The sequence below is a fragment of the Girardinichthys multiradiatus genome, chromosome 11, assembly GCF_021462225.1.
Source record: "Girardinichthys multiradiatus isolate DD_20200921_A chromosome 11, DD_fGirMul_XY1, whole genome shotgun sequence".
In the NCBI taxonomy this organism is placed as follows: domain Eukaryota; kingdom Metazoa; phylum Chordata; class Actinopteri; order Cyprinodontiformes; family Goodeidae; genus Girardinichthys; species Girardinichthys multiradiatus.
The window spans coordinates 41061900-41192486 of record NC_061804.1 but is presented as its reverse complement, the minus strand read 5'-3'; the positions used below and the strand labels follow the sequence as shown (position 1 = coordinate 41192486).

The 130587-nt window shown below is 40.1% G+C and overlaps 5 protein-coding genes across 11 annotated transcripts; 1 reads left to right on the top strand and 4 right to left on the bottom strand.

The window, feature by feature from the left end:
• The first annotated feature begins 6835 nt into the window (after positions 1–6835).
• On the top strand, positions 6836–12859 carry LOC124876240 (interferon regulatory factor 2-binding protein 1-like). Its single transcript, XM_047378856.1, has 2 exons — positions 6836–8907; positions 12046–12859. The coding sequence occupies exon 1, from the start codon at positions 7106–7108 to the stop codon at positions 8873–8875; it is 1770 nt and encodes a 589-aa protein (XP_047234812.1). The 5' UTR covers positions 6836–7105; the 3' UTR covers positions 8876–8907; positions 12046–12859.
• Positions 12860–12909: 50 nt separating this feature from the next.
• micu2 (mitochondrial calcium uptake 2) lies at positions 12910–26075 on the bottom strand. The gene is made up of 12 exons (XM_047378857.1): positions 25819–26075; positions 25251–25380; positions 23865–23896; positions 23701–23776; positions 23496–23543; positions 21410–21492; positions 19722–19775; positions 19539–19636; positions 18186–18357; positions 18004–18112; positions 17757–17914; positions 12910–13609 (listed from the first exon to the last, which is right to left on the bottom strand). Exons 1-12 carry the CDS (start codon positions 26017–26019, stop codon positions 13508–13510), a joined length of 1263 nt encoding a protein of 420 aa, XP_047234813.1. The 5' UTR covers positions 26020–26075; the 3' UTR covers positions 12910–13507.
• Positions 26076–29577: 3502 nt separating this feature from the next.
• On the bottom strand, positions 29578–45229 carry LOC124876969. 7 transcript variants are annotated; one of them, XM_047380043.1, is made up of 8 exons: positions 45178–45229; positions 40603–40713; positions 40354–40473; positions 34494–34529; positions 32904–32954; positions 31077–31157; positions 30647–30745; positions 29578–30020 (listed from the first exon to the last, which is right to left on the bottom strand). In XM_047380043.1, exons 4-8 carry the CDS (start codon positions 34516–34518, stop codon positions 29803–29805), a joined length of 474 nt encoding a protein of 157 aa, XP_047235999.1. In that variant the 5' UTR covers positions 34519–34529; positions 40354–40473; positions 40603–40713; positions 45178–45229; the 3' UTR covers positions 29578–29802. The 7 variants fall into 7 exon arrangements, 6 of the variants coding, with proteins under 6 accessions (XP_047235999.1, XP_047236001.1, XP_047236002.1 ...); XM_047380045.1 differs by lacking the exon at positions 45178–45229 and adding an exon at positions 43030–43084; XM_047380046.1 differs by lacking the exon at positions 45178–45229 and adding an exon at positions 42314–42366.
• Positions 45230–67471: 22242 nt separating this feature from the next.
• LOC124876801 lies at positions 67472–76712 on the bottom strand. The gene is made up of 6 exons (XM_047379812.1): positions 75265–76712; positions 75083–75143; positions 74717–74985; positions 72593–72763; positions 72316–72358; positions 67472–70344 (listed from the first exon to the last, which is right to left on the bottom strand). Exons 1-6 carry the CDS (start codon positions 76662–76664, stop codon positions 70060–70062), a joined length of 2229 nt encoding a protein of 742 aa, XP_047235768.1. The 5' UTR covers positions 76665–76712; the 3' UTR covers positions 67472–70059.
• Positions 76713–77667: 955 nt separating this feature from the next.
• Positions 77668–109007, bottom strand: LOC124876800 (spectrin beta chain, non-erythrocytic 4-like). The gene is made up of 14 exons (XM_047379811.1): positions 108316–109007; positions 107957–108111; positions 96110–96373; positions 92605–92838; positions 89884–89973; positions 89519–89797; positions 89300–89430; positions 88235–88439; positions 85244–85489; positions 84976–85110; positions 84447–84688; positions 78461–78599; positions 78267–78351; positions 77668–78039 (listed from the first exon to the last, which is right to left on the bottom strand). The coding sequence occupies exons 2-14, from the start codon at positions 108077–108079 to the stop codon at positions 77774–77776; spliced, it is 2439 nt and encodes an 812-aa protein (XP_047235767.1). The 5' UTR covers positions 108080–108111; positions 108316–109007; the 3' UTR covers positions 77668–77773.
• Positions 109008–130587: the final 21580 nt, after the last annotated feature.

The window sequence follows — 130587 nt, the reverse complement described above, 5'->3', positions numbered from 1 at the left end:
TTTACATTTCAGAAAACAATTTAACAAGATGCGAAACAAATTTACATTTCAGAAAACAAATTTACATTTCGGAAAACAAATTTACATTTTAGAAAACAAATTTACATTTCGGAAAACAAATTTACATTTCGGAAAACAAATTTACATTTCAGAAAACAAATTTACATTTCAGAAAACAAATTTACATTTTAGAAAACAAATTTACATTTCGGAAAACAAATTTACATTTCAGAAAACACTTTTACATTTCAGAAAACAAATTTACATTTCAGAAAACAAATTTACATTTCAAAAAACAATTTAACAAGATGCGAAACAAATTTACATTCCAGAAAACAAATTTACATTTCGGAAAACAAATTTACATTTCAGAAAACACTTTTACATGTCAGAAAACAAATTTACATTTCAGAAAACACTTTTACATTTCAGAAAACAAATTTACATTTCGGAAAATAATTTAAATTTCAGAAAACACTTTTACATTTCAGAAAACAAATTTAAATTTCAGAAAACACTTTTACATTTCAGAAAACACTTTTACATTTTAGAAAACAAATTTACATTTCAGAAAACACTTTTACATTTCAGAAAACAAATTTACATTTCAGAAAACACTTTTACATTTCAGAAAACAAATTTACATTTCAGAAAACACTTTTACATTTCAGAAAACAAATTTACATTTCAGAAAACACTTTTACATTTCAGAAAACAAATTAACATTTCAGAAAACAATTTAACAAGATGCGAAACAAATTTACATTTCAGAAAACAAATTTACATTTCAGAAAACAAATTTACATTTCGGAAAACAAATTTACATTTCAGAAAACACTTTTACATTTCAGAAAACAAATTTACATTTCAGAAAACACTTTCACATTTCAGAAAACACTTTTACATTTCAGAAAACAAATTTACATTTCAGAAAACACTTTTACATTTCAGAAAACAAATTAACATTTCAGAAAACAATTTAACAAGATGCGAAACAAATTTACATTTTAAAAACAAATTTACATTTCGGAAAACAAATTTACATTTCAGAAAACAAATTTACATTTCAGAAAACAAATTTACATTTCGGAAAACAAATTTACATTTCGGAAAACAAATTTACATTTCAGAAAACACTTTTACATTTCAGAAAACAAATTTACATTTCAGAAAACACTTTTACATTTCAGAAAACACTTTTACATTTCAGAAAACAAATTTACATTTCAGAAAACACTTTTACATTTCAGAAAACAAATTTACATTTCAGAAAACAATTTAACAAGATGCGAAACAAATTTATATTTCAGAAAACAAATTTACATTTCGGAAAACAAATTTACATTTTAGAAAACAAATTTACATTTCGGAAAACAAATTTACATTTCGGAAAACTAATTTACATTTTAGAAAACAAATTTACATTTCGGAAAACAAATTTACATTTCAGAAACCAAATTTACATTTCAGAAAACAAATTTACATTTCAAAAAACAATTTAACAAGATGCGAAACAAATTTACATTCCAGAAAACAAATTTACATTTCGGAAAACAAATTTACATTTCAGAAAACACTTTTACATTTCAGAAAACAAATTTACATTTCAGAAAACAAATTTACATTCCGGAAAACAAATTTACATTTCGGAAAACAAATTTACATTTCGGAAAACAAATTTACATTTCAGAAAACACTTTTACATTTCAGAAAACAAATTTACATTTCAGAAAACACTTTTACATTTCAGAAAACACTTTTACATTTCAGAAAACAAATTTACATTTCAGAAAACCCTTTTACATTTCAGAACACAAATTTACATTTCCTGAAAACAATTTAACAAGATGCGAAACAAATTTATATTTCAGAAAACAAATTTACATTTCGGAAAACAAATTTACATTTTAGAAAACAAATTTACATTTCGGAAAACAAATTTACATTTCGGAAAACAAATTTACATTTTGGAAAACAAATTTACATTTCGGAAAACAAATTTACATTTTAGAAAACAAATTTACATTTCGGAAAACAAATTTACATTTCAGAAAACAAATTTACATTTCAGAAGACAAATTTACATTTCAAAAAACAATTTAACAAGATGCGAAACAAATTTACATTCCAGAAAACAAATTTACATTTCGGAAAACAAATTTACATTTCAGAAAACACTTTTACATTTCAGAAAACAAATTTACATTTCAGAAAACACTTTTACATTTCAGAAAACAAATGTACATTTCGGAAAATAATTTAAATTTCAGAAAACACTTTTACATTTCAGAAAACAAATTTACATTTCAGAAAACACTTTTACATTTCAGAAAACACTTTTACATTTTAGAAAACAAATTTACATTTCAGAAAACACTTTTACATTTCAGAAAACACTTTTACATTTCAGAAAACACTTTTACATTTCAGAAAACAAATTTACATTTCAGAAAACACTTTTACATTTCAGAAAATCAACCGGAAATGGAATGTACCAACTTCCGGGTCAGCCTCAGCGGCTGCATCCTTCGAGGGTCGTATTTGTAGGCCGATTACGTTACAGCGCGGCGACGAAGGCTGTCCTGTCACAATTCCCGCGTAGTAACCGGCTCGCCTCGCCGGACCTACCGGCGGTGAGGTGAGCTAGCCCGGTAGAGATCTGACCGGACTATCGGCACTAAGCTCCCGCTGGCAGTCATCTCAGTGAACGTTTAACACAAGTGATTTCTAACAGTTTATGTTATTATTTTAATTGTTACTGAAAATCGATTTAACATTTCAGGTGATATTAAGGTTAACCAAAATAAATGGACAGTTTTATGTAATCCAACTGTATCGCTGGAGAGAGTGATTGAGAATAAATAAGCTTTTCAATATGAATTTTTAATGAAGAAATGTGCTATATGTTTTAAAAGTTTATTTATAATTCAGTTAGCATTATAATTTCTGATTCCAGGTACAATCCAGAGACAATCACGTTCAGGTAAAAAAGATGTTTGATTTAACTAGCCAATAAACAAAGAGATAGCAACTTTATGGCTAATGTATGTCGACATATTTTATATATATATATATATATATATAAACAACAACTTTCAATTTTAAGATAGATGGGAATTATAAAGTATTTGATCCCCTCTGGCTGGTCTTAGATAATTATATAATAATGCAGTGTTTTTGGTGTATTAGTATCTTCTTGCTTTGATCTCTTAAAATATCCAGAAGCATGCCTTAAAAATAATGTGTTTTTCCATCTCCATTCTTCCCTTTTCTAGACCAGACCCTTTACTGCAGGATCAACCTGAGTGTCCCAGTCCTGAAACGTTTCTTCAACCAGGAGGACACCAGGCCTGATTTTTGGCTGAGCAGGAAGTCTCTGGCAGTGCTACTTAATCTTTTGCACCAGGATAGGCAACATGTTTGGGTGCTACTATTGAGACCTTGGTTTTTCTTTTCTTGGTGGCAAGTGGCACATCCTACAGAGTGGTCTGCAGGGTGTTTGGGATGCCTCGCTCTACTGTCCATCGCATCGTCCAGAGTTACAGATTCCGATTACATCTTAGTGATGTGGCAGCCGTCAATTCAGCCAGCCCTACTTGATGGACGATGACGTGGACAGCGGAAAGAGGCATCACAAACATCTGCAGACCACCTGTGTGATGCTTCGCTCAGCATCCAGAAAGACTAACCACAGGTCTCAGTTGCAGCATCCATCCATGTCTCTGACCTTGCGAGAGATTTAGCCACACCGCCAGAGACTTTCTGTTCAGAAAGACATCTGCCTTTTTGTTCTGTTGAAGAGGTTTTTCCAGGAACTGGTCACTCAGGTTGATCCTGCTGTCATCATTGTAAATACTTGTACATAGTTTTATTTTATGCCTTTTGTCTTGTAATCTTGATCTGTTTGAATGTTCTTTTTTTCCACATTCTGTTTAAAATGCTATTTGTAATTTTCAAAATAAACTTTGTGTTTAGAAATTAAATGAAGTTGATGTATTGTTGGGTCAAATAGAAATAAAATACAATGGTGACAAAAACAATTTTGAAATTTATTAGAACAGCTTAAAACTTTAAGAAACTATCTGAACAAAACATATTTATTTATTTCTTATATAGCACCTTATTTCAGTACCATTCTTTCTAAGATAGAAAACAATCTGTCCATTCTCTGTGTCCTCATGTCCTCCCTGATCAACTCCATCATCTCTGTCCCTCTTTCTTTTCTGACCCCTTCCTGCTGGCTCACTGTCTTCCTTCTCCATCTGGTTGCCCACCGCTCTGCTTGGCCCTGGAGGCCCTAGGACAGGAGGTGTTGTGGAAGACCTCTGTCCCAACACCTCATCCATAAGGACAAACCAGGGCCAAGTACCAGCAGTGGGCTTTTCACTGACTCCCTCTCCTGACCCTGGATACTTACAATCCTAAAGTTAGAAGGAAGAAAATAAGAGTTGACAAAACAGAGAAACCAACAAGACTTTTAGAAATATTTTTTTTTATTTGTGTGTGACATGAGAACTTCTGAACATAATCGAAATTCTTTTTTTTTTTCAAATTGTCCCACATTGTTTTGGGCCTGCAAGGGGGTGACCTTCCCCTGTTGGTCCATCTTCTCCAGAATTGTCCTAAACAAGCAAAAGGAAAGAGGGAAAACCAAAAGAAGTATGTTAATCACTGGATGGATATTTATGAAAGTTAGAAAGATAGGAGTTATTGAAACTGGACAGAAACTGACAGCAAAGAATGTTGTTATTGTACCTCCAAGCCACGGTGGCTGAGTTTTTAGCTCCAGTAAAAAGGTAGTGCCGATAGTCCGGTCAGATCTCTACCGGGCTAGCTCACCTCACCGCCGGTAGGTCTGGCGAGGCGAGCCGGTTATTACGCCGGGAACGGAAAACTCCGAACACGTCGGAGCACGTTTGAAATTAAGCGATGTCTTGATAAATCAAGCAGATATTTCACGTCTACATAGTTATATTCCCGCACTAAAAATATCGTAGAAGTTCATTTGTGTCACAGAAAGTGTAATTTTCCACAATTTACTCACAGCTTTTGTTGCTATGGTCCGCCATGGCTGCCCCTGCTTGACCAATCTGCTTCGACCCGCAATGAATGATGGGAAATGATGGGCTGCGAAGGATACTCACAATGCATCCTTCAAATCGGGCAAAATAAGGACACATTTGTCGGCAGCATTTGCTCGGAATGATTCATGAATTGGGACAGCCTTCGTTGCCGTGCTGTAACGTAATCGGCCTACAAATACGGCCTTCGAAGGATGCAGCCCTGAGGCTGACTTCCGGGTCAGCCTCGGCGTTGGTACATTCCCTTTCCGGTTGATTTTCTGAAATGTAAAAGTGTTTTCTGAAATGTAAATTTGTTTTCTGAAATGTAAAAGTGTTTTCTGAAATGTAAATTTGTTTTCTGAAATGTAAAAGTGTTTTCTGAAATGTAAAAGTGTTTTCTGAAATGTAAAAGTGTTTTCTGAAATGTAAAAGTGTTTTCTGAAATGTAAAAGTGTTTTCTGAAATGTAAAAGTGTTTTCTGAAATGTAAAAGTGTTTTCTGAAATGTAAAAGTGTTTTGTGAAATGTAAAAGTGTTTTGCACCCCCCGGCCACCGTAGTAAGCCCCTACAGTTCACATTGTTTTTAAATTATTATTTTTTTATGGGTTAATTACTCAGAATCTTTAATGGGTTACTAAAAACACATATGTACAACACGCATATATACATACATAAGTGCTATTATTTACACAAGAGGTGCATCACATTCACGGGGCTTCATTTGGTGCAACAATCACTACTGCCAGTAGATGTCACCCAAGGGAATTGAATGAAGCTTCGGGTAGTGAACCACTTTATGACACAATGGTTCAAAATGATTCTATGCTTCAAAAAGCCTCATTTTGACATCACTAATTTGGGTCTACAATATACTGATACACATCGTGCTGCTCATTTCCGGTGTGCTTCTAGGTTTTTATTATTTTTGTTGTTTTTAATTTTCAACAGGCCACAGGGGGATTGTTATGGATGTATGATTCTGTGGCCTTTTCTAATCATCTCTTTGCTGCCCTAATTAAATATATCTGCCCTTGTTGCTTATCAGCAGCACCTCTCCCTGCTACAGCTTACACAACATAACTGCTGATATCACATAAGACGCAACACATAGTGAAAGATGAACTGATACAAGAGGATGACAACCTTTAGGAGGGTTAAGAACAGGCATAGATAATAGCAGGACTCACGCTCCATTCTTTGCTCCTCTCGGTTCATCCTAAAATGGGCTGAGGTGGGCCCGGTACCGAAGGTGAATGTCTCTCTGTATCTTTTCAATTACTCTGTTCACTGATCATTTTGGCATTAAGTCTTGATTTTATATTTAACCATTTCTCATTATTTCACAAGGTAAATATTTTGCTGGTTTTACTGGTTGGGTCTCGGAACTGGAGAGAAACGGACCCGGTGGTGCACAGAGAGGAAATAGTAAAAACTCTCATTTTACAACAGAATAAAAAAAAAATGTTGACAATGACCTCCAGCGTCTCGCAGGCTATTTAAATACCCTGTTGGTAAATAATAATTTCTATTTCTATTATTATTGTTATTATTACTATTAATTAACTCCAAGTCTAAATGAACCGAAAAAAAAGCCTATGGAAGTTAAACAGGTAAAATATTTAGTGTATGTTCTTTGTTATATTTTTATCCTTTATTTGATCTAGTCAAACGCCACCAAATGAAAGCGATAAACTGAGATATTCTCCATTTTCTTAGCGAGTTCAGTGCAGCAATGGCCTCGCTCAAAAACAACACTTCCCACAAGGCTTTGAGCTCAAGCCGCGTAGGTGTTTCCGGTGTCTAGTAACATTTTACTTCCTTCCACACAGGCCGACACGAACAAACCGAAAAAGAAGACGTCGCTAACAGTTAACCATTGTCGCCAGAAATTGACTTCCGAGCTTAGTTTGTCTTGTATTTCTGTCGGGTAAAGCGTGGCATGTGGCGCTCGGTGTCCGAGGACTGAGACTTAGCAGAGAACCGCTGATTGTAACGTGTCGGTCTCCGAAGGAAGAAAGTTTAGTGTCGGGCCTGTAAACAACATGTCCTCCGCCTCGCAGCCTTCCTCCAGACGGCAGTGGTGCTACCTCTGCGATCTGCCGAAGATGCCGTGGGCCATGCTGTGGGAGTTCAGCGAAGCGGTGTGCCGGGGATGTGTCAACTATGACGGCGCGGACCGGATCGAGCTGCTGATTGAAACGGCGCGGCAGCTCAAGAGCACGCACGGGGTGTTAGACGGCAGGTCTCCCGGACCCCAGCAGAGCAAACCCGGCTCGGTGGGGACCGTTGAAGCGGGGCGGCAGCATGGTGAGCGCGTAGACAGGGGGAGGGTGGAATATGGGGTGTCTTCTCGGCTCCCTAACGGCCTGCACCGGGCTGAGGACGTGGCTATGTCAGAGGGAAGCCGTCAGAGCCCGAACACCCGCCGTGCTGTAGCCGGTGCTGTTCCCGGGCTCCATAGCACCATATCTCACGCCTTGATTGCTCAGGGGTTGGTGGCAGGTCCTCATGGGCTTTTAGCCCCGTTATCAGGCTCCCGAATAGCCAGCACCCCAATCGCAGTCTCAGCTGGGCCCATCATGGGTGAAAGCGGCAGAAGGCAGGCGGTGTCTCTGGGTGTGGGTGCCAGCACCTCTGCCCTTGTGGATATAGTTCCAGCAGTGTGGAGGAACAATGAGGTGATGGTTGAACTGAACGAGGTGGCCAGAAACAGAATGGAGGGCTGGCCAAACCGACCCAAAGCAGTCCGAGATGTGCTTGTGGCTCTGAGCAACTCTATCCCCTTTAATGTCCGCTTCAGGAAAGATCATAACATCCAGGGTCGAGTCCTGGCTTTTGATGCTGGCACAACTCCAGAATTTGAGCTGAAGGTTTTTGTCGAGTATCCTGTGGGCTCCGGGATAATCTTCTCAGGCATCCCAGACCTGGTCAGACAGATGTTCAGGGATTCAGCTAAAGATGCAGGTAAAGCTGTGAACTCTGGGTTGCGATATGTGGAATATGAGAAGCGGCAGGGCACTGGAGACTGGCGAGGACTGTCTGAGCTCCTGAATGACAGTGTGCGGATGTTTAAAGAACCTCCAATCCCAGAGGTCCTGCCACAGCCAGATCCAGTACTGTCGCTGGCAGCAGCGGGTCGCCCAGGTCCAACAAAGAGCACGACCAGACGCCGCAAAGCTTCTCCTGGCTCTGAAAATGGGGAGAGTGATGGGAGACCCGATCACCCAGCAAGGGAAACTTGGCCCCGAGGTGCCTACACAGATCCTATTCCTGGCATGGCTGCTCCCCAGGAAGGTCCACCACGTCTCCACAGCCAGCCGTCACCCATCTCAGCTCTTATGGGAGTCACAGATAGCGTGAGCTCCAGTCAGATGCCCAGAGACAGCCCAGGCATGTCTGCAACTCACTCCTCCGCAGCTGGCCGCTCCACCAGCAGCAGCCCCTCCACCGCCTCCACCTCAGCCTCCCAGGCAGCCATGGGGCAGGGAATGAGTGCAGTTGGGCCGAGCAGCAATGCCAGCACTGGGGAAAGCACGAGCAGCACGCAGGGTACCCTGCTCTGCTGCACCCTCTGTAGGGAGCGCCTGGAGGACACACACTTTGTCCAGTGTCCCTCTGTCCCTCACCACAAGTTCTGTTTTCCCTGCACGCGGGCATTCATCCGCAGCCAGGGTCAAGGAGGGGAGGTGTACTGCCCGAGCGGGGAGCGCTGTCCCCTGGCTGGATCCACCGTGCCTTGGGCCTTCATGCAGGGGGAGATCTCGACCATCCTGGCTGGAGATGGAGATGTGACAGTAAAGAAGGAAGAGTGACCCCTGATGTCTTCGACCTGTTATGGTGAATGGTAAGGGTGAAGAGGCTAAACTGTGTCCCATCAAACACATTTTAAAACCACTTCCAGTTATGGGGTTGTGTGTGTGTGTATAAAGCCAGTTAGGAATAAAGCTCATTGTTTTACAACCTTAAATAGAAGTTTTAAGATATTTAGACCAATTAAAATGAAAATGCACAACATGACCTAAATGGGTTTCTTTAAAAGAGAAATGCAAGAATTATTTTTACTGCTGCTAAAATAACACATGATTATCACAGGTATAAAATTATCATTAAAATGTAATTGTTTTTGTTTTTTTTAGAAAGTGTAAAGCAAAAATATGTGCGCTCAAAATGTAGTAGCTTATGGTTGTTGATTTTGCAAAATATACCGATTTTGCTCTTACATATAATAACACAGGTATAACAATCTGAGATCAGCTGGTTACATATTCCGGCTATCTGCTCAAGTAGCCAGCCTGCAGTCAGCTGCTTTACAGACACACCACTCTCTTAGCTTCCTTTAACAAAGTGTTAGTCAATAACAGTAGTGGTGGAGCACCTGACAGTCCATGGTTTTCAAGACTGGAAATATTTCCAAACAGGTGAATTGGTCTTCCTTGTGATTGTTGAAAAAGGATGGGAGCCTTCTTTCAGCCAGCAGGCCAGCAGTGCACAGCATCATTTGAGAGAGGAGCAGGGCTTTGTTGTGCTGTGATCCATGCAGGTGGAGAAAACTCAGATTATTTAGTCACTTTCCCTGGGATGTCATTGAAAGAACAGGGAAAATGTAGCAGGGTCAGACCTTACTCCAGGTCTTTGTCATGTATGTTTTCCTTGGAACCTCTATTGCTATCATTTTTCATCCCAGGTTAACCTGAAGATGGCTTTGTACTTCCCAGCACAATGTCATAGTAATAAAGATAAAAACTAGTTTTATTTTAATGCTTTTTTTCACTGTCCTATTTTTTTAAACCATACATTAAAACAAGGGTAAAATAGGAGAAAATAATAAATGAAAGCGATGCCTACATGACACGCTTTATTGAAGATCTGTAACGGGACCTTTATTAGAACCTTTAAAAAATTACCACGGTAAACATTTTATCCCACAAAAAGAGACTTTCCAATTGCTTTTTCCGTTTTCCTCAGTTTTACCCGATTCCAAATTCTCTCAGAACTGTAACTGAAAGGTTGCAGTTCTGGTTGAGATCATTTGCCAGGTACAAGCCCACCTTCCCTGTAGTTAATCTTTCTTAAGCCTTTTTGTCCTTTCGTTAACTTTAGTGGACCGTAAAATGAAGTTTGCAAATTACTAAAGCCCTAAATAATAAAAACGCACTGCTGCATTCAGCAGGACGTCAGGGTTAAGGTGGTAATATTCACATAGTTAAATATATGCAGAGACCTGAGGACTGACTAATGGTGCAGGGTGTTGTAGTATATTCCATATTGTTAAATTAACGTTTAGTTGACATTTTTCTTTTCGAGGCAGGTTGTAAGAGAACTTTGAGATGTTCTGTTAGCACCATCTTTCCTTAATGTTTCTGAGCACCTTCCAGATATCAGGAATACCGTTGTCTTTTTCTGACTTTGTAAAAGCTTCCACACTGAGAACATCATGTGGAGCTTTGCTGTGGTGCTTTCGGTGGCCAGGTAAAAAAAAAAAAAATAGAGATCTGAGCACCTCCTATTAAAAAGAAATAAAACAAGGAAAAAAAAGAGAGCCTGAAATAATGTTTGGGTTTTCCAGGCTTTTTTCCTTGTTTTATTATCTAAAAAATAAAGCAATAGTCTTGGACTTTTTGTATATTTCAGCAGCTTCTTTAGTTTTGGTTTTTAGCGTAACAACTTGACATTTGATCAAACTCATTGATCTGTTTGATGCTCCAGAAATATGTGTGCATTCAAATATAACCATGGACCATTTACAGTTCTTGGCCTGTAGACCTTCTTGGATCAGGTTCAGAAGTCAAACGCAGCCAGGATGTAACTTTTATTACAAACAGAATAAAGACATGGAAGAACCCAAAATGAATTTAGTCCAGTCCACTCCACAAGTCTCCCACCATGTCCAGTCAGACAAACCTCAGCGTCGTGTTGCTTCATTTGTGGACAACATAGACACTAAAACCTAAATGAACCAGGTGCTTAAATATCCCAAGTGTTTTTAAAAGTGATGTGGAAGTTGATTGGAATTTTTGAAAAGAAAATGTGAGAACCTCTCGAAAACAGGTAGGAAATCCAGTTGATAATAAACTGGAGGCTGATCCATGTTCTAGGTCCTCACGCTGGACCTAGAACATGGATCAGCCAATAACGTCTTAGCTGGATTATTCATAATCAGATGGCTTTTAGTAACACAAAATTCATCTTCCAAATATGATTTTAGTCTTTCCAGAATAAAGCCTTCAGTAGCCTTTCAGAGAGCAACATGAAGGTCTGAGCAGAACCTCTGCTGTTATCCAGACATGCATTGAGGTTTAACTGTAGGGTCAGGCCATCCTAAGCAGGGCTCCTTGTACACTGATCTTTGCTATTAGCCACATTGTTCTGCAGCAGAATGAAGTTAGGATCAGTCTCTGCTGATGGACAGATCTGAACAGAGCACTGTTCCTCAGGCTTATCCACATGCAGCTACTGTTCTGAGATCAGGGTTCTGACTCAGATTCAAGAATCTGTTTGAATTAAAGTCAAAATATTCAGATTTTTATATTCTAGATTTTAAATTGCCTTTTTTGTCCTCTTTAATTAGGTAATTTATTCAGGGTTCTAAAGCAGTCTGGAATTTAAGTATTTTCCTTGTCTGGATAAGCATGGAAAAATATGTATATTTCCAGACTTTATTTCTATCCCATCATTTAAATGTCCTATCATCCATCCATCTCTGTCCAGCTGTCCTTTGCATTTCTTCATCTTTCCATCCATCCGTTCTTCCATTTGTGTTTATACGTCCATCCTTGTCTCTGCATATCTATTCTTCTTCCATTCTGTCCATTTGTCTCCATCTATGCAGTCTGTATTTTTTTAGCCTGACCACTGTAGGAAGTCCGCCATGAATTCATAGTGAAGTTTGCTGTACTGGTCTTACATACTGGTTTTTCTCCTGTGTGAAACAAAACCGACACTTTTTGTTGTTCCACATTAATACGTTTTCCTTTCTCTCCAGGGGATCAAACACTTTGAAAGCACTTCCCTTTTATCTCGAGCAGAGGTCCACTTCGGCTGCATTTCATCATGTGTGCCTCCATAAGCAGAGTAAGTCAGAAGCCCCAGGAGGATAAACTACGCCAGGATCAGTTAGTAAAGACAGGAAAACTCACCGGTGAGGTGGAGGAAGCTGAGCTTGTGTGTCGAGGCTCGGATCAGCCGCTCTTCCTCGCGCCATGCGGCTGAGGCCTCGTTTCAAACAGCCCAGGACAGAAAGCACATGTTTGTCTGACAATCTGATTTGTGTTTTTGTTTTTGGTTTGTTATAAATGTTGCATTATGTATTAAACGGATGCAGGGCAGCGATATTGATTGACCGCTTGGCAAAAGTAATGCAATTCTTTGAAAAAAATGAATGTTGAACACAAAAACCCATTTGGTCCTTAAAGCCAAGGAACGCAAAAATGTAACCCCACATTATGTCTCGTAGATATTCCTCTGTTATATGTTTCAAATGTGAACTTCCTTTCAATATGGCTATGTAATTTCTATTTTTGATACAATACAAATTTCTATGTATTTGTTTATAGTGATAAGAAGACCAAAGATGGCTTCATGCTCAGTGTAATTTTACTGTAGCCGTGTATGCTGTATCCACTGATAACCTTGGCATCAGTCACTAATTAGTCCAACTATCACAGATGTATGCTTGTTTTGTCTATTTACGTTTTGAATTCTATGTATAGTAAAATAATTAGCATCACATCGAATGGTTAACCAACACACTTATGTGATCTGAACAGGTCAATTCTACAATAAACGACTAAATAGTCTCAGCTGCCTTATTCCTCTGCTGCTGATTTTAATGGATTAAGACTCCAGGTAGGTTTTTGGGAAACTTTATTAAATATTGACAAGAACATGAACAACCCACCACCAAACATTAAAAAGCTCAGAGTGTCACTGTAAACATGGCCTCAGGCCAAATACAGGGACATACCTGTTTCTAGGTACATGCTGTACATCCAGCTGTGTTTAACACATGCAGGTTTGGACCCTGCTGTAAAACAAAAGAGTCACTCTGATCTCTTTGGAATAAATCCTGACGATATGCTGCATCTCACCATGCTCAGAACCTGCCCTGACAATCAGTTAACTGGTCTGAAAATATTCATATCCATGTGAGAAATCTGGCCTCTTGTTCCATGTCTACATTAGTAAGAGTCAGGTTTCTCACCTGTGGAAACTGGAACCGATTTGTTTTAAGTGCAAAAACAAAAAAAGCCAAATGTGACTGATCAGCTATTCCCGATATAAAATGTAAACACCACGACCCCAAGCTCCGGCTGAAGTGTGAATGTGTTGTGAGATAAGGCAGTGGTATAACCCTATATTTGTATGTGCTTAGTTGTATAATCTCATTCACATCATTTGTTTAATCATATAAAACAAATATATGCAGTGGTGAGCATGCAAGCAGGTCAGATGGGGCAGCTGGTGTGTTCCAGGGCTTCCTGAGCACCTTTCAGTGTCTCCCTCTTCACACACTTCCAGTAGCCAGAGATGCCACTCTGCTGCTCCACCTGCAACCAGGAGAGCGAGTTCATTATGAACCAGAGGAAGAACGTGAAGCTGAATGTGAAGCCCTATGTTTAGTTTTTTGTTTCATTGCCTGGAGGAAAGTATCACCTTTAACTGGGATTATGGCACATTTTCACATTGGGATCATTTCAGTGATTTCATGCAAAGGCAAACATTTATTTCCATCCAAAGGTTTTTAATTGAAATCGCCGGAGAGATTGATTGCTTTGAAGAACCCAAAATCTGTGAAAATGTCCCAGAATCCTTGAGTCAGTTTTTTCCAGTTTGACCAGCTGACACTAGTGTTGTCGTTACTTGTAAAATGGTGGGTTGAGGATTATCTAACATTAGATCATCAGATTTATTAACAGATCAGTCTTTGAAGCATGCACTGTGGCAGACTAACACAAAGTAGTTCACGGATGTGAGGAAGGGAAGAAAACCTGAAACGTGTGGCAGCATTTGGATTCAACTGTTTCCCAAATAAAACTCAGTTTAACCAACTGCATCAGTAGGAAACATAGCATGCCTCCCATATTCAGTTAGCCAAAAGTCATGTAGCGGACCCTGCAAGCATGTAGAGGAAGGTGATCCGATCGGACCAAAACTGAACTTTTTGCGCTACATACAAAATGCTTTGTACAGCAGAATACTAAAACTGCACATCATCCTGAACACACCATCCCCACAGGGAAACATGGAAGCATGCTATGGGAATGCTATTCTTCAGTACGGAGAGAAAAGCTGGTCAGAGCGGATGTGAAGACGAATGGAGCTACAGGTAGCGTGGAATAGAGGCGATCAGCTTGTGGTTCTGCTGAGGTGGAATGGAAGCCCAAAGAAAATGAAATCAGCATCTCCATAAAGCTTGTCAGCAGAAGGAAACATAAAGTTCTCTAAAATTTCCTGCTTGATCGCTGTGTTGACTGAGGACTTCATAAAACCAAGCAGACCAGAACCAGCAGATGACCTGGCACACCAAATCATCAGACTGTGGAAACTTTACACTGGATTCTGTGCCTCTTCACACACAGTTTCCTTCCACTCAACTTTCTATTAATATTCTAGGATACAGCACTCTATGAACAACCAGCTTCTTAAGCAATGATCTTTTGTGGCTTACCTTCCTGGAGGGTGTCTGTCTTCCCCATGATTATGTAGCTACTGACCCAGACTGAGAGACCATTTAGAGGCTCAGGAAACCTTTGCAGGTGATTTGAGTTCATTAGCTGATTAGGGTGTGACCCCATGAGTTTCCTATATTGAAAATATTCGAATTTTCTGAGACACTGGATTGTGGCTTTTCATTATCTGTAAGCAATGATCATCAAAATCACAAGAAATAAAGGCTTGAAATATTTCACTCTATGTGTAACATTTCTATAAATTAGAGTTTTACTTTTTGGAATTACTGACAAAACATATTGAACTCTTTTCATGATATTCAAATATTTTGAGATGTACCTGTAAATACTGAAAGAAACCGTTAAAGAGTTTGCAGCAGACTTGAAACTGGGACAAAGGTTCAGCTTCCAACAGGACAACAACCCTAGAGATGCAGCTAGAGCTACAATGGAATGGTTTAGATCAAAGCCTATTTATGTGTTAGAATGACCCAGTCAAAGTCCATACCTATAGCTAATGGAGAACCTGTCTGAGCTTGAGCTATTTCGTAAAGAAGAATAGGCAAATATTTTAGTCTTCAGTCTGTGCCAAGCAGCTAAGGACATATTCCAAAACACTTCAGTTGTAACTACAGTGAAAGGTGGTTCTATAAAGTATTTATTAACCATTCAATCACGTGCTACCTTCGCTTAAATTCTATAAAATCTTAATAAAATATAATAACAGCTAGGGAGATAGCCTCCATGAAACAATGAGATACACTCTGGTCTGACAAGGCCCGACTCCTGGCAGAGTTTGCAAAGAACACAAACAGCTGATTAGCGTACACTCTGTAGACACACAGTGCGCCCACAGGACACAGGGTATTCAACCATCTCAGAGCACTTAACCCCAATTCGCCTACCGATTGGTGTATTGGTGTACAAATGTGTCAGTGAGTACAACTGGGTGAATGAGGCTTTAGTGTAAAGTGCTTTGAGTGGTCGGTATGACTAGAAACGGGTTATATAAATTCAGTCCATTTACCATTCAGTTCCTCAGAAACAAAGAGGAGAGGACAGACTAAAAAGCTTGATCATCATGTAGATGTAGTCTGATAAAAATAACATTGGGAGGATATGATGCATTTGGATGCAGAACAACCTTTGACACATCTGCCATGAACTGGGTGGGTGCACAGAGAAGGCATAAAGGTTTACTCTTTTACTCTGATCCCTGGCTGAGCAACTATCGCTCCCGTTCTTTGGTTCCATCTATGGTTTTTATTTATCTCATTTAAAGTCATAGCTATGAACTTTTAAAAAATAAGATACCAATACAGGTCCTTCTCAAAATATTAGCATATTGTGATAAAGTTCATTATTTTCCATAATGTCATGATGAAAATTTAACATTCATATATTTTAGATTCATTGCAGACTAACTGAAATATTTCAGGTCTTTTATTGTCTTAATACGGATGATTTTGGCATACAGTTCATGAAAACCCCAAATTCCTATCTCACAAAATTAGCATATCATTAAAAGGGTCTCTAAACGAGCTATGAACCTAATCATCTGAATCAACGAGTTAACTCTAAACACCTGCAAAAGATTCCTGAGGCCTTTAAAACTCCCAGCCTGGTTCATCACTCAAAACCCCAATCATGGGTAAGACTGCCGACCTGACTGCTGTCCAGAAGGCCACTATTGACACCCTCAAGCAAGAGGGTAAGACACAGAAAGACATTTCTGAACGAATAGGCTGTTCCCAGAGTGCTGTATCAAGGCTACCTCAGTGGAAAGTCTGTGGGAAGGAAAAAGTGTGGCAGAAAACGCTGCACAACGAGAAGAGGTGACCGGACCCTGAGGAAGATTGTGGAGAAGGGCCGATTCCAGACCTTGGGGGACCTGCGGAAGCAGTGGACTGAGTCTGGAGTAGAAACATCCAGAGCCACCGTGCACAGGCGTGTGCAGGAAATGGGCTACAGGTGCCAGCATTCCCCAGGTCAAGCCACCTTTGAACCAGAAACAGCGGCAGAAGCACCTGACCTGGGCTACAGAGAAGCAGCACTCGGACTGTTGCTCAGTGGTCCAAAGTACTTTTTTTCGGATGAAAGCAAATTCTGCATGTCATTCGGAAATCAAGGTGTCAGAGTCTGGAGGAAGTACTGGGGAGAAGGAAATGCCAAAATGCCAGAAGGTCCAGTGTCAAGTACCCACAGTCAGTGATGGTCTGGGGTGCCGTGTCAGCTGCTGGTGTTGGTCCACTGTGTTTTATCAAGGGCAGGGTCAATACAGCTAGCTATCAGGAGATTTTGGAGCACTTCATGCTTCCATCTGCTGAAAAGCTTATGGAGATGAAGATTTCATTTTTCAGCACGACCTGGCACCTGCTCACAGTGCCAAAACCACTGGTAAATGGTTTACTGACCATGGTATCACTGTGCTCAATAGGCCTGCCAACTCTCCTGACCTGAACCCCATAGAGAATCTGTGGGATATTGTGAAGAGAACGTTGAGAGACTCAAGACCCAAACACTCTGGATGAGCTAAAGGCCGCTATCGAAGCATCCTGGGCCTCCATAAGACCTCAGCAGTGCCACAGGCTGATTGCCTCCATGCCACGCCGCATTGAAGCAGTCATTTCTGCCAAAGGATTCCCGACAAGTATTGAGTGCATAACTGTACATAATTATTTGAAGGTTGACGTTTTTTGTATTAAAAACACTTTTCTTTTATTGGTCGGATGAAATATGCTAATTTTGTGAGATAGGAATTTTGGGTATTTATTTTGGGTAAATAAATGTTTTTTGCTGCACTAGTGGCCTGTTTTCTCATTTTTGTCCACAGTAAGTTGACAGGAAAGGGGTGGGAAGACATGCAGTAAAAGTGGCTTGGACCAGGAGTCGAACCCGTAACAGGCAGCGTCTAGGACTGGAGTCTCTAAATATGGGTAGCACGTTTTTCCCCTGTGCTACTGCCATGCTCGTGTAAATAAAAAGCTCATTAGTATGAAAACAAAAAATGAAACTGGACGCTCACCTTCAGACCTCGCAGTACTCTATCCGTCATTACTCCCATAAATTCCTTCTGACTCAGGCAGTTGTCTCCATCCATGTCAAAGAGTTTGAACACCGTGTCCAGAACATTCTCTGAGAGCTCATGGCCAGTGGCAATCTTCACAGCCCGCTTAAACTGGGCTGGATTCAAAACAAAGAAAGGACGCACTCATCTGCTGTACAGACCATTAAGATACATCTTCTCATTTCAAACCAGCAGTAAGGCTTACCCATTCCCACAGGACGATTGGCCTCAGTGATCATCTTCATCGAAAAGGCGAAATCCTCCAGGTTGTTGGTGAACAGGCAGAAGGCTTCAAATTCCTCAAATGTGATGCTCTAGAAGGGAAATATGCCTGTTGACTATGAGGCCAAAATAAGTCTCATCCTGACAGAAGAAGAGTTTTAGTACCTGACCAGCTGGGATCTTCTTCCTCATGTTTTCCCAGTAGACTTCGTTATATTCTTCATTGGTGTAGTGCAGTAGCCACTCTGCAAAGTCTTCCCTTCTCATGGTGTCCATGCCTTTAGAGAACTGCAGGAACTCCATCTCCTGAACCTCAGCTTGCAGGTCCTCCATGAATCTGAACAACAGAGACTGTTTACAGGAACTGGGACTGTCTGACATCCCACGGTCCTATTGGAAGAAACCCTACATTACCTCTAAATGTTGTGTGTAACAGATTATGTTATTCAATGACCCCCATACACTGAACTGAAGCAACAATACACTGACAAGACAGTGAAGCACGGCGGTTCAAGCATCATGATATGGGGATGATATGATATAGGGATGTTTCTCTTAATATGGTGCCGGCCCTTTTATCACACACAAGGAATCGTGGATCAGTTTGCATATATCAGAACACTTGAAGTGGTCACGTTGCCGTACGCGGAAGAGGAGATGCCTTTGAAATGAGTGCTTCAACAAGACAACGATCCCCATACACACCAGCAAGCAAGCAGCATCTTCTGGAGCAGCCAGCCCGATCCTTGGACCTTAATCTGATTGAAAACTTGTGGGGTGACATCAAAAATGCTGTTTCTGAGGCAAAAACCAAGAAATGCAGAGGAATTGTGGAATGTTGTCCAATCATCCTGGGCTCCAATACCTGTTCACAGGTGCCAGAACCGGGTCGGCTCCATGCAACACAGATATGAAGCAGTTCTTAGAAACAGTGGTTATACAACTAAATATTAGTGATCCACAGAAATGATAAATCCTAAAGCTTTGTCAGTTTATAAATTAAATATTTATGGTTTGTAAAGAAAAATGCAGACACCGCTATTGTGTTGAACAGCCAAAAGCTCTTCATTTTCTATAAAATGATCAAAAGATTAATCATTTTTTCTTAATGGTTTGATTTAGAATATAATGTGCAGTAAGGTTGGCTAATTGGACGAATTTATTGATCTTCGATAGGCTGAGCGTTTCAGCATATTTTGGGGTTTTTTGCCGGGTTTAGGGCAAAACAGTCGGGCGCGTAGGCCGCGTGGACTCGAAGCAGACGTCCGCCGAACTTTTACGACCGCGTGCCACACAATAAACTGCTCGGCGAATTGTTTTATATGTGACACACTGCTCCGAGCAGTGACCTACAAATATGTTTTTACAGAAACAGGTAACCTTCTCTACAACACATCAATCTACAGAGCTGACCAAAGTTGGATCAGAAGTAGACTATTAGTTTTTATTCATTGTTATCGCTATCCAAAATGTAAACCGACTTCATGTGATCCTGAGCACCATTACAGCTTTCACTACCTGCGAAACTTCTGATACTGCAGCTTGTCGTCCCCTTTCTTTCCAAAGAAGTGCGCCTGTAGTGTTGTGTTTACAGCCTCCCCTTCCTCTGCTGCTTTCTGTAATCATCCATGAATTGTCCGTTACAATAAAAACTAAAAATACATGAGAAAAACTGTGGATTAATGACATGTGCATACCCACCTCTGCAACATCCTTGGGAGGTTTCAGTTTCGTTTTGCCGATTATGTTCTTGAGCTTTGGCAGTAAATAAAAACATTTTTTTTTTTTAACAATTTTATCAAATTTTTTTAGATCATGCAATAAAATTATAGAAACATCTGATTAGTGAATTCTCTCTCACTCTCTCAAACACACACACACACACACACACACATTTAATCCAGCTTATAATGAACATTCACTGAACAGAGGATTTTAAGTTTTGATGAATCTTGCTAACAAGACTTTATCTTGCAAAAGTATTCATACCCTTTGGACTTTTAACCTTTTTGTCACATAACACCCCCAAACTTCAATGCATTTTAGAGGTATTTTGTGCATGAGACCAACATGAAATATCACATAACTCTAAATTACGAACAAAGGTGTGCCATGCCTTTGTATTTAGTCTGCCTGAGTCAAAACTATGTAGTCACCTTTTGCTGCACAAGCAGTTGCAAGTGTCTTTGAATTTGTCTCTACCAGCCTGCACATGTACAGACTGACATTTGTGCTCATTTATCTTTGCATAACAAGTCATGCTCACTCAGATTTCAATTTTCAGTTTCGCTACAGATCAGATTCTCAATTACATTTAGGTCTAAACTTTGACTGGGCCATTCTAACATGAATATTTTGTTGATCTGAACGGTTCCATTGTAGCTCTGGTCATATGCTTATGGCGCTGTTTGAACACTGTTCCGTGAGATGATTCAAGCTGGAGATGTTTTACATTCATTTGTTTTAATTCATATTTTTCAAATTTGAATTTTCTCCTGCTACTCTTCTATAAAGGCCAGATCTGTAGAATTCATGATTAACAGTTGTGCTGTGAAAGATTATTTTCACCTGAGCTATGGATCTCTGCAGCTCCTCCAGAGTTCCCAAGCTCTTAGGTTGACAATCAAAATGTTGAAAACCATGTATTCTTTTCCTATAATTCAGACTTATATGCTACTTTGTGTTGGTCTATTTTACAAAATCCCATTAAAATACATTAAAGTGTTTAGTTGTAATAAGACAAATTGTGAATATGATTGTAAGGCACATAATGTCCCCCTCTCCTCCTGTCTTTGGGGAGGGAATATGAGGTTTACTTCCTTCTTTTCACTTTTAGAATCAACAAAACAGAGATTGCTTTTGGTTGCATTTTAACCAAAAAGTCAAAGCAAAAGCAGAAGTACTGTTTAAAGCAGACCAACATCAAAATCCATGCACTGCTACCTCTCAATGGATGTTTGTTTTCAGCTTGTAACATGAAACAAGGTGCAGCACAGGCCAACATGCCTTCTACTGGGACAAAAAGTAGCTGCTGCCTAAGCTAAGAGTCAGGAGCCTTCTCCTGCCCTCAGATAGGAGAAGTCTGCTTGGAACGGGAACAAAAAGGCAGGTGCATTCATTCAAACAAACTGACAAAACTGAAAGGCTATCTAAGACAAACACAGGATAGACAAAGAACAATTCCACGACTGCAGCTCTCCCTCACCTTCGCATGGAGTCTGGGTTCATACTTACAGCTGCAGCAACATCAGTAGAGCTCTTGGCAGCATTAAAGTGGCAATATTTTCACATTTAAGAGCAAACAAACATTTGAAATATTGAAACACGGATAAGGCTGCCTACAGTGATTTTATCTTACATGTAATCATTTCCATCAAGCACAGTCTTACCTTAAGAAATTCCTTTTTGTCCACATGCTCATTGCCGTCCACATCCAGCATTTTGAAAGCTATATGAAACCCTGTCAACGGCTCTGCAACAGAAACAATGTAATTTAGGAAATTTTACCTGACTCTGATAACAAAACTGTAACGCAACGAGATTTAGAGAAAAGTTGGCCGGTGACTGGAATTAGCTCATTTTTACCTTGATTGGACGTAAACAGTGCCCAGCAAGTTGGAGACAAAAAAATGGGATCTTTTCCAATCAGTGAACACACCATACATATGTGCTACCAGGTGACATAAAAACAACCCTCCTCTGTGTGGACAGGGTTACAGAGGGAAGGAAGACTCAATGTTAGCTAATTTCAGTGAGAGAGACTGGGACTAGGAGAGAATAGGAAGACTGAACGTATTACAGCAAAGTTCTTCTATTTGATCGTTTTGAGTTTTCAACCTGTCTGTCATCCAACATTTGCACTGGATTTGAAAAACATTTCAGCAGGATTTGGGAATACACATTCTCTAGTGAATATACAAAGATATCACTGTTTTAGTTATGCCAGCTGTGTTAACTGTGCTAATCACTAATATTAGCAAAACCTGGGGTGTGCACCGTTCGATTGGACCAGTGACAACATGTTCAGCCACATGCTGCATTCAGCTACCGGTTTTGCTGGGTGATGTCCACAAAACAGGGTGAGCTATATTGATAATTGGTGAACACACTGGGGAAACCTGATCTGAGCCGGAGAAGCTCTTTATTCCAGGAGTTATAGTTTAACACACCTCTCTGCAACATCTGTACTGTTACCCACCCACTACCCTATTAGGACAGCCTATGACCCATTTTAAATAAATTAAAACCAACTTAAAAGGAGTAGACCATGAAAGTCTGCTAACTGCTAGTCGATCCCAATAATCTCTTAGAAAGGCTGAAAGATGCTGCAGGGACCAAGGGAACAGCACTAGGCTGGTCTAACTCTTATTTGTTCGACATATTTCAGTTCGTTCATGTTAATGATAAATCTTCTAACAGGTAAAATTATCAGGCAGCATGGGAAAATTTCCAGGGTTATGCTGATGATACTTAGCTTTATCCATAAATCCTGATGAAACCAGTCAGTTAGTTAGAGACCACAGGCATGTCTTGAAGACATATAGACATGGATTAGTAGATTTTCTGCTTTTAAATTCCTACAAGAAGTTGTTGTCTTTGAACCACAGCCTCTGAAAAACAAGTGTTTTGTCAATCACTTACTCAGGATGACATTAAATTGGGGTCCGGTAATACTGTAAAGAACCTTGGGGTTATCTTTGACCAAGACGTGTCATCTAAATCCCATATTAAACAGGTTTCGAGGATTTCCTTGTGACTCTGGAATGTTGCAAAAATTAGAAATATCCTGTCCAGAAGTGACGAAAAAAACTAGTCCATGCATTTGTTACTTCAAGGCTGGTTAATTGTTATTTACTAATGGCTTGATTCAAACTACTGTCCGTTGTCACTACAAGCTTGTTGTAGAGGAGGAATTGCTGCACAGTCAGTAACTTGATGGAATCAGCTGGATCTTTTTAGAACCTGACTGCACTGACTGACTGTCTATGGTTGGATTGAATTAACTATATATTTCTGTAAATAAACCGGGTCTGCTTGTTTTGTAAAGTGCCTTGAGATAACCTTTGTGGTGAATTGATGCCATTTAAATAAACTAAACTGTCTGTTCCAAATCATGGCTTTATGTTTTAAATTAGTAAAGTTATTTTATATAGCAACTGTTTTCACACACACAGTGTGACATCACCCCTTCTCTTAATATAAATAATCCTGCTCACAGCTAGAAGGCTATGTAAAACATTCTGAATACTGTCCTCATTATAGATCTTAAAGTTAATCAGTATCAACCAAACTGTTATTAGCAGGTCAAAGTTTTACATAACAACGGAGACTGGAGAAATAGCACTAAATTGTTAAAATAAAATCTAAAACAAGATTATGAACACAACAAACTCAGCTCGACATCTCATGGGTCCCCTAAAAGAAATCACAAGAAAAGCAGCTCATGTAAGCACTGGTCCAAAACAGTTAACTTACTGGTCAGAATGGTCAGCAGGAAGAGGTACTCGGTGTAGGATATTAGACCTGCAAGGCACAAACAAATACACTTAACCTTTAGAAACCTTTTAAACAGAAACTGGTGGCTGGTAAAAAGTGAACATCACCATAGAAACCTGGATTGCCACTGCTCAGCCACACAGCAGAAACATTCAAATGTGAGGTTAAGGAGCAGATAGCTTACCGTTGTCCCCTAAATTTCTGAACAGATCACTGCCGGGACGAGCATTAGAAGCAGCCCTCAACATTTTGTCCACATCCTGCCAAGACCGCACAGATGCCATCACTACATACCCCTTGACCCCGCTCTTCATGTTCAGTTTTTATACAGTGAGGCTGTAAACCTACCTGTGGTGTTAAGATTCTCTTCTGGAGCTTTCCTAAAGAAGACCAAACAGATGATCTGTCAGTAACTACAGAAAGTTGGAACTGCAACCAATAGAAGAACTACTAGACAAACTAGGGACAAAGCTTTTTTATTTGTCCTTGTTTTTCTTTTTTTATATCTGAATATCTGCAGACAAAACGTGTGTGTAACACAACATAAATCATGTCAGGGAGTGTGGGAACCAGACTGCTAGCATGCAGGATGCTTTCCCTTGATTAAAATGTGTGGCGTCTGCAAGGGCAGCAAAATAAGAGCCTTTTCTGATGAGAAGAAAAGCTGGGATAAATCTGGACCAACAGAGGTGAGGATTATACAGACAGAGTCAAAGAAAAGATTTCTGACAGCAGGAGTACCCAGCATCCACTAACACATTTACTGTGTCCTCCATCTTTAGATATGGTTTCAATACTTTAAAAGAGATATTTCCAGAGGTTTGAAAGTGTTTTGTGTAATACTGGCACATTAATGGCTTTATTCGCCCTATCTTTCTTAAACATTAAGACATTTTGATAAATGTTTGTATGACTCACTCATTATTGTCTTCCTATGTGTGTACTTTTTAAGTGTTTATTTAAGGTTCATTTGAATAGTATTTGGTATTGAAATGCACAATCTACTGTTTAGTACTATTTATCAGACTTTCAACATGAATTTCTGTCATTTTCAATCTTTTTTTTTTTTCACATCCTTTTTGTGATTTGCATAGTTAAACTCAGTCTTTGGGCCTGAGTGTGTCGAGCTGTGTGTACACGATCAGGCCAATGTAAAGGTTTAGCATTGTTCTGCAAGTTTGCTTGTGCTTTAAAGAGTAAAGATTTGGGTTTATGAGTCCGTGTCTGAACAAATTAAAGGTTTTCGCAGAAAAACGCATGAAAATACTCTAGGTTAGGTAAACTAATGAACACAAAAAAGTGTTGATTAGAATGATATTTTTCTGACTCCATGTTGGACAACTGTAACTGATAATATTTATGATTGTGTAAATACTGATTGTAAAGCTAATTGAATTGGTTTGTGTATAATATGGCAGCTTGGAAATCCCATCTGCTCATCAATAAAAACTTTGTTTTTCAAATGCTAAAAGCAAATTGCGTTTAGAAATATTTATTACCCTGAAAGGTCTCTGGATAGATTTAATCTTTGTAAAGAGTTTTTGAATCTTGAGAAAACTAAAAGTAATTATTATGTTATTTGCTGGAGCAAAACTTTAAACAGAACAAAAATGTAAATAGGGTAGGATTGCTTTTATTAACGTTAAGCGTTTTAAAGTGCTGTTTGGGAGCACTTAAATTGTATGGATATTACAAGGTGTGTGTGGGTGTGTGTAGTAAACTTGTACTGCTTACGATCCACTTGTTCCAGCATAACAGAGAACAGGAAGTCCCTCGGAGTCATGTAGGGCTCTAGTTCATACACTACTGAGGCAAACTGGGTGAAACGGATCTTTCTGGCAGACAACTGAGGAGCTGCAGGTTCCTGCAACAGCACACAGTATAGCAATGTTCTGAAAGTTCCTGTCTGAGCTTTCTGTCAGACTGATCTAAACACTAAATATTTCCTCTTTGCGCCAAGCACCCAGCAGCTTTTACCTAACCAATGAAGGAACACTTGACTATGCACAGATTTAAGATAAACATAAATCAAAGTATGTTCCAATTTAAACACAGAATGATACTTTACCAATAAATGCTACAAATGAAGACAACGTCAGTTTTTTTTAAACATTGTTTATATACAGTATCCTCTGGACGCCGCTAGAGTGCGCTGGTTCATATAACTTAGTGTTTACGCCTTTAAAAGCAATGCCTATCTCTTTAATTCAGTTTGTCGTCATCTTTCAGACAAGTTGAGGAAAACGTGGAAAAATACTAAAGTATTTTCTATAAAATAAATCTCAGCGGGATGTGTACTTACCTTTTCTTCCTCTGCAAGAACAGCGAAGGGTAGAATCCTGCTGTTAGCATGCTGATAGTAGTAATAACAGAGTCCTCCGGTTCCAATGACAGAGCCCAAAATACCGGAACCGATAACTCTGCATTTTGTGAAACTTTTTAGAACCCGAGAGCTCCTTACCACATTTCTAAAGACGGCGGCGAACTTTCCCCAGCTGGCCATTTTCAGGAAGCTCACTAGCTGCCCTGTTGCGCAAACGCGACGGCTTCCGTAGCTGCTGTGTCGTTAGCGAACCAAGCCACATCGGAACGCCCACTTTGGCGTCACCAGAGTAAACAACATGAATTGTAAACCGCTTATTAATAGTCCTTTGTTTTTTAGAGATGGTTTTAGAACTTGTGGCTCAGGAAATATAATCAATATGTGTTTATTTGAAACATATAAGGCAACAATACTCTATTTCCTCCTGAAGGAAACTTCTTTATGATAATTAGATAATGTTCAAATGTAGTTCCATGTTGTCGATTTAGGAGGACAAAAGGTGTTTATTACTGCCTTGAATACACATACATGGCCTACAATGACTGTTTAGGCAGCCTTAAATGTATTTTTTTGTTGCAATGGTATAATCTCTCATTGGAATTTTTGAGTTGTGTTAGGATTTGACATTAAGAAAATGTTACTGCATCAGTTAGGAATAAATAACTTCTACAAGCAATGTATGTTTATATTGAAAAGACAATTTTGATCACACAATTTAACAGAATTTTCAGGTAAAATGGGCCAGTTGTTCAGTTAAAATATGCTGTTGTAAAATATAATTATAACTGAAATCTGCCTCAAACCCACCATCTTTCTTAGTTTGCCAATGTGCCTATCATGAACAATGAAATAAAACAGTTTTATTCTAAATACTACATAAAAAAACAGTATATCCTATATGGTACATGTCCCTGAAAATTGTGTGTTCATGTAAATGTGGATGCTTAGGTTTGTTTATAAAATAACAGCAACACCATTGTTCAGTGGCCTTTGAGTCATTCAATATACATATTGTTAGCAATGGATGACATTAAGCAGATGTAACATTTCTAACCTTATCCTGGTGCTTCTTCTTTGTATAACATTTAACAAATATTACTGCTGTATGAGAAATGTTAACCCCTTGAGGATAAAAAAAAGTCTAGTAACAAAAATGGCTTATAAGAGCTTCTGTTTGGGATGCTAACATATTTACATTTTTTTTATAGTCAAACACTGTTTTTAAAAAAACATTTACTCTGGGCTCTGAGGTAAATTTGCTGTACTGTATGTAAGTAACTTGTGACAATAATAAAGACTATTGATCTAATATTTTGTAATCACTTTTGTCATTTAAAGTTAATTCAAATTATGCACATTTACAGTTTGGAGAATCTAATGCAGTCTCAAAGGGGGCCAGTGTTCTGTGTCCTATATGTCTCGGTCCTAAGCCTCGATAAATGCAGAGGGTTGCATTTTCGCAGGAAATGCAAATGTTTCTAGTTTATTTTTTATTATTTAATATTATTGTGACAAAATACTTAAGCAGCAATCTGTTTGTTTTTTTGTATGCTTGTTTGCTCTGTCAGTCCAAATATTCTATTTTGAAGGGTGAAGGGTAACAATTGAAAACATTTTTTTTTTGTCTGATTCATCGATTAATTAAAAGAATAATCGACCGATTAATTGATTATTAAAATAGTCATTAGCTGCAGCACGTACTCAGTAAACTCTATCAAATGAGTTTCACTTTCTAAAAAGAATGGCAAAAAATATATAACTTTTTCATGATATTCAAATTATTTTATACTGGTACTACATGAAGCTCATTTATCACCAAGTTTGTAACTCAGAGAGCACACAGTGGTGACAAAATATGAGGCATATCAGTAAATGACTGTTAAACGGGACGGGGTTCGTAGCACCTTGCCCATCCCCTTCTCCCTAACACAGGCAACTGATCTTGGTGCACAAAATCTTGAGGGCATGGGATGAAGGACCCAAACCATCTGGGGTTCTCTCACCTGCCTGGGTGTGTGGGAGCTTGGGGCATTTCACAAAGTGGTGAGCTTCTTCCTCTTGGCTGATCTCAACCAGCCTTGGTCTTGAGTTCTGGCCACTGCAGTGGGCTAATGCCTGCCCAGTGGGTTGGGTGCTCTGGAGAGGTAGCCTCCTCCTCAGTGCTTGGCGGTCTTGCTGCCAGGGACATATGCAGGCCCCTGGCCGCCGCGACCATCGCATTGGGCTTAACCTGCACTTGGGGATGTAGCAGTAGTGCTGCTTTGCTGAGCATTGCAAAGTTTCAATTCATTCAATTCAGTTTAATAAAAAAATACTTTATTCATCCCAAAGGGAAATTAAATGTTGTTGTAGCTCATATTATCTAGGTTTCTTCGAAGAGTCGTTGTAGATGCGGATGACTGTGGGCAGGAAGGATCTCCTGTAGGTCTGTCTCACAGCAGATCTGAAGAAGGCTCTGACTGAAGATACTCAGATGCTTAGGGTTCTCCATAATGTTCTTCATTTTATGAAGAATCCTTCTTTGTACAATTATCTCAAGAGGTTCCAGATGAGTCCCCAGAACCGAGCCAGCCTTCTTTATTAGATTGTTGAGCTTTTGTAAGTCTCTGGCTCTGATGCTGCTACCCTAGGAGTCCCTAACCCTAACCCACAACAGACTTCTTACCGTTCTAACAAGTTAGCATTTCCATGGGAGAAATCTGCGCACACACGTATACAAGTTGTTGTCTTCCTTTTCCTTACAGGGACTTTGCATAGACTTCCATTCATTGCCCAACCCTGACTCTAACCCTTACCTGTATACACTACACCTAACCCTAAACTCAATTCATACCTTAGTCGTAAACCCAATCATTAACCCAAGTAACCCATTTTCCCTTGTGTGGACACAAAATGTCCACACAATATCGGTGCTCCGTCAGGATTTTATCCACACAAGGTTAGACAGACATGTGCGCGTGCGCACACACACACACACACACACACACACACACATACATCCTTGTTAAACTCCCACAGCAGGACCGCAAGTAGTTGACTGGGTTGTGGGGTCCACCCATTCTAGTGGTCCTAGAACTATGAAAAAAATCAGGCAGATCCCAAAAAAAATCTACATATTAAAAGTCACGTTCAATATGCAAAATTTCAAACTTTATTTTACATGTCTGTTTTTCAATCACATGTGGGGCCAGTTTCTAACATTCATACTTTGCAGGACCCACCTTCACACACGTTTGATTTTTAGTCAGTTATGGGGCTTGCTTTTAATGTTCGAACGTTAAGAGGTCCATCTTTACACACATAATTTTTTTAGCCAGTTATGGGGCTTGCTTTTAACATTTAACTCTTGTTAGGCCTTCATAAAGATTTGCTTTATCTTTAAATTAGGATCTATCAAATTCAATCCCAACCCTAATCTAACCCAAACATGCATTTGTCAAGACTTGATTGTTTAATGGGAAAAAAACCTTAAAATTTTGTTAGTGTTATTAATCCTTTCATCTGGCTTAATAGACTAGATATATATTGAAATGTGCATTCTTAAGTACATCTGTCATTATTCGATTGTGGTGCATTTTTCCTAGTCACAGCCTTAATATTCTTCCATTTGTTTAGGCATACAGGTCAATTTTTTATATATTTACAATCTTCATTTTAGCCAACTATAAAATACACATGATTTACTATTAATCATGAACTGCTTGAGTCAAAATTTAAAATGGACACATTACAAATGTAGCCACTGAATAAAGGAACTTTATTTTGAGCTGCACATGTTTTATTTCAACATTTTAGCACTGAATGTGCCATTTAAACATTTCCCATATTTCTTCCTCAGAACATGTATCAATAAACTGAAATATACTTTGTTTGAACTTTGTCCATAAAAATTACAAACAAATAGTAAAGAACTGGTGAAACAGGACCAGCCATGTGTTTCTACCTCTGTTCAGGGAAGCTCTGTCACTCATATTTTCTCCTCATGGTGGTTATTCTGTTTTTGACAAAGTACTTAACTGCTCTCCAGTCTCTTTTACTCAGTGCTTGTGGTTCTGCAGCAATGCATCTCTCACAGTCAAGCTTACCAGGAACCTGATTTGTCAATATGTACTTCCTTAAATGTTTATTTACAGCAGCACATTCCTCTGGGGTCCAGCTTCTTTTCACAACTTTTTCTTTACCTAAGGGCATAAAAAGAGCACAATTTAGTTTACAACTTCATTAGAACAAAACTGCACAGAGGATACATTCACTTTATGTACAATAATCCCACAATATCATTTAAATGAGATATTTTAATAATTCAACTATCTTTGTCAATAGTAATGAGCCTACAGTAAAAAAACAAGTAAATCAGTTTATTTCTGGGATATTAATCAGTCAGTGTCACTGCTGGTACAGGCAGTCAAACTCCACCAGGAGAGCACATCATCGATATGCAAATTTGCCAACAGGTAAATTTGATGCAAAGATTTTTTTCTGTCTTGAGGTAGATGTGTCATGTACATTACCCCTATTTAATAATAGATGGAAACGAACATCTCACAAATAATCCAATTTAACAATGACGTGAAACCCACCTGAGAAGGGGCGCATTAATTTGCATTTTACGACAAAATTCAAAAGTTTAGACCTGACATGTCTAAGTAAAAAAGTCAAGTGGTTAATACATTTTGCTTCGGTCATTTAAATCTTAGTAAGCAGTAAATGTGAGGATAATTAGAATATTGATACTGTAGTAATAATTGGACCATTTAAAAGCAATCATGATGAAGTTATGTATTGAAGAGGATTACTCCAAACTCACCACTCTTTTTGGCAGACCTTTCGTTACTTTGGCTGCTAGAGGTGGGGGTACAAGAGGTCACTTCGTTGACTTCTGGCATCAGCCCATCTGAATTTGTGACTTTGAAGTACAGAAAAGAACAGGTTAAACTCATCTTATTAGAACAGCAAACACGCTGATCAAGGGCATAGATATCAACAGCGAACTAAAGAAAAAAAACCAAAAAACCTTCTATTTACACTTGTGTTCATAAAGAGTTATTTATTACAATCAAGTCCTGTAGAACCAATCTTGTTTGAATCAAATTTGGATGTTAGTAAATACTAGGCAGGATCAGATATAAATGTAATGGACTTGTAATATTAGTTAAAAGTGGTGGTATTAAAAAAAATGAATAAAAATCAATGTTGAAGAAGAGTACTAACCCCAAACTGCAGTTTTACAAGCTCACCTTTCTTTTTGGTCAAGTTTTCCTGACTTAAGCCACTGGATGTGGGGATACAAGGTGTCTCTTCAGAAGCTTCTGGATCTTCTGAAATATTAATTTTAGGAACATAAAAAAACTGTTTAAACTTTCAATGATCTACAGTACTTTAACAGTTCATGTACGCACGTGGACGCCTCAGTTAATGAAAGAAAAACCCACAATGGTCACAAAAATAACTTGAATCTGACAAAGTTAATCATAAATAAAAAATTATATGAAAATGAACAAATTAAAGTCAGACAATGCTTTTCAAACATGCTTCAACAGAATTATTTAAACAAATAAAGTCATGAAACAGGCCTGGACAAAAATGATGGTACCCCTGAAAATAATGTGACCAAAGGGACGTGTTAAATCGAGGTGTGTCCATTAATTAACATCACAGGTGTCTACATTCTTGTAATCAGTCAGTGGGCCTATATATAGGGTTACAGGTAGTCACTGTGCTATTTGGTGACATGGTGTGTACCACACTCAACATGGATCAGAGGAAGCGAAGGAAAGCGTTGTCTCAGGAGATTAGGAAGAAAATTATAGACAAGCATGGTAAAGGTAAAGGTTATAAGACCATCTCCAAGCAGCTTCATGTTATGACTACAGTTGCACATATTCAGAAATTTAAGATCCATGGGACTGTAGCCAACCTCCCTGGACATGGCCACAGGAGGAAAATTTATGACAAAACAAAGAGACTGATAATACAAATGGTAACAAAAGAGCCCAGAAAAACTTCTAAAGAGATTAAAGGTGAACTTAAAGCTCAAGGAACATCAGTGTCAGATTGCACCATCCAACGTTGTTTGAGGCAAAGTGGACTTAATGGGAGACGACCAAGGAGAACACCATCTTTGAAAAATCATAAAAAAGCCAGACTGGAATTTGCCAAACTACATGTTGACAAGCCACAAAGCTTGTGGGACAATGTCCTATGGACAGATGAGACAAAAACTATACTTTCTGGCAAGGCACATCAGCTCTATGTTTGCAGATGGAAAAATTTAAGCATATGAAGAAAAGAACACTGTCCCTACTGTGAAACATGGAGGAGTCTGTTATGTTCTGGGGCTACTTTGCTGCATCTGGCACAGGGTATCTTGAATCTGTGCAGGTATAATGAAATCTCAAGACTATCAGGGGATTCTAGAGATAAATGTGCTGGCCAGTGTCAGAAAGCTTGGTCTCAGTCGCAGGTCATGGGTCTTGCAACAGGATAATAACCCAAAAAACACAGATAGAGGAAAACATTGGACTATTCTGAAGTGGCCTTCTATGAGCCCTTACCTAAATCCTATTAAGCATATTTGGAAGGTGCTGAAACATGCCGTCTGGAAAAGGTGCCCTTCAAAAATGAGACAACTGGAGCAGTTTGCTCATGAGGAGTGGGCTAAAATACCTTCTGAGAGGGACAGAAGTCTCACTGACAGTTATAGGAATCCTTTGATTGCAGTGATTGCTTCAAAAGGTTGAGCAACAAAATATTAAGTTAAGGGTTCCATCGTTTTGGTCCAGGCCTGTTTCATGAGTTTATTTTTTTAAATAATTCTGTTGAAGGATGTTTGAAAGCAGTGTCTGACTTTCATGTGCTCATTTTCATAGAATATTTATTCATTATAACCTTTGTCAGATTTAAGTTATTTCTGTGACCTTTGTTGGTTTTTCTTTCATTAACCGAGGGGTACCAACAATTTTGTCCACGTTTGTATATAGAACTCAGGTTGTAAAATGTGTTTAATTCAGAGAAAAGTGGCCCTTTTTTGTTTAACCGCTTTCTTTATTATGTGAACATTTTACCTTCTTGTGAGGATAAATTGGTGCCATTCTCAGTTCCGTCAGGCATATCAACTATGTACATGAAAGAAGAATTGTTTTCAAAAGTCAGAATTAACAATACACCAACAAGCAAAAAAAAAAAAAGTAAAATTAACTATTGCTTTAATCCATATCTTAGGTCATCCTAATTGACAGGAAATCAGGAGTAATATAGGTTTCCAGGGATATCAGTGCTCTTCATAATGTATATGGCAAAGAGACTTGTGTGAATGAGCCACTTGCCACAAAGCTGAATAAGACATTATGATATAATTGAAAAATGTTAGCTGGCAGTAGTGCTAAGAAATTGTATTTTCCTATAAATGTTTTCAGTAACATTTTATTTTATAAAACAAACTAACCCGTAGCTGTCAATTTGTAGGCTACATATTTTTGGACTACTAACTCTTTATTGTTCATTAATTATTTAGTTAATGACTTATTGTGACTGACCAAATTCAACAGTAAGAGGCCATAAATTAAGAGTTTTACCAAACCAGGCCACTTTTTTGATAATCCAAAGTAAAAGGTAATTTCATTTAATGTTGATTTTAATATGCTCTTCTTAATATGAGGTTTACAAAGAAGTAATTAGACAGGTTTTCAACCTTAACTGGTAAAAAAAGTAATTCCTTTTATAATACAACTAAACACCAGCGCTAGTGCCAAAACAACAGTTTACCAACTATGCATGAGAATATGAACTGGACCACTGTCTAAAATCATCTTTTCATAAAAACATTAAATTAGCATTTCCTTTCAAGCTTCCAGAGTCTGGAGGAAGAGTGGAATCCCTATTAGTGACATCTGCTGATTCTGGTCCAATGTGTTTTCTGAAGTCCAGTCAGCAATCTAGTATGATATTTAGACCACTTCACACATCCCCTTGTTGACAAGCTTTATTTAGATACTGATGTCACTTTCCCACAGGACTTGGCACCAGCTCTCACTGCCAAAAGTTGGTCCATTGACCACAGTGTTGCTGTGCTTGATTGGCCAGAAAACTGGCCCCACCTAAGCCTAAAAATCTAAGTTGTTTTGTCAAGAGAAAGATGAGGGACACCAGAAGTAACCATGCAGATGACCTGAAAGTGGCTCTAAAAGACACCTGGGCTCCCATTATACATTACAAAATATTGTTTATAATTGTTGTAATTTAATATAAAAATTTTCTGAAACACTGAATTTTAGCTTTTTTATTATGTTAGCCATAACTATGAAATTACAAAAACACAGGGTTGAAATATTTCACTGTGTAATGAATACCCAATATCAGTTTCAATTTTTGTAATGAATCGCCAAAAATATTGAACTTTTTGAATGCATCATATCAATACATTTCATTATATCTGAAAGTTTTGAATGTACCTGTAGATACAAAAATTAATATTTGTACTTTTTTTATGACAGAGCTTAAATAAAATTATGGCATGAAATTTCCCTACATCAGTCCTATCTTGGATGTTTTCAATTTAATGAAATTTTAATTAAAACAACATTAACATGCAGTCATCTAGTGTATTTAAAACTACAGAGATTATTGCGGTATAGAAAAAATAAACAAATTCATACCTTTCTCTTGTGAAGAACCATCCATGTCAAGAGTTTCTAATATGGTAATGAGATAAATTTGAAGAGATTTGTTTAATAGAACTAATAAAACACTCAAGAACCAATTCCACAAAAGATAGGAAACCATAAAAAGTACCTAAATAGCACCTTTTAATTTTTTTTTTTTTTTGCCTCAAATCAAATCAGAATAAGCCAACATTTTTATGTAAAGCCTAAATGATACCATTTTCAACTAATATGATGTTTATTCATCCTTAACAATAAAACATGCCCTCCTCCATAAATATCTCATTTCATTAATCTATTCTTAAATACCAAGGTTAGCAACTTCAATTTCCCTTGCATTAAAGTGTTAAATGTTAATACCGTTGACATCAAGGTGGATTTCATCCAGACTCTTCCCTTTATACTCTCCTAGCCGTCCTTGTTCCATTGCAAGGAGAACTTTGCTTATTTTTGCTAACTGTATGGTACCCTCTGGAAGGCGATAGTGCTTCCTGTGAACAGCAACATTATGCCCAAGGAAATCTGCCAACTGGTCAAGTTCTGTAGTCTTCAGGTTCAAAACTGTTGACAATGTTGCAATGTGTTTCCTGAGCTTTGTTGAGGTGAGTGCTGTAGGGTTTTTGAGGCCACTGCACTCACTCACAAACTGCCTTATACAGTCTGAACCTCTGAGGTAATGGACAGAATTCGGCAACGCAAACAGGTATTGATTTTCTTCCAGGACTCCACATTCTTCCCGCCTTCCAGTAAGAGCATCAAGGGATTCCTTCATCATTGGACCCAGCAGAACAGGAACTTTTCTTCCTCTTTTTCCCACAATGGTTATCCGGACAAAATAGTTGCAGAGCTTTTGTTCAAGTGCTGTGAGGGCCAGGTTAACATCCTCGTGTGTTTCTGATGTGTCCTTTGATAAGTAAACTGACAAATGCATCCTGGAAACCTCCCCAGCTCGTCGACGGTTGAAAAGGATTACTTGTGCCAGAGTCACTTTGGCAAGATCCTTCCAGCTGGACTGTGAGGCCTCTTCTTTCAAGGCATGTAAACATTCCTGCTGTCTTTCTAACAAATGGTTGTGAAGAATCTGGACATCGTGTGTGAAAGGTAACAGTAGAGGTGCATTCCACTTTTTCTGTTCAAGCTGGGTTAAAGCTTGGCTTGCAATATCATATTTCCAACTTTCTTGATACAGTTGTGCAAACTCCTCTGCGTTTTGCACAGCTTCCTTATCCTTCATCTTCAGTCCTTCCGTCTTAATGAACATGGCTAAAGAATGCATGTCGTGACCAACTTTTCGAGCGAGAGATGGTCGTTGATAGTTGCCACTTTCTTCACTGAATCCAGCTAGACGTCTTGCAGCAGCGACAACTGTAACATATTTTTCAGGCTTTATGAGATCTTTAATACTCTTCACAGAAGCAATATTTCTTGCCTCAAGTAGCAGTCTGCCAAGCTCTCTTAGCTTTTGACGGATGTATTGGTGCTGGCTGACTACCCTCTCATTCTTGTGGAACAATCTGTATCCAAAATCTAGTATGCATTGATCCTTCTTACATGCAACTGTAATCTCATCTTGATGCATCTCACTTAGAAACCTCCAGTATGAATCACTGAACTCTGGTGGAACTGGTTCAGCAAATGCACACAATGCTTGAACTCTTGTTTTCCCCTTTTTCAAAGACTTATCTTGAGGCTTGAATTTGCAGGACTGGAAATGTCGCCACATTGCCTTTTTTTTGAACAGTCCATAGCAGTACAAACAATGTTTGAATATTTCCCCTTCTGTTTTCTTCTTTGGTTGTTTCCACGCAATGAGCTTGCCTTGGTTACTTTCCATAACTTCAGTGTTGTGCTCAAAGTTTCCCTTATTTCGCAAATAATCCAACTGGAGTCGTCTTTGTTTTGAGTTTTTTGGCAAACTGTAGGCTTTTGCAACCTCTATTTTATCCATGTGTCTGCGCAATAGATGTCTTGACATTTTTTGAACAAATACTCCACAATACACACAGTGGTGTTTCTTATTATAGGTCCTGGATCCATCTTCCTTCTTCAAAACAGGAGCAACATAAACAGATTCTTCCTCCAGGGGGGCCCTTTCATCTTTATATGTAGTGGCTCTGGAATCATGACTTTCAAAGTTTCTAGTCTGACTGGACTCACTCTTACTCTGCCTGCAAAACTTGCTTCTATTTTGACTAAATGACATAGTTTTATCCTTCGGACCTTTTTCCAGACTTAATTCCACACTGGCTTCACTGTCTGTGCTTTCTCCAGTGGTTTCTGGAATATATTCATCTTCACTGTCTTCACTTGCCTCATCTAACCCTGCAAAGCTCCTCTGAATCATTTAGAGAAAGAGGAGAAGGAAGAAGTTAGTATTTCTTCCTCTATTAGAATTAATTAAAAAGAAAATCAGGCCTTGATTTAAAATCCACCTTGAAAACACAGATGTTAACTCTACAGATACATCTCAAAAAACAAGAAAATTGCATTGAAGTGAAATACACTGCTCAAAAAAATAAAGGGAACACTCAACTAACATCCTATATCTGAATGAATGAAATATTCTCATTTAATACTTTGTTCTGTAGAAAGTTGAATGTGCTGACAACAAAATCACACAAAAATCTTCAGTGGAAATCAAATTTATTAATCAATGGAGGCCTGGATTTGGAGTCACACACAAAATTAAAGTGGAAAAACACACTACAGGCTGATCCAACTTTGATGTAATGTCCTTAAAACAAGTCAAAATGAGGCTCAGTATTGTGTGTGACCTCCACGTGCCTGTATGACCTCCCTACAACGCCTGGGCATGCTCCTGATGAGACGGTGGATGGTCTCCTGAGGGATCTCCTCCCTGACCTGGACTAAAGCATCCGCCAACTCCTGTACAGTCTGTGGTACAACGTTGGTGGATGGAGCGAGACATGATGTCCCAGATGTGCTCAATCGAATTCAGGTCTGGGGAACTGGCGGGCCAGTCCATAGCTTCAATGTCTTAATCTTGCAGGAACTGCTGACACACTCCAGCCACATGAGGTCTAGCATTGTCCTGCATTAGGAGGAACCCAGGGCCAACCGCACCAGCATATGGTCTCGCAAGGGGTCTGAGGATCTCATCTCGGTACCTAAAGGCAATCAGGCTACCTCTGGCGAGCCCATGGAAGGCCATGCCACCCTCCAAAGAAATCCCACCCCACACCATTACTGATGCACTGCCAAACCGGTCATGCTGAAGGATGTTGCAGGCAGCAGATTGCTCTCCACGGTGTCTCCAGACATGTGACGTCTGTCACATGTGCTCAGTGGGAACCTGCTTTCATCTGTGAAGACCACAGGGCACCAGTGGCAAATTTGCCAATCCTGGTGTTCTCTGACAAATGCCAAGTGTCCTGCACGGTGTTGGGCTGTGAGCACAACCCCAATTTGTGGACGTCGGGCCCTCATACCATCCTCATGGAGTCGGTTTCTAACCGTTTGTGCAGACACATGCACATTGGTGGCCTGCTGGAGGTCATTTTGCAGGGCTCTGGCAGTGCTTCTCCTGTTCCTCCTTGCACAAAGGCGTAGGTAGCGGTCCTGCTGCTGGGTTGTTGCCCTCCTACGGCCTCCTCCACGTCTCCTGGTGTACTGACCTGACTCCTGGTAGCGCCTCCAGGCTCTGGACACTACGCTGACAGACACAGCAAACCTTGCCACAGCTGGCATTGATGAGCCATCCTGGATGAGCTGCACTACCTGAGCCACTTGTGTGGGTTGTAGAGTCCGTCTCATGCTACCACGAGTGTGAAAGCACCACCAACATTCAAAAGTGACCAAAACATCAGCCTGAAAGCGTAGATACTGAGAAGTGGCCTGTGGTCCCCACCTGCAGAACCACTCCTTTATTGAGTGTGTCTTGCTAATCGCCAAAGATTTCCCCCTGTTGTCTATTTCATTTGCACAAGAGCACAACAACATCAGTGTTGCTTCCTAGGTGGACAGTATGATTTTACATATGTTTGATTCATTTGGAGTTATATTGTGTTGTTTAAGTGTTCCCTTTATTTGTTTGAGCAGTGTATTTTTTGCCAGTCATCTCAGAAAATGGAACTCATATCTCATATAGAATTATCACAGAGTGATATATTCCACGTCCTTGTTTCCCATAATTTTGATGATTATGGCTTACTAGTAAACCCCAAATTCAGAATACTGTGAGGAAGTTAATTATTGGAAACTCATTGTTTCACACCTTAATCAGCTAATTAATTCCAAACGTCTACAAAGGTGTTCTGATCCTTCAAACCGTCTTTCACTCTGGGTCAGTAGAGATACAATCACGGGGAAGACTGCTAACTTCACAGATGGCCAGCAGACAGTCATCTACACCCTTTACAAGGAGGGGAAGCCACAAAAGTTCATTGCTAAAAGCAATTTGCGCACAGAGTTCTGGATCAAAGCACAGTAACAGAAAATTGAGTGTGAAAAAAGAAGTTTGGTAAAAGATGCAAAAACAACAGCGAGAACAGCAGCCTTGAGGGGGTTGTCAAGGTTGACAATGAGTGGGCTGAGGCTGGAGCATCAAGAGCCAGCACACAAATGAATACTAGACATGGGCTATAAACGTCGCATTCCTGGTGTCAAGCCACTCCAGAACCAGAGACAACATCCAAATCATCTCACCTAGGCACAGGAACTCGACTGTTGCTCAATGGTCCAGAGTCCTGTTTTCAGCTGAAAGTAAATTCTGCATTTCATTTGGAAATCAAGGTTGCAGACACTGGAGGAAGAATGAAGAGGCACATAATCCAAGTTGTTTTAAGTCCAATGTGAAGTTTCCATAGTCAGTGATGGTTTGGGGTGCCATGTTATCTGCTGGTTCTGGTCCACTGGGTCTGAAGTTCATAGCCAATGCAGCCATCTAGCAGGGAGTTCTAGAGTTTGTTCTCTGACAAAGTTCTCTCTGCTGACAAGCTGTATGGAGATGCTGGGTTTGTTTTCCAGGAGGACTTGGCACCTGCCCACACTGCCAAAAGTACCAGAACCTAGTCCAATGACTATGGTATTCCTGTTCTTGATTGGCCAGCAAACTCCCCTGACCTTTAACCCCATAGAAAATCTATGGGATGTTGTCAAGCGCAAGATGAGAGACATCAGACCTAAAAAGGCAGATGACCTAAAGGCAACTATCAAAGCAATCTGGGCTTCCATTACAGCTATGCAAAACCACAGGCTGATGGACTCTATGTCACGGTGCATTGATGCAATCATTCATGCAAGAGGAGCCCAACCAGATTCTTAGTGCATGGAAATGGACATACTGTTGAGAAACTTGACAGTAGAGCTTAAAACATCCTTTTTGGTTGGTCTAATGTGATATTCTAATATTCTGAGAAACAAAATTCTGAGCTCTCTTTACCTGAAAGCCATAATTGTCTAAATTACAAGAAATAAAAGCTTGAAATATTCTACTCAATGTGCAATAAATCTATAAAACAATTGTTTCACTTTTTGAAATGACTGGCAAGAAATGTTGCACTTTTGAGCAATATTCTAATTTTTATAAATGCACCTGTATGAGAGTGCTTGGTCAAGTTTAATATACTCTTGTTTTGAGTAAATTTAGATCCAAACAGATAAAGTAAAATGCAATGTTAAGGAAAATATCAAATTTTAAGAAAATAAAAGACATATATGCAAAGATTTGGGCAATTTAAAAAAAAAAGTTGTCAACTGAACAAGATGAACAAGCAACAAGAACAAGAAAATTAGTAAAACATGCTATAGCAATGAACGCCTTTCATTTTAAGCAATCATATCAAAAGTCTACTCTGGTATTACTCTTTAAATGACATTAATTCATGAGGCTTACAGAGAAGTAAGTTCCTCTTATAGGCCTTTGTGAATCCATTGCGAATGAGGTTGAAGGGCCTTCCATACAGTCATTACTTGAATTGTAGATAGCATCAGAAAAACTTGGAACTTTATTCATCTGTTAAAAGATTATATCAAGCTATAATTATTCAATTCCTGTGATTGTACGTGCAGACACACAGTTATTAAAAAAATAAATTAGTTTCTTGTGACTTTTTAGATTTTAAAAATAATTGTATGTCTTTACCATTATTGTTGTTCTTTTTATTTGCTTTTGTAGAGGTGCAGAGACGTCTTTTTGGGAATCATCATCACTGTCTGAGTAGTCCACTAGAGACACTCCTTTGATGATTGATAGCTATATGGGGATGATGAAAAGAAATGTGTGGTTACAGTATATGTAAGCTAATGATGTAGTGCATGACTGTAAAACACTGGAATTTATTTGCTGTAAATAACTGAAGTTTCTATTGACTGCCTTAACTGATAAATGACCGGTGCTGCAAATATGATCGAAAATATGTCAAAACCTTGGATCAATGGTCCCCACAAGGACACATACAATGCAAAGAAATTGTTACCGAGAGAACAAGTAAAAGGCTCCAAAGATTACTTCTTACAACAAAAACAAATGGGTTGAACGCTGTTTAAGGTATCCTACTTTACAATCAGCAAAAGGGTACACACCAATCATGGATTCCTTCCTTACACATCAGCTTAACAAATTAAATAAAACCAAATTCTGACTAAATAACAGCTTCTCAACTAAAAGCAATCTACGGGGACAAGCATGTAAACTAAGTGAACAAAAATAGGTCTCCAAAGTTTATTTCTCACAAGTCTAAATGAATGTTAATATAATGTGCTTCCATAATGTCAGGTACTACAACTATGATCTAGAAATATAACAAAAGCTTAGATCCACACGGGAGGGCCCCACAAGGAGGCACATTTCAGAAATCCATTACTGTTATGCGTGTGTAAGTGACTGGCCTGGTTGGACCCCACATGGAAGCACGCTTCAACAATCTATCTGAAGGTGTGTATGCCACTGGCTTGTTTGGGCTCCATGAGGAAACCATTAAAAACATGTGATCAGATGACTGGCTGAATGCTGTTTATGGTACCTTCTGACTAAAAAATAGTTTCCCAACACAAGCTAAACTAACAAGCATGTAAACTAAGGGAATGAGAGCAGGTCTCCAAAATTTATTTCTCACAACAAAGTCTAACTGAATGTTACCTGTAGGCTGGCATCCTGTGTGATGCTGTCATCAGGGAAAGAGTCCCACGAGTTTCTGGCTGGCTCAGCTACAGCAGTAGATGACTGCGAGCCTGTCACCTGGAATTAAAACCACAAATAACTTACTAACATCATACAGATAACATAAATGACAGACTCAAGACCTGTAAAGATAGTCCCCAAAACCAAAAGTGCACTTCTAACTACAAGTGTTCCAGTCAGTTCTGGATTTCTAATCAGGTCCTATAAAAGCATCTTTATGGATGTAGTGGAGCATCCTTCAGCCTGACAGTTTAGCTGTTGAAGATGTGCAGAATTATAGCTGTAATATAATGTGCTTCCATAATGTCAGGTACTACAACTATGATCTAGAAATATAACAAAAGCTTAGATCCACACGGGAGGGCCCCACAAGGAGGCACATTTCAGAAATCCGTTACTGTTATGCGTGTGTAAGTGACTGGCCTGGTTGGACCCCACATGGAAGCACGTTTCAACAATCCATCTGAAGGTGTGTATGCCACTGGCTTGTTTGGGCTCCATGAGGAAACCATTAAAAACATGTGATCAGATGACTGGCTGAATGCTGTTTATGGTACCTTCTGACTAAAAAATAGTTTCCCAACACAAGCTAAACTAACAAGCATGTAAACTAAGGGAATGAGAGCAGGTCTCCAAAGTTTATTTCTCACAACAAAGTCTAACTGAATGTTACCTGTAGGCTGGCATCCTGTGTGATGCTGTCATCAGGGAAAGAGTCCCACGAGTTTCTGGCTGGCTCAGCTACAGCAGTAGATGACTGCGAGCCTGTCACCTGGAATTAAAACCACAAATAACTTACTAACATCATACAGATAACATAAATGACAGACTCAAGACCTGTAAAGATAGTCCCCAAAACCAAAAGAGCACTTCTAACTACAAGTGTTCCAGCCAGTTCTGGATTTCTAATCAGGTCCTATAACAGCATCTTTATGGATGTAGTGGAGCATCCTTCAGCCTGACAGTTTAGCTGTTGAAGATGTGAAGAATTATAGCTGTAATATAATGTGCTTCCATAATGTCAGGTACTACAACTATGATCTAGAAATATAACAAAAGCTTAGATCCACACGGGAGGGCCCCACAAGGAGGCACATTTCAGAAATCCATTACTGTTATGCGTGTGTAAGTGACTGGCCTGGTTGGACCCCACATGGAAGCACGTTTCAACAATCCATCTGAAGGTGTGTATGCCACTGGCTTGTTTGGGCTCCATGAGGAGAACCATTAAAAACATGTGATCAGATGACTGGCTGAATGCTGTTTATGGTACCTTCTGACTAAAAAATAGCTTCCCAACACAAGCTAAACTAACAAGCATGTAAACTAAGGGAATGAGAGCAGGTCTCCAAAGTTTATGTCTCACAACAAAGTCTAACTGAATGTTACCTGTAGGCTGGCATCCTGTGTGATGCTGTCATCAGGGAAAGAGTCCCACGATGTTCTGGCTGGCTCAGCTACAGCAGTAGATGACTGCGAGCCTGTCACCTGGAATTAAAACCACAAATAACTTACTAACATCATACAGATAACATAAATGACAGACTCAAGACCTGTAAAGATAGTCCCCAAAACCAAAAGAGCACTTCTAACTACAAGTGTTCCAGCCAGTTCTGGATTTCTAATCAGGTCCTATAACAGCATCTTTATGGATGTAGTGGAGCATCCTTCAGCCTGACAGTTTAGCTGTTGAAGATGTGCAGAATTATAGCTGTAATATAATGTGCTTCCATAATGTCAGGTACTACAACTATGATCTAGAAATATAACAAAAGCTTAGATCCACACGGGAGGGCCCCACAAGGAGGCACATTTCAGAAATCCATTACTGTTATGCGTGTGTAAGTGACTGGCCTGGTTGGACCCCACATGGAAGCACGTTTCAACAATCCATCTGAAGGTGTGTATGCCACTGGCTTGTTTGGGCTCCATGAGGAGAACCATTAAAAACATGTGATCAGATGACTGGCTGAATGCTGTTTATGGTACCTTCTGACTAAAAAATAGTTTCCCAACACAAGCTAAACTAACAAGCATGTAAACTAAGGGAATGAGAGCAGGTCTCCAAAGTTTATGTCTCACAACAAAGTCTAACTGAATGTTACCTGTAGGCTGGCATCCTGTGTGATGCTGTCATCAGGGAAAGAGTCCCACGAGTTTCTGGCTGGCTCAGCTACAGCAGTAGATGACTGCGAGCCTGTCACCTGGAATTAAAACCACAAATAACTTACTAACATCATACAGATAACATAAATGACAGACTCAAGACCTGTAAAGATAGTCCCCAAAACCAAAAGAGCACTTCTAACTACAAGTGTTCCAGCCAGTTCTGGATTTCTAATCAGGTCCTATAACAGCATCTTTATGGATGTAGTGGAGCATCCTTCAGCCTGACAGTTTAGCTGTTGAAGATGTGCAGAATTATAGCTGTAATATAATGTGCTTCCATAATGTCAGGTACTACAACTATGATCTAGAAATATAACAAAAGCTTAGATCCACACGGGAGGGCCCCACAAGGAGGCACATTTCAGAAATCCACTACTGTTATGCGTGTGTAAGTGACTGGCCTGGTTGGACCCCACATGGAAGCACGTTTCAACAATCCATCTGAAGGTGTGTATGCCACTGGCTTGTTTGGGCTCCATGAGGAGAACCATTAAAAACATGTGATCAGATGACTGGCTGAATGCTGTTTATGGTACCTTCAGACTAAAAAATAGCTTCCCAACACAAGCTAAACTAACAAGCATGTAAACTAAGGGAATGAGAGCAGGACTCCAAAATTTATTTCTCACAACAAAGTCTAACTGAATGTTACCTGTAGGCTGGCATCCTGTGTGATGCTGTCATCAGGGAAAGAGTCCCACGAGGTTCTGGCTGGCTCAGCTACAGCAGTAGATGACTGCGAGCCTGTCACCTGGAATTAAAACCACAAATAACTTACTAACATCATACAGATAACATAAATGACAGACTCAAGACCTGTAAAGATAGTCCCCAAAACCAAAAGAGCACTTCTAACTACAAGTGTTCCAGTCAGTTCTGGATTTCTAATCAGGTCCTATAACAGCATCTTTATGGATGTAGTGGAGCATCCTTCAGCCTGACAGTTTAGCTGTTGAAGATGTGCAGAATTATAGCTGTAATATAATGTGCTTCCATAATGTCAGGTACTACAACTATGATCTAGAAATATAACAAAAGCTTAGATCTACACGGGAGGGCCCCACAAGGAGGCACATTTCAGAAATCCATTACTGTTATGCGTGTGTAAGTGACTGGCCTGGTTGGACCCCACATGGAAGCACGTTTCAACAATCCATCTGAAGGTGTGTATGCCACTGGCTTGTTTGGGCTCCATGAGGAGAACCATTAAAAACATGTGATCAGATGACTGGCTGAATGCTGTTTATGGTACCTTCTGACTAAAAAATAGTTTCCCAACACAAGCTAAACTAACAAGCATGTAAACTAAGGGAATGAGAGCAGGTCTCCAAAATTTATTTCTCACAACAAAGTCTAACTGAATGTTACCTGTAGGCTGGCATCCTGTGTGATGCTGTCATCAGGGAAAGAGTCCCACGAGTTTCTGGCTGGCTCAGCTACAGCAGTAGATGACTGCGAGCCTGTCACCTGGAATTAAAACCACAAATAACTTACTAACATCATACAGATAACATAAATGACAGACTCAAGACCTGTAAAGATAGTCCCCAAAACCAAAAGAGCACTTCTAACTACAAGTGTTCCAGTCAGTTCTGGATTTCTAATCAGGTCCTATAAAAGCATCTTTATGGATGTAGTGGAGCATCCTTCAGCCTGACAGTTTAGCTGTTGAAGATGTGCAGAATTATAGCTGTAATATAATGTGCTTCCATAATGTCAGGTACTACAACTATGATCTAGAAATATAACAAAAGCTTAGATCCACACGGGAGGGCCCCACAAGGAGGCACATTTCAGAAATCCATTACTGTTATGCGTGTGTAAGTGACTGGCCTGGTTGGACCCCACATGGAAGCACGCTTCAACAATCTATCTGAAGGTGTGTATGCCACTGGCTTGTTTGGGCTCCATGAGGAAACCATTAAAAACATGTGATCAGATGACTGGCTGAATGCTGTTTATGGTACCTTCTGACTAAAAAATAGTTTCCCAACACAAGCTAAACTAACAAGCATGTAAACTAAGGGAATGAGAGCAGGTCTCCAAAATTTATTTCTCACAACAAAGTCTAACTGAATGTTACCTGTAGGCTGGCATCCTGTGTGATGCTGTCATCAGGGAAAGAGTCCCACGAGTTTCTGGCTGGCTCAGCTACAGCAGTAGATGACTGCGAGCCTGTCACCTGGAATTAAAACCACAAATAACTTACTAACATCATACAGATAACATAAATGACAGACTCAAGACCTGTAAAGATAGTCCCCAAAACCAAAAGTGCACTTCTAACTACAAGTGTTCCAGTCAGTTCTGGATTTCTAATCAGGTCCTATAAAAGCATCTTTATGGATGTAGTGGAGCATCCTTCAGCCTGACAGTTTAGCTGTTGAAGATGTGCAGAATTATAGCTGTAATATAATGTGCTTCCATAATGTCAGGTACTACAACTATGATCTAGAAATATAACAAAAGCTTAGATCCACACGGGAGGGCCCCACAAGGAGGCACATTTCAGAAATCCGTTACTGTTATGCGTGTGTAAGTGACTGGCCTGGTTGGACCCCACATGGAAGCACGTTTCAACAATCCATCTGAAGGTGTGTATGCCACTGGCTTGTTTGGGCTCCATGAGGAAACCATTAAAAACATGTGATCAGATGACTGGCTGAATGCTGTTTATGGTACCTTCTGACTAAAAAATAGTTTCCCAACACAAGCTAAACTAACAAGCATGTAAACTAAGGGAATGAGAGCAGGTCTCCAAAGTTTATTTCTCACAACAAAGTCTAACTGAATGTTACCTGTAGGCTGGCATCCTGTGTGATGCTGTCATCAGGGAAAGAGTCCCACGAGTTTCTGGCTGGCTCAGCTACAGCAGTAGATGACTGCGAGCCTGTCACCTGGAATTAAAACCACAAATAACTTACTAACATCATACAGATAACATAAATGACAGACTCAAGACCTGTAAAGATAGTCCCCAAAACCAAAAGAGCACTTCTAACTACAAGTGTTCCAGCCAGTTCTGGATTTCTAATCAGGTCCTATAACAGCATCTTTATGGATGTAGTGGAGCATCCTTCAGCCTGACAGTTTAGCTGTTGAAGATGTGAAGAATTATAGCTGTAATATAATGTGCTTCCATAATGTCAGGTACTACAACTATGATCTAGAAATATAACAAAAGCTTAGATCCACACGGGAGGGCCCCACAAGGAGGCACATTTCAGAAATCCATTACTGTTATGCGTGTGTAAGTGACTGGCCTGGTTGGACCCCACATGGAAGCACGTTTCAACAATCCATCTGAAGGTGTGTATGCCACTGGCTTGTTTGGGCTCCATGAGGAGAACCATTAAAAACATGTGATCAGATGACTGGCTGAATGCTGTTTATGGTACCTTCTGACTAAAAAATAGCTTCCCAACACAAGCTAAACTAACAAGCATGTAAACTAAGGGAATGAGAGCAGGTCTCCAAAGTTTATGTCTCACAACAAAGTCTAACTGAATGTTACCTGTAGGCTGGCATCCTGTGTGATGCTGTCATCAGGGAAAGAGTCCCACGATGTTCTGGCTGGCTCAGCTACAGCAGTAGATGACTGCGAGCCTGTCACCTGGAATTAAAACCACAAATAACTTACTAACATCATACAGATAACATAAATGACAGACTCAAGACCTGTAAAGATAGTCCCCAAAACCAAAAGAGCACTTCTAACTACAAGTGTTCCAGCCAGTTCTGGATTTCTAATCAGGTCCTATAACAGCATCTTTATGGATGTAGTGGAGCATCCTTCAGCCTGACAGTTTAGCTGTTGAAGATGTGCAGAATTATAGCTGTAATATAATGTGCTTCCATAATGTCAGGTACTACAACTATGATCTAGAAATATAACAAAAGCTTAGATCCACACGGGAGGGCCCCACAAGGAGGCACATTTCAGAAATCCATTACTGTTATGCGTGTGTAAGTGACTGGCCTGGTTGGACCCCACATGGAAGCACGTTTCAACAATCCATCTGAAGGTGTGTATGCCACTGGCTTGTTTGGGCTCCATGAGGAGAACCATTAAAAACATGTGATCAGATGACTGGCTGAATGCTGTTTATGGTACCTTCTGACTAAAAAATAGTTTCCCAACACAAGCTAAACTAACAAGCATGTAAACTAAGGGAATGAGAGCAGGTCTCCAAAGTTTATGTCTCACAACAAAGTCTAACTGAATGTTACCTGTAGGCTGGCATCCTGTGTGATGCTGTCATCAGGGAAAGAGTCCCACGAGTTTCTGGCTGGCTCAGCTACAGCAGTAGATGACTGCGAGCCTGTCACCTGGAATTAAAACCACAAATAACTTACTAACATCATACAGATAACATAAATGACAGACTCAAGACCTGTAAAGATAGTCCCCAAAACCAAAAGAGCACTTCTAACTACAAGTGTTCCAGCCAGTTCTGGATTTCTAATCAGGTCCTATAACAGCATCTTTATGGATGTAGTGGAGCATCCTTCAGCCTGACAGTTTAGCTGTTGAAGATGTGCAGAATTATAGCTGTAATATAATGTGCTTCCATAATGTCAGGTACTACAACTATGATCTAGAAATATAACAAAAGCTTAGATCCACACGGGAGGGCCCCACAAGGAGGCACATTTCAGAAATCCACTACTGTTATGCGTGTGTAAGTGACTGGCCTGGTTGGACCCCACATGGAAGCACGTTTCAACAATCCATCTGAAGGTGTGTATGCCACTGGCTTGTTTGGGCTCCATGAGGAGAACCATTAAAAACATGTGATCAGATGACTGGCTGAATGCTGTTTATGGTACCTTCAGACTAAAAAATAGCTTCCCAACACAAGCTAAACTAACAAGCATGTAAACTAAGGGAATGAGAGCAGGTCTCCAAAGTTTATGTCTCACAACAAAGTCTAACTGAATGTTACCTGTAGGCTGGCATCCTGTGTGATGCTGTCATCAGGGAAAGAGTCCCACGAGTTTCTGGCTGGCTCAGCTACAGCAGTAGATGACTGCGAGCCTGTCACCTGGAATTAAAACCACAAATAACTTACTAACATCATACAGATAACATAAATGACAGACTCAAGACCTGTAAAGATAGTCCCCAAAACCAAAAGAGCACTTCTAACTACAAGTGTTCCAGCCAGTTCTGGATTTCTAATCAGGTCCTATAACAGCATCTTTATGGATGTAGTGGAGCATCCTTCAGCCTGACAGTTTAGCTGTTGAAGATGTGCAGAATTATAGCTGTAATATAATGTGCTTCCATAATGTCAGGTACTACAACTATGATCTAGAAATATAACAAAAGCTTAGATCCACACGGGAGGGCCCCACAAGGAGGCACATTTCAGAAATCCACTACTGTTATGCGTGTGTAAGTGACTGGCCTGGTTGGACCCCACATGGAAGCACGTTTCAACAATCCATCTGAAGGTGTGTATGCCACTGGCTTGTTTGGGCTCCATGAGGAGAACCATTAAAAACATGTGATCAGATGACTGGCTGAATGCTGTTTATGGTACCTTCAGACTAAAAAATAGCTTCCCAACACAAGCTAAACTAACAAGCATGTAAACTAAGGGAATGAGAGCAGGACTCCAAAATTTATTTCTCACAACAAAGTCTAACTGAATGTTACCTGTAGGCTGGCATCCTGTGTGATGCTGTCATCAGGGAAAGAGTCCCACGAGGTTCTGGCTGGCTCAGCTACAGCAGTAGATGACTGCGAGCCTGTCACCTGGAATTAAAACCACAAATAACTTACTAACATCATACAGATAACATAAATGACAGACTCAAGACCTGTAAAGATAGTCCCCAAAACCAAAAGAGCACTTCTAACTACAAGTGTTCCAGTCAGTTCTGGATTTCTAATCAGGTCCTATAACAGCATCTTTATGGATGTAGTGGAGCATCCTTCAGCCTGACAGTTTAGCTGTTGAAGATGTGCAGAATTATAGCTGTAATATAATGTGCTTCCATAATGTCAGGTACTACAACTATGATCTAGAAATATAACAAAAGCTTAGATCTACACGGGAGGGCCCCACAAGGAGGCACATTTCAGAAATCCATTACTGTTATGCGTGTGTAAGTGACTGGCCTGGTTGGACCCCACATGGAAGCACGTTTCAACAATCCATCTGAAGGTGTGTATGCCACTGGCTTGTTTGGGCTCCATGAGGAGAACCATTAAAAACATGTGATCAGATGACTGGCTGAATGCTGTTTATGGTACCTTCTGACTAAAAAATAGTTTCCCAACACAAGCTAAACTAACAAGCATGTAAACTAAGGGAATGAGAGCAGGTCTCCAAAATTTATTTCTCACAACAAAGTCTAACTGAATGTTACCTGTAGGCTGGCATCCTGTGTGATGCTGTCATCAGGGAAAGAGTCCCACGAGTTTCTGGCTGGCTCAGCTACAGCAGTAGATGACTGCGAGCCTGTCACCTGGAATTAAAACCACAAATAACTTACTAACATCATACAGATAACATAAATGACAGACTCAAGACCTGTAAAGATAGTCCCCAAAACCAAAAGAGCACTTCTAACTACAAGTGTTCCAGTCAGTTCTGGATTTCTAATCAGGTCCTATAAAAGCATCTTTATGGATGTAGTGGAGCATCCTTCAGCCTGACAGTTTAGCTGTTGAAGATGTGCAGAATTATAGCTGTAATATAATGTGCTTCCATAATGTCAGGTACTACAACTATGATCTAGAAATATAACAAAAGCTTAGATCCACACGGGAGGGCCCCACAAGGAGGCACATTTCAGAAATCCATTACTGTTATGCGTGTGTAAGTGACTGGCCTGGTTGGACCCCACATGGAAGCACATTTCAACAATCCATCTGAAGGTGTGTATGCCACTGGCTTGTTTGGGCTCCATGAGGAAACCATTAAAAACATGTGATCAGATGACTGGCTGAATGCTGTTTATGGTACCTTCTGACTAAAAAATAGTTTCCCAACACAAGCTAAACTAACAAGCATGTAAACTAAGGGAATGAGAGCAGGTCTCCAAAGTTTATTTCTCACAACAAAGTCTAACTGAATGTTACCTGTAGGCTGGCATCCTGTGTGATGCTGTCATCAGGGAAAGAGTCCCACGAGGTTCTGGCTGGCTCAGCTACAGCAGTAGATGACTGCGAGCCTGTCACCTGGAATTAAAACCACAAATAACTTACTAACATCATACAGATAACATAAATGACAGACTCAAGACCTGTAAAGATAGTCCCCAAAACCAAAAGAGCACTTCTAACTACAAGTGTTCCAGTCAGTTCTGGATTTCTAATCAGGTCCTATAACAGCATCTTTATGGATGTAGTGGAGCATCCTTCAGCCTGACAGTTTAGCTGTTGAAGATGTGCAGAATTATAGCTGTAATATAATGTGCTTCCATAATGTCAGGTACTACAACTATGATCTAGAAATATAACAAAAGCTTAGATCTACACGGGAGGGCCCCACAAGGAGGCACATTTCAGAAATCCATTACTGTTATGCGTGTGTAAGTGACTGGCCTGGTTGGACCCCACATGGAAGCACGTTTCAACAATCCATCTGAAGGTGTGTATGCCACTGGCTTGTTTGGGCTCCATGAGGAGAACCATTAAAAACATGTGATCAGATGACTGGCTGAATGCTGTTTATGGTACCTTCTGACTAAAAAATAGTTTCCCAACACAAGCTAAACTAACAAGCATGTAAACTAAGGGAATGAGAGCAGGTCTCCAAAATTTATTTCTCACAACAAAGTCTAACTGAATGTTACCTGTAGGCTGGCATCCTGTGTGATGCTGTCATCAGGGAAAGAGTCCCACGAGTTTCTGGCTGGCTCAGCTACAGCAGTAGATGACTGCGAGCCTGTCACCTGGAATTAAAACCACAAATAACTTACTAACATCATACAGATAACATAAATGACAGACTCAAGACCTGTAAAGATAGTCCCCAAAACCAAAAGAGCACTTCTAACTACAAGTGTTCCAGTCAGTTCTGGATTTCTAATCAGGTCCTATAAAAGCATCTTTATGGATGTAGTGGAGCATCCTTCAGCCTGACAGTTTAGCTGTTGAAGATGTGCAGAATTATAGCTGTAATATAATGTGCTTCCATAATGTCAGGTACTACAACTATGATCTAGAAATATAACAAAAGCTTAGATCCACACGGGAGGGCCCCACAAGGAGGCACATTTCAGAAATCCATTACTGTTATGCGTGTGTAAGTGACTGGCCTGGTTGGACCCCACATGGAAGCACATTTCAACAATCCATCTGAAGGTGTGTATGCCACTGGCTTGTTTGGGCTCCATGAGGAAACCATTAAAAACATGTGATCAGATGACTGGCTGAATGCTGTTTATGGTACCTTCTGACTAAAAAATAGTTTCCCAACACAAGCTAAACTAACAAGCATGTAAACTAAGGGAATGAGAGCAGGTCTCCAAAGTTTATTTCTCACAACAAAGTCTAACTGAATGTTACCTGTAGGCTGGCATCCTGTGTGATGCTGTCATCAGGGAAAGAGTCCCACGAGGTTCTGGCTGGCTCAGCTACAGCAGTAGATGACTGCGAGCCTGTCACCTGGAATTAAAACCACAAATAACTTACTAACATCATACAGATAACATAAATGACAGACTCAAGACCTGTAAAGATAGTCCCCAAAACCAAAAGAGCACTTCTAACTACAAGTGTTCCAGTCAGTTCTCGATTTCTAATCAGGTCCTATAAAAGCATCTTTATGGATGTAGTGGAGCATCCTTCAGCCTGACAGTTTAGCTGTTGAAGATGTGCAGAATTATAGCTGTAATATAATGTGCTTCCATAATGTCAGGTACTACAACTATGATCTAGAAATATAACAAAAGCTTAGATCCACACGGGAGGGCCCCACAAGGAGGCACATTTCAGAAATCCATTACTGTTATGCGTGTGTAAGTGACTGGCCTGGTTGGACCCCACATGGAAGCACGTTTCAACAATCCATCTGAAGGTGTGTATGCCACTGGCTTGTTTGGGCTCCATGAGGAGAACCATTAAAAACATGTGATCAGATGACTGGCTGAATGCTGTTTATGGTACCTTCTGACTAAAAATAGTTTCCCAACACAAGCTAAACTAACAAGCATGTAAACTAAGGGAATGAGAGCAGGTCTCCAAAGTTTATTTCTCACAACAAAGTCTAACTGAATGTTACCTGTAGGCTGGCATCCTGTGTGATGCTGTCATCAGGGAAAGAGTCCCACGAGGTTCTGGCTGGCTCAGCTACAGCAGTAGATGACTGCGAGCCTGTCACCTGGAATTAAAACCACAAATAACTTACTAACATCATACAGATAACATAAATGACAGACTCAAGACCTGTAAAGATAGTCCCCAAAACCAAAAGAGCACTTCTAACTACAAGTGTTCCAGTCAGTTCTGGATTTCTAATCAGGTCCTATAAAAGCATCTTTATGGATGTAGTGGAGCATCCTTCAGCCTGACAGTTTAGCTGTTGAAGATGTGCAGAATTATAGCTGTAATATAATGTGCTTCCATAATGTCAGGTACTACAACTATGATCTAGAAATATAACAAAAGCTTAGATCCACACGGGAGGGCCCCACAAGGAGGCACATTTCAGAAATCCATTACTGTTATGCGTGTGTTAGTTACTGGCCTGGTTGGACCCCTCATGGAAGCACGTTTCAACAATCCATCTGAAGGTGTGTATGCCACTGGCTTGTTTGGGCTCCATGAGGAGAACCATTAAAAACATGTGATCAGTTGACTGGCTGAATGCTGTTTATGGTACCTTCTGACTAAAAAATAGCTTCCCAACACAAGCTAAACTAACAAGCATGTAAACTAAGGGAATGAGAGCAGGTCTCCAAAATTTATTTCTCACAACAAAGTCTAACTGAATGTTACCTGTAGGCTGGCATCCTGTGTGATGCTGTCATCAGGGAAAGAGTCCCACGAGGTTCTGGCTGGCTCAGCTACAGCAGTAGGAGCCTGAGAGTCATTCAAGAGACAAAAATTAAGATTTTGTATACCTAATTAATATTGCAACTTGCATACTTGATTTTATTAACTTACTTTTTCACGCCATGGCCATTTAGAATCACCATAGTTGTAATCAATTTCAGTTCCTATTTCTATTTTTTTGATGGCAAACAGGCACAAATGGGGTTGATCATTTACTATTATTTTTTTCATGTTGCAGTTTGGAGACTTGTGGTTGTCGTTCACTAATCTTCCCAGAGAGCCATCCTCTATTGAAGCATCAATGCTAGGAGAGAAATAAAAGACATCAAACATTTTGCATAATATAACTAGTCTTTCAGTAAAATAAAAGTATGCTTACAGAAATAAAAACCTATATAAAAACCTATTTCAAAAGACAAAGTTGTGAGGCAGATTGAATGTCTTTTTGACAGCCACACAAAACAAATAATTTTCAATAGTACATGTATGATGTGTTGTTGAGATATTGCTTCTAAGTGACTATCACTGATTAAGGGGCTTGAATTCCAGTCTCGTTTTAGAGTTCATAACTCCTCTATAGAAGATATTTGGACATACCACCAGTGACGATTCTGCCATTCAAACTCAAAGAGAAATGTACTCTCCTTTTCAGAGTACTTTCTTGTTTGGCATTTATCTGCTGATAGAAGTTGACCCCTGTATTCTAAGACGAAATCTCCTTGTTCAATGGGCTGGGTAGCAAACACACCCCTTCCTGCAAGGGCATTTTAAATAAACACAATGGTTAGGAAAAATTGAATTATTTTTTAATTTTTACATAAACCATTAACCATATAAATGTGGTAATATCTTATGATGTTAAATTCTTCCTTAGAAATCAAAAATACAACACCCAATATGAATTTGGTTGTTTTTTATATGTCATTTTATAAAAACATAAATCAATCCTTGGGTAAATGGTCCAAAAATGAGTTTCTTACCTTTGTGATCATCAATAAATCTTTCCATTAATCCTGGTTTGTCCTTTGAAGATTGAATGTAAAAGGTTGCTTCATCAGCAGGCTTTTTTCTTGCCTTCCTTTTAGACATTTTTGGCGCTAAAAAAAATTTTTTAAACATGACACAGACAACTAATAAGCATTATAATATATATAAGCACTCTATATTAATTTAAAAAGATTTGTAATCATGCACTGTATGGAGTCTGAAGGAATAAAACTGGCCAGATGGAGAACTAAGAGAACAAGAGTGAATAAAAAAAACACAGAATATTTTTCTATAATCTCTTTCAAAAAATCTGCCTATATTAATGAAAATGTTTGCCAGAAGGAAGCTGAGCTTTGGTACTTTTAACCAGTCACAGTTCCTATCAAATCCAAAAAAGGCCTGAAACAGCCCTTTAATTAAGTGGGTAGGTGTTTAGGATGCACAGACTGAAAACTAGATGGAGAAACTCTAAATAGTTCAAAAGTGGCATTTCCCCTACCATTATCCAATAGGGGTGCTCCAACCCAACCAAAGAGACAATTATATGAGAATAACTTGCAACTATAACTAGCGTTTTTAAAAAGTAACATGTCCAACACAGACCAGCAAAGCCATAGTGCTGCATCCAAACTTGAAGCACCAGGGGTGAAGGGGCAGCTACGAGCTCCACCATAACTGTATACCTAAGATGTAGCTTGCTCCACAGCTCAGATCATCACTGGAACATCTTTATTTCATCACACCAGTTCTACTGCAGCTTTATACATATTCAGAGTGGAATTCAGAATTCTTCTGTTTGCAAACAAAGTCCGATCTGATTCACGTTGCCACCTCCTCATATCCTCCTATTCTATGCACCTCAGTGCAAGCTCTTCTCACTTCAGCACCATGGGGAGCAGAGGTTTCTCCACCTCTGCTCCCAAACTCTGAATCCTTCTGGCTATGTCTACATTAAGTCATAGATGATAGAAATGTATACCCAACCAAGAATACAAATAGTTCCAAACCTGTTTTCATGTGGACAGGGCCACAAACATCAGCAACACTGAGACTCTCCCTGTTTATATCCAGACTTACAACCAATCTAATCAAGACTGCTTACTCTTTGTAAATCCAGACATTACATTTGATGTTTGTGTCTGGTTTGTTGTTATTGATGGTTTACTTTATTTGTAAGGTGACATTTTGTCTTTTGAATGGCACCTGTAAATATGTATTATTATTACGCTAACGTATGACGTCACGTGGCTGCTGAATTAAATGATAGTTATGTCAATATCAACAGCCTAAGTGAAGTTATTTCAATAGCTTTACCAATATAACTCATTTTAATTTCAAGGAGCTACCAACTCATTTTTATTATGAGTCTGTTTTAAAAGTGAACATATGCTAACGTTCTTAGCATACAGTGCTAGCGTTCTTGATAGTTTTATTCGCGTCAAAATGCTTATTTTATTAAACTGCAGCATTCTTTCACGTAAAAAAAACCTCTCGAGACATACAGAGACACACAGACATAACACTGAGCTTTAACAAGTGTTTGGCGAGTTTTTAAGAAGTTTCGGCGAGCAACTACGGCCAGAGTCCGGTTCTGGGATCGGCTGTTATGGAATATTAAAACATGGAATTCACCCCGAATATAACACGGAGCAACTATACATTCTGTTGTTTCCTTTTACACCACTGTGTTTAAAATCACTGTAAGCTAAAATGAATGACAAGTTAAAACGCCGGACTTTTAGGGGAAATCCTTACGCCACCGAAGTGACAAAATACCGAATGGGAAGCCTAAATCATTGCGTACAACCCCCTCGGAGTCTGGATTAAAAGCATTTCCACATCAGTTTCTTGTATTTAGTATTTACATGCTGTAAATTTACTCACCACGTATGTTGTGTTTGGTTCTGAGTAGCGTCTCGTCTTCCTTTGCAGCGTTTCCTCCTCACATAGAGCAGTTTCAGCCTGGCGCCGTCACACGTTATGAAGTGCCGTAAAAATGTTGTAAACGTATAAAGTGCCGTAAAGCTGGCGTTGTTAGCCGCTTGAAGCTAACATACCTGTAGCTAACAAACCTGCAGATTAAACTAATAAGTAAACTGATTGAAAATATTAAATAACTATTTATTTATACCTTCATTTTTCTTATGTCCAGAATATAAAAAATGCACAAGATATTTTTTTTCTAAATAAGTCTAAAGAATGAGTGTATTTTTTATAAAGCACAAAAGTGTAATGAACATTAAATAGCATGTAGATTAATTACAATTGTAATATAGGAATTTTAATAAAGAAAATGACAATGAATTATCACAGGGGCTTATGCAAATGTTTACACTATTGTTTTAGTTGCTATGCTTACTAAAATAATAATTACCTGCTTTAAATCTTTAATTTGGTTGTAATACCTAGTGCTGTTATAATATTTTATAACAGGAATTATACAAAAACCACTTTCTGAAACTTCAGGAAATTACATATTTTCTTGGGATATCGGCCACTCTTATTGGTCAAAAGTTGGACCAGGCGGGCTCAATGATACACACTTCCTGTAGTGTGTATACTTGCAGTACCACTTCCCACAGACAAGGGGTCTCTACTGAGCAAACACACTGTGCACACACTTTTCCAATCATTGCTACCAAGTGGGGTAAGTGAAAAAAAAGCATGAGGCATGTTAGGAGAGCATCCCAAGCTGCTTTAGAGTGGTTTCCCATGTGGGGTCCAGGATTTTGGAACCCACAAAGACACAGAGCCCCACTTTGTTGGTGGGCTCCCTGCGTTTGGGCCTTCCATGGTAACAAAAACAAGTGCACACACACACACACACACACACACACACACACACACACACACACTCTTGTTTTGCTATATGTAGTGAGGACCATGTGTTGACTCCCATTGATTTCCATTGATTTTCAGTCATTTTCAACCCTTTCTATGCCCTAACCCTGACAATAACCCTAAACCTAACCATTACCAGTGCTTACCTAACCCTAACCTTAACCTAAAGTCAATTCATACCTTAGTCCTAAACCTAACCAAAATAGGTCGTGAGGACCAGCAAAATGTCCTCACTTTGGTACAAATGGTCCTCAATTAGATGGTGAAATCGGGAAAATGGTTCTCACTGTGATGCCAAAACAGGAACACACACACACACACACACACACACACACACACACACACACACACACACACACACACACACACACACACAAAACAAACAAAATGGCTGAAGGTCATACAAATGAAGATTCCTATTTTATTGATGTGGCCTGTGTTCTTTGTAGTCAACCAGCTTCTCCATGTTACTGAAATGATGGTCAGGACACGTCAAAAAAAGGAAACCATCATGTTACTTGGAAGCTTTTGGACCCACATGCAGAATCATGCATTTCAATGATATTTAGGAGATAAGAAGAAAGAGGCATGCTCGCTGTGCTCAGGTTGACAGTGGAGGCTGAGGGAGGCAATAGACCCTAGTGACGGTTGTATAAAGAACTCCTTCAAGGTGAGTGAATAGTTTGTTTTAACAAAGCTGAAGATGGTTTTCTATACAGGTGGAGGTCACACTGAGGAGGTTGGAGAGCAGGCAAATATTGCAGGAAAGAGGTGTAGAGGTTAAGAGGTGATTTTGAAGGACTCTTGTCTTGGACTATTCTTGCAAAAAGATTCAGGTTAGCAAAAGCCTACAACAAATACAGCAGGTAAGGTAAAATACATATAGTTGGTTCTGGACTTTTTATCATCTTACCATAAAAAAGTGTAATGGTTTTGTTATTTTTATCACACAAGTTAGTCCATGTTTAGACTTACAAAATGTCTAATATTAACTCTAGATGTCATAACATTCACCTAATATCTACCAAATTCAGTCTAGACATCTATGAAACATTAAGGTAATGTTTAGATGAATCTTCAACAAAAAAAAAAATGCTGTGTTCAGTCACATCTACAGGCCTTTCAGACTTCATGAAAGTGAAAGAGAGCAAGACTTGCTTCAACAAATAAGGCTTTACTAAATACAGCAAAGTGTTTTTTTTGTTTCTTCTTTTGAACTTTTCACTGTTGTCTGTGTAACATGAAAAAGGCTTGATTTGGAAATGTTTGGTGTATTTTATAACCTGACACTGACTACGTCATCCCCCCAACTCATATGTCACAGCAGGTTCCTTCTCAGGACGTGATGTCCAACAACTGTTCTCTGTGAACTTTGCTCCTGCAGGATCTACACAGACTGAGAGACATACATTTGGAGAAAATAGCAGCAAATGTCAGACTTTAAATTCAGTTACTCATTCTCAACCAAGGGAATCACAAATGGTAATTCAGTAGACTAAAGGAGATTGAATTGACCTAAACAGTGCCTTGTAAAAGTATTCATGCCCCTGAAATATTTTCAGATTTTTCACATTACAACCACAAACTTAATGGTACCACCTTTTACTTAGTTACAAAGCCTTTTGCGGTTTGTCTCTTCCAGCTTTGCACAAAAACATTTTTTGCAAAATAGCTAAAGCTTGAGAGCATCTGTAACTATTTTCTATTTTCAAAACATGCCACAGATACGCCACTAGATTCAGGTCTGGACTTTGGATCATTCCAATAAATATGATTTCATCTAAACTATTCTATTGTATCTCTGGCTATATGTTTTGGGTCATGATGTCGGAAGGTGAACCTACACCCTGCCGTGAGTCTTTGCACCTCTAAGGTTTTCTTACAGTATGGCCCTATATTTAGCTCCATCCTTCTTCCTATCTAAGATGTTGCTAACTTAGATGTGGATCTCTTCCATGATTAGTTACTATGGGTCTCTTGGCCACCTCTCTAGATTATTGTTCTCCTTGTCAGGCCTGTCAGTATAGGTGGACAGCCATGTCTTGGTGTGCAATTGTGACATGCTCTTCACGTTTTAGGATGATGGTTTGAACATCTTCAGTGAGATATTCAAACCTTGGGACATATTTGTATGGCCTAACTCTAAAACCATCAAAAATGTTCTAACTAATTCAGTTTTATTCAGTACCATGCAGATTCTTCAGGCCAACTGATCAAGTCATCATATAGTATTATGAAGGTCTTTCTCTAAATGTGGGAGAACAAATGAGAGGAAAACATGAGAGGAAAACATTTAATGTTTTCATTTGTCCACAGACAAATGTTTGGAAATGGTATCCATTTCTAAAGATCTAATAAAAAAAATCTAAATCAGATCTAATTAAAAATTGTAGCACACATGCTCATAACTTAGCTTAGATTGTTCAGCATTTGGGCTGCAAATGTATATTTTTGTTCAGTGGAAAATACCTTGCATCACTTCTGCTGTTCCTCACATAAACTAAATGGAGCTTTAGAGCATGAACCTTTATTTTTATTTATATTAATTATTTTCACGGAACTTCACATTTTGTTTCTGCAGCACTGTATGAATTCCGAATTGATCTTTCACTGGTAGCTGCATAAAAAACCTCAAATACAACATCTAAAAACATTTGTGGGAAATCAGAAAAAGTGTTCCAGAGGCAAAGAATAGCAGGGTTTGAAAAACGCAACATGGTGTCAGAGTGTGATGACCATCACTCCCTGAGTTAATACATTGCTGAACCACCATTTCAACCTGGACAGACTCAAAGAGAAGACAGGGATGCAATTAGAAAAGTTTATTAGTGAATGTTTATTTCTTTGGCGCTCGGACCTTAGTGGAAGACGTGAATGCTGAGAATGACATGCGCTTGAATGATCATCTTAAGGTTAGATTTAGAGATGTCATTCCCGCAAAAGAAGGGGGCCGAGACTGGGGCCAGAAATGAGAAAGGAAGGTAAGTTATTGAGGTTTATAAAGATTTGAATAACGGGCGTGAAGAAGGCATGATTTGAGCCTAGAGAGAAGGAATAGGTTAGCGTGCCTGACCAGGCGTCAATGGGGCTGTGCCTGACCAGGCATCGATGGGGCTGAAGATCTAACAGAAGAAAATAATTAATTAACGATAGTGCCTGTAGAGGAGAAAAATGAGGCAGAGACTGAGAAGACGAGGCCTAATTGAGTACCAAAAGGGAAATCTATTGGGAAAATAGAATGAAATAAAAGGGAAGAAAGAAGTGCAAGGCATGGAAAGGATAAATAATGCAGAGAAATGTAGTTTGTAAATAGGCTATGAAAGCAAGGAAAATAATAGGGATGTAAAGCAGATGATAGATATGCCTGGAAGGCAATGTGAAATGATGTATATATACCACAGAGGTTATACAGATAAATATATGGAATAAAGCTATAAAAATAGATCCATCAAAAAAAGAAATAGATAGATAGGGTGATGAAGAAAGAAAGGCAGGAAATGAAAGAGGTAATTAAAGGGAAGATGACGCTTAAATTAAATGGGAAATTGGTCCGCATGAAGAAAAGATGGGGAAATAAAGTCAAATTAAGAAATTTCAGAAGAGCTTTGGAGTGCTGGAAATGCCACAAAGGAAATGCAGATGAAGATATGAAATAAAGCAATAAAACAGATCTATTAATAAGGAGTTAGAAGATAAATCGGTCGTGAAGGCAGCAGACAACATAGGTGAGCTAGAGTGAGGGAAAATAATTAGACACGACTGGCAGGTGCTAAAGGAAGAGTCTTGCAGAATGGCAAAATGAAGATTGAACAAAGCCAATTATGGATAATGGCCAACCACCACCAGTAAATGCAGGAAGCTCATACCTAAGAGCTAGGAGATTGTTGAACAGCTAGCACAGAGTGGAAGTCTGTCGAACATGGCTGAAGAAGGCCAATGGCTGAGTTGATGGAGGGAAGCTGTTTAAACCCTCTGGGTTGCTGCTGTAGAGGCAGCTCCAATTCTAAGTAAGTGACTTGAGACCTGACTAGGAGGCGGGTTGTACTAATCTAAAGATGCTTCAAAACTTAAAGACCCAAGGAACGGTGCCTAGGTGGGACGTTAGAATGTGTGGGAACATAGAATCTGCCTGATTGCAAAAGAGAAGTGAGAAACACTGAATATGGCGTCACATTCCTGCCAAAAATCCGAGGAGCGTATTAAGCAATCACAACAGCGCATCCTTTAATCGATCGCGGCATGCACCTTTATTCGAGAGCCTTTGAACGCAGCACGGCGAGCAGTAAAACACACCCCCTGCACCCATGTGTTCGCTCTGGCGACCATTATGCTCTCTTGCTCTGTTTAGTGGGCGTATTTGTCAGTTGGGGGCAGAAAGTCTTCTGATTGATCTGATTGGCCGGATTTTCACCTCATATCCGGTCGCAGCCAGCACAGGACATTGCCTTAAAAAACAATTTATCAGGAACCCATATTCAATTTGGAATTTCAATTCAATTCAATTCAATTCAAAAATACTTTATTAATCCCAAAGGGAAATTAAATGTTGTTATAGCTCATATTATGAAGGTTTCCTCAAAGAGCCGTTGTAGATGCTGATGTCTGTGGGCAGGAAGGATCTCCTGTAGCGCTCCGTCTTACAGCAGATCTGAAGAAGCCTCTGACTGAAGACACTCTGTTGTTGTAGGACAGTCTCATGAAGAGGATGCTCAGGGTTCTCTATAATGTTCTTCATTTTATGAAGAATCCTTCTTTGCACAATGATCTCCAGAAGTTCCAGAGGAGTCCCCAGAACAGAACCAGCCTTCTTTATCAGCTTGTTGTGCTTTTTAAGTCCCTGGCTCTGATGCTGCTACCCCAGTAGATGATGGCAGAAGAGATCACACTCTCCACAACAGACTTATAGAAGATATGCAGCATCTTGATGCAAACATCAAAGGATCTAAGCTTCCTCAAGAAGTACAGTCTGCTCTGTCCCTTCTTGTAGACGGCTTCACAGTTGCATCTCCACTCTAGTCTGTTGTCCAGGTGAACACTGAGGTATTTATACTCCTCCACCACCTCCACTTCTTCTCCCATGATAGAAATAGTTTTTGACTTATTCTTGTTTCTCTTAAAATCTACAATCATCTCCTTTGTTTTAGTCACATTCAAAATTAGATGATTGTTTCTACACCATGCCACAAAGCGGTCCACCACCTTCCTGTACTCAGCTTCTTGTCCATCTCTGATCCACCCCACAACTGCAGAATCATCTGAGTATTTCTGCAGATGACAGGAGTCTGTGTTGTACTGGAAGTCTGAGATGTACAGAGTGAAAAGGAGTGGTGAGAATACAGTCCCCTGTGGTGCTCCTGTGCTGCTGACTACCTGGTTAGACACACAACCCTTCAGTCTCACAAACTGTGGTCTGTTTGTCTGGTAGTCTTTGATCCAGAAGATTGTTGAAGCCTCCACCTGAGTCTTCCGGAGTTTCTGACAAAGCAAATATGGTTGGATTGTATTAAATGCACTGGAGAAATCAAAGAACATGATCCTCACAGTGCTACTGGCTTTGTCCAGATGACAGTGGGTTTGTTGAAGCAGGTGTATGATGGCATCTTCAACTCCAACTCCACAGCGATAAGCAAACTGAAAGGGGTCCTGATGGTTTACTGTTTGCTTACTCAGGTGTGCCAACAGGAGTCTCTCTAGGACCTTCATGATGTGGGATGTCAGGGAAACAGGTCTATAGTCATTGAGGACTGATGGGTGAGTTTTGTTTTGGTGCCGGAACAAGACAGGAGGTCTTCCACAACACCGGAACCTTCTTCTGGGCCAGGCTAAGATTGAAGAGGTGCTGCAGAATCCCACAGAGCTGCTCTGCACAGGCCTTTAGGACTCTAGGGCTGACATGATCTGGACCTGCAGCCTTGTTCCGATTCAGTCTCTCCAGTTGCATCTTCACCTGACTTCTTGAGACACACAGGTGGAAGGGGGAAGCAAAGGAAGCATCAGCATCTTCTGATATGGTTGAAGGCAAACATGTAGAAGCAGAAGGGTCTAGGGCTGAGGTGGAAGATAAAAAATGTGATGTGTTACTGTACAGCTGTGGGTCCTGTGGATCAAAGGAAGGTGGAATGTCTGTTTGGTTGTGAGCAGGAGAGGAGGATGCGAAGCTTGTTTCTGAACTGAACCTATTGAAGAATGTGTTCAGTTCATTGGCTCTGTCCAGACCTCCATCGGTCTGATCATCCTTCTGCTTGAAGCCTGCGATCTTCTTCATCCTTGTCCACACATCTCTGATATTGTTTTGCTGGAGCTTGCTCTCCAGCTTCTTCTTGTACACCTCTTTGCTGTCTCTTATCTTGACTTTAAGTTGCTTCTGTATACTCCTCAATAATTCTCTGTCTCCCTCTCTTAAGGGTCTGTTTTTCTTGTTAAGCAGGTCCTTCAATTTCATACCAAACCTTATTTTCTCTAAATTAGGAGGACTTAACTTCCTCTTATTTTGTAACTATAATGTTGAAAAAATCCCCGCAACATTATATGGTTTCCATAAGCAGATGCTTCTTTCTTGGTCACTGATCTAGAAGCATAATTTCTCCCACCATAGATACTATTTATGGAACAATAAAAATATCTTATATAAAAACAAATCCTTATTCTACCCTAATTGGTTTACTCACAATATACTTTTAGTTGATCAATTGCTCAACTCTAATTGTTCATTAATGACATATCAAGATGTTCTACACATATTGAGCCGAATCTTTCTTTTTGCTTTGAACATGTATTGTTTGGATTCACTGACTTTTCAATAGCCAAAAAACCCCAATTCTATATTATCAACCTTATTATATACTTAGCTAAATGGCATATTCATAAATATAATTATACCAACCAAAAGCCCCTTGTTTTCATTTTTGAAAATGAGTTCAAACAATACATTGAAACTATCAGAAATTCCTCCAATGTTAAAGCGATTAAAACATGCACCTTATGTACCATTTTCAATATATTTGTATAATATGCAACTATAAAACATTGTCTCCATCTGTAACCCCCTGGCGGCTGTTAGTATATATAATGTACTCCTGTACTGTTTTGCATTATATACTTCAATAAAGTAAAAAACAAAAACAAAAAAACCCCACATTGCCTTATAGGAGAAGAAGAGGAGGGAACGTGCTGTGGATTCAAAGCGTTGAAGAAAACGAGGAATAAATAAGAAGGCAAGGAAAGGAAAAGTTGGTTGTTGATAGGAACACTTTTTTACTGGTGACATTTATTTTATTTATATTTTTCAAGGGTGTCCTCTAAGGATACTTATTTTTCTTTTTTTTTCTATGTGTTTTCTAAGTGTTTTTAATTTCTGACTGTATCCTATGTTGCATTCTGAGCCGGATGTCTCAACAAAATTTTATTATGGTCTCATAATGACAGTAAAGATTCTTCAATGATTATTGATTACTTTATTAGCAATCAGTTAGCTGTGGATATGTTAAATTAATTAGCGTGAGACAATTTCTAATTGTAGATGTCAAAATCTCAACACTAACAGTATGTCTCTGAGAGGAGGTTTTCTCTAAACTCTGGATGCTTATTATAATAACCGTTTTATTAACATTGTTGTTTGATACAGTTGAGGACAGCATTTTGTGAGATGTCAGAGGAAGTGAGTCTCACACCACTCTTAATATGTGTAAGAATCTTGATTTCTTTTTGGATAAATGTCACGGGTAAAAAAGTGTTGCAATCAACAACCAACTTTTCCTTTCATTACCTTCTTATTTATTCCTCAATTTCTTCAACGCTTTGAATCCACGTCACGTTCCCTGCTGTTCTTCTTCTCCAATAAGGGAATGTCCTATGCCGGCTGCGACCAGATATTTGCACTCTCCAGCCATAACCTCTATTTTAATGCATTATAGACATACACTTCTGCATTTATAAAATCATGTACTACAGGTTGCGAGCTGGCACAGGGGGCGCGGCATAGTCCACCTGTGCTGGTTTGGCAGGAAATGAAGGTGTGTGGATGGCCTGAGGTTCTCTGGTGGCGTCATGGGAGGGATTTATTCCATGATTGTTCTCAATCTTTCGCTGAAAAAAGTATTTGTTAGTCATTGCTTTGAGTAGATGAAATTGTAAACTTTTAAACACTGAGCCATAAACCTATGTTAACTCACTTTATATGTGTTTGTATGCTAAAATCAGATTATCAATAAATAACTGTCATAGATCAAATTATTATTACTGTAAGGATTAATTTATTATTTCAGTAACAAAAAATTTAATAAATGTAGCTTTTCCATATCAAATAAAAGCATTTAGATTATTTTTTACAGTTTTGATTTGAATGTTTATGTTAATACCTTGAAATCATGTAACCCTGGTATTTTTACTCAAGGTTCTCCTACCAGTTATCACAGTGTATTTCTCATTAAACCAGTGGCACAAATAGTAGTACAACCTCTATATGTGAACTTGTTATGTTATTGAGCATTTAGTGCTTGAAGCACATTATCTTGTATTGCTACTACTGGTTAGCATCACAACAACTTGCTGGTAAATCTCACTGACTGACCACCATCTTCCAAAACAAATCCCAACAAAGCTTATACAGCAAAAAAAACCAAAAAACATCTAAATTCAGAATTTCACAGCGTGTTCTTGTTGTATATCCAGCAGGGAACTTTGAAAACCTGACTTCGAAGTACAAACAAAATGCTCCTCAAATTCACTATCCAATATCGATTGTACCCATATAAAACACAGTGGACTCTGTATTAACTACTTATATCACTTTTGACAGCATCTCTATCAAAAAGTGGTACAAAAGTGCTAGTTAACCTTTATCTTTGAATATGTTTCTGTAGTGTTTGAACACAAGAAAGGGAAAGAATACATTGTATTTTCCTGCATTGCTCCTTTTGGTAAATACCACAAGAATCATTAAATCCTGCGGGGTTGCTAACTTGCAACCATAACACACTTACTTGGGTATGAAATAATTTCCAGATCCAAACTTCCGCTCTAAAGATAAATCAAACACAATGATATAACAAGAACAACAAAGTTCTAAATCCCCTCAAAAAAAGTTAGAGGTCTCCTGTAGCATTCAATTTGTTTGTTGGGAACTTGGACCTGGGAATTATGTCCCACCTGAGTTAAGTGTGGTCTAGTTGCTAGTCGGAAAACAGCAGAATTTGCAAGTGGTTAAGTTGCTCACTATTATTAGTGATACAAGATAGTGTTTCTCTCTATCATATGTGCTCAAGCACTAAAGACATGTTCAGTAAGAAACTGTACAGCAGTATGTGTGCCACAGGTTAAAAAAGACACAGACTGTTGGAAGCGGCAATAGGTAGTTAGGGTGTTTTATTTTTAACAGGTACAAACAGAACATTATCCAGCCCAGAGATCAATATGCAATATGCCTACCACTCATATAGCTTAGAGAATGCTGCAGATATACACACTATGTATTAACAGTATGTTTTTCATGAAACTAATGGCAAACATTGTGCTGTACAAAATCTTTTTTAAACATGTTCCCGTAGTGTTTAGTTGATTATTACTCAGAGTTAGGGACAATTAGCAATGTCCTTAATTTGGATGTGATGTCATTGTTTTTTTTCCTACTCCCCCTCAATATCAACTTTTCTTGATTTGAAATTCCACAAACTAATCTGATATTTCTCTGACAAAAGTGCAGAAGCTGAATTTTCGTGAATGAGCAGCATAGTAGGGAACAATGGATTTTAGTTTGCTGTAAGTGTGTGTGTGTGTGTGTGTGTGTGAGACCTGCAAGTGCATCCACATCAATTTCACATCGAGTTTGTCTCAGCAAGTTTGGAGATTTATTTAATGTCATAGCAGCAAGTTGTATTGTAAAGTAACAAAGACATACACACTTGTAAGACCATCAATGAAGTCAACAAAGTTTGCACATTATTTCTGTCTCCAGTCTTGGATTATGCTGCCTATCTAATTCTGGCTCTCTGTTTTAACATAGTGGTAAATATCCCCTGTGTGTTTCATAAAGGTGGTGGGAAGCAAACTCTTCAAATGCACATGTTGATGTGGGCTTAATATCTGCCACAGACCATGACAATCACAGCCACAGGAAAATACTGCTGTTCCTAATTCTTTTAAAAATAGGTTTTGCAATGACTGTCAGTCATGTTTAGATTAGAATGACCTCCTGTGAATCGCTGTTAGACTAGACTGCATGACATGGCACTTATGTAAAAACTAAACATTAGCTTACAAATGAAAGCACTGGATTCTTATTGTCAAAATTACAGCAGTGTAGATAGATATACCACAATCTTCATGACAGTGGATTCAAACAGTGCTGCATCTCAGACATACGTTTAGTGTTTTGTCTTTAAAAGGAAGACATTTTAGAAGTCATTTTACACAAGAGATGTGCAGAATGACATGATGGAACATGGAAAACAACAGCATAACACGAGAATCTGAACAAAATCTGAGCTGCTGCCTGTTACTGCACAGTGGATGTGGAGCTCCGTCTTTAACACTGCAATTCAAACCACATTTTATTGACATTACAGAATGTTTATTTGTAATCACGTGTAAAAAAAAAAAATCTCACATGACAAACAGGAAGTGGACCAATGCCTGTTCATCTCCGCATTCACAGTATACCATACCTTATGCCACCTGCAGCAGGCTGGTTAGGTTTGTAATACACACATTTAGCTCTTCTGTAACAGACACACTGAGCACTCAATCAGCCTAATCAACCAGATCTTCTTGGGGACAAAACTTCTGAATCAGACATGAATCAATACAGGCATAGAAAAATACAAGAAGCATACAGACAGGATGTCCTGCTGCTCCTCCCTAGTAAAGGGTTTTTAATAGAACTAGATACTGTACTGGTGTATTTATATATACGCTCTATGAGAATTAATAGAGAGTCCTAATTTGCATATTTTTCATTTAAATGTGATAAACATCAATACATGTTTCTCTTTGTGGCTTAAAATAAATGCTTAAGTTTTACCCACTTCAGTTATGAGCTCAGAGTTGTTTTATTTAGAGCACAGGGTTTACTGGTATACATACAAAGTTAGGTATATACAATTCATGACAGTTTTTCAATGAACTCGCCTTTGCTGGAGAGGCTTCAATCGGTTTAAACTCAGAATGAAAAGACATGGGACGAAGAGCACGGCTTCAGGGAGTTACAATTTAGGGCACCCCATACTTGTCTGGTGGTGATTGAACATTGCACAGCTGATATCAGTACATTCTGTGTAAACTAAATTGCACACATCACTAAATTAAACACATTACAGACAGCAGAGGGGCTGTTTGGCTTCAGAAAGCTGTTGTTTCCTTGTTCCAAACAGACACCTATTTGTTACTCAGTATGCAAAAGACGAACCCTGCTTTTGAAACTTCATGTCAACTCCACCCCTCTCTCAACCCGAGCTCACGTTAAATTATTGCAACTCCCACATTGCCCATTCTGTGTCAAGATCACAAAAATAAAGGCAAGTTCAACAGGTGCAGTAACAGACCATTTCATGCAATGTTCCAAGTTTTGTCATGTATACAAAGGCATTGTGTTCCATAGGCTTAGTGTTACACACCTTGGGTTAATGGGTTGAAATTAGCTTGATTCTCTTTTCTTGACACATAAAACAGCATGAACAAATAAGTTTAATAATAGTCATAATAAGAACCAAAATGAAACCGTAGAAATGTGTTTTCATTGATTCCACTGAAGTTACGTGGTGACACCAGCATTCCAATATATTAACATGATCCAAAGCTAGCCATGTGATGGGGATAAATGTCATGTTTACTGTACAGATGTGTCAAGTGGTAAGGTGCACAACTGCCTGGAGAAAGTTTAAGTGACAAATCATAACTTCCATTTTCTTAAATTGCTTTTTGTTTCGTCCCCTTAAATAAAAATAAAATATATTGCTTCAAAAAACATGTTTTTTTCTTCCATATTATTGTGAAACATTTCATTCACCACTTTCCGGACTTGTCTTGATAGACAGAGCATTACATTTTCAAAGATACATACAGAAAGATGTTGTGAATTCATTAGATCAAACAATCAGCATTAGAAAGTGACAGTGACTGATTCCTGGGACCATTTGTTGGAGACTGTCTGTCTGTCTGGACTGATCTCTGTTTCAACCAGCAGGTGGCACTATGCAAGCACGGATGTATGGCCTGGGGGAAGCGGGGGAGGGGGCTGAGAGATTAGTCTGTCACAGTTACAGCAGTCAGTCCAAGTACCGTGGCCTCAGTGTGTTTAGCCTCTGTGATGGAGGGTCTGCAAACATGCTCTCCATCTATCCCTCCCTTCCACCTTCTGCTTCCTTTGCCTTTTGTCAGTGACATTTAACAATAACATTAAAACACAAAGGGATTCCTCATTTGCTTCTCCCAGATGTGCTGGAGCCCCCCGCTCCTGCCTCCAACTTGTCAGCAATTTCAGATGTGTCTAACTTTTCAGAACCCTCGCCTTTCTCGGACCTCTCCTCCCCCTCCACCAGCTCTGACCTCTCTGACCTGGCATCTGCGTCCCCCTCTGACTTCTCCTTTCTCTCTGAGTGGTCAGGGTCCATGGATGACGTGCCAGGCTTGTCCCACTTGACCATGGCCTCATGCTCAGCAATACTTGCAGTGATATTTGAAGTCCACGCCTTAAGGTCCTCCTACAAAAATCAGCATAAAACAATTAATAATATTTTTGACATCTGTAGTGTATGAAGTATTCATCTGGTTTAATCGACAGAGACACCAATAACAATGATATTATATTAAAAACAAAGTATACCACCTTACAATTCTTACATGTCAGGTAATAACGAGAAAAACTGAGATGATTATAATGTCATTATTTGCTGGGATTTTGTAAACATGTGTTTTTTACTGTAGCATTTTTTCGTTTTGCATTAATAATAAAGGGGAACTCAAATTTTTCATATGTTATGTCATATATGCTGTGCTGGGACATACTGTATTTGGCTGTGGCGCCTCTTTCTGCAAGAAGTGCTTTGTTTTCTTTGTGTCCAAATGGTTGGACATTGGCTGTAGAAATACTTACAAACATATAAAAATTACTGTTAGGGTTCTTGAAAGCGAAATGCAATTAAAGGAAAACTATTACAAACGGCTGGTTGGTTCCAATGAACCTGGAAGGGTTTGTGAAGCTACTTTCTAATGTTCTCTTTACTCGAGTCTTTTAGAGCTATAAATGGGAACATTGGCCTGGCAATAGAAGCTTGAGCCAAACTAAGACATGGAATGGGACAATGATAATAAGATAGAACTGACTAAAGAAACCGAGCTACAATCCTTCCTACAATCCTTCCTGCAATCCTTCCTACAATCCTTCCTTCCTTCCTTCCTTGCTTCCTTCCCCAAACAAACTGACAGCAATCCGTACTTGTGCTCTCCATTCCCAGTTCCCCTGATTGCAACACTATAGACACCTAAGGCTTTCGGGTCTCAGTTCCTTCAAAACCTACTTCTACAATAGAGGCCTTGAACCGGCCCATGTGGATTTCATGGCCCCAAAGTCCCTCAGGCTTTCTGAAACACCACCCTAAAGGTGTGAGTTGAAGAACCACTCAGTTCTTGATGGCCAACACAGAAGTCCAATAACAAAACACTACTGTTACATCTGGTAGAAGGTTACTACCAGCAAAACACCATAAAATTGAACTCTCCTCATTACTTCATTGGTTTTGAAGTCCCTGAAGAAAATTACAGATTCCCCTGAACAATTGTTCCAGGAGACCACCCAGAGACTCAAGAGGCATGGACAATCTGTGCTACAGATTAGTGCATAGCATAAAAACCCTTTCTCCTACAGCCTGAGACCATGCTGCAGTGACAGTTTTTAATAGGAAGAACTTCTACAAAGAGGTGCTCAGCCAGGGGCCTGGAAAACACCTTTTCCCCCTCCTTCAAGTTCATAAATGAAGAGAGTCTATCCCCCTCTAGGGGGTTGGATTCCAGAGGCTGAGCCTTTTGTGTAGTAGAGCCCAACTAGTTATCATTCATCCTCAACCACTCCGACTGATACTTTTTTTTTCTGTCCATTGAGGTGACATTCCCACCACTAAGATGACACTTTACAGCTAGTTTATATTGACAAGAATTAGCATGCCCAGGCCACTTTCTGTGTCTGCCACCCAGGTTGTATTGCATGATACATGAATTTCTATGTCACCGGTGGTGAGGCCACATGGACGTGGTGGCTTGTAGCTTTTAGAGGCTGAGACCAGTTGAGCCGGAGAAGCCAAGGCATTAGCACCAGGCAAGTAACCTATCTCTATGATCTTCTGTCATCTTAGAAACACTGTTGGTCTGATCTCACCTCAGGCTGGTTTGCCATGAAAAATCATGGCAATACCCCATAAAACATAAGGTTATTACTTCCATAGGACAACAAGAAAAATTAAGAAAAAAGACTTATCACCCACTCTTCAGTCAGATTTTCTTGTATACTGTATCTCATCTTATTCATCAGAACACCAGCAGCAGGTCAGCTAATGGTGACAATCTAAGCAAATTTGGCAAAGGTTGTTTAAATTTAAATGACCAGGTTGTACATTAACCTTAAAGCTGTTTTTTAACATGTCTCAAATATGTGATACGGAAGTATCAAAAGTTCTTACCTCATCTTTAGCATGGAATACAAAATTGGTTCCATCATTTACTCTGACAGAAACAGAAAAAAGAGTTGATGTCAGGTTTTTTTGTAATGTACTCAATTTCTTTTAAACTGCATTTCAGAATAATGATTTTATTGTACTTTAAATAAAATTTGAAATATTTTATTTTTAAATATTAGCTTTGTCTGTTGCATCATTGGCAAAAACATAACACACAAAAATTGTGCTATAAAAACAAAAGGATGCATCACGATTCTTACTACTATAGAATGGGTCTTACTGGAGTATGAAGACGTTTTTCTTCTTCTTGTAGCCCATTGAAGGATCAAATGAGCAGTCACTCAAGTCAAGAGGAGGCTCCCCATTGTATGTTGTAGTATGGTTCCTAGCATCCTTATAGAAAGTCAACTTTCCCTCTTTCAGCACACAATATACGTTCACCCACGATTTGCTGCAAATTCATACAAAATACATAGGAAATATCTTTAAAGGTTCAAATTAAATGTCTGTTTGGAGACTGTTAGCTAGCTGCAAATACAGTTCTCAAATACAGTTCTCAAATTACTAAGCATTGTTTATGTTAGTGCATGTTTTTATACAGGCATGAGCAGAGTTGGGAAGATTAACTTGGAAATGTAAGTGGTAACATTTTCAAGTCCCTGCATTTAAAATGAAATAGCAGCGTATTCATCTAAATAATTTATCATGTAACTAATTGCATTTAATTTTATTTAAATAAAATTATTTCAATGAATGTTGTCAACTGTTCCACTATTTTCAAATGTTTAAAACTAGCTTTGGCCTTAAAGCAACACTGAACACTGAAGTGGGCCAAACTCCTCTTGAAAGTCTTAAAACACATAAAATAAAATCTTGCTAATTTAACGATTTGATGATGTCAGTATAATAACAGTCATCCAAGGTCGAAATTCAGCACCTCTTTTTTAGTGTGATCATATTGAGTTCAAATCAGAATAGAAATATGGGTGTTTAGTATTCCACAGCAGTATGAATCATCAACCAGCTTCCCCGTTATTTTGTGAGTATCCATTTCTCTCTGCATTCCTGTTAAAATCTGTCTGGTACAAGTCAAACCTGAAATCAGACACAGACGCTGTAACTTGTCAAATCAAATAAGAAATTATCAAAAACACTAGTGTTTCAATCTTCACAGTAAAAATGTAATTTGGAACATTTCTTGAAAGTAGGCATAGAATGTTTGAAGCATCTTGACAGCTGGCAAACATATTTAACATCACAAACTTGTATTTCTATCTCTCTATGAATTCTGTTTTTTTTTTCTTCCAATTTCCAGCATTCAAAAAACAATCTAATGTTTTAAGAAAATTGCCAATTTCTCGAGTGGCACCTGCTCAGAAAATTATGAAAGGTAAACAGAACAAGACAGATGATGAATAGCAAGCTGCTGATTCCAATTCAGTGAAATTTGTTTTATTTATTTTGACTGAAATTAGAGCCACACAATTTTAGACACAATTTCATTCAGACACCGAGTTAAAGCCTGATTTAATGACATAAAATAAGGGATATCTGTTCTGTTAACCCTAACCATGCTTTAAAAAGCATTAGCACGGAGGATGGAGGGCTGGACAACATGGAGGCCATCAAGGAAAAGAAAGTAACATCGCATAGAATTGCACCAAAGCAGCACAGAATTTTAGACTTCTGCTGTGGGTAGTTTTTCTATTTCAGTAGTGATGATGCTTAAAAATAAAAGAGTACTGAAAACGATCATTGGGCAAAGCCAAGTGAAGTGGCAGATGGTAGCCAGAGGCCACTGGTAACTATTGTTTCTTGGCACACGTTGTCTATAAAACAGCTGCTGTTATTCGCCTGAACTCAAAAACAAACAGAAAGGCTGTGCAGTTAGCAGAATTTTTATTTCATAATTGATTTCTACTTCAACCATCACAAAATTATTAGTTAAAAGTTCTTTCTTATGTATGTCAAGATGCAGAAAACAGATGAATCGACCGTAAGTGTCTAAATATTGTGCAACTTCTTAATAATAACTAGAGTTTGACCTAATGCGCTAAGAGTTTTCCCACCAGTACAATGTCTTTCACAATGAAAGATCTGTGGTAAAGGCTTCATTTAACATCACAGCTTCAGACAGCTATATCTGGGAGTGCGGAGAACTGCTAAAATTGTTTTAATTTCTAATTAGTCCCTATAAAGATGTTTGACTCAAATAGGCAAATTGCTTTAATGCTTAGCCAAATCTAGACGAGGCAAGCTAGCTTGTTAAGAGACAAGGTGCTTAAAATATTTTAATTAGGAGAAGAAAAGCAGCTCTGCTTGACATATTTAAAGGTCCAGAGATCAACACATGATAGTTATTGTTATTGTCCTCAAGATGATTTATTAGATTGGATGGTTGTACCTGGTAGGGCTCCTCTGCTGAGCTTCAAGGTCAGTACTAGTGGCCTTTTTACGGTAGAGGAAGCCTTCATTTTGGGCAGTGTGTGATGGAGGCTGAGGTGTAGTTGGGGCACCAGTTGCTGGAGCTGAACGAGATCGACGAGTTGTCTCGGGTTCTTTTGGACGGGGCCGCCTCCTTGGTTTTGGACGGTCTCGGGCACGGGGGCGTCCATCAAAACGAGTTACAGGTGCTGAGAGGCTGCTGGGAGGACGATAAGGCTCTCCGCGTGCCTGCGAGAGCCAGTTAAAGGAAAATTGAATGTTACACGAGTTTATGATGAGCAATGAACCAACACAACAGTCAGAAAATGCTTGCAAGCTAGCATACATGTGCTGCCTCTCTTTCCTGGACTTGTTCTACAATTTCTGCCATGGTAGATCTCTTCTCCCTGTAGGGACAACAGAAGTGTCACCCGAAAAGCAAACACAATTATTATAGAACCTTAAAAACCTTGGATCCTGTTAAACAATGTTGGATTTTATTGTCAGCAGTGACACAAATTTGCATACCCTGAGCGTTTGTCAGAGCCATCCTTCACAGAGCCCTCCAAGTCACTTGAGTCCTGTCTCTGTATCCTCTGCTTGTTGCTCCCCTCTTGTTCACTGGATGACTGCCGCTCTATGCGTCTTCTGTAACGTTCCTGGCGCACTATCAGCGGTAGTTCATTCAGCCTGGCCTGGATTTCCTGTTCACTAGATGTCTGTCTTCCCAGCTTGTATTCCCTTTCCCGCCTCAGATGGTCCATCTGCGGATCAGAGCGACTACCACGGGGATCCCTCTGGAGACGACCATGGAGAAGCTCCAGTCCTGATTCTGGTCCCACCATGTCTGCCATTGGGATATCACCAAACTGTTCTCGCTGCAGTCTGCTGGCCTCTAAGAGAGGATTTATAGCTTTGTGGATGTGGTTGATCCTGGGCTGCATGAAGTCAGCTTTCAGGTGCTGCCATGCATAAGCCATTTTAGGGTCCATGATGCCTCCACTCTGGGCCAGGAAACCAGAGCTACCCAGACTTCCACTACTGTAATTATTTTGTGCCAAAAAGCCCAAGCTTCCTAATCCACCACTGCTCTGGTAATTCTGTGCTAGGTATCCTGAACTCCCCAGATTAGGCTGTTGTGCCAAATACCCAGAGCTCCCCAGATTAGGCTGTTGTGCCAAATACCCAGAGCTCCCCAGATTAGGCTGTTGTGCCAAATACCCAGAGCTCCCCAGATTAGGCTGTTGTGCCAAATACCCAGAGCTCCCCAGATTAGGCTGTTGTGCCAAATACCCAGCGCTCCCCACAGTAGGCTGTTGTGCCAAATATCCAGAACTTCCCAAATTAGATTGCTGTCCCAGATATCCTGAACTTCCTAAATTCTGTGGTTGGGCCAAATATCCAGAACTTCCCATATTTTGTTGAGGCAAACAACCAGGGCTTACCATACCTCCACTGCTTGGCTGCTGAGCTATGTTCCCTAAACTGCCTAACTTTCCAGCACCAAGATGGTTTTGCAAACCACTCAAACACCCTGTGGTCACTCCAAAGTATCCAGAACTCTCTGCACTACCAGCAGTTTGGTGGTTTATCCCTTGGTAAGTAGAGGTATCTGCCCCTCCACTCTGGGATGCAGACAAGCCAGAGTCACTTCCCGCTCCAGCTGCCTGTGGGTTCATCCCAAGGTGTGAGGTGTTTCCTACTTTTCCAATACATTGTTGCTCCAGTCCATGGTAGCCTGAACCGTTTATAACTGGGTTATAGCTGGCGAGTGTTGTAGACAATCTGTGGGTTGCAGAGCAAGTGCCTAGGTCAAAACTGGTTTGGAAGGGTTTGGGTTCTATTTGAGCCTGTATTGTCTGCCTCAGGTAAGAAGAGGTAGCACTGGTTGAAGGAACACTGGGAGTCAGACATGATAACGGGAACATTCTTCGACTGGAGAGTGGAGTTGTCTTTTTTCCCTCCTCTTTTTTCTTCTCGGCCTATAGAAACAAATATATATGTGGTGATGCTCCAGTGAAGTGTCTTTATAATACATAACCATGATCTGCAGGAGCATCTCAGTGAATTATAACATCATTGAAAAGGTAATTTATTTCAGTAATTCACATCACAAAGTTGAACTCATATATTATACAGGTCTTTTACTCTTATTTTCAATGATTAAGGCTCTCAGCTTATGAAAAGCCAAAATTCAGTCTATCAGAAATCTCAAATTTGCTTTAAAAAAGATTTTTAAAGCAACACTGTAAGCCTACTGAAAAGTGTGCACGTACTGTACAGTATATGCATTAATATGTTTGGGGCTCGTTTTTTATGAATTACCGCATCAATGCTGTGTAGTAGGGAGGTGATCAGCCAGTGGCTCTGCTGAGGTGGTAAGGCAGCTCAGGTTGCTTTAGTGAAAGCTGAGCATGTCTGAGAGAAACACTGTGGTTTAAGTGAGAAAATAATTGTATGAATATGTATGCATTTAAATTAGTGTGGGCCAAGCAATTCATTTTCATGGTTGTGGCAAGGTATGCTAAGTCCTTTCCCCTCCTTTTGGAAGGTGTCTGTGACTGTCTGCCGAACAACTGTCATGTCAGCTGTTCTCCCAATGATTGTGTAGATCATAGCAAAACATATCTGGATAATATTTATTGGCCTGATGTAATATTCAAATATTCAGAGAAACTTTGGGTTTTCATCAACTGTAAGCCATAACCATCTAAATTCACAGAAATAAATGCTTGAAATAAAGTGTTTGTATGTAATGATTCCATATAATACCGTATATGTGTTTAATTTGTTTTTATAAAATCGCTGAAATAAATAAACTGTTCAGTGCTGTCACACTTTATTAAGATGCATCTGCATTTATTTTTATCTTAATTATTTTTCTAAATACAAATCAAGGAAGCATGGAAGGCAGACTGAGTGAGGGTGTATGACATGCATTCATCACAGGATGCATTTAATGATGCAACTGATGGCATGTACAGATGTCTGCTAAGCAAATACAGCATCCCATGGTCATATTTTTCCTGTAGCAGCGTTAAACTGTGGCTAAACTGAACATGATTAAACCTTTGTCTACAGTAAATCTTACAGCAGAAAGCTGGCGGAGGGAGCTGAAGCGTTCTTTCCAGGTTACAGCCGCCTTGCGGAAGGCCTCATGGCGAAGTATGAGCTGCTCAACCTCATCTGTTTGGGCCTGGGGCTCTTCTCCCTCTTGCTGCTTCGAGCTGATCAGCGGCTCCTTGGCTTTCAGCCAGGCTTCTGCTTTTACTGTCTCCTGGGTGAACTGGAAGTGTTCCTGCTCTGGAAATGACAGTACACAGACAGCACACTTACTATCATGCTATATTTTACAATTAATGCCCACTCAACTGTAAATCTGGTATTTACATGTTTGAGTGTGTGTGCATTAAGGGCCATGTTATTCCAATATGGATTACAGTTGGACTGATAGTCCTAAAGAGGACATAGTGTCAACTTGTTTAAAGTCGGAGTCCATTTCATCTAAGTGTCTGAGTCTGTGTACTTACTGCGTAGTAACCTTTCTTGGTGTTTGTCCCATTTTTCAACGAGATCCTTCTGCTTTGTCAGAAGGCTGTCCAACTTCTCTTCTATCTGTTGTGACATGTGGACATAGTTTAGACTGGATCATGACTTTATCCAATACTGTTTGGTTTGTATGCTGTTTTATGTGTGCCAATGATGTGTGATTTGCTTTCCCAACCTCCTCCGATGCAGGGTTGCCTGCAGCTATAAGAATCTTGCCGAGGTCTGCACACTGTTGGATGGTTTTGCTGCGACCATCTATTTTGGCTTTTAGATCCTGGTGTTGTTTCATTATCACTTCCAGAGCTGTCAGATCCCTGAGGACAGACAGGTCAGATTGTTGAGAAGAAGCTGAACAAATACTGTTGGTTAATTCTAAGTAGTTCCCCCTCTAAATCATTAAATTCATGAGTTCCAATCACTTCCATGGCTGCAGACCTAAAGAAATCTGACACAAAGGCATGCAGACTGCTTTTACAGACATTTTTCAAAGAATCTGTTGCTTCCAGGAGCTCAATGACTTCCAGCGTGTTATTGCGATAGCATGCCACCTGCACAAAAAGTCCAGTTGTGAGTCCTTGCAACAAAAAATTTCCCTGTCAACTGTTAAATCCCCTTAAACATACTCCTAGACTTGATGTAAGCCTTTAAAAAAGGGCTGAAGCTCTTCCAGCTGCTAAAGGTAGGCCAACATTCTAGAAAACCCAATGGATTAAGAATGGATGTGACAAAGTGAGGTAAATACTTTTTGTAATATATGTATTGCATTATTATTGTTAATATTATTATTTATTGTAGAAAAATTGGTCAATATCATTAAAAAACAACATACATCTTTAAAATAACAAAATACATAAACAGACACATAAAACATAAATCATTAAGCAGTTGAAACATCACAAAATACGCAAACACTTGTTCCAATTTATAGAAGCTAGACGTATACCTTGTGTCACTATGTGTTATAACAGTAAAAGTTATTTCTATTGATTTTTTTTTTCACTCATTTAAATGGCACATACATTTAAAAGCCACCTGCAGTTTTTTCATTATGGCTTTACTGTGATTACACCACACGTGAGCTGTATAAAAAGATGTACAAGAGGCTCGAAAAACTGCCACTTTAACATCATTGTACGCATGTTGCTGCACATTGTCATTATCTCAAAGATCACTTCTTATGATATAACCTAAGTATTTCACCACATCTAACACTTGGTCTGAGAAACAAAAAAGATGGAGAATTTAGCTTCAGATCCTTCTTAGTTGTAGGTGTTACATCTTAGACCTAATAAATCCTTAATAAATCCACATCTTCGCTGACATAAGACTGGTGGAAATGTTGACATAGACTTATTGAGCCCTGCCATTTGTGCACAGACCACTAAGTCAATTTTCTACACAAAATAATATTAGAGTTTTATAATCAATACAGCAAATAAACCTCTTTGTTTAACCAAAGTGCTGTACAGCACAATAACAGATCAATCCCAGACATAAATAATTCAATCTGAAAAGACTCACAAAGAAAGGAATGGCAATTACAAAAGTTTTAATGATGAGAAATTACATGGTTATTTCTTTGGCGCTCGGAGCTGGGAGGAAGACATGAATGGTGAGAATGACATGAGTTGATCGTTTGTAAGGCTTAGATTTAGAGATGTCTTCCCCCTGATCCGACACTGGTGGTGGATTGGCGGCCAGGGAGCGAGGAAGCCTGGAGTAGATGTGAAGGACGATGGTGGAGGTGGGGTGGAGGAGGGATGAGCTCAGCTGAAGGTCCTTTAAAAGCGAGGCGTCGGAAGGTGATTGGATGGAGAATCAGACGGACAGGATGCTGATCGGAAGGCCGGGAGACGCACAGAAGAATCATTGGAAGGTGGAGACGGTGAAGGTGAGTCTTTCATTCTGAATTTTTGTTTAAACTCCATTAACAATAACATACAACAAAAAAACTAAAAAGGATATCTAATGAGAAACACACCTGATTCCTACATTGTGAGGCTATATGTAGAAGTTGCTTAGACATGAATCAATGTAAATCAGTTCCCTTGGTCCTTTAGACCAGGTTGAACTTCCTGGACTGAAGAGTCCCAAGTTTAGATTTGTAAGGTCCATATAAAAGACTCTTAATCATGCATTTTATGCAGTTTTAGTTGAAACTGCAGTGAAAATATCAGTATAAGTAAATAAAACTATTGTTTTCTGAAAACTAAAAATTGAGAGTATTGTGGTACTTTTTATGACCTATTTACATATATCTACAACAGGTATTTTCATCTAAAGTGAAACTAAATATTAAAGCTGAACAGGCAGTGCAATAACAGGCCGTTTTTTGGTACAGTATCACCAGAGATGAAGCTTTGTTTTCATAAAAAAGTTCCTCAGCAAGACATAGAATTTTCAACTAGAACTCCCACAATCTCATAAAGAGTTGCTTGTAACACAGAAGAAAAAAAACGCTCACTTTTAGATTAAACATACGCCAATTTTAGCCAAGACATCTATAGACCATTTAAACATTGTTTAGATGTATTTTAATCACAAATGCTCAATGGGTAGGTTGTAAAAGCTCATTTATTTGTCCTGGCTGTCATTGTCCGAGTGACCTTGTCAGAGGAATAATAGTTACAGTCACTGTCATCCAGAAGAGGAATGTGGATTCTATGGGTCTATTGTTGCCAACAAACAAAAGGAGCAGATGAAGACACCATCTGAAGCTCTCCACATACAAGAATATCTAGTTATGATGACAGAAAGGAGCCATAAAGCAGCAATAAAAAGCAAAAGGGAGATGTATGGAAAGTCATACAGTCAGATATTCATGTGTTTTATGGCAGTTCCTTGTATACTCCTGATCATTTTGTATTTTGTACAGACAAGAGAATTAACTGTCAGTTTCTAAGCCAATCGACTATGCCAAACTGACTATGACAAACTAAATTAGTCGTTTGGCATATGGATTGAAAAAATGAAGACAAGCTGCTTAAAATATTTTTGAATATTAAAGAATAGTTCCCAGTAGACAAACTCTGACAAGCTGACCTGATACCCTAAAACGTTTCCACAAGCAGGGATTGTTAGTTTTTCTTTTGATATTTGTGTGACTGTTATAGAATAGAATAGAAAATACTTTAATGATCCAAAAGAGAAATTGCTTATTCGTTGACAAGCTACTCCATCCAAGGTGTTAAATATTAATAATACAAATATTACCATTATCTGTTCAAAACAGGTAAAAAAGAAACCAAGCATTGGACTTGGTATCTTTTTCTGTTGTACCACACCTACAGGTCCTTCTCAAAATATTAGCATATTGTGATAAAGTTCATTATTTTCCATAATGTCATGATGAAAATTTAACATTCATATATTTTAGATTCATTGCACACTAACTGAAATATTTCAGGTCTTTTATTGTCTTAATACGGATGATTTTGGCATACAGCTCATGAAAACCCAAAATTCCTATCTCACAAAATTAGCATATTTCATCCGACCAATAAAAGAAAAGTGGTTTTAATACAAAAAACGTCAACCTTCAAATAATCATGTACAGTTATGCACTCAATACTTGGTCGGGAATCCTTTTGCAGAAATGACTGCTAGCTGCATTGACCCTGCCCTTGATAAAACACCAGCAGCTGACACGGCACCCCAGACCATCACTGACTGTGGGTACTTGACACTGGACTTCTGGCATTTTGGCATTTCCTTCTCCCCAGTCTTCCTCCAGACTCTGGCACCTTGATTTCCGAATGACATGCAGAATTTGCTTTCATCCGAAAAAAGTACTTTGGACCACTGAGCAACAGTCCAGTGTTGCTTCTCTGTAGCCCAGGTCAGGCGCTTCTGCCGCTGTTTCTGGTTCAAAAGTGGCTTGACCTGGGGAATGCGGCACCTGTAGCCCATTTCCTGCACACGCCTGTGCACGGTGGCTCTGGAGGTTTCTACTCCAGACTCAGTCCACTGCTTCCGCAGGTCCCCCAAGGTCTGGAATCGGCCCTTCTCCACAATCTTCCTCAGGGTCCGGTCACCTCTTCTCGTTGTGCAGCGTTTTCTGTCACACTTTTTCCTTCCCACAAACTTCCCACTGAGGTGCCTTGATACAGCACTCTGGGAACAGCCTATTCGTTCAGAAATTTCTTTCTGTGTCTTACCCTCTTGCTTGAGGGTGTCAATAGTGGCCTTCTGGACAGCAGTCAGGTCGGCAGTCTTACCCATGATTGGGGTTTTGAGTGATGAACCAGGCTGGGAGCTTTAAAGGCCTCAGGAATCTTTTGCAGGTGTTTAGAGTTAACTCGTTGATTCAGATGATTAGGTTCATAGCTCGTTTAGAGACCCTTTTAATGATATGCTAATTTTGTGAGATAGGAATTTTGGGTTTTCATGAGCTGTATGCCAAAATCATCTGTATTAAGACAATAAAAGACCTGAAATATTTCAGTTAGTGTGCAATGAATCTAAAATATATGAATGTTAAATTTTCATCATGACATTATGGAAAATAATGAACTTTATCACAATATGCTAATATTTTGAGAAGGACCTGTATACTGAACTGCGACACAAAACCAAGGTACGGTAAGGTGATTAAGGTGAAGATTAGGACTGCATCCAGAAGAACTGAGGGATAGATAAAACCTCTCTATTGACCATAGAGCATTTATTTGGATTTCAGTCATTCCAAACTACATTGCTGGCACTCAATCGACCCCTTCCTTGAAAATATTGCACTGTTACATCAAAGTCCATTGTAAGAAGCTCTGTCCAGCTTTAACTTCAAACCTTATTGAATGTAGGATGCAACGGTACGTATTTGTTCTGAAAATCGTTCAGTGTGGGGTTTGTGCAGTGAACTAATTCAGGATTATTTTATCCACATGCTGGAGATTTATATATGGAACTAAAACGCTGTAGTTGAAAACATTTCTGGTCAGAGATAATGTCCAAATAAAAAGTACGACCATGTAAATGCTATAGAAATAAACATTTAAACAATTGCAAAAATTACTTTACTTTTTATCCTGTTTTACTGTCATATCAGTTACTCTGACCAGAAATGCTTTATATGATCTGGACCAACCATTCTCAATACATGTTATACACTGGAACAATTTTGATGGTGCACCACCTCCAGCCTTCATTTCTGTAAATTGCTATAATGTCTTTAAGATTGGAGTTGTTATAAGATAGGAGTCCACTTTGATTTTTGGCCCCTGTTGTATTAATTGCTAGCTTCAGCCTCCAGGATAAACTAAGATGCCAGGAGAGTTCAACTGCTTATAACATTTTACCAGAACCTTTGATTCAAAAATCCTGAACTATCTCTTTAAAGTCTGCTGTTTTGAAACATTGCAGTTTTTAAGTTAACTACAGTGACAGTGGAGAAAGAAAGGTGGATTGACCAAACCTTTTATGTCACCAATGTTCAAAGTATGGAGCTAGCTCTGTGTTGAAGTGTGTTATATACTTGAAACAGCTGGTACAACTGGGTCAAAGAAAAGACAAGCTAAAATGCAGACCCAGCAGCCCGTAGCAGGGACATAACCCTCCACTTCAGACCGGTAAAGGTGTAGGAATCTTTATAGCAGTAGACATGCTAAAGGTAATAGAGGCATGTTATAATGTTCCCTATTATCAGCATTTTTACACATTTTTAAAATTACAGTAGCCTTATGGAACACACACTTATGCAAAAAGCTTGCAGCTTTTCATTTCTCATATTTTTTTATCCAATACATTTGTTTGCGATTAAAATTATACAAGATACACAATGTCACAGTTTATTTGGAAACAAGTTTTGAAATATTTATCAAGTTTTACCAAGTCTAACTGCATGTTAAAAGCTAACATGGAAGATCGAGGTGTGTCAACCTTTAAGAGCCACTTCACATTTAAAGATCTTAAATCAAGTGTTATAGTGTGGCAAATTCACAGTAATAAAATGCAGCTGGGTTGGAAAAGAAAATGGAGTGGGAATGTTACAGCCTTATGATAAATTAAACAAAGGAAGTCACACTAAATCAGGTCAAGCTTGCCTAATTTCACACAGAAAGTAATGACTTTCTGGTCCAGATGGCCTGTATGAGAACCCAGAGTTATTTAGCGGAACTTACAGCAATTTCAACACAAACTAGATGGAGAAAGACACAATGTCTTACCTTGGCTCATCCCATCTTATTTGACCCATTATGCCTTCCATCCACATTAGGTTTTCACGCACCACTGAGAAGAACTGCACCTTGTCGGTAACAGAAGTGACCTGGATGCGACTAGCCTCACAAGAACTCAGCAGCTCCTTCCAAGCTTCCATTACTTCCTGTTCTTTTACCATGATGGCCTCTGCCTTTTCCCCAGCATAGATGGTCCTGAGCTGGGCAGCATTCTCCTGGAGTTGCCTCACCTGCAAAAAGACAGAACAGAGGTGAATAGTTGCGTCATTTCCCAATGAAAATACCCATCACAGAAGAACAGAGAATAGCTTTAGAAAACAGATTTTTTGTTTTCAGGCTATAATCTGAATAACCAAGTTAATAGAAGCCTTGTGAAAGTTTGTCATAATCTGTAAACTGGGCATTCGATTTATATAAATGTATGTTTTTTTTAAGAAATGTCTCGCTGTAAATGTTAACTTACTATCCAGCTTTTATACTGCATAACTGATTTACAGAGATAAGTTTTATCACTTGCCTGTGCAACTAGCAGTTGAAGGGCATGCTCGAAGGAGTGCATGAGTCTCTGCAGGGTAGCTGGATTGGTGATGTTGGCCTGGCATGCCCTCACCTCTGGCAGCTGCTTCATCTTCCCTGTGATCTGAGCCAAGACCTACAGCACAGGAAAGTGTTGTCATCACGGGTGCTTTAAAAATAGAAGCCTCATACCGGTCAGACTGTCTACCTGAAGTGCAGGAGAACGTGCTACACCCCCAGTCATAGTACGTCATTTGTTTTGACTCTACCTCTTTGCAGTCAGTAAAGAACTTGTGCAGCTGTTGGGATGCTGCCAGCATCTGCCTGCGGGTCTCCATGAGCTCCAGGAGGTCAGCCCATGACTCATTCAGACCGTCTTTCCACTCAGCGATGGTGGCTGCATCTGAGTGGCCACAGTCAATCATCTCGTTCACCATTTTGTTCACTTGCTCCATGCGCCGCTCACCAATGCTTTTGGTTTCTGAGGCAAACTTGGTGAACCTCTCCTGAAGCACCTGAAGCACACATCACACACACCTCATAAGGACTAGGAACTGTAACCTGTACTTTCTTTCTGCAACCTGTCATAAAGCAGAGCTGCAGAAAACGCTGAATTACAATCATTCTCAATATGTGCAATATCACAATAGCAAAAGATTCCTACTGTTCCATGCATTCACACTCTGCATGCCAATAATATATTGGAACAGTTGGACTGACTTTCACTGCCCAGTACACCCATGATTTAGATTTTAGTGACCAAGATGCTAAATTCATGAAGACTGGTGGGATGAACAAAGAAAATGTGGGTTAATCACAACCTATATTGCTTTTAAAATATTTAACTTTATTGCAACTACATGCTTTACTCATAAAACCTATGTTTTGCTGTTTTAGTGCAGTTTGTTCATCGTAATTAGGTATTTTGAATGGAATAGTTGTCATATTCATTCATTCATGGATAAGTACTACCCATCACTCTGTCCTTAAATACAGTTAAACCCAAAATTATTCATATTCCTGGCAGATTTACATTTAAACTTATTTTCTTTCAATCCAAAATTTGGTTTCTGATGGAAAATCCGACAACCACCGCTGGATAAAGTAATAGAAAAAGAGTATTAATACTGGAAAAGAATCAGTTTTATTTTGAAAAACAAACACATTGATGAAAATGATTTTTATCTTTCTCAATAATGAATTTACAACATTTAAACCTTTCTTATAATTACTGACCAACCTTTAGCAGGTAACCATTAATATTTTTTATGATTTATCTTTGGTGATGCGCTCCATATTTTTAATGTTGGATGGTCTCTATGCCATTATCCCAATTTTTAGCTCCCTCCACAGATTGTTAGATTCAATTTAGGGACCCTGGCTGGGCCACTCCAAAACATTTCAATTACTTCCTGTCAGAAGAAACATGTTGCTAAAATAAAAATAATTTTTTTTAAAACTTAAGTCTGCCAGGGGTATGAATAATTAAGATCGGGTTTTTGTGTATAGATTAATATTATCTACTGAACTGCTATAATGAGCATTTTGTAGAACGATCAACTAGTGAAATGTGCTGCAACTCAGATAGAGAACAGTGGTCATTTACCATTTGCTGATCAGTTATGAGGGCCACTTTTTTTGTTTTTTTCTAAATGATTTTGTCAGAATCTTTTGGTCAGTTGGTTTTCTGATCTATTGAGGCAGAGAAATTGAACATTTCCTTTGTATAAATACTGAGCGATTTCCCCAGAAGTGATAGAACAAAAACATAAATTCTTTAACAAGTAAAAATCCCCATAAAATTAAATTGATTTTTTTCTGCTTATCAATAAATGAAGCATACAATATTTTAATTATACAAATAAAGTAGTCTGAATTTTTGTAGGATAGGGATATGTAAATTATTGTAGATCAAAAACATAAACAGGGTTGTGCAAGTTCACCTTATACAAACCTTTTGGGCTCAATTGAAAAAAATAATTAGTCTATTTTCAGCAAAAGGTTCAAGATTTGGGTTACTTTCTTTGCAGATTCTTGCAGTATTTAGCCAAGTTAAATGACTTAATTAAAAGCCAATTTAAATTAACCATTTTCTGCTATTGAGTAAAAAGTCACTGGGCAGATGTGGTCCCACTCACTATGAAAGTAAAAAGATTGCAAAATGGGTTGTTGGTAAAAGACCCATACTTTATATGATACCTAACATTTTTTACTATAGGAAACCTTTCATTGGTTGGTGATAAAATTTAGCCATAATTAAAAAAAGTCTCTATTTGTATCATTTGTACCATTCTTTGTATAATTTGTAATGTCCTTAATTGGAGTTTGGGGTCGCACAAATGGTCTCCGGGCAGCACTTTTGGGACCCCTATTTTATACTCTTCTTCCCAATACATATGAATTTTACAAAACTAAAGCAACACTTATACTTCTTCCACAAGACAGGAATTATTTCACAAAATTATTCATTTTACTTCATCCCCACATTAGGCACGTTTTTAGATGCTCATTTAGATGCTCCAGCTCATTAAGCTGGATAAACTGTTTCAGTTACTTTTTAATTACTATATACTTTTCTCTGTCACTTATGTGCTTGCTGTTTTGTGGCAGAAAATCGTTCTTAAATTATGTGAGAAGAACTGTGATATAATTTATGAAGTTCAAAAATTGTTGACACACTGAACTTGATGTGTTTGCTCTGGCATATCTTATTTATGCTATTTGGTTTGTGAATGACATGGAGTAGATAACGTACATAAAATGTGCAGGAAGTTAAACTTGCAGTGTGCTGAAAATGGAATAGAGTTTGAAATATTAGAAGAACCTAGGCTGCTTTGAAGACCACATCCATACAATAAATATTTCAACAGAACAAAGTAAAACTGCATTTTGCACACATTCCACAGACATGGTTGAGGAGGATGACAGTGCTTATACTGGAATGATCAGCCTGCAGTCCTGACCAGTAGACACAGTGAGGCATTTTTGTCAAATAAAAATGTGATATCACCAATACAGTTTTTAAGCTTTAACGACCCAACTTCTGGAATACTCATTCAGATGAAGACTAAAAAAAGTAAACATTTTCACCTCATATTCTCTGCAGTTTAGCATGAGTCAAAAAAAAAAAAGAAGCAGGTTCTTCTTTTGTTCTTTTCTTATTTTGTTCTGTATTTGTGTTCTTGGATCGAAGCTCATTTGCTATCCTCAGATAGTTTACTGGGGTAAAACAGACACTAGAACCATGCTGATGAACTAACCGTCACTTCCTCAAGGTCGTTGCCCAGCTCAGTAGAACTTGCCACAGCCTCACGCTCAGTGATCCATTTCTCTAACTCCTCAACTTCCTTGTTGAGCTGGTAGAGCCAGTACTGTTGCTCCAGCTTGGTTTTTCTGTGCTCCACCATGTCTTTCAGTGACACATACAGCCTGTCTATGTGGGACTGCTGCTTGGTAATCTGCTCACTGTTGAAAGGAAGGAAAAAGACAACGATACAGACACAGACGAATAATTGACTAGTCCAAGGGTGTGTCATAAGAAAGTATTTGCTGCCTCCCACATTTCTTCTGTTTTTCCTTTTTTTTGTAACACTCAAGTGTTTTTGGATTGTCAAACACATTTTCACTTAATACAAAATCCTGTTTTCAAATAATAATTTATTAAGGGAGAAAAGCTTTCCAAATCAAACTGGCCATATGTGGATTTGACCCTAAACCTAATAACTATTTGTACCACTTTTGGCAGATACGAAAAGCAATTGCAGACCATCACACGGTCACCACCATGTTTGACTGTGGTTCTGATGTTATTTAAAAAAAAAGCTGTGTTCCTACAGTATGGAGCGGGGACAGAAAATGGATGGATTTCACTGTGGTTCAATGAATTTCTAAGATTTTGTGATGACTTTGTAAACCTTTCTAGGCTGATAGATGTCATTGACTTTGTTTCTCATCTGTTCTTGTTTTTTTTTTTAGATCGGGACAAGAGGTGTTTTGACTTTTTTAGATCTTTTGTTTAATTCATGTTTGTCAAGCAAGTTAGCTGCATTCTGGTCAGGCAGTAATAAAGCCAGGGTGTGGTGAGTGAAAGTGAAAAAAGGTTTTCTTATCTGTTGTTTTTTTTTAGTTAGAAAGCATTATTTGGTTTGGATAGCTTGTTCTATTATTAAATTATCATTTGAAAACTTAGATTACATTAGATATTTAAATTTATTTAATGATCTGAAACTTTCAAGTGTGACAAAAATGTAAACATGGAGGAAATCTGTAAGGAGTCATATACTTTATCACGGTCCTAAAGAACAACTGTGATGTTCAAAGCACACCTATCTGGGTGTCCCAGTTCCAGTAATTGCTGGCATTGCTGAGAGAGCATGCCTACTGTCTCTGCATACGTTTCTACTGTTTGCTCCAGAGCCAGGTGGGCCTTCAGTAGCTGCAGGGTGCTTGCCTCATCCTATAAAAAGTCACAATAATGTCAAGCTACATCAGATGACACAAGTTCAGTGAGTACACACGTGTTTGAATGTCAGAACCATACGTACCGTGCCTTTCTCTTCATTAGCAACATGGAGCTTCTGCCCTGACAGCCAGGACTCCACTTTAGTGGCCTCATTGTAATACTGGTGAGACTGTAGGGCAGCATCTAGCATCACAGAACGCCTTTCTGTCTCCAGCTGCAAAACCTCCCACAGCTGGTGCACGTGCCCCGCTCCATCACGCACAAAGTCCACCTCAGGAGTTCTTAGCGAGGCAATGATTGCAGCCCGTTCCAAGACCTCCTCAATCCGAGCCCGTCGCCCTGTCAGCTCTCTCTGGAGTGTCTGTAGGACCAATCAGAAAGGTGTTCTAAGGGTAAGAATGTCCACCTGTCAGGTAACCATAGCCAAAGGATATCCATGACATGTACCTGGTGTTTTTTGACATGCTGCTGCACACTCTGGAGGTTATTCCCATAATCCTTACATGATGCTAAAGGAAGCCTTTCTTGGACCCACAGCTTCAACAAAGACAAGAACATCATTTACCTTTTTAAAATGCACATTTATGAAATCTACTCAAATATAAATGCCGCAACAAGAATATGAGTTTACATTCGCTCACCATTAGAAGGAATTTCATATTAATTTGGGGCTTTTAGAGATGTATTTGATCCATTCTTTTTTCTGAGTGGGATGATTATACAGAAAACAATTCTTAATAATGGTTCAAAACAGGAAATGGGTCAAGAAGTTTAAATTGATTGTGGAATTTCTCCATTTCACACAGGGTCAAAAATATACATATAAGCTCCAATCTAAACACAATCCCCAATTAATATTTGGATAAGTGTCCTTTTGAAAGCTGCAACCACACACCTTTTGTAGCCATCAACAAGGTCCTGACAAAATTCTGCTATGATGTTTGATTAGTCTTATCAGGAACTGTTCATTCACTTTTGATGATTTGACAGGTGTTTTGGATCATTTGCCTGTTTAAACACATACATAGTTAACTTTCTGAATGGCCGCCGAAGTCCTAACCCCAACACTGTTTCAGATTTCAATTCAGTTCAGTGTGTATATATATTTATATAGTGCACTTTACAAATAAAGGTCAATTCAGTCAGTATCGACAGGTATGGGGACAATGCTTAAAAAGCAGGGCATGACACAGGAAACCAACTAACCTATTTAAAAAAAACTTTGCCTAGACAAGTGGTCAAATATTCAGCTACATTTATGTCAGAAGCTGGTCAATAGCTCCTATACCTGCGTGGTCCAATTACAACTTGCCAAAGAAGGTTAATCCACATATTAGTATGTTATATTCTTAAGTGTTTGGGTTTTGGTTCTCTTTTGTGTTTCTGTTTGTACCACCTACCTGTCCTGTTTTTATGTTCTAAATATTGCCATACTTTAGTTAATTTGTGTTCAGTGTTGTTAGTAAGATATTGCCATGCAATTTCATTACTTCAGATTTATTTTCTTATTGTGTTCTGTTCCTTGTGTATTCCTGTTTATTCCCCTTAGGTTTGTATTTGTCTTTTGCCCTTGGTTAAGTGTTTCCATGTGTCTTAGTTCAGCTTCTCTGTGTTAATTAGTCTCCACACTTCTCTCTGTATTTAAGTTCACTGTTGGTCATTGTTCTCCACTGGAGCCTCCCATTACTCTTCGTATTATTTCTTGTTGCCCTCCTCATTTAACCACCTGTGACTCTGCCTGTTCCTCATGTCCTTTTCTCCTTGTGTTTCTTTGTGAAAGTTTCCATTTTATTATTAACCCACCGGTCACAATAGTAACCAAAAATAATTTTTTCATTTCTAAGGCTATAAAAACGTTACTGAAGGATATATGAATGCATTTCCAGCAAATATTGAAATAATACAGGGTCTCAATCAAATATGTGCAGTGTTGCATGTTTACACACAGACATACACACACAAACAAACACACACACACACACACACACACACACGCAAGCACACACACAAGTGGTTACAAACAGACAACACTACGGAGTGTAGGAAGAAAAGTTGAAAAAAAAAAACTAAATGTCCTAAATGTTCCAGGAAAAGTCATTTTTCAGACATTCAAGGCATTGCTTTGCACTTTGTAATACAACTTATTTTATTTTGTTGTTCAGTCAGTCAGTGTGGGCCTATACTTGAAAGCAGGTTCAGCCAGCTACCTCTATCCTAAATGTTTACCTTCATGCTCAGTGTCTTCAATGTATACCACACTAAAGAGAATGTTTTTCAATGAATGTTGCACTAAAGTAAGTGGCGCTAAAGTTACAATGTTGAAATACATTGATGATTGTTGTTGATTTTTGTCTTCACCTTATAATTCATAATGGTGTTCCCAGTATTCATATTACTAGCCAATAGTATAAAGTTTTTATGTAAAATATTCATACTACAATGAGGGTACATTTACAGGCAATGCTGGAACTTTTAAAAGTGATAATTAGCCTTTGATATGAGGATTTTATAACCTCTCATGCACGCGGACACACACACGTACGCACACACGCACGCATGCACACACACACACCCACACACACACACTGCACAGGTCAAATAGACCTATATTCAGTCTGTCCAATGGTTGATACAACACAGTATCACACCGGTCACAATTGTGACCGATCATAAAACACACTTTTTCACACACTTTTCCATGAAAAGTTATAGAAGATATTATTGGTTGTTTCAAAGGGATACTGATGACACATGATTTGGATATTTTTGTGTCTGGGAAGAATTTGGGATTAAGTGGGTTAAAGCTCTGCACTTTTCATCCCAGGTTCCTCTCTGTGCCTTAGGCCTACTTTTAAATCACACTACATGACATTGTGGGGAATATTGTTTGACTAATTGGCTTGATTAATGTTTATATTTGGACCAGTGTTGATTACAGAACATTCAAAATAAATTAAATTTTGTGCAGCCAGTTCATGTTTTAAAAATAATTGAAGGTGTTTGTTGTAAGCTGAAATAATAATGGTTGAAATGAAGACAGCATTCATGTCCAGGATGAATGGATGAAACTTTTGACTACTACTGTACAATATGTGTCTTTGTATTAGCAAATTAGTGATGGAAAATAGGATCATGCTGTTTTCGTAAAACAGAGGATGTAAAACTCACTATTTCATCCTCCAGATCCTGGGCAACCTGGTGCATTTCCTTGGAAGCCAGCAGGATACGGCGCCTTTCCTTCAAGGGTTCAATAAGGCGAACAATGCGGGTTTCCACCTCACCCGACTGCTCACCGACCTCCTTGTCACCTGCCATTAGGCCTCGCTGGGGCAGGCTAAGGCCATGCAAGCTTCCCAGCTCCCCCACATCCTTATAGAAGTCCCCTATCTGAGACTCGATCGCCTGCAGAAAAATGAAATGGAAGGTCATGCAAAAATTGGACAATACACATCAGCTGTTTTCCTGTCAGAACATATCAGAGCGATGTCATGTTTTGCCTCAGTTAAAGAATAAAAAGCATATGCGGCATTTTTTTAATGCCATTAAACATTTTGTATGACATCATGCCAACACTTAGATCACTGCAGATCTTTCAAACAAAAATGTACAGTGTATTGCAAAATTATTAATTTCTTTTGAACAAGCACAAAGAGGAGCAAATTGTGAAGTGGCACAAATTATACATGATTTTCCTATTTAAAATCTAAAAAGTGTGAGCTGCATTTGTATTGAGACCCCTGAGTCAATACTTTGTAGAACTGACTTTTACTGTGATTATAGCTGCAAGACTTTCAGGGTGTGTCTCTACCAGCTTTGCATTTCTAGAGACTAACATTTTAACCATTCTGCTTTGCAGAAAAACTCAACTTCAGTTAGATTGGATGATCATTCATTTTTAAGGTTTTGCCACAGATTCTCAAAAAGATTTAGCTCGAAACAGAATGTGCCATAATGACCTGTAAATATGCTTTGATCTAAATCATCCCATTGTAGCTCTGGCTGGGTTGTTGACCTGGTGGAAGGTGAACCTCCACTCCAAACAGGATTTCTACCATAATTATCCTGTATTTAGACCAGCGTCTTGTCCCTTCTGAAGAAAGCACACTGCCACCACCACCATGTTATACAGTAGGGATGATCTGTTCAAGTTGATGTGCAGTGTTAATTTTTCAGCAAACATTATGCTTTGCATGCAGGCCTAAAGGTTCCATTTTCATCTTATATTTCCATAGAACCTTCTTCTACGTGTTTGGAGTGTCCCCTTATTGCTTTTGGCAATCAGGAAACTGTACATTTTAAGGATTTCTTTCAATAAAGACTTTCTTCGTACCACTCTTAAAGAAAGGCCAGATTTGTGGAGTGCCGTTGTCAAACACATTCTACCAACTGATCTCTGCTTCTCATATTCAATTCAGTTTATTTATTTAGCACCAATTCACAACACATGTTGTCTCAAGGCACTTCACAACAGTCAGGTACATACATTCCAATTAATCCTAACCATTGAACAGTGCAGTCAGATTCAGTTATTTATTCAAATTGGATAAAACGTTTTTCCATCTAAGGAAACCCAGCAGATTGCATCCAGTCAGTGACTTGCAGCATTCACTCCTCCTGGATGAGCATGTAGAGACAGTGGACAGTCACTGGTGTTGTCTTTGCAGCAATCCCTCATACTGAGCATGCATGTAGCGACAGTGGAGAGGAAAAACTCCCTTTTAACAGGAAGAAACCTCCAGCAGAACCAGAACCAGGCTTAGTATGAGCGGCCATTTGCCACAACCGACTGGGGGTTTGAGAGAACAGAGCAGAGACACAAAGAGAACAAAGAAGCACTGATCCAGGAGCACTTTCTATGGGAAGGAAAAGTAAATGTTAATGGATGTAGCTCCTTTAGTTGTTTCACCTAGAAAGAAAGAACAGATAAACTCTGAGCCAGTTTTCAAGGTTAGAGTCTGAAAGAGAGCACATATAATTAGTTACAGTAAAAGGTCAGTCAATTGCCATGTCTAGGAGAGAGAAAGGGTTAAACACCGAAAGATAGGGCCAAGTGGATCATCGGTAGAGGGTGAGCATTAAGTTGTTGCCAGCAGAAGCTTGGACGATGCCCCTCTCCAGAAAGGTGTCACAGGTAGACAGAGTCAGGCCAGGTGTAGCTTCTAGGAAGAGAAAAGAGAGAACATAAAGTTAGAAGCTGAAATAACAGCAAATAATGCAAAACTGGAGAGTAGTATGAGAATGTAGCGAAGAGAGTGAAAGTGATCATTATGTCCTCCAGCAGCCTAAGCCTATAGCAGCATAACTACAGAGATAACTCAGGATAACCTAAGCCACTCTAACTATAAGCTTTATTAAAAAGGAAAGTTTTAAGCCTAGCCTTAAAAGTAGACAGGGTGTCTGCCTCGCGGACTAAAACTGGGAGCTGGTTCCACAGGAGAGGAGCCTGATAACTAAAGGATCTGCCTCCCATTCTACTTCTAGAGACTCTAGGAACCACCAGTAAACCTGCAGTCTGAGAAAGAAGTGCTCTGTTAGGAACATATGGACCAATCACATCTCTGATGTATGATGGAGCTAAATCATTAAGAGCTTTATATGTGAGGAGGAGAATTTTAAATTATATTCTGGATTTAACAGGGAGCCAATGAAGGGAAGCTAAAATAGGAGAAATATGATCTCTCTTTTTAATTTTCATCAGAACTCTTGCTGCAGCATTTTGGATCAGCTGAAGGCTTTTAACTGCATTTGTAGACATCCTGATAGTAAAGAATTACAATAGTCCAGCCTTGAAGTAACAAATGCATGGACTAGTTTTTCAGCGTCACTCCTGGATAGGATATTTCTAATTTTTGCAATGTTCCTGAGGTGAAAGAAGGAAATCCAAGAAACCTGTTTAATATGGGATTTAAATGGCATGTCCTGGCATTTTAATGCTCTCCAGTCAGTTTAGGTGGGCAGCCATGTCTTGGTAGGTCTGCGGTGGGTCCATCCTCTTCCCATGTTAAGATGATGGAGTGAACAGAGCTCTGTAAGATGTTTAAAGCTTGGGATATTGTGTTAGAACCTAATCCTGCTTAAAACTTCTCCACCACTTTCTCCCAGACCTGTCGGCTGTGTTCTCTAACTTACCTCTGAGGCCTTCATAGAACACCTGGATTTATACTGACATTGAATTACACACTGTTGGACTGTGTTTACTATTTAGGTGACCTCTGAATGCAGTTGGTTGCAATGGATTTTATTAAGGGGCATTTGAGTAAAACGGGCTAAATGCAATAGCACTGCACACTTTTCAAAAGTTATTGGTAAAATATTCATACATTCTTTTTTACTCTTTTTATCCTCTTCCACTCTGCAATAAGCTCTACTTGTGTGGGTCTATTACATAAAATCCCAACAAAAAAATTCAAGTTTGTGGTTACATGTTTAAATGGGAAGAAATGTGTAAAAGTTGAAAGGGAATTAATATTTTTGTAAGTCACATGTGCATTTGATATACAGTATATATCAAATATTCACAAAAGTTCAATAGTCTCTACAAGGTCGATGACAAAACATGGTTGTAACTTTAATAAACTGCTGCTGAGGAGAAGGTTTGGATCATTGAGACATTTTGTTGCTGCTCTTCTGTGAATATCTTCTCAAAGTGAACAAGTTAGTCTTTGATGCTTGCCTGGAATTTCTGGAGCTGCTCATTGAAGGTAGGCAGGTGGTGTGCCTGTTCCAGCTGGGGGGGCTGCTGCTCCAGGTGAGAGAGCTGGTTGTCGAGGTCGGAGTAACTCTTCACCGCCGGCTCAGGCTTGTTGTTTTCAAAGAGCTGGCGGGCCTTGGCCTTTGTTGTGGTCTCCAGGTCAGACCAGCACTCTCTGATCTCCTCTAGTTTCTGCTGCACGACTGAACGCAGCTCCGGCTTCTCCTGGATCAGCTCCTGACCCTCCTGGATGAAGAAGGCAAATATTACCAAGCAGTTATTAAAATACATTCCAGACTGAACAAAAATAACCACATTAATTTACTGTCAGTCAATATGCATTTAGCCACTTTATTAAAAAAAACATTTTCTGAGGGAAAGGCCTTTCTTGGCTGACTGATTTCTTTACACTGTGCACACATACAGTCTTTAATGTCAGGTTTTGCTTCAAGGGAAGGTTTTTATGATCTGAAGTGATTGTTGCCCCATTTTGTACCGTTCTAGAAATCTATGAACAGTACAACTTGTTCACTGTCAGCTACTTTAGATTTCAAAGAAGGAGTGATTTCCAGTTTACAGGTACATTTAATACGTGTAATTTCTTCTTCATCAATGTGATTTTTAAATGACTGGAATTTATCTTTTATCATTTACTAAAGGAACACAGCTCACTTTCACATCTATTGTGCCTACAGTTTATTGTAAATACATGACACAACAGTGATTCTCAATAGATCTAGACTTTGACTGGACCACTTCAACACAAGTATGTGTTTTGATCTAAACCATTACATTGCAAGGTGAACTTCCACCAAGCATCTAACAGAATTTCTTTCAGATTGTCCAGTATTTAGCTCCATCCATCTTCCTATCAACTCTGGCCAGTTTCTCTTTCTCTGCTGAAGAAAAGCATGATGCCGCCACCACCATATTTCCTAATGTGTTTAGTCTAATTTGCAGTGTTAGTTTTCTGCCACAAATAAAGTTGTTTCATGTCAGCTAGAAAGATATTTTTTGTCACATTTGAACTAAACACTTTCTTCCACATGTTACTGATTAGTACATGACTAATCATTCTTTTGTCAACAGATTCTTCCCCCTGAGCGGTAGATCTCTGCAGCTCCTCCAGAGTTACCATGGGCCTCTTTGCTCATTCTCAGATGAAAGCTCTTTCTGCCAGACCTGTAAGTTTAGGATGATGGGTTAAACAGAACTCTGTGAGATGTTCAAAGCTTGGAATATAGTTTTATAACCTAACCCTACTTTAATCTTCTTCACTACTTTCTCCCTGACCTGTCTGCTGTATTCCTTGGTCTTCACAATGCTGTTTGTTCACTAATGTTCTCTAACAAATCTCTGAGGCCAGAAACAGAACAGCTGCATTTAAATTAAATTACATATTGGTGTTAGGGTTAGGTGACCTCTGAATGAGTTTGTTGTACTGGCTTTAAGGATAGGTTAGATTTTATGTTAGTTTATCATTAAAAATCCTTATTATAAATTACATAAAAAAATGTGGATGTATGAAAGGTTGTGTGAGGCACTGTATAACACATCAAAAACCTGTGGATCTTGTTTTAGTCTTACAGATGCAATCCTGCACACCAGGAAGGACCTGAGAAAATAACAGATGATACAAGAAACAGAGTGAGTGCCTAAAATATCTAGGCACAACAGATCTCCAATTTTGCATGGGAGGCCCCCCTGATTGCAGAGAAGCTGGTGTACAGAGCAACATTTGGCTTTTGACTGACCTAAAAACCATCCATGGTATGTTTAACAAACCCCTATTATGTCCTTTCAACGTGCTTTCCTACTCCCATTTCCTTCCCCAAACAACAAGCTCTGTATATGATGTGATTTGGATGAGATTAGAAGCTTGCAACATGGTCTTTTGTTGGAAGGAAGCATTTTCTGTACTGCAAAGCCTAATAAAACATATATTTCCTCTATGGTAAAAGATAGCGAGAGTTACATGCAGTAAAACGTACGCTTTAACTACTGCTTCATTCTGTAATCTTTCACACAGTTGGACCTAAGGTATATCCTATGGCTTTCATAATGCAGTGCTGCATTCCTTCTCTTGGCACAGGCTCTCTGCTTAACTGCTGCTAGCACTCACACTTTCAACATCCTTCTATCTTTCCCCAGCTTCGCTTTCCCTCCCATAATGCAGAGCCAGCAGAAAGCAAGCGGTTCCCTCTGCTTCGCTCTTTTCTCCTCCTCTCGGCTTTACTGACATGCGAGGTGAGGCAGAAGGAAAAGAAATCAGAGAGGGGAGGAGGAGAGGAGAGAGAAAAAAAGCAGACTATAGGAAGAAGGCAAGCGAAAGGCAAAATAATCAAAGGTTTATAGAACAGCAATGATGCTGCTGTAGTGCTGCACTCCCAGAGAACAGTTGAATCCAATGGGCGTTTGTGAAACGAATCTTCAAGGCGCTTATGGCAAACATAGTGGGATATTTTAAAGGCCAGCACAGATAAATCATAGTCTCATGGCAGGAGTGTGCGGCCAAATTCTGCTGGCTTTCTTGCAATGCTGACGCAGCACAGCTGAACAGTAGGTGGGATGAAAGGGCTTATTTTACACAAACAACAATGACTGCCAACCAAATATACTCTTTTGCACTGTTATCAGCACATTTACAATTTCTTTTTGTTATTTTCTCTTTGGCTATATGTTTAAATATGTCTTCAAAATCATTACCCCCAAAGGTTTAAAAGCAAATGGGACCAAAACACAGTATTCTACTTATATAAAATATAACGGGTTTTAATGTTTTATTTCACTGCATGTTCTGACCTTGTCAGCAACATAAAAAGCAATTAACCCTTAACAATAATTGCTGAATTGTGCAGCAATTATTCTAGGAATAGAATTCAAGCCTCATCCTGTTCAAGCTTTGAGATGCTCAAGATTTTCAGTAGACTTTAATTTCAGCTTTTTCAAAATATCACCTTGGCATTGTTTAAGCATGCTTTTGTGAAAAAAACATTTGGCTCAGTCACTACAACCCAAACTAACAAGAGAGTGTGGCGCTGTAGTGGCTTAAGTGGAGGTGGGCCCTCAAATAGGACCACAGATCAGCTCTGAGTGTAAACCATGTTGGTGCAAAGTACAAAATGTTTTATTGCGGAGCCGAAGTCTCGACAATATAACGAATCTATACATGGGTCAAACCCAAATATCAGGACAGTAGATGGTTGTCAATGCTTTCTTGTTTAAAAATGAAAACACTGGAGGAGAAGAAATGGATGTGAGAAGGGGTCAGTCAAAAGCACTACAGAAGACACTTTCAAGCCAACGTCTAGATGTGTTCTGCATGCCTTGGTGTTTATTATATAAGAACGGAAACAGAGTGGGGGGTTGATGGTAATACCACTGTTACGGCTCTGAACCTCTGAGTAAGATAGGAACAGAGCCAGGCTTGTGGTTAGATGAGAAGCAAACTGTCTCAAATAAGGCTTTCCATAAACGAGGGAATACAAACAGAGACCAATGTTTATGGTTAGTAATGCAGAAAGGGGCTAATCTTGCTATCTGCTATAAGATGCTAATGAGAGCTTAAAGTGTCGACTCTGTAAGCATTTTGTCTTTGTTTTAAACCTACTTTTCTGCGACAGCTCTCTAACACATACAGTGTGATATCGACTCTGTTACGAATCTAAATAGTTGATGATCACTTATGGCAGGAAGATGAAAGACTATGTTGCAAACTGTTAATTATAGTTTTCAAAACGTAATCACAATTGGGTACAACTGTTGTTGGTAGATCAGTTATTCAAAAGTAACATGGACATCAGAATTTGGCCACAAAGCCGATTGCTACACCTTTATTTTTTTCTGAGAAAGAACAATCCAAGCCACGGCTCCTCTGTGTTTCTCTGTAGATGGACATTTAATTGTAATATACAGAGTGTGTTGGAAGCCTTCATGTTCTCCCAAACTATACCCTAGCTTTTGTGTCCTCTTTTGGAATTACACATTCAAGGTGTGTAATTAGAAAATAACCAGACTATGCAATGCAATATATTTCCAGATCACCACATCTAATACTAGTCTACAGTGGAAAACAAGTTCACATTAAAGGTAAATCACGTAGAAAGTTTTAACATGTCCTACAAAACATTATTCATGTTTCCCACTTTTTACATTCAAAAACCTCATCTGAAAAATAAGGGGCATTGAAAAAGATTTAGAAGAGCAGATGGTCTTGCAATAGAATAAAATATGAGCATTATTTGAGGCAGCCTTGTCTAAAGTCCTCCTTTCTCTACTCCACTGTCAGTCACAGATGATCATATACATATAATTATATACTCTATAATTTATGTTAACCAAAAACAAAAACAGCAAAGTTTAGAATTAAAATTTGTTTTGGTTTGATGTTTTGTTGCGTTTCATTACCGTTAACTAGTGTCACCATAAAGATACACACTCAGGCTTCTAGACTAAAACCAAATCTACAGTTAAACACGTTATTCAAAAAAGTATCTAGAGTAATAATAATTTTACGTATTTTGAAACTTTTTAGCATGTTACCATCATTAGTAGCTTTACTGATTCTAATTTCTATATTTTCCCTGTTTATTTCTGTTTTTCTAGTGTTATGTTGTAGTTTTTCCATGTTTCTGTCCTCTCTTTAGTCTAATCTCCTCAATTCCTTAGCGTCGTTTGCCACTCAGCTGCCATTCTTTCTGCTGATCGTACTCAACCTGTTTTGGTATCACTAATCACACCTCCACAGTATTTAAAGGCCTTATATCACCATTATGAACCTCTTTCAGTATTTTGTCTTTTTAACCATAGAATAGGATTTTGACACTAGCTAAACATTTAATGCACTGGTTTTGAAGAAAAATGCACAAATCTATGACAGGGAAACAGAAGTAGTTAAAACCTTGCCTATGGTTGCTAAAAGAGGCCAGCATAACAGGAGGAAGAGAGCTCAGTTGTACTTATGGGAGCTTAATAGAATTTTGCTAAAAAGTAAGAAATTATATGAACTACAGCAGGGAGCATGATAATGCTGTACAAGGCGGTGTATGAGCCACAGAACCAGGAAGACTAAGCTGACTGAGCAGCTGAATGAGCAGTTGCCTCCTAGTCAACCAGATTGCTATTTCTGTCATTTGTAGTAATTTTGGGTATTATATAAGACGATATCTGCCTTTTGTAAGGGATTTTTAGAGAACATAATTTTCTACTGTATCTTTATGTCATTATTTCAATTGATCATTTTACTGAAACATGCTAATGTAAACAAACAACATATTTTAAGTAACATATTTTTAGTAATCAGTGCAGCATGCTCTTAAACTCTGTTCTTTAAGACCTCACATAAAACAAGAATGGACTGAGAGTGATCATTGTTCCTTTTTTTAATAGGACTGAATGAAGCAGTTCACAGATTTACTTGATAACATAGCTGTTAGCTAGCCAGCTAAAAGGACAGCACTGCTTTTCGCCTGCTAATGTGGATTCATTTTACTCGGCTGTTAAGGTAGTTGTAGTATGTTTGTGTGCTAAACATGGATCTGTGAGGCATCTCTGAGCTAAAACTGGACTAGGCAGTGACAGTGGAGAGGTGCTGCTTTGCTATTAGATGTGATACAAAAATGTGTTTTTTAAGTACCTATTTTTATCCAAACTCATTCATATTTTAGATAAGTGTTCATTTGATTTGTTCCTGTTCATTTATATTTGTTTTGCTGTGAAAAATATATCTGGGTAAGACCTTTAAACTCTTTGGTTTCTCTGTTTCATTACTGGTTTCTACTGTTGTTTTTGCCCTGGATCTCATGTTGTTTTCCCTTGTGATCTGGAAATTTCGCAGTGCATTCCTGATTTAATCCCGATACCACCCCTGCACCTCCCTTTGCATTTGGGTCTTCCTAAGCCAGAAAACATGACACTGACAGATTTAGTTTTAAAATATTCTTTTACGTTGTCGAACATGTTTCATCTTTCAGGAAATAATATCAACATGTTGAAGCAACTAAGTCAGAGTCCTGACTTGAATCTGATAGAGAATCTGTCGAAAAAGCTAAAGATTATGGTGATTCAATTCAGTCTGTGAAAGTAACAAATGAGTAACACACTGGTTTAACATAAAGTGCATGTAGCGTTAAGTCCACAATTATTCATACCACTTGCAGATTATCGTTCAAAGAATTTTTAAAAATTTTGATCAACATGTTTCTTCAAACTGGAAGTAATAATGTTTTTAAGTTGCTCATCTTGAGTGCCTACCTGGTTCTGCTATAGAATCTGTGGAGCTAAAGACTAGGGTAATGGCAAAAATTCATTCCAACGTCAAAGACTTGGACCTGATTTTGATTATTAATCTTGATGAAAAATTAATCATCAAAATACCAGTGGGAACATGTATTTATAAGAAGCTTTTGATTAATGTTATGCCAATAAAGATTTTTCCACTGATTATGGTAAGGGTATAATTAATTTTCAGCAGGCTTTTTGTTTTTTAAACTCATACTCCTTTTCTATTGTCTTGTTATCCTTTGAGAGATCTCTGTCTTATTTCCTATCAGAAACAAACTTCTCAGTTGAATGAAAATAATTTTAAATCTAAATCAGTTAGAGATATGAAAAATTGATAACGGGCATACATTTCAAACAACGTGCAAATATACCTAAGCGAAAACAGATACAATTGTGAAATGCTCCTCTTGTAGCCAGGGTATTTCTTATTCTTTACACATGTTGACCGAAAAGGCCAAAAGCCAGGGTTCATTTACAGCTTATACTGACAATATCGTAATGTTGCAAAAAAAAGTCAAACATTTAACATGTAACCTCAAAAACACTGTGAAAATTTGAGCCTTGGCTTGCAAACCCTCCAAAATACTTATTTATATCCAAATATGAGAACAGTACTCTGTACAAGTACCTTCATGACTCTGCAGAAGCCTAAATGCGACTTAACATGCTTGATCAATTATTAGACACCCTTCAATATTCGACATAAAACAACTTATTAACACAACATCAGATGCTAAGTTAGGCTCACACTTCAAGTTTTAGCTGTCAACGACAAAGTCATTTGCCAAGACAGTTTAGTGTGGCAGGCCCACCATCAACTAGTCCACATTTTACGAATAAAAATCTAAAAAGTGTGCCATGTTTGTATTCAGACCCTTTGGCGCTAATGCCCCCAATTAAAACCCAGTTTAACAAATTGCTTTCAGAAAATACATCATTAATAAATAGTAAATAGTCCACCTGTGTGTAATTTAATCTCATTATAAATCCAGCTACTCTGTTTCTGGCCTCAGAGGTTTGTTGAAGAACATCATGAAGACCAAGTAAGAAAACAGACAGGACAGGGGGGCAAGTTGTAGAGAAGTTTAAAGCAGGATTAAGTTCTAAAACAATATTCCAAGCTTTGAACATCTCACAGAGCTCTGTTCAATTCATCATCTGAAAATGTACAGAATATGGCAGAGTGGCAGGGAGAAAGAGGCTTTTGGTCTGTGATGCACCCATTTCAATACAATTCCCAACCAGAACCTTTGCTGCAGGTCTTCCATCTTTCTCTTTCTGCACATTTTCTGTCTGAAACAAAAATTAAGGCCACTATGGTTACAAGAGTCTTTAAAAAGAAGTTAATTGTAATCCAGAAGGAATAATCAGAAGGATTTGCAGCAAGCATTTCTTCTGACAAAACCGAAAAAAATGACAGAGCTCCCTCTGAGAGATGGACTCATATGTCTTTACTTTTTGGGTATTTGGAGAATTTATTTTATAAGTACATTATTAGACTATGTTGCAGAATTGGCAGTTTCATGTATGACTGCGAGATTTCAAGATTACACTACATGGACAGTGGGGATAAGATTTTGGTTTTCAGTGATGCACATGAATAATACTGATGTTTTTAAAGAGAATTGGAACTTCATAACAATTATACTTTATTTACATTACATTGCATTTGTTTGTCTATAGTAATCATTTGCTCAAGCACATTCCTTGTTTATGTGCTGAGCTTTGAGCCCATGCCGAGGCTTGGCACAAGGTCAACTATGAGTCTTCTCACTGTAACAGAGAAGCACCCACAGATCCCCCACATGCACGAGTCGGCCTGGAGCTTCATGTGCTGAGTAAGTGCTGTGAGAGAACAGAGGCACAAGCCGCATCGGGAACTCTCCGAGAGGACGCTGAGTTCTCTGAAAACAACAGGAAGCAGCATCCTCCTCTCTGTCTCTCAGGTAAGGACAGAGACGGATGGCTGGATTAGCTAAGGTTAGCAGGGCCTGAGTGACATGATGGGCTCTGTAACTATCTGTTTGGACTCAACACAATGAAACTCATGGCAGCCAGCACCAGAGCGACAGTGTTTAAGGCAGCCATCTTCTGTCCTCAATGTCAGGGCTTTCACTTTAGATTTCTGGATTTTTGGCATGAAAGGTTATCCAGATGTGCTGGTCACTCAAATTATATCATACTTCACTCTTTTTACATTTTAAGCTGACAGGCAGGGGGCTTTTTCATTTTTCTGTAAAATCTTACAGAAGTGGAATAACAGTTTAAAATATAAAAATAATTCTTAAAATACATACAATCTTTAAGACGAACTGGTTTGAAAATAACAGGGGTGTATTGTTTAATGGCGATGTCATTCTATGGATGAGTCCAAAACCTTTGTCCCTTGCAACGGTGCCACTCCACTGTCACCATCTCTATTCTAAACTACATCTTAACTGCAAAATAATAATAATAATAATTGCCAAGACAGTTTAGTGTGGCAGGCCCACCATCAACTAGTCCACATTTTACGAATAAAAATCTAAAAAGTGTGCCATGTTTGTATTCAGACCCTTTGGCGCTAATGCCCCCAATTAAAACCCAGTTTAACAAATTGCTTTCAAAATAACACTAAAGCCTTGAAAGACATAAATGCTTGTACTGCAGTGAAAGGTCTTACAGACACAGAATTTACAAATGAAGGACTACAGTGCTGGAGAAAATTGGGGACTTTTAAGTTGAACTTATTTCAAAGTTTGAAAATGTGTGGACATAAATAACATTTTAAACTTTAATTCCTTTAATTGAAATTGTTTGTTCTTTACCAAGTCCTCAAATTATTAAAACACCTGCTCAAATTCATAATGTTTTCAATTATCTATTGAACAAAGATAAGGAAAAACGATGTGTGGAAAAGCTTAGTATAATTCAATTCAATTCAATTGAGTTTTATTTATGTGTGGTTAAATGCCAAACACAGCATATTAGCAAAAACACTGCTAACCAACAGTGGAGCATGGTGGTGGAAAGGTATTGATATGGGTGTATTTTGCAGCTACAGGACGTGGGCACCTTGCAGTCATTCAGTAATACATTCTCTATACAAAGTGTTCCGGAGTCAAATGTAAGCTCAAACTGGGTCATCAACAGGATGACGATCCCAGACACAGCAGAAAATCCACCGTCATGGGGTGTACTGGTTCTTACACATACATTTTACATCTTTGTTTTAGAAATAAGAACAGTGTGGAATCTGTTAGGGTGTGAAGGGTTAATGTTTTAAAGTAACCAGCAACGCAGACTTACTGAGCATGACTTACACAGTGTAAAATTAAAATATGTACCTAAGAAAAACGTAGTTATTGGATGTATAAACCATTTTTCAGATAAAGTAAGATGAGTGTGGATTAACTCCTACCTTGTTGTTATGGAATGATAATAGGCACGTATGAAATAAGCCATAATGTTAGGATTCCTAAAAATCTCACTTTCCCCAAATGTTCATAGCTACATCACAGAAATTCTTTCTGTGCAAAAAAATAGAAGACCAGAAGTCAGCGAATCACCTTTTTGCAAAATGTCCAGTTAGTGTGGTTTAGTTGTTCTGCTCTGTTTTTCACCACAATTCACACTAAACAATTCAGACGTCAATCACTGAGGTTTTTTTTTTTACCTTGTAAAACCAGATGGTGACATGTTACCGTGTTCTCCTGAACATTTCACACCCTTCTGCAAGGGTAACATTAGCACAGAGACTATATGCCCTGCTCGGAACCTCAGCTTCCATGACTCTGAAAATACAAATGAATGCCTGCCTGTTTTCAGATTTACAGTAAGACACACTAACACTCTGCAAAGCACCATATTCCTACACATTCAGGGGTCTTCTTACAACCTGGTGAACAAATTCAAGGTTTCTTTGTCAGAAAGCTACAAGACAAAGAGGCTTAGAACACATTTCACACATGGAAAACCAAAGCTTTTCCCTTATTAGATAATATACGTTAGTAGTCTTGACATAGCTGTGGTTATAATTAGTTTCTCTGGTGTCAGATGAATATTTTATTATGCAGCTTACTATCACAATGGTGTGCAGAAATCTATAAAATCTAATCAATTTTTTTTTATGTATTCAATGAATATAAATAATTAAGACACAAGGAAATGTCAACAAACACTCCTACGATATTATAAGGGATGTAAACATGCTCGATGGTGGTCATAGTCTTAAAAGGTTCCCCAAGTCCAAAAAACAACAAGATTTCTGTGACATTTTACTGATGCTGATATGTTATTTGGGGTTTGGAAAGCAGAACAACACTTCTTGGTTTATCTAGATTGCAGTCGCTTTCAAAGGTCAGTCTGTTACTACAGCTAAGTCATCACCAGGTGTGGGCCAATTACAAGGGTCAAGTTCTATTAAGGTTTTAAATGGTTACAAGGGTGCAAGGGTCACTGAAGCTTTCTCCAGGGTAACGCAAACACCCCCCCCCCCCTATATGTTGCTGCACACTGATGCTTAGCTGTCTGATCGATGGCTTCCATTCTTTTTTACTATCCTCAAAATATGATGAAATTTTGCTATTTTGAAATATCCATGATTACGAGAAACACGGATAGTCATGGCGTGGACATTATAGGAGAACACAGGGTGACCACATAATCAGCAAAATATAAACTCATTAGGCTTGAGGTTTCTCTACAAGGGGCAGAGCAGCAAAATACTCAATTTAGTACCTAAAAAACTACAATTTAGCAGGTGTTTGGTTTATATTTTGCTTCAGTTTATGTATGAAAATCCAAATAACATTAAACACATGTTGTAGATACCATCATTATAGGTACAACAAACAAAATGTGCTATTGTTTCAGCCGCAGTTGGAAGATTAATATCTTATTCTGTTTTAAATAAAAGCAATTTTACACAGGGCTGTCAGGTGGTGAAAATTTCATACCAGGCCAATTCTTGTCAGCACACATGATGTTCAGAAACCCTATTTTTTATTTCTATATAGTAAGCCAAACCTATAATCATGTCAACAGATCTTATTAGAGACCCATGTGAGTTTCATTTTACTGGGCCAGACAGCATGGAGGGTGTTCTGCATGGATGGGATTTAGCAAAGCATGATGTCAAGCAGGACCAAAAAGGAAACAAAAGAAAACAATAAGCATTTGAAACTGACTAAATATCAGCTATGCCAGACCCCAAAGCATATGTTGTGTTTCTGCTGTTCACTGCTGCCAAGTTAGCATTTTCTCACTCTGATCCTCTGCAGCCTTCAAGTCGAACTCAGGTTAGTGTAAAAAGGCTCCAAGTGACATAAAGATCAGACTAAATGGGAACGTGAAAATGACACCACTGTTATTTCTATATAACCTTGAGAGTGTAACAGGACGTTCCTGAGCATGGTGAAGATGAGCAGCTGAGTGATTACACCTCACTCAGTTTCACCTTTTCACTTCAACTTTTACCACACCCACTATAAACTCAGCTTCTCCAACATGTGTTCCCTTTAGCGTGTGCTATGTCTCTGCTCTTCCCTCCTGGTCACCTCTACTCACCTGTTCTATCTTGGCCAGCCATTCCTTATTGCGGGCCAGCTCTGCCATAAAGGCCTGGTGCTTCAGCCACTTCCTGTGTAGCTTTTGAGCCTCATCCCGTGCTGTGTCTCGGGCCATTAACATCTTCTCTTCCACCTGCTGTCCCAAACGCTCAGCTAGGGGAGACAAAAATAGCCACCATCAGGAGTCCAATGTTCCAGTCAGCCCTTCTTCCCCCTTCCCACAGGACGTCCTGCCTGCCTCCTCTTCGCAAGAGCCACCCGCTCTGCTCTGTAGAGGCCTAGTTACCTGTGCTGTCACCACCCTCACCAACCCCCCACCAGACACCCTTTTGTGGAAAAAAAAATCAAGATAAGCACCTCAGCAGTGGTACCAATGGAAGTACTCAAGCCCTTCCTTAGGGTAGCCCCAGGGTCCTCATGCCCTACCGCTTCATGGATCTTGCGGTCCTGATGCTGCAGTGCCTGCTAGCCAGTCTCTGAGAAGGCAAAAAATACTAGCAGAAAAAAGAGGAAATGCACCAGCGACAATACTGGTATAGAACACCACACACATCCAAGATTCTTTGTAAGTTTAGATGCTATATTCTAGCTCCGGAAATCAGTTACAATCCTGCCAGCAGTCAGGGTGCAGATGTAGCATAACCACAGAAGAATCGTTCAGCTGGGGTAAAACCTGACCATCCACAGCTCGCCAGTCCCAGTCAATCTGTAGTCCTGTCTAATGATGGTGTAGAGAGGAGGAGGAGGAAGAGTTGGAGTGGGAGGAGCAGGGTGAACAGGATGCAGAGGCAGTGCAGAAGAAGCTGGATAGCATAAGCCATCCACTCTGGAAATGCATCATTTTCACCTCTGCTAAGGTGCACATGCAGGATGGTCTAGGGCAGCACTCTTTTTCCCCTCCTGCGATCTGCTTCCTTCAGTCCCTTAATGGTTGAGCCGCAGATGCTGCATGCCGCTGCAGTACGTGCTTCTCAGCTACGCTCCTGTGTGCGTGTGTTTGTGCGTGCCTGCGTGTGTGCGTTCAATCACAATCAGCACTGCAGTGCCGGAGCAGAGTGAGAAGGAGGGGAGAGAGGGGGAGGCTGTGAGAGGAGAGGGGGACAGGGAGACTGGGCGAGGAAATGGAGAAAAGGTTAGTACCAAAGCAGGAAACAAGAAGGGGAGAGCAAAAGAGGGAAAACATGGTGTTGGAGCTATAAGGAGATGGAGGGTGGGATGGTGAGGGTTAGTGAAACAGAGAGAGGAAGAGAGAGCCTGCGTCATCCCTTAGTGTCACTGGGGGCATTTCTCTGCACTAGAAATGACTGCACTTAGAACTGGAAGGGGGGGGGGGGGGGGGGGTCGTTACTGAAACAGCTGAATGAAAGGGAAGGAACACGAAGGCATACATGGTCCAAGATATAGCTAGCTGATTCAGATCACTAATCACTCGCCTTTTCTAAGAAAACCTGCATGCATTTCTTCTGCTCTCAGCGTGTTTCTTGGAACAGAATGGGGGCACATTTTACTATGTTCTTAGGTTAATACACCTCCCTGTGAAATAATTTCTAGTCAATAGGACAGTCACATGTTATCAACAGAAATACGAATAAAAATCACTTTAGTGTTGCAGAATTACAAACATTTTTATATACTTTTATTAAACACCAATTATAGAACAAATATGAATCACTAGCAGGGATTAAAGTTTTGTGAGGTTAAAGTGAAACGCCATCCTGAAGCACCAAGTTTGGCTGCTCAGACGGGCTTTATATGTGTTCTATTTCAGGCCAATGTTATAAAAGGAATAGATTTTCTGTAATTTATTGAACCAACAAATCCCACATTGTATACTTAATTTAGTAATAACATAGTGACAGTAAGTAGAGTTGAATTGATCAGGTTGGCTGGAATCAATTACTGTCTTTCTTTGAGGTCTGAGGTCAGCCAATTCCAATTTAATTTTTGAGGACTATAAACACAAAAACATTTGTGTCAATAGACACAAAGATAAAGAGAAACCAATTAACCCTAACAGTCATGTTTTTGGACTTTGGGAGGAACCCCAGAGAGGAGAGAACCCACACATGCAAGGGGAGAACATTCAAACTCAGTGCAGAAAGATGCCAGGTTGGTATTTGAACCCAGAAGTGCTTCCATCTTTGCCACCTTGCTGCCCTTCATAAACATTTGCATAAAATAAAAGTTGCTGCAGGTTCCTTGAAAGAGGTGGTGGGTCCAAGTTTAACACATAATTAAGGGATTGTTATTACTGGATTATTCACAGTTTGGTATCAAGGCATGTCTCTAACCATTATCTGATGTTTGCTAAACCCAACGCAAAATGCTCTAAAGGAAAAACAAAGATGTTCTTTGTGGTGGTGTTTACACACCAAAACAGAGATTTTGAGTTTCAATGAATTTATTGGGCACAAAAAACAAAAATCAAATTTTTTAGTAAATGAGCCATTGGACAATTTTGTTCACAAGGGGTGATTGACTGGTCTGTCACTAGCTTTTTTGTCAAGGTTTGTGTATGTAATGACCCTTCAAGATGTAAATGTATCTTTTTCAGCAGTTGATCCTTTCCAAACTTTTGCCTAAACTCTGACTTGTTTAGACCATTTGACCCACCGAAATAATTTTTTTACCACTTGACATTATGTACACATCTGTTCACCTTTCACTTTTCATTGACATTTGCACATAGTTTAAGTCAAGTCAAGTAAAGTCAAGTTTATTTATATAGTGCTTTTCAGCAAAAAGGCAGCAGTGGAAGATTGTGTGCCTGACTACAATGTCGGTTGAGGACATAGAAGATGTGTACACAATTGGACTTTTGATAACAGGATTTCTACTTTTTGGAGTTGGTGGTTACCTGGCTTATCGAGTGATTTGCAAAACGTGGGTGGGTGTTCAAAGCATTCCAAAGCTGCCTGCAATGTTAGATGGAGTCTGTAGAGCGATCAACACTCAGACTGAAATGTTAAGAGAGCAAAATCGCAAGCTGGACACAATTCTTGAACAGAATTGCAGCCTGGCAGCGGTTGGACTCAGAGTTTAAAGGATATAATCTTGGAGAAGTTGTACGCTCGAGATCTGCAGAAAGTACCAGAAATTTGGTACCACTTTTTGTCCTTTTGTTCAACAAGTACAGTTCTCTTACTAGGTGCATTTTTCTTTCGTTCCAGCAACTTGAAACATAAAAGTAATGTCATTGTTCAAAGGAAACAATCACTTAATAAATGAGTAAAATACAACTATGTACATTTTGTTTATTCAACTAAGATAGGCATGGTCTGTTTCCTTGTTTGATATTTTATTATTTCTTCATTATTATTCTTTTTACTTTAACTGGCCTTTACTACAGCTAAAAACAGGGACCTAACTGGTCCTTCAAAGAAAGAAATTACCAAAAGACTAAATGAAGAAAACAAAAATGGGAGTGGCACAGGAGTGGGAGTCGTTCTGAATGGGAGCGGGATGGGAGTGGGAGTCAATTTACCAGGAGTGGGACGGGACAGGATTTTTTTCGTTATGTTGGCCTGGGATTGGGATAGGACAAGACATTTTTCTGTGGGAGTGGGATGGGACAGGAGAGAAAATCCACTCCCGTGTCACCCTCTAATATGAACTCACAGAGTAAACACAGCAGAGCTAATGGTAGCTTTGGCTTTAGCAGGTCTTTAGCATTGGCATTCGCAGCTGAGATAGTTGAGGCACAATTTAGCACTTTATTATACCAGATGACCAGTGTGTGAAATCATTTAATAAAATAAAGTTTGTCTCAACGGATTTTTAGCCTCAGACTCTGTGGCCTGTTGTCACCCAAGCAGTTCTGCTCCACAAACAAAGCCAAACGCAATGAAATAAATAATATTAAAATAGTTTTATCCTGACATAATTAATCATCAGGGCTTATAAAAAGCTGAGGAAACAAAGCCACCAGTTCCAGAGGTGGTTTTTCTATTTGATATTTGAGATTGCTTCTGGAGAAATAGAAGCTTGGATGTGGGTTTACAGCTTGAAAGCTGGAAATTTGTCTGATACAAGAAGATCAGAAGATTAATACTTCCTGATTGAAGACCGTCAGACTCAACCCAGGTGTAGGTGAAACCCATAGAGGTTTTGTTTTGAAGGAGATAAGTTTCCCTCCTTGTTTTTGAGTCGACTGCAACGGTTCTACATATTTTCCCCATTTTGGACGGATTAGAAGTTTACTGTTTTTTTTTTAGTTGATCACAGATGCGTGACACTCTGATTCCCCCCCTGTTTTTTCTTAAGACCCAAGAACCATCTTGAAGCCGGTGAAAGTAATTTTTTTCATTTTTATATTAAATCAGATAGGTGTATTTAGAGGTCTGGGACGGGTGAGGCATAGGTAAGGTGAATTAGGATCACCATTAGTTAATCCAAGGTATTAACTTGTTCAATGCAATATTGTTGAACTGTGCTGAACTGTTTTGATTTACTGTCTCAATACTGTGGAAGCGCAACAAGCGGTTGCCAATCAGCCAGGAGTTAAAGCTGAACTTCGGACGTTTTTTTAAAATTCAAAACAGACTGCAGTCTGGACCTCATGGCCTGGTCACTCCATTGTTCATTCCATCATTTTATTACCCTTGAGGTTTTTCCACCAAGCTCCCATTTTATGACCTTTATTCAAGATTTAGGGCTATAAGCTGCTAGTGGCTAAGGGGCGTGGCCCTACCCTTCCACCAGCTGATAGTCACTGTTGAGATGCACACACGGAGAGGTTTCACAGCGTAGTGTTTTTGATCACCTTTTCAAGTTAATACAAATCGTTGTTATTCTCATTTGTCCTTAAACTGCTGGTTTGATCTCCATCTACCCTCCAACACATAACTTTATTTTTTCATTATTAGTGTATGTCTTTTTGTAGAATAGTGCATGTTTAGGTGAATGTTGTTGGACCAGAAGAGTTTGATTGTAAAGTTTTACACAGATAAAGAGACAGCATTTGTGTTTATTTTGTGTAAGAGTGATAATCTGTGAAAAAAAGGTTAGAATTCCATCATTTGGTGAAACGGTTGATAACACCGTGACATTTCGTGTGATTTTGGTTAATAATTATTGATTATTAATGATGGCCCAATGGGTGGGATCAACAGTGTACAAAAAGGAAACCGTGAAATGGAATCCTAATTGCGTGATTGACTTTTAAAACAGGATTGCATCTAGCATTTTTAATTCACAAGTTCCTTGCCTATAACTATTAATTTGCATTTCCCATTCTACCAAAAAATATGATTGGTTTTCAGTTTGGCTCAGTTCAGCGTTCCTCCCCTCCTTTTGTGTAAGCAAGCCATACATATCATACATCAACAATAATAGATAATCAAGTATTTATATTTTCTAATAGCTATTTTTTAATATGATATCTCATGATGATGTCAAAACTTAAACAGTCATGCATTAGAAACGTCATTGTGATTTTTTGTTTGCACTTTGACTTTCAAAACTTTGAAATCCCCTTGTCTTTTTAAATATGTAGTAGGACTCATCCAATGGATAGATAAAGGATTCCTTTCAGACTGATCAATAGATTCTGCGACTGACTGATAAACAAAGAAATGACAATTACTGATTAATATACAACAGTATAAATTAACTTTGTGCTACTTTGTGTGTTTTAAACCATATAAGTCAGCTGTTTAATTGTGTATGACAGCCAAACAGTACTGGATCTTCGGAATGTAAAGGGGAGATCTTCCTGGTGAAGACCATGGCCAGGCTGGCCCAACTGACCGTGGCTCCTGAGACCAATTTTGGAGTGGCTACCTGTCCTCTTGATTTTTGGTATTGGAGGGACCCTGTAGGTATCTGGCTGTTGCCCATTATTGGCATCCTTGTTGCTAGTGATTTTAATGTTCATGTGTGTTGTCTTGATATGCCTCTAGTGAAGGACATCTTAGACCTTGTTGAGTCTTTTAATCTTGTACAGTATGTATGTGGTTCTACACAGGAGCAAGGTCACACTCTTGTTCTATGGCACGTTTTGCTCATTTTAAATGTGGAAATCCATGATGCTGTGTTTTCCAATCATATGCCAGTGTTATTTTTTGTCATTCTGGCCCGGGTGCAGTCAAAGGAGATGCCAGTGCTCGTCTCTGTCGCGCTATTTACCCCTCCACTACTGAACGGATTTCAGCTAACTTCACGCAGATTGGTGTTGTTCCCATGGTACTTGATACTGAAGAGCCCAGTTTTTGGTTTGATTCAACTTGCCGATCTGTCTTAGATCTAGTGGCTCCTCTGAAAATCAGGCAGTCTAAAGCCCAACTTGAGCCCTGCCTGAATGACCTGACTCGTGATGTGAGGCATCAATGGAGTAGAATTGAGCGCAAGTGGAAGAAGGACAAACTGCAGACCTAATTTTCCACTCTAAGAGACCTGTGGAGTCATTTTCAAAGAACTACAAAAGAGGGTGAAAAAATACTTTTCTCACCTTATTTTGAAAAACTGGCATAACCCAAGAGTCCTTTTTAATGCCATTGATTCAGCTATGTGAGTCTCTCTGTCCCACTTTGAGGATTCACCTTTTGTGTGTGAAGATTTTCTTCACTTTTTTATTGATCAAGCAGCTTCTATAGGGGCCTCTATTAAGCCCTCTATATATGACCCTTCCATCTGTGTTTCTCCCAGTGCTACCTTTGAAAGTAACCAGTAACCTTATCCTGGCTGCAGAAGATTGTTGGCCGGATGAAACCCTCAGGTTCTCCTACTGACCCTATTCTAACCCCCTGTTCCTCCATGTCTCTAAAAGAAGTACTCTCCTTGCTGGGACCGTCTGTCCTAGCAATTTTAAATAGCAGCTTATCTTCTGGTGTCTTCCCTGCAACATTTAAAAAGGCTGTGGTGCAATCAAATAACTGCAATCAATTCATTTAATAAACTCTTTACTAGGCTAGAACAATTCAACTTAAAGTAATGAGCAAAATGAATAAAATATACTAATAAACTATGTACAAATAAAGGAACATCGAACCAATAAGAATGGTGCAATGATATGACAATTCAATGTGGATATTTTTGCTTAAGAACCAAGGTTGATCTTCAGGAATTTGGAAATCATATTACATTTGTTTTAGAACTAATTAAGAACAATAATTGGTATATCTTCAAACAACCACAAGGCAGTTACAATGCAAAGTCAGAAGAGTAAATAAAACACTATTGTAATAAATTAATATTTTAAAGAAGACTTTGCTGAATTAGAAATCAACCTTTTTGATACTTTTTTCTTAATGTTTTAACTAGCCATCACATGGGGTAATGGACTACTAAAATGAAAATTTGATGTGGGAGTGTCGCTCCAAGTAAAAATAGTTGTTTTTTTTTGTGCTAAATATAGCAATTTTGGCATTTCATCCACTGAGGAAACTAGTCAAATAATTAAAGAAACATTAATTTTTACAAGATTATATTAGTGTTACCGTAGTTTCTCATCAAAAAATAACTTCTAAAGGGTATCTGAAACAAGAATCTTATTTGTTAAATTGTAAATTTTCAATGTGTTATACGTTCTGACGTTTTTGGAGAGAATTTTGATCATATTATGTCTCTGTTTTAAAATAGCATATGACTGATAGAGAGGAGGAAAATAAACTGCTAGAAGAGTAAAGCTAAGAGCAAAGAAAGAGCAGAAGTGTTAGAAAGAATAAGGACGAGGGAGAAGAAGACAGACGTTGTGCGACATCATCTTACCTATTGTAACAGCTTATTATTTCCTTAGCTCAACATTCAGTTAAAATATTTTTGTAACATAGCTTACATTGTTATTGGACTTCTGTGCTAGTCACAGATTGTCCATAATGAACACCATGTTCAAATATAAGGGTGTCCATCAATGCACTTGGCACCAGGACACCCTAGGCAGGAGGTCAATGATCGACTTTGTTGTCGTATCATCAGACCTTCGGCCACATGTTTTGGACCCTCAGGGGAAGAGAGGAGGTGAGCTGTCCACTGATCACCACCTGGTGGTGAGTTGGATCCGCTGGAGGAGGAGAAAGCGGGACAGATTTGGCAGGCCCAAGCGCATAGTGAGGGTCTGCTGGGAACATCTGGCGGAGTCCTTGGCCAGGGATGTATTCAACTCCCACCTCCGGGAGAGCTTTGACCAGATTCCAAGGGATGTTGGAGACATAGAGTCCGAGTGGATCATGTTCTCCGCATCTATTGTTGAATCTGCTGCCCGTAGCTGCGGCCATAAGGTCTGCGGTGGCTGTCACGGCGGTAATCCCAGAACCCGGTGGTGGACACCGGCAGTAAGGGACGCTGTCAAGCTGAAGAAGGAGTCCTATCGGCTGTGGTTGGCTTGTGGGACTCATGAGGCGGCTGACGGGTACTGTGAGGCCAAGCGTGCCGCGGCCCTGGCTGTGGCAGAGGCAAAATCTCAGGGCTGGGAGGAGTTTGGTGAGGCCATGGAGAAGGACTACCGGTTGGCCTCGAAGGGATTCTGGCAAACCATCCGGTTTAGGAGGGGTAAGCAGTGCTTCGTCAACACTGTTTATAGTGGGGGTGGGAGGCTGCTGACCTCAACTGAGGACATGATCTCCTCAATCCTGCCATCACGCATTCCCTGGTGGAAACAGAGGCTGGGGACTCGGGGTTGGACTCTTTCATCACCCAGGCTGAAGTCACCGAGGTGGTTGAAAAGCTTTGCGGTGGCAGGGCTTCGGGGGTGGATAAGATCCACCCTGAGTACCTCAAATCTCTGGATGTTGTGGGGCTGTCATGGTTGACAGTGCCCCAACATTGCGTGGCGGTCGGGGACAGTGCCTCTGGACTGGCAGACTGGGGTGGAGGTCCCCCTTCATAATAAGGGTGACCAGAGGGTGTGTTCCAACTACAGGGGGATCACACTCCTCAGCCTCCCTGGTAAGGCCTACGCCAGGGTATTGGAGAGGAGAGTCCGGCCGATAGTTGAACCTTCGCTTCAGGAGGAGCAGTGTGGTATTTGTCCCGGCCGTGGAACACTGGACCAGCTCTATACCCTCTACAGGGTACTTGAGGGTTCATGGGAGTTTGCCCAACTGGTCTACATGTGTTTTGTGGACCTGGAGAAAGCATTCGACTGTGTCCCTCGTGATGCCCTGTGGGGGGTGCTCCAGGAGTATAGTATTGGGGGCCCTTTATTATGGGCCATCTGGTCCCTGTACAAGCGGAGCAGGTGTTTGGTCCGCATTGCCGGCACTAAGTCGGACCTGTTCCTAGTGCATGTTGGACTCCGGCAGGGCTGCCCTTTGTCATCGGTCCTGTTCATAACCTTTATGGACAGGATTTCCAGACGCAGCCAAGGGCCGGAGGGGGTCTGGTTTGGGGACCAGTGGATTTCGTCTCTTCTTTTTGCAGATGATGTGGTCCTGCTGGTCCCCTCTAGCGAAAAGCGAAGCTCTCTATTTACCGGTCGGTCTACGTTCCTACCCTCACCGATGGCCATGAACTTTGGGTCATGACCAAAAGAACGAGATCTCGGATACAAGCGGCTGAAATTCGCTTCCTCCGTAGGGTGGCCGGGCACTCCCTTAGAGATAGGGTCAGTAGCTCGGCCATCCGGGAGGGGCTCGGAGTAGAGCTGCTGCTTCTCCACACCGAGAGGAGCCAGTTGAGGTGGCTTAGGCATCTATACCGGATGCCTCCTGGACGGCTTCCTCGGGAGGTGTTCCAACACCTTGGGCTCCCCCCGGAGGAGCTGGAGGAGGTATTTGGGGAGAGGGACGTCTGGGTGTCTCTGCTGAGTCTGCTGCCCCCACGACCCAGTCCCGAATAAGCGGAAGACGATGAGTACGAGTACTTTACATTGACGCCAATGTCTGCTGGCAGCATGTAGTTGTAAACATGACGTAAGCTAACGTTAGCTGACTAGCATGTCTTCTTTTTTCTTGTATATGTCTAACAGGCACAGTTACAATTGCTCCCAGGCAGGTGGTTTCCTTGTTACGAAGTGCCCTGGCTAATGAAGCTGAACCATCTTCACAAACTAACTGTGGGTAGCTGCTAAAGGAAACCAGCATCTCCATGATGTTTGTCAACAGACAGAAGCATGAAGTACTGAACCAGACAGAGATCAAAAGCTCTTCGCCGGTCGATATTTCCATATTGTTTATTCTAATATTCTGAGATAGGGAGTTTTGATTTCCATGAGTTGTAAGCTGTAAAAGTGGCAGAACTATTCAGCTAATTTACTTAAGTAAAAGTGTTGAGCATGAACTAAAAATACTGTAGTCACCCTGCATAAGTTACATTGTTGGGATGTTCTAATTTCCCACAGTCCTTGAAGGTGGAGGGAGAGTAAGAAGGGCAGTGTAGAAGAAGAAGAAAGAGGGGTGGGAAAGGGAGCCCCCATTAGGTGCTGCTGTTAAGGTTGCAGTATTGTTTTTTGGTTGTTCTTTTCAGGTGAGTGGCCTGCTAGTTGGTGTGGTTATGGCCGACAGTGACCCATCCTGTAAGCAATGAAAGGATTGTTTGCCATAACAGGCGCTGTTATTTGGCAGAAACTACACTGGTGTCAGAAGTAAACTCGGGAGGGGCTGCTACATAAGATGTTGCTGTCATGAGCCGGCGGACCATACTGGGATGCAATCAGCGGTGTGGCGGAGCAGCTTCTGGGCCCGTGCGAAACTTGAAGAGGAGGGCTGTGAGTACCCCGTAACATGGAGCCAAAGGAGAGGCGGGGACCGCACACCAGAACATGCAGCCCGGGTGAAGGAGGTGGCTCATCAGCTAGGGGCAGAGGCCGGCTTTGCCGTGTGGAGCACAGATGTGCACGGTGCTGCAAGCATGCCTGCCCCAGCAGGCGTGGGCCCGCATGTGAACAAAGATGGCGACGCCCAGTCTGCACAGCTCCAGGTGAAAACCCCGAAATATTCGGGGAACACTGCCTGGGATGCATTTCTGACCCAATTTGAGCTCCTTGCACATGCTGCAGCTTGGACAGAGGACAGCCTGATGAACCCCTCCAGATGCTGGCCAATGACACTGAGACAATGACAAGGAGAGCTTATGTGCACATGCGATGTGTAAAATGAACTAGCCATGGACCAGTTCAGATGGGCCTTGGTCCCGAGGGGGCTGTGCATCCAGACGCAGCTGGCATGTCCCCGCAACCTGCAGGAGGCACTCGAGCTGGCTTTGGAGAGAGAAGCAATAGAAATGGCAGAAGTGAAGGACTATGACACACCCTGTTGTGAGGACCGCAATTCTTGAAAGCCTGTGCCAAGACAAGCCTGCCTGGGCTGCTGAACTGACTGAGCTGATCCAGGCAGTGTCTTTGCAACCGCCCCAAATCCAACGCAGAGAGCAGCCTCGCCTGCTGGTTTGCTGAGAGCAACCTGGGCCCAGTAGTATGCACTGCCCTAGCAGGATCCTGCCCAAGGGAAATGCAACAAGGTCTGTGTAAATAGGACGCACTTCCTCTCCTCACAGTCCCAACCTACCCTGTTACAACCTGAAGGAGCCCATCTAAATAGCTGGGGGAGTGAGGCTCCGCTTCCCCCAGAAGCAGATGACAGAGCTGAGGCAGCGAGGGTGGTGGGCTGGACTAAAGCAGGTGATTTTTGCTATGTTCACATCACTTTGGCGGGGGCTCCGTGTACAGCTCTAGTTGACACTGGCTCCACCGCAACCTTGGTCAGACCCGAAATGGTGCCTCAGGGGACACAGCTGCAACAAACCAGGGTAAAGCTGCGCACTGTGACAGGTGAGCTGGTTCCAATGCTTGGGAATGGGTTGGCAACCATCCAGGTGGGGGGTAAGCTGATGACTTTAGGGTGCGGGTTGCTGGACAATTGCATATTCGGGTTGGACTTCCTATGACCCTCACAGTGTGTGTTAGACCTATGGAGGTACACACTAGGTTTTCCAGGGGGCCCCGGAGTTGAATTGGTGTGCCCCCTACTGGCTCCCAAAATGCATCTGCTGAGTTTCAGGGGGCACACACACCACCCAGTGCCACACCACGGATTCCTCAACCCACTATGTTTTATTCCCTGTTAAAAAGGGCAGCTCAGGACCAACAGGAGTCCGTACAGAACTTAGACAGACTTGCTGTGGTGAGGGAGATATGGTCAGGTGCCACAATCTACAGGCAGAACAGAAAGAGGCACCTGTTGGAGTTCAAGGACATCTTTGCATTATCGGAGGATGAAGTGGGCCTCACACAACTGGTGGAGCATGACACTGACCATGGGGATGCTCGGCCTATTTATTTCCGTGCACGGTGCCTTCCTCTGGCCCAACAGCACAACAGGTTGCTGCAGACAGTGCCATTGACGAAATGGTGGAAAGCAGCATCATTGAGCCATCCGACAGCCCCTGGGCCTCCGGGGTTGTATTGGTTAAAAAGAAAAAGAGCCCCAAAATGCAGTTCTGTGTTGATTTTAGACCACTGAATGGCGTGGCCAAGAAGGACTCGGATCCGCTGCCCCGCATCGATGAGTCCTTGGATTTGGTCTTCTGGTTCTCCTCTTTGGACTTGAGAAGTGGGTAGTGGCCCCTTTGCTCTGAGGCCCGACCAAAGACTGCTTTTAGTACAGGCAGGGGTTTGTAGCAGTTCAAAGTTCTTTGCTTCGGGCTCTGTAACTCTCCAGCCACATTTGAGCAGGTCATGGAGAGGGTGCAGGGGGGGATTCCCCGACAGGAATGCCTGGTGTATTTGGATGACATCGTGTTCCATGGAGGAACCTTTGAAGCGGCTTTGGGTTCATTAAGGACAACATTGCATCGGATAGCAGGGGCAGGCCTGAAGCTGCACTCTGACAAATGTTGTTTCATGAGAAAGGAGGTGGCATTCCTGGGGCACAAGATAGGGAGTGAGGGCATCAGCACACTGGAGGAGAAAGTGCAAGCTGCGACGGACAGGCCCACCCCTGGCAACCTGAAATAACTACAGAGCTTTATTGGACTGGCATCTTACTACAGGCGTTTACTTGGCTCCTCCTGTATTGCTGTGCCACTTTTTCACCTACAACAAAAAGACATTGACTTTACTTGGACCCCCGAGTGTGAGCAGGCTTTTGAAGGGTTGAAAAATGCTTTGACAGAGTCTCCAGTCCTGGCCTCCCTGGACCCTTTGTATTGGACACGGATGCCAGTGACACCGGGATGGGGGCCGTGCTAAGCCAGGTGGTCCCAGAAGGAGAAGAAGTAGTGGCTTACTTCAGCAAGAGCCTTAATAAAGCAGAGTATCGCTACTGTGTGACACGCAGGGAGCTCCTGGCCATTGTGAGAGTGGTAAGCCATTTCAGATACTATTTGTGTGGTCTACCTTCACTGTGCAATCAGATCATGCAGCTCTTCAGTGGCTAATGTCCTTCAAAGAACCAGAGGGTCAGATTGCATGCTGGCTGGAGGATCTGGCACCTTATACCTTCATGGTGTATAGAGCCGGGACCTGCCACACCAACGCTGATAATTCCGAGTTGGGGAGGGGGGACACAACCTCACCTTCAATGGACCCGGGCCAGGCTGCAGGGCAGCCCAGGTGATTGACTCACTCGAGTGGAGACTACAGAAGGAGCAGGATATGGATTTACAGCCAGTGCTACAGTGGGTGGAGTTAAGAAAGAAGCCACAGTGGTGGGAAGTTAATGGATGTTCGCCTGCCACTAAAGGACTTTGTGGGAAATACGAGACTCTACGAGTGAAGGATGGAGTGCTGCAGGGTGCCTGGAAGGAAGTGGATACGGGGGAGGAGGGGTGGCAAGTTTTGGTCCCCAGAACCCTAAAAGAGTCTGTCCTTCGGGCCTGTCACGGCACAGTGGGAGTAGGACATTTTGGGGTCACAAAAACCATCAGACGACTCTGGCAAAGCTTCTACTGGGGTCAGTGCAGGCATGACGCTGAGAACGTTTGCCGCCGCTGCGACCTCTGCACTGCGCACAAAGGCCCACCAGATCAATCTCGTGCACAGCTGCAACAACTGGCAGTGGGGACCCCGATGGAACGAGTAGCTGTGGATATTATTGGGCCGTTTCCATGCCCTGACAAATGGAACCAATATGTGCTGGTGGCTATGGATTACTTTACCAAGTGGCCAGAAGCATATGCCATTCCAGACCAAGAGGCCAATACTATTGCAAATAAGGCGGTGGGGGAAATGTTTGGTGCAGCAGAGTCAATCCACAGCGACCAGGGGAGGAAGTTTGAGTCAGCCGTGTTCTCTGCTATGTGTTAACGGTTAGGAATGCATAAAACACAAACTACTTTGTTGCAGCCGCAGAGTGACGGGCTGGTTGAAAGGTTCAATAGGACGCTGGCAAAACAACTCGCCATCCTTCCTGCTGATCAACGGGACTGGGACATGCACATCCCCCTGGTCCTGATGGCATACAGGATGGCATAGGTCCTGGGTACAAGAGTCCAAGACCCCCACCCATTTAATGCTGGGGAGGGAAGTGAGGATCCCTGCAGAAATGGCTTTTGGGAAACCGCCAGATGTGCCGGCACTGCCTCCCGAATATGCCAGGAAGCTACAGGACAGGATGGAGCCGGCTCATGTTTTTGCTCGTGACCAGCTACAGAAGGCTGGCATAAGACAGAAAAGGAACTATGAGGTCATAGGGAGTGACTTCCGTGCCGGCGACCTGGTGTGCGTATACAGTCTGAAAAGGTGGAAAGGTCGCTACCCCAAGCTTGACTGTCACTGGGTGGGACCCTGTGAAGTGTTGAAAGCGTATTTAGTTTGCAATAACCTGGTTTTGTGTGTCACAAATGCGAACTACAGGATCAGAGCTTGTATTCTCAGCGGCTGAAAGGTTTCACATTGAAGCCGCAATAAGTTACATTGTTGGGATGTTCTCATATCCCATAGTCCTTGAAGATGGAAGGAGAGTAAGAAGGGAGCGTAGAAGAAGTAGAAGGAGGGGTGGGAAAGGGAGCCCCTGTTAGGTGCTGCTGTTAAGGTTGCAGTCTTGTTTTTTAGTTGTTCTTTTCAGACAACTGGCCTTCTAGTTGTTGGTGTGGTTACGGCTGACAGTAACCCATCCTGTAAGCAATAAAAGGACTGTTTGCCATAACTGCCGCTGTTATTTGGTGGATACTACAACACTCATTGTACAGTAAAATGCCTGTCATTGTGAAACCATTATATCTTATAGTTTTATATTAATAAGGGTGCTGCATTAATGCGTATGTTGCATTTTACTGCTGTAGATGTTTGAGCTCCAACTGTTGGGTTCTTCAGCAGTGCATCATAATAAAGATCATGTTTGTTGTATCACTGTTCTTTGAGAACCATGTATCTCTACAAAGCCAACATTTTACGAGCTTGGGGAACATCTTGTTTATCCAAGAGTGCCAAATTTATTTTGGAATAAGAATTTTCTCAAATCATAAAGGAACACTTTATCCTTCAGTCACAAACTGTTATACAGACATAAGCAAGTAAAAAAAGACATGCTATTCAGCTAATGTTAGCTTACATCATGTATATGACGTAAGCCAGCAGACAGCGGCAGCACTGTAAGGTAAGTTACTAAAATATTTTAATTCAGTGTTGAGCTAGGGATATGATAAGCTGTATTACACCCCATATGCACAGATAGTTATGCAGCATAGGACATATACAACTTACCTCCTGATGGTCTGCCATGCAGATGCCACATATGACAGGGACTAATTAATCATGTGTAGCGATATGATGCAAAGGTTTTATGAAGGTTTTTGGCCACAAAAACTGCCTATTGTTTAGCACATTGTCATTGGCTTTTCTTTGGTAAGCGTGATGCCTTGAAAAGAGTCACTCTCAATCCCATGCTTGCTCAATTCAGAGCCAGTGTCCTAGTCATTTCCTCCTTATGAATATTTTTACTTTTCAAAAATGTGCTATTTTAGTATTACTTTGCCTTGTTTTATTGTGAAATATTGATTAGCATTGCTTGCTTCTTTGTTGGTCAAAACCCTTACCTGCTAATTACAAGGGATGGGGATGTCCTCCTGGCTTGAACTCTGTGTCTGCTCGGGACGACCTCCGGGGCGCCCACCTGAACTTTGTTTTGTTTCTGGCCCTGTTTTGGGTACTTTTTTTTGTTTCTTCTTTCTTCTTTCACTCCTTCTGTCTCCCAGTAGTGTCACCCAAACCTGTTCTGTGTTTTTCTTGATTACCTGGTTTTGTCGTTCATTGATTCTCACTGCATTCCTTGTTTGTATTTAAGTTCCTTAGTGGCCTTAGTTCCCTGCTGGATCCTTGGGTTGTGTCTGAGTGTGTGATATCTTGTTGTTGATACCCTGTGCAGCACCTGGTTATGCCTGGTTACTCTAGTTCTGGATACTCCTAGTTTCCCTGCCTGCCTCTGTGAATGTGGAATTATTAAAATTCAACTTACCTTCATTCATCGTGCTCCTGGCCTCTTCTCTGCACTTTGGTCCTACCACAAACCCAGCATAATGACTGGCTGGTTATTGAACTTTGTCCTCAGAGTAATATTTAGGAGAGTAGGTTGGTTCAGATATATTTTGTTTAATACAATTTGTGTAATACAGTTAGAAAACTGTAAATTCATTGTTTTATAAATAGAAATTGATATTGTTGATGTTTACATACAGTGTAATTGTTTATGTAATAACATCTCTACGTTTTTTCACCTGAACCTTGAACAGCTTGGAGTACTTAAGAGTACACCAATGTATTTTTCATTATAACTACATTATTTACTTTAGGTGCAGTACCTGCTGTATATGTTGAAAGATCTTTGGGGTGGTCTGTATTTGTATGTGCTTTTTCTTTTTGATCACACCAAATTAAACATTGATCTTAAATTAATGATGTTCATATTTTGTTTAGTTTTGTTTTAAATAAATAGTCATTTTAACCTTTGCATGAAATATGCTGTTTATTGTGTTCTGCATAGTTATTTTGAATACTATACATTTCATCAATACCTTACACTCACACTTATAATGAAATAAATAATTAATTTCTCTCATCTACCTCAGATGGCAATTTATTCTATAGTTGACATGGAGGCACACCTCATTTGGTCCAGGTAAAGGTTTTGTGTGGCCAAAAAGAGTTGTTGGTTTGGGCCCCCTATATACTAACTCAGATGAAAGATGCGTGTCTGGGTTATTCCAGTCAGACATCCCACATGCCAGCCCCGTGACTGGAGAGGAGGGGTTGGCTGGAACTGGCTTCCTTTGCAGCAACCCTCCATTACTTGGTTCCCAACCTGGAGGTGGCCCAGGATGCTGTGAAGGGGCACAAAACACATTTCCTTTATGTTCCTGATACTGGGGAAAAGAGACTAAATGTACATCCTTCAATCAAACGAGGTGTGAAAGTTTTGACAGGTGGGCGGGACTTCCGGTGACTGGGACATCCTAGGGCGGGACTTCCGACTTCCGGTGGTGGGCCTTCCTGTGACGTAACCGGATATCATCATTAACCGGATATCATCATTAACCGGATGTTGTCATTAGCCAAATGATGTCATTACAAGGAAGCGAATCTTTCTAATTGTATGTTTTTAGATGTTTTTTACATCTAAAAACAAAACATGTAGTTTATCCACTTTAAAAGGTCACTCAGGTTAATGCAGGCACATCACACGAAATTCTGATAAAAAGAGAGAACCTGACAGAATTGTAAATTCATTTTGTTTTAACGCAGGGGTTATTTAGATGCTATTTAGAAAAGAAGGATGAATTGGCTTCTGTTGTAGAGATGAACTGAAAAAAAAATAAGCATGCAGTTTCTCCACTTTAAAGGAACAGTCAATTTAATGCAGGCACATCACACGAAATTCTGTTAAAAAGAGAGAACCTGACAGAATTGTAAATTCATTTTGTTTTAACACAGGGGTTATTTAGATGTTATTTAGAAAAGAAGGATGAATTGGCTTCTGTTGTAGAGATGAACTGAAAAAAAAATACAAAACATGTAGTTTATCCACTTTAAAAGGTCACTCAGGTTAATGCAGGCACATCACACGAAATTCTGATAAAAAGAGAGAACCTGACAGAATTGTAAATTAATTTTGTTTTAACACAGGGGTTATTTAGATGGATGTTTTTACATCTAAAAAACAAGGAGACAAAAAGTAGATACAGAACCTTTCTTCCTCTGCTCAAATGTTTGAGCAATCTAATCTGCACCAGTGACTTGTAGAGATGATCTAAAACAGAGAAATAAGTGAACTGAAAAAATAAAGGTTATAAAATGCTCAGTCACTGTTTATTGAATTAATGCATCCACAGCTGTTTCTTGTGTATTGTCTCAGACAAAAGTATTCACACCAACTGTAGTCAAAGTAATTAAGAGGAATGTGCTCTTTTCCTGGCCCAAAATCTGGAGCATTGTCTCAGTCAATACACATCCACTGTTTAATGAATAGGTGACCAGACCTCAGACATCCGCAGCTGTTTCTTGCGTATTGTCTCAGACAAAGGTCTTCACACCAACTGTAGTCAAAGTAATTAAGAGGAATGTGCTCTTTTCCTGGCTATAAGTCTCGAGCATTGTCTCAGTCAATTCCCATTCCCTGTTTATTGAATTAACACGTCTGTGCTGTTGCCGAGGTGTCTCGGGGGGGGGGGTGTGGCCAAGGGGCGTAACTAAGTGCGCTGAAGGTAGCGTAGTCAGTCATCCTGGTTCTATTGAGAGATACAGTGCAATCTTTACTGGGAGATCGGCTTCAAATCTGGTAGCTAAAAGTTTATTTTTAACCACTGAAATATTTTTAGAACACTTGTAAGGAGAAGCAGAAAAAAAAATGTCGGAACATATTTCAGGAAACGAAGAAGGTGGTGAACATTCTACTTCTATCGAGAGTTGAGATACAACGCAATCTTCAGTAGTAAGTATTCATCTTTAAGAATTCTTAAAGTGCTTGTGAATGCTCGTTGGATAATAATAATGTTTAACTTATATTCTTTAGAACCCACGAGTGACGAGCTGGATGGTATCGTTTTTACACAGTCTGACTATGGTAATTATTAACTGCAACAACATCTGGTTTAATCAACTGGTGAATGCTATTTTGTGATTTAAAAAATAAATGAAATAAATTCTACTTACAGATTTAACAAGAGATGTATTCCTGAACGTTGGAGAGGTCAGCGTTTGTAACTGTCTGCCTCCAAAAAAATCAAAGTTGAGACGGAAACTTGTCTTTAAAAAAGACAATCCGATCCCAGCTAAACATGAAATAGAGGGCGAAGCCATTCATGCGCCACAGTCCCCTGACCGTGCACCGGAAAAATTAACAGCTCCGGAAGAGGAGAGTAAGTCGAAAAAAAAAAAAAATATATATATATATATATATATATATATATTTCTAAGCATATGTTTTCACAGGTCTATGCGATATTGCAGACTTGTTTTAACCCCTGATAAAATATTTTACAGATATATGGAATGATTTAATCCAGAACCCAAGCATCGATAACATTCAGCAGAACTGTACCAGTTCACTGCAGGAAGAGTTGGAACCGCCCGGAACCGTAAGTTATAGTTATATTCAAATTCTTTTCTATCCAAATCTTCACGGAAACGAGTTTTTTTTTTTCAAAAGACCTGCATTGTAAGGTAACTTTATTTTGTTTCACAGAATATCTTAAATTGAGGAAAAGACGGCGACTCTGTGCTCTGTATAACAGGGCGAGGCTTGTTAGAGGTTTATTGAATGGTAAGTTTAATTCTTCTTATACTCATTTACCTACTGAATTAATTCGCATATTTCATTAATTTATTTTTTTCTTTATCTTTCCAGAGGCAACGTTGATGGTGGAGCAGATTTCATCGAGACCTGGACAGCAACAGCGTAGACAGAGAGTTCCCCTATCCTTACGTGACCGTTGTAATAAAGCATCATGTTTAACGCTTCTGGCTGCATGTCAGACATTGTTACTGAAACATTGCGCTGATATCAAGGTAATTTAAACTGATCCCTGGGTCTTCTTCTTCTTCTTCTTCTGATACTCATGTTAATATGGATAGCCAGATCACACATGCGCTGAACTAGATAAGGAATGTTGTTGCTCAACTTAATGAAATTCCTGTTAATGCTGATGTAGCAGATAACATCGGGTTAAATGCATCTCCTGCTAACAGTGAAAATGTAATAAATCAAAATCTGTACGGTGACTTTTTAAGCTCATTAGAACAGGCTGTTGAAGATTTAAATAGAACACCATCTCCAGAATCAGAATCAGAAAAGCTTTATTGCCAAGTACGTTTTTGGACATACAAGGAATTTGTTTTGGTGTAGTCGGTGCAATACAGTACAAATTAAACAGTATAAACATATCTACAATATAATATAAATATATGTGCACAGTTTTAAGTGAGTGAGAGTAAATGTAGAGCAGTATAAGATGCAAGAGCAATACAACAGTGCAGGTGATCATTGTGCAAGTATGGCAGTGCAAGTAAAGCAGGAGTCCAAGCTGAGCGTTAATGTAACGCATAGAGTTACAAGTTACAAGTGTCCTGTCAGCAAAAAAGGGGGATGTGGGGGAAAGGGAGAGTGTCAGGGTGGTTTCCGGGCTTTGTTAACCAGGCTGGTGGCAGATGGGAAAAAACTGTTCTTGTGGCGTGAGGTTTTGGTCCGGATGGACCGCAGCCTCCTGCCAGAGGGGAGAGTCTCAAAGAGTCTGTGACCGGGGTGGGAGGGATCAGCCAGAATCTTCCCAGCCCGCTTCAGGGTCCTGGAGGTGTACAGTTCCTGGAGCGACAGTAGACTGCAGCCAATCACCTTCTCAGCAGACCGAATGACACGCTGCAGCCTGCCCTTATCCTTGGCTGTAGCAGCGGCGTACCAGATGGTGATGGAGGAGGTGAGGATGGACTCAATGATGGCTGTGTAGAAGTGCACCATCATAGTCTTTGGCAGGTTGAATTTCTTCAGCTGCCGCAGGAAGAACATCCTCTGCTGGGCTTTCTTGATGAGGGAGCTGATGTTTGGCTCCCACTTGAGATCCTGGGAGATGATGGTTCCCAGGAAGCGGAAAGATTCCACAGTGTCAATTGTGGAGTCACAGAGGGTGATGGGGGCAGGTGGGGCTGGGTTCTGCCTGAAGTCCACAACCATCTCCACTGTCTTTAGAGCGTTGAGCTCAAGGTTGTTCTGGCTGCACCAGTCCAACAGATGGTCCACCTCCCATCTGTACGCGGACTCATCACCATCAGAGATGAGTCCGATCAGGGTGGTGTCGTCCGCAAACTTCAGAAGCTTGACAGACTGGTGACTGGAGGTGCAGTTGTTGGTGTACAGGGAGAAGAGCAAGAGGAGAGAGAACACAGCCTTGGGGGGAACCGGTGCTGATGGTAGGGGGTCAGAGACGTGCTTCCCCAGCCTCACGCGCTGCTTCCTGTCAGACAGGAAGTCAGTGATCCACCTGCAGGTGGAGTTGGGCACACTCAGCTGGGAGAGCTTCTCCTGGAGCAGAGCTGGGATGATGGTGTTGAAGGCAGAGCTGAAATCCACAAACAGGATCCTGGCGTAGGTTCCTGTGGAGTCCAGGTGCCGGAGAATGAAGTGAAGGGCTAAGTTGACTGCATCATCTACAGACCTGTTGGCTCTGTAGGCAAACTGCAGGGGGTCCAGGAGGGGGTCGGTGATGTATTTTAGGTGTGAGAGCACAAGGCGCTCAAAGGACTTCATCACCACAGAGGTCAGGGCGATGGGTGTGAAGTCATTAAGCCCTGTGGTCCTTGGCTTCTTGGGAACAGGGACGATGGTGGAGGACTTGAAGCAGGCTGGCACATGACATGTCTCCAGTGAGGTGTTAAAAATGTCTCTGAAGACTGGAGACAGCTGATCAGCGCAGTGCTTCAGGCTGGCTGGTGAGACAGAATCCGGACCAGCAGCTTTCCGGGGGTTCTGTCTCCTGAAGAGTTTGTTGACGTCCCTCTCCTGGATGGAAAGAGCCGTCCTCGGCGTGGGTTGGGTGGCTGGTGGGGGGGAACTTCAGGGTGGGGGTTGGAGGTGCCAAGGCCCCTCTTGAGGATTGGGGAGGTGGGGGTGGTGGATTGTGGCTGCAGCTGTTGGGGGGCGTCGTGGGGGATGGTTGCAGGACTGTCCCTTTGTCTTTCAAAGCGGCAGTAGAACTCGTTCAGGTCGTTGGCGAGGCGTCGGTCGTTGATGGAGTGGGGGGCTTTCGGCTTGTAGTTGGTGATTTGCTTGAGCCCTTTCTAGACAGACGCAGAGTCGTTGGCTGAGAACTGGTTTTGGAGCTTCTCAGAGTACAGTCGTTTGGCCTCTTTCACTGCCTTGCCAAACTTGTACTTAGCCTCTCTGTATATGTCTTTGTCCCCACTCCTGAAGGCCTCTTCCTTATCCAGTCTTAACCTTCTGAGTTTAACTGTGAACCAGGGTTTGTCGTTGTTGTAACTCACCCTGGTGCATGATGGTACACAGCTGTCCTCACAGAAGCTGATGTAGGAAGTCACAGCCTCTGTGTACTCATCCAGACTGTTGGTAGTAGTCCTGAACACATCCCAGTCTGTACAGCCTAAACACGCCTGGAGATTCTCCACAGCCTCACTGCTCCACTTCCTTGTCGTCCTCACAACAGGTTTGCAGAGCTTTAGTTTCTGCCTGTATGCAGGAATCAGGTGGACCATGATGTGGTCAGATTGGCCAAGTGCAGCACGTGGGACGGCGTGATAAGCGTCTCTGATGGTGG

Coding starts and splice junctions, on each gene's coding strand:
- LOC124876240 (XM_047378856.1), top strand. CDS start 7,106: ATGTCCTCCGCCTCGCAGCCTTCCTCCAGACGGCAGTGGTGCTACCTC.
- micu2 (XM_047378857.1), bottom strand. CDS start 26,019: ATGGCCAGCTGGGGAAAGTTCGCCGCCGTCTTTAGAAATGTGGTAAGG. Junction 18,113..18,185: donor AGAAGATCCCAGCTGGTCAG/GTACTAAAACTC, acceptor TTTCCCTTCTAG/AGCATCACATTTGAGGAATT. Junction 17,915..18,003: donor CAATCGTCCTGTGGGAATGG/GTAAGCCTTACT, acceptor TTTTGAATCCAG/CCCAGTTTAAGCGGGCTGTG.
- LOC124876969 (XM_047380041.1), bottom strand. CDS start 36,843: ATGATTCAGAGGAGCTTTGCAGGGTTAGATGAGGCAAGTGAAGACAGT. Junction 31,158..35,658: donor AAAGTTGGAAATATGATATT/GCAAGCCAAGCT, acceptor TTAATATTTCAG/AAGATCCAGAAGCTTCTGAA.
- LOC124876801 (XM_047379812.1), bottom strand. CDS start 76,664: ATGTTCCCGTTATCATGTCTGACTCCCAGTGTTCCTTCAACCAGTGCT. Junction 72,359..72,592: donor AAAAACGTCTTCATACTCCA/GTAAGACCCATT, acceptor TGTTTCTGTCAG/AGTAAATGATGGAACCAATT. Junction 70,345..72,315: donor TATTCCATGCTAAAGATGAG/GTAAGAACTTTT, acceptor TGATTTTTGTAG/GAGGACCTTAAGGCGTGGAC.
- LOC124876800 (XM_047379811.1), bottom strand. CDS start 108,079: ATGTTAATGGCCCGAGACACAGCACGGGATGAGGCTCAAAAGCTACAC. Junction 85,490..88,234: donor ACGACCTTGAGGAAGTGACG/GTTAGTTCATCA, acceptor TGTGTGCTTCAG/GTGCTTCAGGAGAGGTTCAC. Junction 78,600..84,446: donor ATAAGATGGGATGAGCCAAG/GTAAGACATTGT, acceptor GTCTGTCCTCAG/GGATCTGACAGCTCTGGAAG.